At 40.2% G+C, this 144,179-nt stretch overlaps 1 protein-coding gene across 1 annotated transcript; it reads right to left on the bottom strand.

Moving 5' to 3' along the window:
- Positions 1-70,934: 70,934 nt before the first annotated feature.
- Positions 70,935-124,367, bottom strand: Ndfip2 (Nedd4 family interacting protein 2). The gene is made up of 8 exons (XM_036199908.1): positions 123,987-124,367; positions 90,169-90,334; positions 88,179-88,312; positions 85,033-85,126; positions 80,766-80,890; positions 77,035-77,101; positions 74,475-74,580; positions 70,935-71,931 (listed from the first exon to the last, which is right to left on the bottom strand). Exons 1-7 carry the CDS (start codon positions 124,329-124,331, stop codon positions 74,477-74,479), a joined length of 1,035 nt encoding a protein of 344 aa, XP_036055801.1. The 5' UTR covers positions 124,332-124,367; the 3' UTR covers positions 70,935-71,931; positions 74,475-74,476.
- Between the last annotated feature and the right edge of the window lie 19,812 nt (positions 124,368-144,179).

The raw sequence follows: 144,179 nt of genomic DNA, 5'->3' as shown, positions 1-144,179 counted from the left end.
CAAATCTTTACTTCATAGTCTGGACCAGTCTCTAATTTGCAATCCTCCTGTCTCAACTTCTTGGGTGCTGAGATTGCAGATAAGTGCCACCATACCTAGCTTCCCAGCTCATTTTTTACAAGACAGGAAACTTCTGTATTTTCTATTAATTGTACTAGGCTAGTAAGTCTTTGAGAGCAAGGCTGAACCCATTCAAGAAATATCCTGAGATAAGAATTATATAAGAGCAGCACAAAGCTGTTCTTTCTTAATTCTAGGAAGACTCTTCCTAATAGAACATCATGCTCCTGAAATGTACTCAGTCATTCTAAGCTCACCTCCTGCACTCCTCCATTCCGTCAGGTAGATTAGACACAGCTCCAGAAAAGCTAAGGAAAACATTTGCTGTGAATAATACCTTCTGCAGATTGCTTTGTCTACACCTCATTCTGAAAGGACAGGAATACTTCACACCTGCTCAGCGAAGAGCCTTGATGAAAGAGGGAAGGAGATGATGCCTGTAAATCCTAGGCGCTTTCTGAACCAACATTACCATGTACAAGTTTTCCCCCAGGTAACACTCGAACAAGATGTACGACTTTAATGGCCACCAAGAACACTTTCGTTTGCCCTGAAGTCATTAGTGTTGCTTCAATGTGTAAGGGCCAATATCTTGCCACGGGTCCCAGTAATGTGTCAAGTTCTCGGAAACACAGAACTCTTATGTTGCTGTTAATCCTCGGTTCTTGTTTGAAATTCTGTGTGCTTTAGCGTCTCCAACAAAAGACCTGAGTGAGATTTCCTACAGAATAAACATCAGCCAGCAGAATAATTATAATGCCCTTTACAAAAACAACTGTTAGGACTATTTAGAGAGAGCCAGCAATGCGCAAACTTGTCCCTACTTGCTGAGAGAACCAGGAGCTGTGCTGTGAGCTCTCCTTACTCACACCACACAGCAGACAGCCTCCCTGCCGGGCTCATGATGGGTCTTGTCATAATTCAACTGGAGCCACTGGTAAATATCCACCTGTCTATTACTCATTAATAGAGAGAGACAGGATGTCAGCTGTTTCCGTGACTTGGAAAAACAAGGGCTTTTACCACCTCCTGGCTTACTCTCAAAGTAACATTAGAAACAATGAGGCAGACAGAGACAAAAAGGGCAGGAAGACACAATGTCAAAAATAAAAATAAATCATCATTGTTTGATAGATACAAAGATAACAGCCTTTAACTTGTTTTACAGGTTTTCATAATTCAACTTTGGCAGTTTGGATGTCTTAGAAGATAGAGAAAATTTGTTTCTAAATTTATTTACATATTAGAACATTTTTATTCAGCAAATTATTTTCTTTGTTCCATATTAATCCTCATAATTGATATTTTTACTATTATATAGTTTGAAATATGGAATTGGTTTGGGTAGTAAATAATTTATATAATACAATATACCTAATTTTAAGGAAATAAAATTACTTCTTATATTCATTTGTAATCCTACCAAGTTCTTTCTATAGCACTTACAATCTTAGTGGTTGTAACAAGAAAAAAAAAGACTTAAAATTCTTGGATCCAACACAATAGAATTTCATTTCTCATTCATCTGACAGCCAGGATGGGCATGCAGAAGAAACGTGTTTCCTATCCTGTGAGTGATCATAGACTAGGCACTGACTCATGTTCCATATCTACCAGTGAAAGCAGATTTAGAAATCACACAAAAGTAGAGCACTGATTTTATACATTGGCCTTGATGTGGTACATACCACACATGTGTCTCTACTTGAAGGTAATAAGACACAGGCACACAGTCATGACTGGACAACCACTACCTGTAGACACTACACCTTAAAAAGAGTGCATGAATTCTGGAAGGTGGCTCGTCACCTCTGCTCCAAGATTCACCTCTAAGGATGAGGCACACAAAGAAAACTGTTCTCACATGCTTCCCAGCTTGTCGGATAATGCTTGAAATTTTATAAAGCTTCATTAACTTGAGATTGTAACTGTCTGTTGTGAGGCAAATAGTCTTCTAATTATTTACATTGTAAATTCACGTTTTTATCTTTCCTTTAAGACTAAACATACAGGGTGAAAAGGATACTGGAGGAAGGAGATCTTGAAAAATACAGTAAGGATTGAGAAGCGTGCTGCAGAACCCTTTTCTCTGTGGTCAAAGCCTGAGCCTGGACCCTGCAGATGCTCTCTCTTCCTATGCCCCTACAGAGCAAATATTGATCACGACAGTAAAAAACTAAAGACCCCAAACACAAAAGTCCTAGAAAGTTATGGTCAGTCACACCCTTACTACTTCAGCCCAGGTCCTATAGCTACAACATGTAGCCCTTTCCCCAGCATCTGTGGCCAAGTGCTTGGCTTGAAACAGTTCCTAGAACAAGTCACTTACTTCCATGTCCACATGGTTATTTGACCTTGCATGGCAATTTCACCTACAACTGCCACATACCATTTTGGGGTAAGTAATAAATAGTGAAGGCATTATCATTCCTTTACAAAAATAAAGTCATAGACTCCTATGAAGGTTACGAACACACTCAAGAGACTGCTGTTTTCATCCAAGACCTGAAGTCAGACTTCTTAGCCCCAGCCAATATTTGTGCCCACCTGAAAAAGTCTCACAGACCTACTGGATGTGCTTCACCTTCTAGAATCTCAGCTGAGACCCTAATTGCCAACACAGACCTCGAGTCTTGTGTCTAGAGACTTCCCTTCTACACCTTTTCCCATAGATAATTATGGGTCGTTACTAAGCCCAAGCCTTTGATTCAAGAAGATGCAACCTTTCCCCATGTTAGTCTCCTCCATGACAACATAACTGAGACAAAACAAAGTGTGAAATCTAAGACCTGTAGCTGACCGAGGTGGGGAAGCAGGAAGAGGAAATTTACTCTCCCAGAGCTTTCAGGAAAGCCCTTCTCCCATCTCAGCACTTCAGCCAAGACCTGAGAAGTTAGGAATGTGCTGTGAAAAGAAAGGGTTGGTTTCCCAACGTGTGAGTCCCTGGGGCAAGAAATCAGAATGGTGCAAAGAGGGGAGAGAACAGTATGAGGGCATGGTAGAGGGAGCAGAGATGAGCAGGCAAGTGTGGGCTTTATGTGATTTATAGATGGAATCCAGTGAAAACACTTTTAGCAGAAGATCAAGGTGGCCATGTTTATCAAATGATATTTCTTCCTGTGTTATGGAGAAAAGAGAGGAGGAGGCAGTAGTGGAGAAAACGGTGGCAAATGCCAGGGGGGCACTGGAGAGATGCCACTACTCTATAATCAGTGTGGGGAGTGAACAGAGTCGAGGACAGCGCTCAGATACAGTTCAGAAGAATGACAGGACTTGCCTTTGGTGAAAGACTGCCTTAGACACACAAGTACAAACTGTCTTTTCAGTAGACTTTCGGTGTCTCTCTTGAGTGCCTAACCACCTTCATTCTAAACCTGGCTAAACATGAATTAGGAAGCAATAAGATTTGTCCATTTATAGGGACCATATTTCACAATCTAAGATGTCATCTTTTATATTCCAATGTTTGTGAAATCAGTGTTTGTCTTATGCACAGCATTATAAGAAAACTGCAGGAGACGAGCTGTGATAACACTGTCATCATGGATAAGGACGTGAACTTAGCAGGTTCTTCAGGTTTAAGTCACCTAGGTTATTTGCACTCATTGCACAATGCACAATGCATTTTGACATGTCTTATTTAACTGTTGGTAGAGAGACTGTACCACAACAGTGTCTTGAAACAATAAGGTATTGTGCATGCAGAACAATAAAGAAATACATAAGAAAAGCTAGCAGATCCAAATGTACCATAAATAAAACACATACTTAACTTGGGAAAACTGATTGCTTTAATTAATTAAAAAGCCACTTTTTTTCTTGATTCTGAAAATAAACGATAACTTCAAGATAAACCACAGCTGAAGTGTAGAGCACAGTGTGGCAAGAGCTTTCTTTGAGATGTGAATAAATGTATACATGCCATGAAATATTAAAGGAAGCACAAGTAGATCACCACTGAAGAACTCACCATAGAATTTCTCATCATAGAAATACTTAGCTTGATCCATTCCTATGATAAACGCCTAACTGCCTTCTAATATTCAGGTTATTTTCAAAGAAATTATTTGGGTTCTAGTGAGATATTTGATTGAAGTGTCAAACACTTCATTAGTACTTTTTTTCCTGCTTTACCAAGGAAAAGAAATGAGCATTTGGCTCCCTTGTAGGAAGGCATTGGGATGCACCTCTGGCTCGGAGAAAGGACATGGGGTTTCTGACATCTAGGAACTAGTCAACAAGCAAGCCAACAAGGCAGTGAGAACCAGTTCCTTATGTGCTGGAGACTTGTATACAGTCATTGAGCTGAGTAACAAACACTGTAAAGTAGCAGCCATCCTGGGCTAAGGGGCAGCAGCTGTAACTGAGTAATGGCATATTTTGCCAGGCATGGAACTGGTATAAAAACCAACCGGACAAGTCATGCCAACCCATAGAGGGACTGGCACAGAAACACAAGAAGACCAACTAAAAGAAGACAAAGTGATGGCTACGGATTCAGAGCTTGTACAGCAAACCACCATCACTTGTATTTCTCAAGTCTAAGTTGTCTTTTATCCCTTCATTTAATGTTTCAGAACTCAATATAATCTCAATAAACAGATGCCTTTGCCTGCATTTAAACAGGCTCAAAGGCCTCAGAAAATGAAGAGAGGACAGCCTTTGGGTAAGAGCGGACTGGAGTCTGATGGGAGTGAGGAAGCTGCCTGTTACAGGGGTAACCATTTGGGTTTCTGGCTTATTTCTACACATAGTAGTTATCCCCATAGTAATGTATGACTTGCAGACAGTAGATTGGCTTTCTTAGACAGGCTACTTAAATTACTGTTTGATTTCTGGAATGGTTGATACCCAAATAGGCCAGAGATCTATTTCATACATGGCTTGGTCATTCTCCATTTGTATATTTCAGTCCATCTTTAGGTTCCAGAGAGTTTTGTCAGTAAGGACAAGGAGAGAAAGATGAAACCCTGGGCCAGTACCACCTGGCATGAAGTGGTTCTTTGCAATATGGGCAGACAATGTATATTACAATTATCACCATAGCTGAAAATATTTTCTATGGAACTTCTCTTGATAAGTGCTATGTATTCAAAATGACTGCAGAAATCTAAGAAAGGAATTCAGTTAATGCTGTGGATATCGCTCTGTGTAAATAAAGTTCTGATTGGCCAGTGGCCAGGCAGGAAGTATAGGCGGGACAAGAGAGAAGAGAATTCTGGGAAGTAGAAGGCCGGGGAGAGACACCACCAGCAGCCGCCATGAAAAGCAACATGTAAAGACACTGGTAAGCCAGAAGCCATGTGGCAAAGTATAGACTAACAGAAATGGGTTAATTTAAGATAGAAAAGATAGATAACAAGCAGCCTGCCACGGCCATACAGTTTGTAAGCAATATAAGTTTTTGTGTGCTTTTTTGGTTGGGTCTGAGCAACTGTGGGACTGGTGGGTAAGAGAGGTTTGTCCTGACTATGGGCCAGGCAGGAAAACTCTAACTACAAATGGCGTCCAACGTGTTGGCAAGAGTTTCCACCTAAAATCCGAGAAAAAAGATTCTAAGACGGAGCTAAAAACAGCTTCCTAATTGTCTCTCTCAAGTTAGCGGCAGCCTGACAGTTTGAGCTACTATGGCGGGTTCCTGGCATGTGCATCTGACCTGCAGTGTGGCAGGAATGAGGAGTCTACAAGCGGCACTTTACTCTGCTGCATGGTGGATTTAGCCTTTGCTAGTTAAAAAAAAAAAAAAAGGGTTTCTGGGCTATGCGCTGCTTTGATAGAACTCCTTCTGAGAGTTGATGGTACACATGGCTCCAGACCCAGACCCAGAGCTGGCTGTAAACTGTACCACCGCCATGTTAGAAAGCTGAGGTGGGCGGAGCCAACAGCCACAGGGGTGTTTAAGTCTTACAAAGATGGATATTACACACAGAATCTGGTTTGTCCTGTCTTTGGGATTTTTAACCACAAAAAAAGATTTGATCATAAAAGCTGTTGAGTTAAACAAATATGTAAATTTTAAAGGTACCTTGACTTCAAAATTTAGATATAAGGATATGTTGCTTTGAAAAAGAGTCTCTACTTTTGTTTCTACAGAAAGCCAGAGGCTATGGATTTGTTCCAGATTAAGATACATCAGTTTTGATCAGCCAAGTCTACCTGAAAGGTCTCCGATGACACCATGGCCCAGATGATCTGACATCCAGAATGGTTTCAAGGCAACTGGCTGAGAGGTTCACCTTAATGGACTACTCTATAATCCTAAAATTTTCTTTATGTCCCCATAAGATACAGCGCCCCCCTCCAGCAGGAAGTAGTAAAAAAAATACGCCCACATTCCCAAAATTATCAAGCTGGCTTTGGAGATGGAATTGGCTCACTCCTTCTCTAAACCCAGACATATTGCTAAAAAAAAAAGGTTAAGAGATTCTTATGTCCCAAATCAGAAGAGCCCTCTGGTGTGGGACAGAGAAAAAAAACAATATTTTTCTTTAAAGCAGGTTGATTATAAATGCGATCTCTTTCTAAAGAAGAAAAGGGGATACAATATAGATATAATAGGATGAAAGGGTAGATTAAGGAAGGAACTTACTTCTAAAGAGCAACAACTTGTTTAAAATGTTTTACATTGGTATAGATTTTAGTCTATTGATACAAACTTAAAGTTAATTTTGTTATACTATGTATATATTTCTACTTGTGTTTAAGGTATTATGTTTGTATAGCTCATTTAAAATTGTAATGGATAATTAAAAATAGATTAATAATTAATCATCTGTGATAATCATACTCATAGCCGTGTTAGTTAAGTCTTCTAGGTATACATAGAGATATTTCAGATAGATAGGTAATCTTCAAATACTTCAAAGACCTACAAAATATGGCATTTAAAATATTTTTAAAATTTAGACTTTCTGGACAGTGAGACATATCTGCTCCTGGCAGCACCGATTTACTTCAGAGAGGAGGATGGGCATTGAAGACACTTCATATATTATCTTCACCTTGGCAAAAATAGCCATTTGGGCAAGAAACTGTTTTTGCCTGGACTGCTTGATGGACTGAACATGCAGGGCCCATAGAAAGGTGACCACTGAACTTTGCTTGACAAAATAGTCCTTCAAGTTCGTGCTTCGCAAAGGAAACCGCCAGACATTCTACAGGACACTGAGAGAAGTGACCAAGAGACTCTAGCCCTGTGGGCTAAAAACAGATGCCCCAACTTTACAAAGGAACATTAGGTGACTGTCCAGGCTGCCAGCTGTCTCTGTCTACTCTTGCAAGACTCCTGAAAAATGCTTGCATCCTTCTCCCGGTTCTCAGGTAATATTATATCCTTCTGAGGTCTTTGATATGGTTGAAGACTAGATAGTTATAATTTCCTCAATTATGATAAAAGATAAGTTAGAAATATTACCTTAGACTCACAAATATAAGATAGATAGGATATCTTCTTTAATATTATAACAGTAATTCTTGCTTGATAATTGTTTTGTTATATGTAATTGTACTATGTAAAAGTTAAAACCTTCCTTAAAAAAAAAAAAAAGAAAAGGGGAAGTGCTGTGGATATTGCTCTGTGTAAATAAAGTTCTGATTGGCCAGTGGCCAGGCAGGAAGTATAGGTGGGACAAGAGAGTAGAGAATTCTGGGAAGTAGAAGACTGGAGGGAGACACTGCCAGCCGCCGCGATGAGAAGCAACATGTAAAGACACTGGTAAGCCATAAGCCATGTGGCAAAGTATAGACTAACAGAAATGGGTTAATTTAAGATAGAAAAGATAGATAACAAGCAGCCTGCCACAGCCATACAGTTTGTAAGCAATATAAGTTTTTGTGTGCTTTCTTGGTTGGGTCTGAGCAACTGTGGGACTGGCGGGTAAGAGAGGTTTGTCCTGACTATGGGCCAGGCAGGAAAACTCTAACTACAAGTTAATCACAAGAATGACCTGGATTGGGAACAAGTAGAGAGATTTATATAAGTCAGCAAAGCAGCCAAAAATTTGAACAGAATGTAAGGCTAATGAACTACAGTCACTTGCCATGTATTGATGTCTTAATGATGGATGCATGTGTGGCAGAATGGACCATAGAGCTTAGGTGTGCGGCAGGCTGCTGTACTCCTGGAGCATGTGGAAGTATACTCCGTGATGATCATGAAACAGTGAATCCCTTAATGGGTGCATTCCTCAGGATATGCCATCATCAAAGTGGCTTATGAGTCTACCATCTTTTTAATCTGTCTTATTCTAATGTGCCACCTCTGATGTGTGCAGCAGTTAATGCCACATGAACTTTTCCTCGAGAGACACGCCTAAATGTCCATTCACTCTACACAGGGCACCAACAACAGATCAAAGAAATCATGCCCCTCAAACCTAGGCTAGCAATTCCAGTGATTTTACTGGCTTTACTCACATGGACATGGGCAAGGGTTATTTACAGGAACATGGGTAACTCTAAAACAGTGTGTCACTGAAGTCTCAGCCCAGTGTAGACAACAACTTCTCCATAGATGCAGAATAGTGTCACCCCTTCAGCCTGTTAACTAACTTGCCACCTCCTATAAACACAAGCGCTCTCGGATGGTGGGCAGCTGTGTGGTAACTAAAGACAAAGTGCTGGGACACATGAGTTGAGAGGGGACATTTCACACCCACACAGCACCACGCCTGGGAGTGAAGTGAAGCAAGAGCCTGACAAAGTCTGATGTGGGCATGTAAACGATGGCCAACTCTGCAGAATTCTAAGACCTACTCTTAATTGAAGCAACGTGGCATTATATATGTGGCTCAGTTTGAGGAATCTAATTCCATTCAGATACTCCCCGGTGGCCCAGGGGTTAGCTCCCCCACCCCATCATGGCCTTCTTCCTTTTCCCCTCCGCCATTTTACCTCTCCACCTCTCAGGCCCCTTTACACCCAAACCCTCCACTCTGGGAAATGAGAATGACGTCTGTGCCACAATATTAATGAAAAATATCAAAAACTGTCAAGGATATGCATAATACGAATAAGATCAAGTTTTGACTAAAAGAAAAATCTATTCATCTTTACCATTTTGTTTAAGGTGAAAGCAGTGTCAATGAAAAAAATGTATTCACTATCATTTCCTGGTAAGTGATTATCAGGTACCCTATGCATGCTCTGGGTTGATCGCGTGTCAAAACTGCACTCATTACTCACCAATCTTGAGCAAGACACTCTTTTTTAAAATTTTTATTATTAAGAAATTTTCTGTTATTTTACATATCAACCACAGATTTCCCTGTCCTCCCTCCTCCCACCCTCCAGCCTTCCCCCCCAACCCACTCCCCATTCCCACCTCCTCCAAGGTAAGGTCTCCCATGGGGAGTCAGTAGAACCTCCATTCATTTGAGGCAGGTCCAAGCCCCTCCCCCTGCACCAAGGCTGCACAAGGTGTCCCACCATAGGCACTGGGCTCCAAAAAGCTGGCTCATGCACCAGGGACAGGTCCCGATCCCACTGCCTACAGTGTGTGTGGGGAGTGGGGGGCGTTAAACAGTTCAAGCTAAATGACTGGAGCAAGACCCTCTTAATGTTGCTGTTCCTTAGCAGAGGTCCATTTGTTAAACCACTGCAGTATTTCAGGAAGTATATGCAAATAAATTTTACATCAACCTCACACAATAGCCAAGTTTTCTAGGGTGGAATCTGAGACTTGGGTGGGCTTTGAGGCTAAATCAAAGTCCCCTAGCTAGCTAGCATGGAGGCCAGTTTCAAACAGCTTTGCCTTGCCCCTTCAAAGCCATGCTCTTCCTAATTGCTCCTTCCTTGTGGCAAACTTCCTAAAGGCAGAAAATATTTAAATGGAACTCTTTTATCATATGTACCAGAGGATATACAAAAATAGGTGTTATACTTCAAAGTATTTATCACAGGGAGCTAACTACCTATTTGAACTTTGAACTTTTTTTTTTTTTTGAAACACTAGCTTAAAGTAACCCTCTCATAAGTGCTAATCACCCATCAGAATAGAGTAAGCAGCTGCATCTCCCGTGTGGGTTTAAGAAGATAAAAAAAATGTCTCACTGTCCCCCTAGATAACACCCTCACATGCTGGGGGAAGCCTGAAATCCCCTCAGTAAAAGCCTAATCCCTTTAATTTAAAGTTTGGATCCTGTGTTAAAGTGAAAACCCCGCAGTTAGAGTCCCTACAGATCTGAAAGCACAGCACCATTGCTGCGATTTACACTAATTCTCTTTTATCCCATTTGTAAAAGGCTCTTATTCACAGTTTTCTCATTTTGGCTTCTTAACTTGAAAATGAAATCCACACTAGAGTGATAATATATATGTTGGTACTTAATGTCTTATGTGCCCAAGTAAATTTGTACCTTTTATTTTGTTTGCAAAGTGCTCAAGCCAGCAGTAGAAAATGTTTTTCTGACATACCTTCATTTTCTGATTGTTCTTTCTTAATCTCTTCAGATTAGCTTTTGTGTGTGTGTGTGTGTGTGTGTGTGTGTGTGTGTGTGTGTGTGTGTTTCCTATCATTCAGCTTTGCATTGCCATCGCAAAATAACAGAGACAAGCTACTTTGAAAAGAAGTGGTGTATTGAGCTCACATTTTGGGAAATTTAAGGGCATGACACACAGCTGGACTCAGTTCTGATGCCAGTATGCAACGTGGGAGTGTGTTCCAGAGGAGGCCAACACAGGAAGAAGGGCAGACAGGAGGGCCCAGCCTAGATGCTCTTGAACAACACTTCTTGAAAACTCAGGGGACTTGTAAGAATGACTTATGTCATCAGTGACATAAAGACTGGTCCCTACTGTCAGGTCTAAAAGAAACTCCAATTTCCCAAACTCCAAAAGGTAGTCCAAATATCTAGAGATGAGTTCAAGCTGGACTATAGAGTAATTTCTAACAGTTAGATAAAAGTCAGCATTCCTCAGGAATTTGTAAGGCCGGTTCCCTCTGCCAAAAGGAGTCATTTCCTTTACCTCTGGCAAAGGGGACTTATAACTCTCCAATAAACATGTACCTGTGACACCTAACATTTTATCAAGGCCCATACTAGCCCCCAGGTTTCCTCAATCCCTACTTGCAAGTACTTGTCAAACATTTCTAAGTTCCCATGGCCTTCCTTCCCCCTAGCTACTCATCCTTCTATTCCAGCTAGACTCACTACTTGGACTCCAGCTGCTCACTGTGTTCCCTCCGTTCCCTCCCTCTGCTGTTCTTCCTTCTCTGGCAGATAACATCAGTCTGCTGGCCATGTTCAGTCTACTTCTTTTCTCTCAGCTCTGGACTCTTCCAGAAGCCTCTGGCTATACTCTGTCATACTTACAATAAAAATCCCTCCCCTTAATCATACCATGGAACAATCATGTACAGTCTCTCTACTGCAGACCCCATGTTTACATCTGGTGCCCAAACCCTCCAAGGCCCCCACCTCATAAACTTCCATATCACCTGCTACTATGGCCAAGCAAGTCCCCTACCCACAAATCTCTGGGAAACTAAAAACTACTTTCAAACCTATTGTGTGACAGTTTCCTAAGAAGAGACTGAAACATTCTATCTTGCAGGGAAACACTTTAAACAGAGAAGTAAACAATTCAAAATAGCTTCAGGAAGTCCCTAAAATAGACCAGATTCACTCTGCCAAAGTAAGCAATAAAGCTGCAAAGAAGACTGAGACCATCTGCATGGAAGATGCAGAAACCAGCAGAGTTGCATGAAAGAAATTTAGACCAACTGAGGCACTTAGAAAGGACACTCTCTGATGCATTGAGCTGTCTGCAGGCTGTGCAGTGTGCTCCAAGTTACCAGATTTGTGAGCTGACTGTCACCCCTGCTGAAGGTGATGCAACTGTCTTTGAGTCATTTCTTCTCCTGTAAGTGACCCCTCACCCATATTTCTATAAGTAACCCCAATAAAACTTATGGTTCACCAAACTGGACTGGGCCTGTCTTGGCCTCTCTGTCTGGGATGAGTAGATATGTGTGTTGCATCCCCCCAGGAAAAGTTTTGTTACAAACAAAACCACAGTAGTTTTGGAGAAAACATCAAGTTTCCCATGAAAGTTGGTTAACTATTCCAACTATTGGAATCTTATCTATGCTAATTGTTTCCTACAGGAAGAAAACAATAAAATTATTCTTACTTTTTGTTTAACAAGTTATAGAATAAAATGTGGACTGTGGATATGACTAGAGTTGACAGCCCAATTACTCATTTGTATCTAGACACTTTGAAATACTTGTCAGTTACACCTTTTACTTTGTGTTTTACAAACACACACAATGCATATAAATATGAGTCAGGCAGAGAAATAAGTGAGAGCTCTCTGAGACCAGGACTTCATACCTCACAAGTGACCATATGACACACTCATTCAGCTTCGAACCAGTGCTCACAAAAACTGTTTGACAGAAGGGCTTTCCACAGGCTTCCCATCTTTCACTCCTTTGCTAAGTCTGTCTGTCTATTGATTGAGATAGGATCTCACGCAATACAGACTTCACATTTACTATGTACCAGGAATGACCTTGAACATCCTGAACCTTATGCTCCTACCTCCTGATTGTTGGCTTAAGTATTGATATGAATGTGTGCAAACCAAGATCATCTATTCTCACGCTCAGCCTATTTGAAACAAAAGAGGGAAAAATCTTCTTTCTTAATATTCAACTTTAACTTGTCCCCACACAATGGATTGACAATTGAAAATATTAGGAGATGTTTACAAATGGTAGAGATCTAGAGAGGTTCTCATCTGCTCACAATAAAACTGAAGAGTTAAACTCAGATATTCTTTGCCTTCTCTCCTTCACCTTTCACTACCTCTCCCTTCCCTGTCTTTCTCTCTCCCATCACTGCCCCCATCTCTTGCCTCCCTCTCCCCCAAGGACATGTTTAAATGGTTTACAAAATAGTGAGGCAAGAACTTTTCCTTTCTCTGAGCTCACAGTACCTTCAGCGACTCATTTGGTTTATCAAATGCCCTCCTCAAATTCTATTTAAATGACAGTAACATTTGCTCACTGGGAATAGGACTGATATTATCAACCTACTTAACAAGGGCTATGAAATTTGAGATGGACTGTGGGAAAATGCTGGCTCAATGGACAGCGCTATGTCCAGAATGTCAAAGAGATAAGATGCTGAATTCACATGGGTTGCTTTCCCCGGCCTGGCTGCACATTGCATGGCAGATGGCCGAGTGGAGACTGATGTTCTTGAGTAACTTAAGTGTGGGTTGGAACCAAAGCCAAGTTATTATCTTCACTGTTTTCCCCTTGATCAGTGAGGCAGCCTTGAAACTCATGACCCCATTTAAAAAGAGTGAAATGTCTTTTAAAAAGAAGTCCTGATTCATTTTAGCTAACAAACAAGAGAAAGAAAGACTCAACATTCTGTGTATTTACCTCCGAGCTATAAGGAATACTATATATGGGCAGAGTCTCTTGATAAACTATGAAATAGTTTCCAGGCAATGTTCTTCTTAAATACACTTTATATATTTTTTACATAAAATGTATATATCACTTATAACAAATATATAAAACATTCATCTTTTCATTTATTTAGAGTATTTAAGAACTCATGGGTACCCCTCCCTAGTAACCTCTTCCTTCTCTCTAGGGGCAAATACTTAATCATCTTTCCTTCTTTTCATAGTAACTTGATGTATATGTGCTCTATATACTACATGGTCCGTGTCAACTGCTATCACTAGATTCTAAAGTTGGTGAGCATGAGGTTTAGCCTCTTGACTGCATAGAACAAACCTACTATCAATGTTTTACACATCTCATGATGATCCTGTGCAAAAAGTCTTCCATGAGTTGCTTGACAAGAGGAATAACTGGTGGTCTCTCTCTAAGCATACAACTCATGTCTAGTCTTGTGTGTGCCATGAGTAAATATTCCTCTTCCAATAAGGTAAATTAAACCAACTCCTACATTACTACTCCCAGGCTGTTAATGATGTACTCTGCCCAAACTGTCATGGTGTCTTTAAATTATCTGGATTTTGTTAACTATCCTTTTGCTCTGGGACTACATGGCCTTTACTGTCTCACTTATAATTTTTTCTTTAGTATTCAGAAACAGTGCTGATATGTTTGCAGCAGTCACCTTTGGATATTTCCCAGTGGTCTCTTTTGTCATTTGGAATTTACCGTCTGGTTTATCAGGGGCTTCTTCGTCTAGTTTCCTTTGACATCTAGCTATCACTTCTGTAATGATGAACTCCTTTCTTCTTTTTTCCAAACTTCCTCACTCAGACTTTTATTGCATTGTTCTTATTTTGTCATAATGTATGGCATTTGTAAGTCCATGGTCCACTTTAGTGGTCTTAGATGCACTGCCATGCACTGGTCCTCCTCTCTCTGACATTTCTCCAGCCACCATATGCTAGAATAGAAGACTCTTCAAGCCCTGCATCAAACTTTCTTGCACTTTAAGAAAGGTTTTTGGAGCCTTAATATTTGAAAGACAGCTTGCTTAGGGTGACAAATCTATGGCCTCCAGTTTTTTGAACATCATTAATATGTTCTCCTTCTTGTGTATGTGTTTCTGGATATCCAATACAAGTCTAATGACCTTGACTTGAAAGCTATTTGAACATCTACCTGAAGATCTTAAAAAATTAAGTTTTATCTTTGAAAGCTGATGATTTATTGGTCAACTATTTTGGATCATACACATAAATAATTGTATCATCTGAAATAAATGATTCAGGCTTGCATTCCCCACATTCCCTCCTTCCACACCAGTCACTGTCAAATCAAGACTATTTTTGCTTGAAGCCTAATCCAGTCTTCCATAGACAGCACCCTCTGACCCTATGTGCTTGGGTCTTCTCTCTGCTGTATCCCTGGTGGTCAGCAAGCAACAGCCTGAAGCTGCAACTGAGGAGGTTTCCAAGTTGGGCCCTTTGGACACTAGGTTGGAAATCCAAAGTCCTCTTTCCATTTTACGGTGACTCTGCCCACTTTAGCTCAAGCTAGTTTAAATAGATCTTTAATTTACCAATATAAAATACTAAGACAGATGACAATAAATCAGAAGTGCACTAAACACTCACATAAAGGAGTAATTAAGAAAATAAGTGATTTATGGATCCAGTGCCAGACACACAATAAAAGTCGCCGTTTGCCTCTTCTCACTCCACAAACACAGGTCATGTGCAAACTCTTCACTTTGGCTTTATCACCCTAAATACAGATGAGGGACATAAAGAGCTAAACATTTAAAATGCCCTTGAGGTCTGATACATAGTGGAAATAAGTGTGCGTCATTTAAACTGAGTATATTTCTTTTAGGAATGTTTCCATTGCATTTGTAGTGAGTACTTCCTATGTAGCATTTATGTTTAGCATAGACAAATTACAAAACTCAATCAGCACCAAGAAAAGAGCAAAGAATTACAAGTTGTTTGTCCATTTCATCCATAATTTTGAAAATAAAAGGAGTAGGAAACTCTTTCTTGCAAATTCGTCTCCTTTTGTTTTACTTTTTAGCCAAAAACAGCACCATTTAATGAAAACAAAGCTAAACCCTACTGAACAGAAATCAGAAGACTCGGGTTTTCCTACGGACTTCCCCTATGACCAAGCACCATTTGATGGAAGGTGCATGCACCTGAGGCTGAGTTTCTGTCTGTAACAGAACCATCCTACACGCCTTCCCCTCTCCCACTCATTACTGTCACACTGAGATGATACAAAGAGGCCATCAAAAGCAAGTCAACATCACTGAGTACCCACTTGATTCATGGTGAGAAGAGCATTTAAGCAGCTTACATATAAAGACACTGACACTGTATCAGTTTAAGTAACTTAGGTCTGGGGGTGATTGCTCAGTGTGTGGACTGCTTGTGCAAACATGAGAACCTTATCTCAGATTCCCAGCATCCACACAAGACAAGAGACAGAACATGTCTATTACCCCAGTGCTGGAAGACAGCAACAAGATCTCTAGGGCTTGCTGGCCAGTCAGTCTCACCAGACCGGTAAGCATGAGGGTCAGTGAGAGTCCCTGTCTCAAATATTAAGGTGAGGAGCAAATGAGGATGCCACTTGGCATCAACCTCTGGCCTCTGCATATACCTGCACACACATATTCACACATTTACTGACATGTACATACATACCCATCATACATACAAAGAAGAGGAAGGAAAAAGGAAGGAAGGGAGGGAGGAAAGGAAGGAGGAAGGGAGAGATGGAGGGAGGGAGGGAGGAAGAAAATTCAAGTAGCTTGCATTTGAAGTACTTTTAAATAGTAGAGCTGTAGATTGAGCTGGATTAAAACAGAGAAATTTAATTATGAGCTTTCAAAGACCACCTTCAGCCAGGCATGGTGGCTCACACCCTTAATTCCAGCACTCAGAAGGCAAAGGTGAGTGGATCTCTGTGAGTTCAAGGCCAGCCTGATCGTCATAGTGAGTTCCAGAATATACCAAGGCTACATACAGAGACCCTGTCTCCAAAACAAAACAAGGAGGAAAAGAAAAAAAAAAACAAAAAACAACAAAAAAAGCAAGATCACCTCCCCTAACCAGCAGGAATACCTTACTCCTGTGCTGAGAAATCCTGTCCTAGAGGAACGAACAATAAGTCAAAAATGAACTTCAGATTTGATGAAACTTATTTTTGTAGGTGAGAGTCAAAAGAGCTGGCTTCAGGGGTTTGGAAAGATGGCTCAGCAATTAAGAACTGGCAACTCTTGCAGAGGACCTGGACCTAATTCTCAGCACCCACATGGTGGTTCAAAACCACCTGTAATCTCCAGTTCTAAGAGGTAACCATTGAGACATCTCTCTAGCTTCTTGATTCCCCTTTAATGTAAAGTATTACCATCACCAAGATAGAAATATTGAAGATTCACCATTGCCTCTCCATGGCAGATGGGAACTTCCATACCAAGTCACATATAAAATGGGATCCAACCCAGCCCTGATCTATAAACCTCTGTGGATGGACCTTGCCTCACATAACCCCATCCTCAGTTTTCACTTTCTCTTCCTCAATTCACATCATTGATACACACCTCTTTGCTCCATTTCTAGTTCATTGTGAACTATCTACCCTTTTGTTTCATAGCCGGAACTGACTGTGATAAACAGGTGAGATGTTCTTTGTGATTTGTTTTGTATGTGTATGCACAAAAGCACATGCATATGACACAGCACATATGTAGAAGTCAGAAGACGACTTGTGGACGTCAGTTCTACTTCCACTAGGTGAGCCCCAGGAAATGAATGTAGGTCATAGGCTTGGCAGCAAAGACCTTTATCCACTGAGTCATCTCAACTGCACAGAATACGTCCTGACCTGATAAACCATCCTAGATATTCAGAATATCCCAGATAAGGTTGGGATCTAATCCACTAAGCAACATTGGGCTTTGTTGTATGAAAATTATTTTTAATCTGCTGTAGTTGTCAAAATGAATAATAGAAAGGCCACTATGATCCTCCAGTTGAAAATCCATCCCTAAGTACTGAAATTAATGTTGCACCTTGGGTGGACAAATGAGACAGTTGACAGTGCCCTGAAAGGAGAGGACAATGGCCCAGCACTGGATCACACCAACCATCTGTGCAGCAGGGGCAGAAAAATCCTTCTATGATGGAAGTACGCACACTGCTGTATTATAATCTGAGCCTAACCAAAATCTTCCATTTATATATATATATACATACATACATACATATATATATATATATGTGTGTGTGTGTGTGTGTGTATACATATATGTGTATATATGTATATATATGTATATATATATGTGTGTGTGTATATATGTATATGTATGTATATATATATATATATATATATATATATATATATATATATCACTTAATAGTTAGGAGAAAAAGAAAATGTTGCATAGCCTCATTTTAACACATATTATAGAATATGAATACTCCTAAAATATTTACTAAGGTTTAAAGAGTACAATAATGATACAAATTTTCATCTTAGATCAAAGTATAACAAAGCATAGGGCAACAGAATGAATTGCTTAATTAAATCCTAAAAAGTGAATAAAGAAAACTGCTAATTTGACTTGGGAGACAGAACAGAAGTGGAGACCATCAATAGAGATTATGTTTAAACTTGTTTAATATAGAAAAACAAAACTAATTTATCCTAATGATACTTTTTTTTTTTTAAACAGAGGACACAGATTCATTGTTGCCACTCAGAAAATGAGTGAGATGGGAATACAAACCCTAATAAAAACCGGCTGGCTTCTTTTCAGTCCTAACACATAGTTTAGAGTTCATGCCATGGTTATCAGGAGAATCTATGGAAAATAAAGCTGAACAGGACTGCAGATCATCAACAGGCTTAACCTTGTCAAGCAGGAATGAAGCCGGAAGTGCCGTGTGAGACTGACTGACAGGAATGAAAACCGACCAAGGAAACACAGTTGCAAGAAATGGTAACGTTAATGAGGTCTGTAGTCTGCTTTGGCCAAGATCAGAGAAAACTGATAGGCACATTATATGTTTCAACAAACTGGTAAGTTCCCCAACCCTTTGAGCCTTTCCACGATACTGTTTATACAATCCTGATGGAGGGCCATGAGCGTCATGTGGGAAGACAACATTTCTAATTGTACAAATTACATCCTTGATGTCCTGATGCTGAGGTTATTGTGGCTTAAAAGTTGTACACTGAGTTATGTCAGGTCACCAAGGGAGAAAGATTCCATAGACTAGCAAAATTCTTTCATTTAGTATTCCTGGTTTTTCTCTTTTTTCCCTTAATTACTATAGTCAATTTTTAAACTGTGATAAAATATATGTAACCTAAAAGTCATCATCTTAGCCATTTCTAAATAGATGGCCCAGGATTGGAAAGTACATTCATTTTTATGCAAACAAGATCCAGAATTCTCTCTCCTTGTGAAACTAAAACTTTCCTCTTCATAATCCCTGGCAAAAAACATTCTGCTTTCTCTGTGTAGCTGATTATTCTAGGTATATCATATACAAAATCAGATAGTGTAAATAGAGTGTGTTGTATATATGTACGATGTATATATGTGAGTTGTGGTAGTTTGAATGTAATTGGCTCCAATGATCTCTTAGGGAGTGGCACTATTAGGAAGTATGTCTTTGTTGGTGTGGGTATGGCCTTGTTGAAGGAAGTGTGCCTGTGATGGTAGGCTTTGAGGTTCCCTATGCTCAGGATACCACCCAGTGTCTCTGTTAACTTCCTATTGGCTACAAGATGTAGGACTCTCAGCTACTTCTTCAGTACCATGTCTGCCTACATGCCTGCTGCCATGATCCCTGCCATGATGATAATAGACTGAACCTCTGAAACTGTAAGCAAGCCACCCCAATTAAATGTTTTCTTTGTAAGGGTTGCTGTGGTCATAGTGTCTCTTCACAGCAATAAAAACCCTAAGACATATGTGTACAAGTGTCCATGCACAAGCGTGTGGAGGTGAGAGAATGACATCAAGTGTCTATCTCTATCATTCTCCACCTCATTTTATTGAAACAGGTCCTCTCACTGAACGAGAAGCTTGCTAGCTAGCCAGCAAGCTCTTGGGATCCACCTGTCTTGCCCCTTCTTCACTCCCAATGCTGGGATTATTGGCATGTATAGCCATAGTGGCTTTTTACACAAATGCTGGGGTTTTGAACACAGGTCTTCATGCTCACAGAGCAAGCACTCTTCCCCACTGTGGCTTCTCCCTAGCAATCTTTGATCTTATGGCTGGAAGCCTTCACTCAGCATATTGTTCTCAAGGTTTATCCATGGTGCAACATAGGTTAAATTGCCTTCCTCTAAGGCTGAATAATATTTTGCTGTATGTGAATGCATTTTATATTTACCTGTTCCCTCAGTGAGGAGTAGTATTCTGTTATATGTATATATCATATTATCTTTCTTCATCTATAGGCCCATTTATCCATTAACCTGTTTTTTATTCATCTACCTTTGGGATATTTCAAATAACACAGTTGTGGATCAGTCTTTCTTTTTCAGTCCTATGTTTAAGTGTGTCTTAGACCCACATTCATGAGAAAGAAAACAGACCCATAACATCAAGTTGTTTACATCCCTGCTATAAGATGACCAGAAACATCATGAAGACCAAGCACAGAAACATGGCATGTCTTTCTACTAAAATATAAAACTGTGTTAAGGAAAAAGTACACAAAGTTATTCCATGCTTGGAAGCTTTTCTTTTTTGTGCTTTTTGTTGCTGATATAGTTTATTTTAATGAAAGCTCATTCAGAAGCATGTTGCTAAGGCCACTGGTATGCATTCAGTACTTCTCGGTTGGTCTTGCCAGTAGATGAGCCTGTGATATGCAAGAGAAAAGAGACTTAACCCGTCCTCAGAAAGAGGACTGGCACACTGTCACACATGCCACTACACCATGAACTGATGGAGAATAAATAAGTAAAGAGGAGAGGAAAAATATGACTGGAAAATTCTAGACATGAAAAGACTGAATGGAAAAGCATGTTAAAATGGCAAACTATGAAAATAACTACTTGAGTTGCATTAAATCCCCAAAGACATTTGTTAGGAAGGGTACTGTTACTATTTGCTATATGAGAATCATGAAAAGGGGGTCACTCAAAAAATAATGCCTACAGAGCTCAGGGTAACAGTTCCTCACTACAGCATTCCAACTGGCTTCCCAATTCATTTTATTGGATCTCACAGTATTTCTGTAGAGTCTAGGGTTAACAAAGAGACAAGTAAAGGGAGAGTTAAAAATAGCTTCTATTAAAGTACAAGTCAATTGGTTACATTTGGAGTCAAGAACTCACTTTCTAGCAGGAACAGAAACATGGCCTTGGTTACATTCCAAAAGCAGAAATCAGACGCTGTTATCTTCATTTGTGCAAGGGAATGGGGACGTGACAGTTTTCATTTCAGTCTAAATGACTCAACAGCATTCAAAAACACGGAAGAGACAAAGCAGGAGTCTCCCAAGCCTACTGGCGGAGAAGGGGAGACAGGTCGTATAATGCTTTCTCTGTCCTCCACACCTCACCTTTGCCTTTAAGTCCCCTTAGTGGACTCCAGGAACAAGTCTGTGAGGAAGGCAAGATTGCTTCACAGATAAAGAAACTGGGCCTCAGAGAAAGCACATAACTTGCCCAAGGTCCCCCACCAAGTGACTGATAAAGCAGTCTCCTCTAACCGCCACTCCAACACGGACCTGCGCTTTGGAAAGCTCTCCTCCAGTATCACCTTCCTATATGACCCCACTGCAAACATAAATGTTATTTTTAGTCCTATTAAAAGCATTTTGTAAATACTTCATTAAGTTTTGAGCCAACAGATTCATGATAGTGCAATAAAATTGTGTGCTAAAAAAAGAGAGATGAAGCTAAATTTTACAGGCACTATTTTCTGAGCATCTTTGTGGCTCCAGATTATTAGCTATTCCAGGATGCTGTCTGAAGCTTACCTTTGTATGTTTGTCCAGAATCGTATATATTATACTATACAGTAGATTCACAAAATGGTGCACAAAGAAATGTGTCAGCCATCTCTCTTTGTTAAAATTATCTTCTACATTAAATGACTAATAATGAGCTGCAGAGATGGCTCAGTGGTCCACGTGGTAGCTCACAAATGTCTGTAATCCCAGTCCCATCTGATGCCCTCTTCTTACCTCTGAGGACATAAGACACGTATGTGGTGCACATGTATACATGTAGGACTCACACATGCACATAAAAATAAAGATAAATAAGTAACTAATGAACATGTGGAATAAATGAGTGATTGAATGAATGCATGAGTGTGAATAAACGGGAAAAGGAGGAATGTCACTGTGGGGCTCAGGACTGCTCACATTTCCATGTTCACACTCATGTCCAGGATCCAGGAAAGCGTGATATATCATTGCATCTTTGAAACACAGCAAATCTGATAAATAACCAAGCAAAATCAAGTCAACATACTTTTCTTGAAAGTTCAGTAGTTCATGAGGTTCTTTTCCTTTAACAGTTAAGCAAGCCTCGCTTCCTCTTGCCCAGATCTTAACCATGGTGAACCTCTATTTCTCCACACCCAGTGATATCCCAGGCTGAGGAGATGATCTCCACACTGTTTGGGTTTTTCCCGGCTAATTATCTCCCCGACTAATATATAGGTATATGCGCTTCTAGCACCTGTATTCCCCATGGTCTTGACCTCAGGGTGTTCTCCACTCCTACTACTAACACTGTGTAGAGAACTGAGATACCAGAATGCTTTGCAAGATTTGTTTCTTTCAAGCTGTACAATTTTAGCAAGTCCGTGTGCTTTCACCAATCTCTGTACCAGTCAGAGAGGAGATGAAGGTCAGGGGGAAAGGTAGCATACATGAACTATGAAAAAGTATGGCCTGGAAGAAAGAGCCTGAAGCCAGTACATGAGCGCAACATGGAATGGCTGGAAAAACAAGCTTTCACATAGAACCTTCTCGACGTTTATGTCAGTGACTTCCTTGGGTTGAGCTTCTGTTGACCAGATTATTTTTTTAAGATTGAAAAACACGAACATTCAGACTAGAAATGGTGGGGCATGTGTGTAATGCCAGCGTCTAGAGGGCTAAGGTAAGGAGGATTTCAAGTTTAAGATCAACCGAGGCTGCATAGCAAGTTCCAGACCGGCCTAGAAAGAAAGAAAAGAAGTTCTAAATAAACTTCAAGCACACTTATATACATTTAAGAATTACAAGTGGATACAAAAAATACAAAACAGTAACAACAACAACCAAACAACCCTCACTTGTTTGGTAGAAATAAATGGGAACTTCCTCAAGACCTCACACATGCCACCATGTTTTCACCATGGGCAGACAGAAAGCACAAGCATCCTCAGGCACACTTGAGGGGGATCAAATTCATGTGCTAGGTGGGCAATGTGCTTTCCAAGACACAGAGTAATCAGGAACTAGCAGAAGAAATGTAAAATCCTTCACTGAAAGTTTTTAGAATATTTGTAATAATAATTCATAGTATGAACTTTCCCTATTAAATCTAAAATTAAATGGAGTTTGTACTTTTTACCTATAGGGGTTTTATTTCCTTTTTTCTTATAATGAACTTTATTATAATAGTACACAATACATAAAATTTGTTTCCTTTTTTTCTTTTTAAGAAATCATTTGGAGCTGGGGAGATGATTCCATTGGTGAAGTACTTGCTGGGCAGGTATGAGGACCTCACTTTGGATTTCCAGTATTCATGTTAAAGGTCTAGGCAGCAGAGACAGGCAGATCCATGGGGCTTGCTTGCTGGCCAGTCATACTAAACAAACCAGCAAACTCCACAGTCAACAAAAGACCCTGTTCTCAAAAAGGAAGAGCATGGATATTTATACATACACATACACATGCGCGCGCGCGCGCGCACACACACACACACACACACACACACACACACACACACACACACAGGAAGTTTGAAAGACACGTTTAAACTCTGAGATCCTTCTCTAAAATAAGGCAACATCCAGGCTCTGGACACTGGTTTAAAAGCAGTAAATAAGAGTCTGTTAGGAATCTGATGGAAGGAAGACAGGTATTCACAAAACAGAAGATTTTTCTGACCAGCTTACTAAAGCTGAATATAATGCCCAGAGAGGTAACAGCTTCACTTTAAAATTGCAGGGGAACCAGGTACAGTGTTCAGAACTCAATCAAATCAAGGATGATCTACCCTGAACAGCCACCACCTCAGCACCAGCCCCTTCAGCTAGGCCCTGGGTCACTGATCTTGGGTCCTGGAGGGAAAACCTCATGTCCTTGCCTTGGGTCACTCTCAGGTGAGTTGCAAATGGTCAAGGGTGTCCCAGATCCCAGCTAAATAACAGTCAAAACTGTTCATTGTGACTTTGAAGCACCTGGTGCTTAATCTGAGTTCAGGTGCAATAAAACTTCTAATGTCAAGACGAGATTATCTGGGGTGGTGGTCCTCGTGAAAGACGTTCTGTAGCTTTTGTCTATTGTTAAATGATCCCTTAAACCTGGGATGTTTGCCATAGAACTGCCTTGACCAGTCTTGTAAATGTGAACTGTTGGGTATTCTGGTTTTCTTTTCACTGCCTCAATTTTCATGTAATTATAATCCTTTGTTCCACTCCAAGTAGCACTTTACCTCTCTTGCTATTTAGACAACCAAGTAATTGCAGATGGCTATCAAGGCCTATCTTTGCTGTCTCGAGGCCAAGGCCAACCTGTTTAATTCCTTCAACCTGTCCTCCTAAGGCAGCCCCATCCAACCACCTCAATCATCTTTCTGACTCCTCGTCTGAACCCTTTCCAAGAAAATGTCTTCAGCTTTCCCGGTCCCAGGCTCCCAGAACAAATGTGGTTTTCAGGTGCCATTTGGTCAAAGTCACTTCCCTACCCCGGGGTTCATCTCTGGAATTCTTCACGTCTCTTTGGTCTTTTTCTCTTTTCCTATATTCAGGGTGGGTCCAAGGTATTTCACAGCCCAAGGCAAAATGAAACTTCTTTTTCTTTTGTGCTTTGTAATTGGACTCATTTCAGAAGGGCCCACACTCCCCACCCCACCTTGATTTCTGAATTATAGATGAATTGCTAACTTCTCTGGCTGCAAGAGATCATAAATAAATACTGGGTCATGTAGTGTTTGGAAATGGCATGCATTATGAGAGGCAGCGTTGTGGAGGCTGGCAACTCATTTAATTCCTGAGAGTCTCAGTGTCCTCAGTTAATTAGGAGACCATCAGACGGAGGAGGCTCCAGTGCCTGGGTCCCTGTGTAAGCAAATGGAAACCCAACTCAATGTAAACACCCAAGTGAAATTCAAGTTCATCCAATCAGAAACTGTCACTAGCTTCTAGCAAGAGAATTCTCATTGCAACGACCCAAATTCAGCTCTTGCTCTCCCCCAGCTAATCAAATATTTGCTTGGTTTGCATTCACACTCGCCTTTGGAAGCTTTCTCAGCCTGGCCCTTCTGAGCACTCTGCTGGAGCGGCCCTATTCATGAATCACTGTCTGCTCAAATAAAGCTCTTTAAACTCTCCGTGCACCTTAGTTTATCTTTTATAATATAATAAAAAAAGGAAGTGCCCACATATAAGAAAAATACACAAAATGGAGTTGGAAGGGGACTCAGCACTTGCTACAGATCATGGACAATGAAACTAGGGTCCCCAGAAACCCTTGTGAATGCCTGGTGAGTATGTCTTTAATTCTAGCTTCAGAGAGGACGGGAATCCCCCAGGGCAAGCTGGCTACCGAGACTAGTCATGTTGGTGAGCTCTGGGTTTGAGTGAGACACTGCTGTTGGTTAAGTGGGCTGCCCATGGCGGCCATGCTGATGGAGGAAAGTGCTGGATGTATGACGGTGACGGAAGAGTCTCGGGCCATGGTTACCTTTCTAGAGCTTTATTGGGAGAAAAGGGGAAGAGAGAAAGAGAGAGAGACCAAGAGACAGAGAGGGAGAGACAGAGACAGACAGACAGGCATGGAGGGGAGAGAATAGGCAAGGAGAGAGTGCAGAAAAGAGAGGGCACAGAGGGCACGCCAGCTTTTTAGGCTGGGACGCCATCGCAGGCTAGTGACATAATTAAGGACATAATCCTTACAACTGCCCTTAAGAATAAGGGAGCACAGTGACAGAAGGTGAATCCTGACATCAGCTTCCAACCTCCACATGCATGTGAACCCACATCTGTGGCCACATAAATGCAAAAACATGACTATACATGTGCATACCACACACAGACATGAAAAACAGAAAAAGAAAAATACGCAAAGTTAAGCATAATTCCTAACATATTTATAGAGGCACTTTTGTTGTTATTTGTTGGTTATCATGCGTCAGTTTGCTAGGAAAACAAAATTGCAAAAGCCACAAAATGATGTAGGGAAAGTTAATGCTCTGTAGAGAATAAATAAGAGTTCTGCCTCTCCCCTGCAAAAGCCTTCCAAACCCTGAGTGATCTGTTTAAATATGTATGGAGTCATATCTAATCCTAATCCTATCAGAGAAGAGTCTGTGGGTAGTCTCTACCAATATCATCCTATCAGAGCCCGGCGATAAAGTTAAAATACACAGATTATCAAATTTATTTTTTAAAGTCAATTTTTTTTCCTACAAGAAACTTTAAATAAAGGTATTTGCTGTATAGCTTAACAAACCTCCAGTTCGGTTTAACAAACAGTGTTGAGCACTCCCAGTCTTGTTCAGAAGCAAAAACAATTTAGCTTATGCATCTTTTCTAATCTTTAATATTCTTATTGTTAGGATGATCACCCTCCTAATGATTTCTGGACAGCCTTCCACAGGATGAAGAGCAAACTGGCTCACCTCCTACCTCCACTGAACACTTCAATGTGCTGAATTCTGGCCTAGGTTCCACTCTACAGCTTAATACCTACTTCCTGGCTGTTGCCATCAGTGGTTTATGGTTCTTAGCGAAACCCACCTCTGCAAATTGACCTGTGCTCAAAACAACCCCAAGACTAAGAGCCTCATTCCTTGCATGCAATGCCTGACTAATGGAAGTGTAAGACTTTAGGCACCATGCATTCTGACATGCACCTCCAGGCCTAAGCAGCAAGATCACTGGAACCTCAGGTTCAAGATCAGTCTGGGCAGCTTGGCAAGACCTAAGCTCAATTCACTGATTATTTGATTGAAGCTCTTAGAAATGAATGAATATTTTATTATAAATGCACTGTGGTTCAGCTTTTACACCATGTTGTTTCCTTCTATACCCTACATTTAGAACATGCACACTCTCCCATAATCTCTTACACCCAAGTCAGATCCTGCCCCCCACAGAACCCCATGAGGTTCACAGAGGCACAGTTTGAAGTGGAGTTTTGAAACAACTATAAATAGCTGGCCTGCTGGCAGAAAAGACTCTCTTGCTAGTTTTAGGGGAAGTAGAGACAGCCCCTAACATGCTATTGAAACTTTCACCTATGGAAATGTGGGCCTGTGTGCCAGCGGACATGAATGCCTGGGTTGATGCACTGCATCTCACATGTGGATATATGTTACCTGGATCAACTGATGCTTTGGGGAAATAGAACACAGCTGAGAGAGCAGTTAATCACCAATTAAAGTATAGATGTTTAAGCCTAGGGCCTCCTTAGACAGCATCTCATCTTTAAAGCCAGAGGGCAAGAACAATTTAGGAGGGATTAGATTGAAGCCTTCAGAGGAAGTTGTATTTTCAACCCAGACACATTTGTGTCACAAAGTTCAGGAACCTATTTGGAGAGTAGTGGAAACCAAAGTATCAGAGTGAAGAATACCAAGGGTAAGTACACTCAAAACTCTTAAATACTCTTAAAAACCCCTATTTTCCTGAGCTCCCTGGGCCTGCAGAAATGGCCCCTTCCTCCCAGTTAAATGTCAGCAATGCTGGAACTCAACTATTCCCACTTCTTGACCACCAGGCCAACAACTAGAGTCAAATCAAACATTACAGTACTACAGAAGAAGCACTGGGTGTGGTGATATGTTGTGTCCCCCAGTGTATTGTGAACCCTAATAAAGCTTATCTGAGGATCAGAGGAAAATACCAACCACTATGGTAAACATAGAAGTCAGGCAATAGTAACATACACCTTTAATCCTAGCATTCAGGAGGCAGAGATCCATCCAGATCTCTGTGAGTTCAAGGCCACATGGGAACAGAGCCAGGAGTGGTGGCACATTCCTTGAATTCCAACACTAGACCCCATGACTGCATATTGGTGGCATTACAAGAAAAGAGAAGGACCAGAGGACTCATACATCCACACATACTCTGTCTCTTGTACCACCTGGGGACTCTGCCAATAAGAAGAGCTAAAATAAGCCTCTTTTCTGTATAAAGTATTCATTCAATTTCAGGCATTTCATGTTAATAATTAAAGAGTAATACCATGTGAGATTACAGATATATATGTGCTAAGATTGAACTTATTCTTAATTTTAAAATATATTAATAATATAATTATTAGTTTTATAAGTCTCTAGTTCTTCTATGTAAACTAACTGGCATTGAACAAGTCATATTAGAATGAAAATTCCAGCAGTGAGCTCATGCAGGTCAAAACAGAACATTTCTAAAACATACACAACAACAATGTTCTGGAAAGGAATATAGTTGCTCAGAAAATAATGCTAGACACTTGACAAGTAGAATTTTATGAAATAAAAAGCTCCTTATAGCAAAGGAAATGATCATGTGAAGAGATAGCACATGGGAGAACAGAAAAACCACTGCTAGCTACATATCTAACAGGAGATTAATACATAGACCACACAAATAATTCAAAAGATATCAGTAAATAATCAACCCAATCAATGCCAGACTAATAAAATGAACAGATCATTCTTGAAAGAAGACTCTAGCCAGGCATGCTGGCATACCCCTTGAGGTTCAGTACTTACAAGGCAGAGGCAGGCAGATCTCTGTGAGTTCAAGGCAGCCTATTCTACATAGTGAGTTCCAGGACAGGAAGAGGTACATAGTGAGACTCTGTCTCTAAGAACAAAAATCAACCAAAAGGATGACTACAAATAGCCAGTAATCAAAGCAGTGCAGACCAGTTAGGATAGCAGTCAGTAAGAAAACAACTAAAAATAAATGCTACTGAGAACACAGATGAAAGCAGTCTTTACACACTGCTGGTGGGAATATAAATTAGTCCGACCACTATGGAGATAAATATGCAGGTGCCTCAAGAAACTAAAAATAGACCTACCAAATGATTAGCTATATCACTCCTTGAGTATTTACTCAAAGTTGCATAGGTCAACATGTCAACAAATACTTGCACATCAAGTTTATTGTAGCTCTGTTCACAATAACTAAATTATGCAATCAACCTAAGTGTCCATTAACAGGTCAATGGATTGAGAAAATATGGTATATGTTGGCAGATGTGTGTATGAAAGAGAGAGAGAGTGTGGGTGTGTGTATATGTGTGTGTAAAATGGACTCATTCAGCTATAAAAATGAAATGTTTTCAGGGAGATATGTGTAACTGAAGATTATCATAATAAATCAATTAAGTCAGTCTTAGGAAAATAATGGATCTTGGATTTTATATAGCTGCATAACATACATATATATATATATATATATATATATATATATATATATATATATATGTATGTATATGTATAAAACATAAATGCAGAAGTGAAAGTGTCTGGGGCAACAAAGAGAACCACCATGAGGAAGGAGGGGAACCATATCTTCTGTTCTCTTTCACTTTTTAGACAAGTTGTTAGTTATTTGGCGGCGCTCTTACCCTGCGAGGAAATGTCACAAAACATGACAGAATCCACTAACAAGAGTTTTATTAAGATAAGAGAGAGAGACAGATGTGAACAGGCCTGCAGAAAAACACATGAATAAAGAGAGAGAGAAGCCGGGGAATATGGCGCCAGCTTACAAAGGCTGGGCTGAGCCTGCCTGCTCACACAGGCTCATGTGGCTACTCCACACATGCGCGTACATCACGCGGTTGCGCTGCGTGCTTTATGCAACCACGCAAAGCCACGGGGTCCTGGTCACGTGAGATGTTTTGATCTGGAAATGGCTAGGCGGAAGTGTCTAGGTCCACGGGGCATGCCCAACCGTGGGGGCATGTTGTGGACTCATATCACAATTCTCACTAAATTGTCCAGGCAAGCCTTGAACTTGCAATCCTCTTGCCTCAGACTCACAAAGGAGCTGGCATTAGAGGTCTGCACACTGGTTCCAGAGTATATAGACAATGTGTACCCTGGACCTCTCCCCATGAACACCAACCACTACACAGACACAGCATCTGTAACTGAGATAGATATTCCTGTGCCTTCCCCAACCTTTCTCATCTTGGAACATGGCATAGGTTGATACATTGAGAGCAGTAAGAGCATAGAAATGAACCACAAATCTCTTTCACTTATCCCCTGTGCCTAGCTCCCCATGTGTGCTGTGTGAGCATCACATACTTCTGTGTTCGTGCTTCTGGGTCTCCCGTGAGTGTTTCTTGTTCAGTTTTGACTCTGTACTGTCCATTCTCTCCACTGCATTTTAGAATGCTGTTTACCAAGTAATCTTATCTTTCCTTGCACCGTTAATGAGAATGCAAACTTCTTGCCACAGCCTGTAAGTCTGATCCAATACTCTCCATCTTTCCTCTATTATTAATTTTATATTTTATCGATTACTGTACAATTAGATTTGAAACGGCATTCTTTAATTCCACATTTTTTTTGTAGGTAGTAGCTCAAGGGCAGTAGAGCTGGGACCTCTGCTCCAGGGTCTCTTCCCAGGTACTTGATAAATGAGCCTGTCATTTCACTGATCAGTTGGGGAGGGTCTTCTTCCCAGCTTACTCACATGGTAGTGGGTGGTACTTAGTTCATTTGGGTGTCTAAGGGGTGTCAGTTACTCACTACTTACTCATCAAGACTGCCCCTGGTTACTTGCCACAGGTGAGGCCCTTTAGAAGGGCCTGATTCTCCCTAGGGTTCTGAGGCAGAGTATGCCGTGTTGAACATTACCATGTTCTGTGAAGCATGGCTAAACCTTCTTGCGAATATTAATTTGACACTGAGATTTCCTAAAGTTTTAATTATAAGCATTCTCTAATATGTTTCTTTTGTAGATGAATAAAATCCTAGAGAGCAGGCAATACAGGCCTTTGAATATGGCAAATAGACTTTGCCTTATGCCTAGTCACCTAGGAGCAAGAAATGTTAACCAAGTTGCCCCTCGTCTAGTGTGGATCTAAATTACCTCATGGTAGCCCATGACTTCTGTTCCAGGAGGTCTCTCCAAGTCACAACCATTTAGACAATCAGCCTTCACTGGCATTAGAAGACCACATGCTAGGCAAGACCAAGCCTTAGTGGACTTTTGATAACCCTGAAGCTGTTCTCACTCAAAATAGGGAGTACTTCCTTGGTGACTCAATAGGAGGCTTCTGACTGGTGAAACTGGAAGCTGTTCAGTGATTGGTGTAAATCCAGTCCTTCATTTGCATGGCATACCTATGCTACAGGTACCTTTATCTGGCTATGTAACCAGATGTCTCCTGGAGACATCTCCTGGTTCACCTACATATATACAGACATATTTATACATAAAATGTCTTCTCCCAAATGTATTTCTTGCCTACCTGTGATTTTCATCACATGTCCCACAGGCTGAGGTGGTAACGAAATGGGAGCAGCGGGAGAGGCTAACAGCAGCAGAGAAGGCAGCACACACTACCCTGGTGGCAGCGGTGGGGGGAAGAGCATAGCTGAAGAGTTCCTGAGAGAGGCAGAAGCAGAAGTAAATGGGAAGCAGTGGAAGTAGGGATGGCAGAAGAAGAGGATAGAGCTTCAAATAAGGAAGACAGCAAAGGCAAAGAGCACAGAGGCCGGCAGCTAAGTGGCTGCAGGAAGAGTATGCAGTAGCTGCTTGGCCACGAAACCCGAGGGTCTTCACACCCATGGTTCAAAAGTGATAACATTGGTTGACACTGACTGCTGAGGATTTCACAGCAGCTGAGTACCTGGCTGCTGGCAATTGGAACTCGGGGCCTGAAACTGGAGTGCCTGAAAGTCTCTGGCTTTTAAGACCTGGGCTATAAGTCTTTTGTTCTAGGGGCTTGGAGCTGTAAGCCTATGGGTCTGTCAGCCAAGTCTAGGCACTCAAGCATCTAGTACCACCTACACTGAACTATTCATTGCCTGAAACATCCACAGAGTAGAGCAAAAGGACCCCTGCTATCTCACTGGTAACACATAGGTTGTTCCATAGAGCACCTCAAAATGTTGTAGCATGCTTCACCACCAAAGTAAACCCAAAAGACAGGGCCAGGCAGAGACATAAATGGAGTCAGATAGAGAACTCAAGCAAGAAGTCATTTCTTTACAACCTGATCTCAGATATGGCATAGCCTCACATTTGCCACACGCTATTTATTGGAAAGAGTCTGAAGAGGGGGATTACACAGGGTGTCACAAAAGGAGGTGAGAATCCCTGAAGCCATATCAGAAGCTACTAAACCTAATCTACAGCAACTTGAACTTCAGAACTTCCCCCCCCAAATCCCTACAGCCAGCCTTCTTCTTCTGTCCTTTACTTTTTTAGCTTTAATTTGTTTTATTTTTATGTGCATGCACTCTTTGCCAGCATGTATGTCTGTTCACTCTGTGTGCAGTGCTCCAGTGGACCATGAGAAGGTGTCGCATCCCCCAGGACTGGAATTACAGAACAACGCAAGCCACCCAGTGGATTTAAGAATTGAATCCCGGTTCTCTGGAAGAACAGCCAGTGTTTTCAACTGCTAAGCCAATGTGATGGCTAATGTCTTCAGTTTAAATTACTGTGCTTAATAGGTCTATAAAACAAAAATGCCTCTAACCTATAAGCCCAACTTGTCCAAAGACAGATAACTTCCTGGAGTGCTGGGGGCTGTTTTTTCATGTAAGATAATAAGCCTGTGTTTCTGCTTCTGCAACGTGTTCAGCTGCCCCAACTGCACAGGATGTGCCCCATCACATGTAGGAGGGAGGTGGAGGTAGAGGAAGGCAGGAAGTACATCAGGATCTATACTTGCCCTTGATTGGACGAAGGCGGGCAAGTATGTAGCTTGTAGGTTTTGCCTTTGTAAGCCCGTAACTAATGTCATTTGGGACCATAGTCTGGGAATACTGGGTATGGACCTGGCCAGTGTCCATTGTTCTGACCAGTATTTAATAAAGCTTGCTTCACATTTGGCTCAAAAATCGTGGTATTGGTCTTTTTCTCAGCCAGCGGGGTTAACACCATCACTCTACCCCTCTTGTCCTTTAACACAATAAGCTGGACTTTATCCTTTAGGGCCTTTGCTTGCTCATTCCTACCAGGAAGGCTTATCCACCTTGATCATGTGGCTGACTTCCTCTCACTAATCCATCTCCACTCAGGCATCCCTGCCTTTCCCTGAACACAGCAGCTATTACCATCAGCCTCAATGCCTTGCTGTCTCTCTACCCAGCCCTGGCTTATTTAGAACTTGAAACCAAATCACTAGACCAATTACCCTTTTCTAGAATCAAAACAAACACCAAGAAACAGAACCACTTAGAGCAGACCACACTAAGGTGCAGATAGTAGAGAGAGCCCCAAAGTTGGGAGGCATCAAGTAAGTGAAGAGGAGCCGGTAGGCCACTCTATCCCACTTCTCCTGGACATGACATGCACCTTGCTGTCATCGAGGGCTGCTATAGGCTCTAATTGTATGCTGTGCAGGTACACAGCAAGAATGCCACTCGGTTGGCACAAGGCTTGCTAAGCATAGTGGTCCATGCCTATAATCTCCACACTATGGATATGGAGACAAGAGGATCAGGAATTCAAGGTCACTCTCAGCTAATAGACAGTTCAAGGCCAATACTACAAATGAGTATATGAGCAATACAAATTAAACTTGGCGGGCTATGAAAAAAACTTAATACAATATTACAGTGGTCAGAACTGAAACCAATACGCACAAATAACAAAACAGTGCTTTTTAAATAAATGCTGTAGCTTGTATTTCTATATGTGGGTATACACACACACACATATACACATATGTAGCAATAATAATGAGGAAGAGGTTAGCAACTTGAGAATGAGAGGAAGGACCTAAAAGGAGGCAGAGGAAGGGGACATGGGACAGGCTGGGGGAGGAAAGGGAAGGAGAAAGGTGATGCAATTGTTTTACTTTAAAATGTATGATAAAAAATTATCTATTTTTTAAGAGGACGTGTCGGGAGGTGGTAGTGTATGGTCTTAATCCCAGCACTCAGAAGGGAGAGACAGGTGGATCTCCGTGAGTTTGAGGCCAGCCTGGTCTACAGAGTGAGATCCAGGACAGCTAGGACTATACAGAGAAACCCTGTCCTGAAAAACCAAATAAAGAAAAAGAAAAAAATTGGGGGATATGAGTTTGAGAGGGGTGGAGATGGATTTGACAGGATTTATAGGAAGAGGGGGTGAATATAATCAAAATGCATTGCATGCATGTCTGAAATTTTCAAAAGATTAATGCAATTATATCTTAAGGAAAGAAAGAGGCACACAAACAGGTTTCAATGTTTGCCTGAATTAAATGTTTGCACAAACTAAGATTAATTTATCACTAACTTTTAATTTTCCTCTCATTTTCAAAGGGCAATTAGTGTTCATATATGTTTATATAAAAACAGAAAAATGTTTATCCCTAGACTAGAGGTGTCGGCCTATATGATTCAAGTGGGAATAGTTTCAGTTAAATCTCTGGTGTGCGATGTAGAACAATTTCCAATCACACCTCTGAGGAACAGACAGTCCTAAAACTTAAAGCTGTGAGAGATCGAGAAGTCTGGATGCCTGTGAGAGGAAGCTCTTCATCTTATGGCAAGTCCAAGCACGCAGCTCGTTCAGAACAGGTTCATAAAACTTGCACGGTAGTTTCTTCCAAGCTCCAAGGATGTCTGACCAGAGTCTAGGCACTTCTCAAACAAAGACACTGTGATTACAGCCCGACATTGATAAGGTTTTTTTTTTTTTTTTCACCTAAGCAGTTGATTTCTAAAAGGTCCAGGTTTCATTTGTTGAATTTAAGACAAGATTTAGTTAAGCAATCAAGCATGCACTTGGGTTGCCCTCCTGTAATGCTGGTAGGTAGGAGGATAAGGATGTCTGCTCTGGTCAGAGCTGAACAAGGTGACCTCACCATTGCTATTGGAGAACTAAGGCCACCACAGCATGTATCAGTCCTTACCAAACAGTCACAGGACACTCTAGCCAACCCACAAACACCGTGGAATAAACAGAAAGACCTGCTTCAGTTAGCACTTACAGTGACTCTGAGGAGAAAAAGCTGACTCCCCAGCTGCTCTTGCCTTCGGGATCAGCTGCTGCGGGGGGACTTCTCCAGGACACCTGAGTCTTTTCCCGTTATAACTTCACTCACAAAACTGGTGTGTTCAGGAGAATATTTGGACAAAATCTAAAAAAAAAAAAATAAATGCTAGGAAAGAAAAGGAAGAGGGAGGGAGAGAGAGGTAGGAGGGAGGGAAGGAAGACTTTCTGAGTTCCATAGGATAAATTTCTCCTGGGACGGAAAAGTATCCTTTAGCTTAAAACCAAAACAGGAGGCAGGGGATTGGAGATTATGCCATACATACCCTTGATAAATAAAATATTAAACAATTAAGATTTCCTTACATTAACTCACAAAGTTAACTAGAACCTCCAGTACCACCAGAAAAATAAATACCAGTGATAATACAGAAGTGATCATTTAATTTAATCAACTAAATAAAAGAGCAAATAAAATTTTGAAAATAAAAATAAAATTAACTGCAAAATCTCAGCTATGGTTACAGTGTCGGGGGCTCTAGCTCTGCTAGGGACAAATTCAGTTCTAAAGCCGTAGCTGTTCCAAGCAGCACATTGCAGTCTTATGAAGATCCACATAAGTCACCGGAATTTGAACTAGAGAAATAAATGTAAAAGGTACTTACCATTTGCTAAAAGTGACACTAAGGCATTGAGTGACTGTTACATGTTCACCTGGGAAGTCAGGCAGCAGTCAAATCACAGGGCTCCCTTATCATTTACATTGAAGGAATCCTGGATAGGTCAGATATTTGAGCATGAGCTTGGGACATTACAATGAAAACAATCTTAAATAATCTTAGAGATTTTTCTAATGATAACACAAAGTCAGAAAGTAAGATTTTTAAATTTGGTACCACGACAATGAAATATTTCTATATAGTCTACCAAATCCCATAAAGTCAAAACAAACTGGAAATAATATTTGCATTCAATATTTAAAAAAAAATTAAAGTCAGTTGAGAGTGGTGATTTATATCTATCAACCCAAAACCAGCCTGTGCTACACAGAAAATGCTAGGCCATTCAGGGTATATAGAGAATCTATTTCTTCAAAAAATGAAAAGTCTAATTTTGTTACTATAAGGAGAATCTAAGCATTGATTTAAAAAATCAACAACTAATGAGGAAACGGGGAGGGTGGCTTAGTCAATAAAACACTTGCTACGCACCCATGAAGACCAGACATAAAAATCTAGGCATGGTGTTGCATACTTATAACTCTGTGTTCCCTAGTGTTAGGGACACAGAGATGGGAGTACTGCTGGGGGTCCACTGACCAGCCACCCTGGGCTGTTTAACACACACACACACAGACACACAGACACACAGACACACACACACACACACACACACACACACACACACACACACACGTCTGACTTAGGGTTTCTATTGCTTCTATAAAACACCATGACTAAAGCAACTTGGGGAATAAAGGGTTTGATTGACTTACTCTTTCTTATCACTGTTCATCACTGATAGGGCAGGAATCTGGAGGCAGAAGCTGCTGCAGGGGCAATGGAGGGGTGCTGCTTACTGGCTTACTCAGCCTGATTTCCACAGCCCAGGATGGCACTACCCACAATGGGCTGGGCCCTCCCCCATCAACCAGTCATTAGGAAAATGCTGCACAGGTGTGCCTACAGCCTGATTTTTAGTTGAGGCTCCCTCTCAGATGCCTTGAGCTTGCGTCAAGCTGACATCAAACTGTCCAGCCCATCTGCATGTATATGATATGGTTGTGCACATACACACAAAGATCAATTAAAGAATGATTTTAAAATCTTAAATAAAACTGAGCATCTCTCCTCTCCTGCGACTCATGAAACCCAGAGAGCCTGATAATAAACAGTAATGGCACATGTAGAGACACAGGCACATGTTGGTACAGATGGGAGTATGAAGAAGGGACCCACCACTATGGAGAGCAATGGGTAACATTTATCAAAACTTAAATGTGTATACTTTTGACCCTATCTCCTGCCTCTAGGAATTAATCCTGTGGGGATATTTATGAATGTACAAAACAATATCTATGTAATAATCCTCACTGCAGCTCTGTTTGTATTAGCAAGCGTTTGAGAAACTCCAGGAATCATGCATTTTACTAAATAAGTCATGGGACATGTAAACTCCAGCAGACATGCTTGCTTGTCTTCTATTTTGCTAATCCTCTTCCCCAGCCCTGGAGATTATCGCGAAGGGTCTGTGTCGACGATGGTCATTCCATTTTCCTTTCTGAGCTCAATAAGATATCCAGTTACTGTCTCGAGGAAGGGGGACTGAGTGGCTGGGAAACAGGAGCAGGAAGGAAATTCACCTTACACTGAACGCTGTTTTGAACTCTCAAATTGGGTCCTATGGATGTGTTCATGTGAATTATACACACTATTTTTAAAGTACATCACCGTATAGTTGTAGTCTAAAGGCTTTTGCGGACAGTTTTCATTTTCACAAGGTTTTGAGGCAGTAGTAGAGCTGGGAATGCAGTTCAGTGGTAGTTGACAAAAAGTTTTCTGTGAGTCTCAGTGAGTCCCAACCCTTCAGGACACATAGTTTGCTGGTATCTATTTTGTTCATTAGTTTATTTGTTTTGCCCAGTGAATGTACAGGATAAGTAAGTGTGGCTGATGAGTATAAAATCAGAGAAGTATCCCATTTAGTTTCTTGTCTCTAGCCTGTTCATACAGATATAGCTGAATATTTAAGACTGAATAATTTATAAGGAAATGTATCCCTTGTTGTTCTGGAACCTGGAAGTTCACGATCAAGGTAGAAGCAGATCAGGTGTCTGAGGAGGACTGTTCTCTGCTTCCAAGAATGTGCTTGATGCTGCATCCCCCCATGGAAAAACAGTGAGTGTCCTTGAACAGTGGAAGAGGGAAAAAAATGAACCCCTTCCACAAGCCCTTTACATGAGAAATAACCCAGTCACAGAGCAGGAAGCCTCCTGCCCTGTCACCTCCCAGAAGACTCATCTGGAGAGTAGGTTTCAATATGAATGTAGGAAGGAACACCATTCAACCACAATGGTGTCTGCCATTGTGTGTTGGTTTCTTGATTGTAGGCAGGTATTGTAATTTCCTAGAGCTTACCTCACTCAGAGTCAAACAGGAGAATAATGAAATTCAGCGTTCCAACACTTCCAATAGTTTAAATACTAATTTAGACAAGGATCTGTGCCAGGCTTTACTGGGAACTCCACTGAATAGTGTTACTTCTGCTGTGCAGATTTAAATGAATTTGGGAGTCAACCTTTGGGGAACTGGTCAACATTTCTTAAATTAATCAGAAATGCTGTATTGGGAGCTATAAAGCTAAGACTAAGATAATTCCTGGTTTTGTCAACAGTACTCTAGGCAGTTGTGTTATACTTTTAACTTTGCCTGACCATTGAAATCACTTGGAAGAATTTACAGCTGATGTTTGGAATTCAGTGACAGAGACTCCAACTTGGTAGTCTGAGCTAAAATTCAATCATCTGAATGCTTTAAGCTTCTTGGGTTGTTTGAATGTGCTGCTAAGGTTAGGAACTACCAGCATCAGTTCATCAAAGCATCCGAGTTGTTGTTGGTAGAGGTTTTAAGGGCTTGTCTGTTTCATCTATACATTAGAAGTTTCACTTGGGCTTTATTCTCTGTATTTGAAAAAAAAAGTCCTCTCATCTTCCTTGTAGTCTTCCTGAATGTCTTCTAGACTCTCACCACCACTGTTAGTTGACTGCTTACTAGTTTACAAACCCTGACAGCAGCCGGAAGCCTGCCTCCACCAGGGTCCTCTTCATAAGATAGCCAACCTACTGACTGGGCATACCATCCAGGCAGGGCCTGTTCACCACACTGCTTTGTTCCTAGGGCAAATATTTCAAGTGCTGATTTGATTCATGGGCACAGTAGCCCCTTCCCTTTAGTTTCCTTTCCTCCTGTTTGTTTTCAACTTTGAATGGATTAAATAATGACGCCCACAAATGGTACCCAGAAGCAAACAATTACGGAATGTTTTATTTCGTTTTCAGATATCCAGAAGAACAGGCTGCAATGGAAACATAGCCACAGGATTTCCATGACTGGGGCAACAGAAGGATATCTGAGAGGAGTCTTGGTGAGGGTCCAGTATTGATGGTGTAGCTGAAGCCAGAGACCTTGAACCAGACCAACAACTCATGACACAGTGTTCATTTGCAAGAAAAGCTGTTTGGACAAGAGTCTACTGCACAACACACCACAGTTCCTGATACCACTAAGACAAATGAATATGTATGTGATGGAGAATTAGGCAAGATGGAGGAGTGAGGTGGGTTTTTTATTATTATTATTATTTTCCTCTTGTTTTGGGCAGTAGGCTACAAGAGTGGAAGGCAGACATGGAAGGACTGGGAAATGATTAGGATTGGGGTATGTGGTAGTTTGAATGTAATTGTCCCCCATAAACTCATAGGGAGTGGCACTATTGGGAGGTGTGACCTTGTTGAAGTAGTTGTGGCCTTGTTGAAAGAAGTTTGTCACTGTTGAGGTCTCAAACTTCCCTGAGTGTGACTGACAGTCCACTTCATGTTGCCATCTGATAAAGATGTAGCCAGCACCATGTCTGCCTGCATGCCCCCATGCTTCCCACCATGCTGATAATGAACTGAACCTCCAATCTGTAAGCTGCCACCTCAATTAAATGTTTTCCTTTATAAGTGTTGCCATGGTCATGGTGTCTCTTCACAACAATAGAAACCCTAACTAAGACAGGGTGCGCGATGTGAAATTCCCAATGAATCAAAAAAAAAAAAAAAAAATACGTTAAAAAAAGGATAGAGTGCAGCAAAAAAGGGAAGAGGTCAGAGCATAGGTCCATAAGTCAGCCTGCCACTTGCCCACTCAGCATCACTATTAAGACTCAATTTTCTAATTGGCAGGTAAATAACAATAAAGGTGTTAAAATAATTAAATGTGGTATGTGAAAAGCACTTCCTAAAGCATGAAATGTTTTTAAATATTAATCATATGTTCACAAGAGAAATGTGTAAATGTTATGCAACCTTCTAAATTGATCCTATATACCAGTTCCTAACCGTCATCTATATAGAATGGCATCATTTCCTGTGTCCATCATTTCTTGCCTCTCTAACCTATCAAGTCCTACATACCTATCTAACACTTAACTCAGTTACCTTTCTTTACTCTCACCACTATTGATAGAACTAAAATTTACTCTCTAGAAGCAGGTATATCATGCTGGACATTTTCCTTTTGTCCAGTAGACTCTTCAGAAGGAACCTATTAGGACTTCTCATTCATTCATTCATTCATTCTGCAAGTGTGAGTTGAGAATTTGTCAGATGGAAAACTGCACAATCATCTGCAGAGAAATGTGAGAAGGATGATGGTATTAGCAAGAACCTCTCATTAGAAAACCATCTTGCACCAAGTCAAGCTCACAGAACTCTCCAGGCCATGCTGAGCTGCCACACAGTGTTGGTGCTCAGGCATCAGGAACAGAAAGGTCTGAGTGTTCAAGACAACAGTTGATTCAAATATCTGAAAGATGTTCAGTACACCAGAAGAGGAGGCAAGTTGCAAGAGGAGAGTCTGGGAAGGCAAGCATTCATCACTCATCATAAGCCTTAGAAACCCTTTGAAGGACTTAAGAGTCATTAAAATGTTTGAGGCTGAAGAGTACACAGCCACATTTCTATATTTCCATGTGTTTGTTCTATTCTAGTTGTTAGATTGCAACTTGGAACAAGCCTTTGAGAGGACCCTGATGAGGTAAGGACCCTGGATGTCCTGCTTCTGAGGATGGGTGGTTGTGGCCACATCTGGTGGTGTGATAAATAAGGTTTGGAGAGACACAGAAGGAACCACACAAATCTGATAGTGTCACTATTGATCAAAACTCTTCAAAATTTTCCTATTCTTGGAAAATTTTTCAGAATTCTTAAGATAGTGTAAAGTGCCCTATAGTCTGCCTCCACATTCCCTCTCCATTTTATGCACTTGCCCTCTCTGCTACTCGTGTGTACCAATATCTTTGGGATAGAGGATGATCATGTAGTGTGTCCAGAAATACTTTGTATGAGGCATAACTGTTTGGTTCATAACAGTACTCCAAGAGCAATGGATAATGTGCTCCTAGACCTGCACAGCTTTGGAACTGAGTGGGATGATAGGAAAATGAAGAAATGACCGACATACAGATAGAAAAATTGGAATCAGGTAGGCTGTGCATTCTGATGGAGACGTAGCAACACCAACCCAGAAATCCAGCACGTTTATTACATAGGGTGCTAACCAGAAGGAGGTGGGCTAGCTTACATCAGTAGGAGGTCTCTTGGGGAGCAGTCTCAGGTTGCATTCATCTGAGAGGAAGAAGCTGAAGGCTGATAGTTTATTCATATGGTTTTAGCTAAAGGTCAACTGTTTGTCAATATTTGTACTTGGATCAGGGGAAGGCTTTGACATTCCCATGGGTCTGAGGCATTGGGGTTCTTGACATGGCTGTGCTTTTATCAATAATACACATTCACTGTGGATTTCATTCACTTCCCACAGGGAAGTTATTTAAGAGATGTTTAAAAAGCCAGAACAATGGGATCTGAAAGGAGAAAAGGCAAGTGGATGTCAAGGATGAAACAAAAGTTGATGGTGTGATTACAGGGTGGTTTGGGAAAACAGTCTGGAAAAGAGCCAGAAAAGCAGGCCAATGTTGCCTATGTGGACCTTGAGCTGGCTGCAAGATCAGGCAGGGACGCTAAATAGCTGATAGGATACAAGTACTTCACACCTGTCAGATTATTCGCAAGGCATTTTAATATATATTATCTCACATAATTAACTAAAGCCAACTGTAGCTATAAATAATTAGCTATCCAACCTAACTTTAAAGTAGGCTCTGCATAAATTATGGTCATGCAGACTAGTTCCTCTGGACAAATGAACAATTTATCCTGGAGGAGTTAAAGAGTATGTGATGAGTAGAATCACTTCATTTCCTGAGTTTCCCTATAGCACAGAGCAAAGCATATTTTAATGGCTTGGTGAATGACTTTATTCCCACAGATGAGTTTTCTTTTCTCCATGTTTCACATGAGTCATTACGGGGTCCAGTTCATTTCACACAATTCCAACAGGCCAAAGAGGAAACAGTCTCCCACTGCTCCCTCAACAGCCCTTGTCACTCTGTTGCTTCCTAAATCTCAGTTTGTAAGGATTTTGTCATTTCCTGCTTTGGGCAGGGAGCCTTGCAAAGTTAAATCTGTTAAATAGTTATTCTTCACAGTTGTATAGTCAGTACATTTTTGCTATGAACCCAGGAGCAACATTCTGCATTTAAGACACACTTCCACTGTGTCTTCCAAGCCTTCAGCCTTCAAGCTGCTCATTGGTAGGATAAGCACTTTGCTCTATGGTATTTTAGAACAGTATTTATTATTCATGGATGGTCTTGGCAATGCAAAACACAGCTCCTCCTTCCAAGGGAATAACTGATGGTTTGCTCTAAGCCAAATATGAGTGATCACGGATGGCCCAGCAACATGGATTCTGGTTACCCAAAGGGACATGTTCCACCATGAAAACAGTTAAACAAACTTTTATAGTCACAGAACAAAAGACAGCCATAAGTCCATGCATTTGCCACCTACACTGGTGAGGACCACAGGTAGGTGTGGCAGAGCAGAGCAGGGAAACTCTGCTGCAGGTTGCAGGTGCATATCTAGTGATGGCCTCTGCTTTGGGGAAGAATACCACCATGCTGGCAGTATTCAGAGTCAATGCATTCCAAATGTTTTATCTGATAGTGGAAAGAGATGTTAGGTTAGATATAAAAGGTGGGCACTAAATTAGTTACGGGGAATAAAAAATAGCCTCAGACAATTTTGACTGTGAATCTCTAACATTCCACTGTCCACATCACTATGTTCATATTAGTTAATAAGCCTTGTGGTGTCTTCCACAGAAGTGTGGCTTTTGTCTAAGAACTTAACATAACAATGGTAGCCAAGCACATGAGGATCAAGAGGGCTATTTTCTTAAGGCACACTCTTATGTCCATACCCAAGTGGTAATAGTTCTCAAGATGGGTCTAATGAATCTGCACTTTGAGCAGCTATCTGGTGATATTTATGTACAACAATGTTTGGTAATTTTTTATGATGTAGGAAATTCCTATCTTATAGCCTACCATCAGAAAAAGTATGCTGTACCTTCTTAAGGAGAGATAATAGGCCAGAACAAGTAGCACATGAAAAAATATTTCAATCTTTAAGTATAAATATACATGATATTATATGTAAAGTCATTGTTTATAATATAACCAATTATTCATAATACAAATTGAGATATTGTAAATGGCTAAAACTCTTGTGTTCCAAGACAAATAAATACTGTATTTGAAAGACTTTGGACAAATAGAAGTATGTAAGACAAGATCTTGCTGAAGTACATGATCTATAGTTCTTAAACTTGAAAGAGAAGAAAAATTATTTCTGTGAATATTTTTATTTGCAGATATATTTAATTCAGGTGCTAAAAAGTTAATTTTAAATGATTCTCTTTTGTCAAATAAGTAGAAAACTCCATTATCTATTAATTAAACATAGGTAGAAAGTAACAGACAGTGATCAGAAGAGAGATACATATTATGCATGCAGGAAAATGAAAACTTGAGATGTTGGGGGGGTGTGCTTTGATGTATGAAAGAGCCATTGTTGATGTGGGACAAAACCTCCCCAGTGTGGGACAGAGATTAAAAAGGAGGGAGTTGCTAGCAGATCAAGGTCAACTGAGATATATGAATAACATAAATGCTATTAATCTAGTATTGAATGAATCACAGGAGTTCAGCGGGGTATGGTTATGCGGCCGAATTCGAGGCAGGAGTGTTTTATGTCACTTGGAATTAGATAATGAGCAAATTCATCAAGATTCCTAAATACCATCCAAACTGGCACAGAAGCAGCTTAGAGGAGCCTGAGAACAAATCAAAGGACTGGATCTGAGGCGGAGAAAGGTAAAAGGGATGTTCAAACAGTGCAGTGAGGTTCGGCACTTGCAGGCATCCATACAATCTTACTCCGCAGGAAACGGCGTGAGAAAGGATTTCTTAGTTGGATTGGGAGCAGCTTATTATGTCTTCTGTGGCCTCCCTCATTATGTCCTCATTTGATAGTCAGAGAAAATGCAGGCAGTGCTACCTTAAAAGACCGGGTACTGGAAACGTGGAGTTCTTTTCTTCTGTGATTCATTTAAAATACAAAACGAACCGCTTCTCCTTTCTCCAGGGAAACCCTAAAGTAACTAAACAAGGAACGTTCGCTGTTCTCAGACTCAAATCTGCCTGAACGTGTGTGATCGTCTGGGTCTACAGCTGGCATAAACCACGCACATTACTAATTAGCCAGACACATACGTGTGTGTGTGTGTGTGTGTGTGTGTGTGTGTGTGTGTGTGTGTCTATAAGACACTCTAGACTCATATCTTTTTAAAAACACAGTGGCGAAGAATTGGAAAGGACATGAGAAAAAAAAAAACAAAAGAAAGGAAAACAGATATTTAAAAAAAACAAAACAAAACAAAACAAAACTAGTGTTGGTGACCAAAAAGGAAGAAAACTAAGAACAGAGAATATGAAAGTAGGAAAATAATACAAAGATTAGTTTTTTAGTAGTATTAATACTTTCTGCACTTATGGATTTCATTTCTGTCAGCCCGCTAAGACACACAAAACTTTAAATACATTGAAAAAGCATAAAAAGTGAGCTCCAGGAGATTGTCATGGAATAATAACTTAATTTGAATGCAGTGGCTTCTTCATTTTCTGAATTTCTATGGCTTGGACCCTGTTTCAGCCTCATTCACTCATTCGTTCAACAAGTGCTACCTGCCTTGTATGTACAAAGCGCTGAAGAGCCCGTAGTGGACAAAGCAGACATAATTCCTGCCCACATAAAATCTGGAGTTAAGATTGGGTGCTGGGAGTGTGGTTCAGTGTCAGACGGCTTGCCTAACATATACAAGGTTCAGTCGTAAGTACTGGGGAGGAGGAAGAGGAGGAGGAAGATGACAGCGTAGGTGACTATTAACTAGAGTTCTTCAAAAATTAATGTCCAATCCCAGCACTCAGGAGGCAGAGCCAGGCGGATTTCTGTGAGTTCGAGGCCAGCCTGATCTCCAAAGTGAGTTCCAGGAAAGGTGCAAAGCTACACAGAGAAACCCTCTCTCGGGGAGAAAAAAAAATTAACGTCCATGATGAACTTCAGAATCTTACCTAAATCAGAAATGACATTCTTTGTAAATGTAACTATCTGAAGAACTTGAGGTTAAGGCATTTAGCTTGAGCTCTAACTCAATGACTAGTCCTTGTGGGAAGACCCAGAGGAGAGCAGTGATGGGAAGAGAGAATGTGGAATGGTGTATGGCCAAGCTGAAGAGCACTCCTGGAAGCGATGGGGGAGAGAAAGGGTGCTTTTTCTCAGAGCTTCAAGAAGGAACCCAACTTACCAATTTTCACTTCAGACCTTCTGGCCTCAAGAACTAGTCAATAGTGACTTTCCTTTGTCTTTTTTTTTTTTTTTAAGATTTATTCATTTTATGTGTGTTTCACCTGCATGTATTTATGTGTACCATATGAGTGCTTGGTGCCTTCGGAGGTTAGAAGAGGGTATCAGATATCCTGAAACCAAAGTTATAGATGGCTGTGAAGCACCATGTGGATGCTGAGATTGAACCCAGGATCTCTATAAGAACAACATGTACTCTTAAGCACTGAGCTGTCTCTCCAATCTGAATTTCCTTTATCTTGACCCATCTTGTCTGTGCTCATTTGTTTCATCAGCCTTGGGAGATACTAAGACAGTGGTGAAAAGAATTGATGGGACAGCCTGATTCCACCTTAAAATTAAAAGCCATATTGTTACAAGGACATAGTAAGTTTATTCTTGTTTTCTGTAAAAATTTGATTTGACCACATCTTGACCCATTTTCTAGAATTTGGCATGTCACACCCTGTACCCTAACCTCCACCCTGATAAGATGTTCTACAAAATAATTGTGAAATGTTCAGCCAAGTCCCTATGTAATCGAAAACTCCATGGCCTTGCAGTTTGGAGGCTAATATAAACCCCACCTTCTCCTGTGTTCAATACTATTTTCTCAAACCCTGCTTTAGGGAGATAGCGCTGTCTGATAGAAAATAAAACTTCCTTAATTCAACTAAAAGAATCTAGGCAATGGTCTTTACCCTGTTTCAGTGGGATTAACAAATCTATACAAGAATGAGCATCCAAACTAAAGACTGCCTATCACAAAGGGCCCTAAGGAGGCTGAAAATACTGCAGTGCAGATATGGCACTGTCTTTGAAAAAGTCCTCAATAAAGGGACCAAAAGATGAGGGTGGGTTCCTCAACAAATTCTCAGATGATCAAGTCTGGGAGGGACTTGGAGTCAACTTGTTCATTTCACAGCTGAAGAAACAGAAAAGATCTGTCTTTTGGCTTTCTTTCCCATTTGCCTCAAGGGAGGTGCAGATGGTCTGTCCTGTCTCAGGCAGGAAATGTCCATCTGGCAGACACCCCAAATAATGCAGCTGGCGTCCCAATGAGGGGAATATCTTACCCGTGATATGGTAAAACATTCACTAATTCCACAGTTATTCTACAGCAGTGATGTTGTACCTCACAATGGGAGAAGCAAGCAGAATGGGTCATCCATTAGAATCACATACATAATCCTAGAAGAGTCCCATTTCATTAAACTGCAGGCAAAATAAATCAAGCACATTTTTAGTTCTTTAGGTTAAAACTAAAGGTTCAAAACAAGGCAGAAGAGAAAGCAAACAAGGAGATCTTTCTTAGCTCCTGTAACAGAATACCCAAGACCAGATGATGTAAATAACAGACCTTTTCTCTCCTAGTTCTACAGGCACTACCTGATTGGTGGAGAGAGGGTACTTCCTGGTTTACAGATGGCCATCTTCTCTCTGTGCCCTCACATGATGGGAAGGGCAAAGAATCTCCATGGGTCTCTTTTATATGGTCACTAATCCCATTAAGGGATTAGTTATGATATCACATTAATTACCAGCACTCTGCTTTCATGACCAAATTGCCATCCAAAGGCCTTACCTCTTAATGCTATCACTTTGCAGGGTAACATTCAACACATGAATTTAACATGTTCAGTTCATTGCAAAACCTGAGCCCATTTCCTCTTGTGGTACTAAAAAAGAAAAAAAAAAGCAGGATTTCACTTTTGTACTTCTGTGCTTATAGCACACCTCTGCTGCTACTAGTTGGAAAGCTTCTAGTTGTGGGAAAACAGAGCCAACACTACACGGGAACTGCCAATGGCCCAGAAGAATGATGGACGCAGTCACAAACCTGAGAGTGTCAAGATCTGTGAGGGAAGAGTCATCAAGGCTGGGTGCAGAGGTCGAGGAGATGGGCAGAAAATGATGCAAAAATGCCAAGCAAAGCTTTTAACGTGCTCCTGGGGCAGGAGAGGAAAAAAAAAAACAAAACACAACTCAAGAGTTCAATCATGTCAAGGGACCAAGAAAAAAAAAAAAAAAAAAAAAAAAAGAAAGCCAAAATCTTGGAGCGGGGAAGACACAGAAAAATAAGCCCAATGCTTCAAGCTGCTTTTTCTCTTGAGATAGTCCTTGTTTCTGGGTCAGCCTAAGGGTGGAGAGGCAGATCCCAGAGTGTCTGTAGAGACTGGAGCATGAAACAGGGCTGCTGGCAGTCGCACCGAATTGGGAAGATTTTTTGTTTGGTGGGTTTTTTTTGGTTTTTTTGTTTTGTTTTGTTTTGTTTTGTTTTGTTTTGTTTTGGTTTTTTTTTTTTTGGAGACAGGATTTCTCTATGTAGCCCTGGCTGTCCTAAAACGCTCTCTGTAGACCAGGCTGGCCTCCAACTCACAGAGATCCACCTACATGCCTCTGCCTCCTGAGTGCTGGGATTAAGGGTGTGCGCCGCCCCGGCCGCACCACACCACACACCACCACCACCACCACCACCACCACCTCCACCACACCACCACCACCACCACCACCACCACCACCACCACCACCACCACCACCACCACTGCGCTGGGAAGAAGTTTTGAGAAAGAGTTCCAGGGGTTCATTTGAGAGTTCCTGCATTTTACATAGACGTGAAGGCAAACCTGAAATCATAGGGACCTGTAGACACAGCTCCAATGATTTGCTCTCTGAGCAAAGACAACCTTGTCTTGTATCCAGAAGCTAATTAACATTGTCTCCGACACATGGCCATCCACTCGGACTTGGACGGCTTTCCTCCACGCTGTCCTGTCTTTGGGAGTACCTCAGGCACACAGAGAGGAGAAGTAGGAAGAGGAATAAAGAAACGCACAGGAAGTTGTCCTAGTCAAACGAACAGGCCCTCGTTTTCAAACAGAGCCGCATTGTCTTCCTCTCCCAGAAGGTGCATGAAGGATCACAGACAAATGTATCATGCGTGAAACTAGAAGAGGGCCTGACCACACCACCACACCTGGCTTGGGATGTGGGCGCTGGGGATCCAAGCCCAAGTCCTCACGCTCGGGAAGCAAGCGCTTTATCCACAGATTCATCTTCCCGGTCCCTTTGGTGGAATTGGCCACAAGTGTACTTCTTTTGTAGTTTTGGTTGGTTTTGGTTTGATTTATTGAGACAGGATCTTTACCTCCCAGGCTAGACTCAAACGCACTATGTAGTTGAGGATAAACTAGAACTCCGATCCTCCAGCCCCTACCTCCCCACGGCTGAGAATAGACATACAGCGCCACACCCAGCCCACAGGTGCATATCTTTACTCCTTCATGACTGTTTCCACGATTCCAGGCTTTCCCCAGACTTCTGGAATCTTGAACTATTGCACAGTGCTTGAAGTTATACAAGTAAGAAGGTTAGGGAAGACTTGGTAATAAAGGTGGAAGATAAGAGAACCAGAGTCCAAGCTATGAGTCATAGTGCCGACCAGACTGAAGGAAGAGGGTAGTCACCACATCAATTCCACTAATATTCCTTTCTTGATTTTCATCAGAGACTGAGGGAGAACAAGCCAAAACTTAAAACTAAGGCAAACCTTCCCATGACCCGAATCAGTCCACTTGCTTAGGACTTTTCTCCCACTTCACTTGCCCTAATTTCTTCTGTGGACATTGCACTGCAGTCCCTACCCTTAAGGTGTCCTGAGAGTTATGCACACTCTAGTGTCTTACCCATGGGCCTGGCCTGGAGCTTTCCCTGAGGTAATAATATCTGGAGCAAGGCCAGCATAAATGAGGCCACAGAGGTCATCTCCCCTGGCAGCATTAAAACCCCCAGAATGAGAGAGTTCTAACCTGACAAGCATCTCCATAGGGAGGGACTCATTCATTCCCTGTAAGTGGGCCTGTGGTGGGCTTGGCTTTGGGTACCGCTTTTGTATGATGTATACATTTGAAGACGAAAAACAAGGCGAAAATTTTTGTTCTGTCTCTCCTTTCCCATCATTCCTTTCAGCGATGAAGCAGTTAATGCATCCAGCGTTCCTCCTCTTGGCTGGAGTTTTCATGTTTTATTGGCACTGTTTTATCCCTGGAGACAATGGCAGATTGTTTCTGCTGTGCGCAGAAGGATCTTGTTCTGGCAGGCAGGCTTCCAGTCAACAAGCTCCACATCCTTTGCAAGAAACATGCATGTGCTTTGTTCCAACCTGACTTTCAACTACCTTTCACAAACAGCTCCATCCCAGCCTGCCATGTCAGTTCCAGCTCGCACAAAACTGAAACCAAAAAGAGTGTGTTAGAAGCAAACCCAGGGAAGGAGGTAGCTACACAGATCCTCCAGCCGAGATGCTTTCACCTGCATGCTCTGTTCCTATCACCTGACTAGAGAGAGCCCTCTTTCTCTCCTGCCTTTACCCTGCTTAGCCGCCTTCAAACAGTGTGTATTGGGAATCCTAACTGCAGCAATCAGTCTTGATGAGCTGCTCTGCCAGCAGGTAAGGAAGAAATTTAAAGCAATACAGAACTCCTTACTTTTGCTGGAAGTTATATCCTCTCATCCCCCAAACCATCCACCCCATCCATTCACCCATTCAGGTCATGATCCCCTCCTGAGCATCAGCTACACAGTAGCTTGGAAGAAAAAAGTCACCCAAGGTGGCCTCTGTGAGTTGTTCTCTAGGGGTCAAGAAATCAGAACTAGGGACAACTAATTCCCAAGACTTCCATACAGCCATAGCTCATAAAGCACAAAATGTTTTAGTTTATTAGATCTTAAATTTTTTTTTTCAAAGCTGAGCATGGCAGCACACGATTTTAATCCTAGCACTGGGGAGGCAGAGGCAGGACTCCAAGTTTTAAACCATGCTGGACTAAAACAAGACCTTCTCTAAAAAAACAAAACAAAAACAAAAACAACAACAAAAAAAGCATTCTATGAAGATATAATTTAAGGAAACAAACCACTCAAGGTTAAGGGCTTATTAATGGTCACATAGAGGGTAAATGGTAAAGTTGGTTGTTAAAACCCATTTTCCAGTGTAGAAAAGACAAGTCTTCCATGTAGAAAAAGGCTAGTGTGCCTTCAGAAGGTGGCATGCAGCTCCCTAATGGCATATATATATATATATATATATATATATATATATATATATATATATATATGTATTTATCTGTGTCCCTGGTAGGGGATGCATGTGCAAATGTGTGTGTAAGCCAGAGATCAACAGGTGTTTTCCAAAATAATTCTCTACCTTCTTTTTGAGATGGAGTCTCTCACTGAACCTAGAATTTACCCTCTGGCTGGACTGGCTAGCCAGGATTCCCCAGCTCAGAAGCATGTCTTTTCCATATCTGTCCTATCCTTGTATCTCAAAACCACACAACTTGTTTGATGTCTCAGGTCACTGCTGGAGGGGAGTTTACCTCAGGATGGGTGATGCCTTGTGTCTGCTCCTTTTCTGAGTTAGATGATATTTCCATGAGGCTCTGATCTGGAAGCTTTTGAGTTGTTACTACAATGAGTTGGGTTAAGACCTTGGGAGCTGTTAAGACGGAAGGAATGCATTTTGTATGTGAGACATTGGAGGCGTGGGCATAGGTGGAATAGTGAAGTTTCAATGTGTTCTCATTCCAGTCTCTGGTGCCGTCAGTGTTAAAAGGTGGGACCTCAAAAAAGTGATCAGGCCATGAAGGTCGGTCCCTTCCTTGTGAGTGAAATCAGGTGTCCTCATGAGAAGCATGACAAAGGTTGTTCCTTGTCCTTTTGCCTTCCTCCATGAGAGGGCACTGTGGGAGGGCACCAAGCAGATCAAATGCTACCACATGGATCTTGAACTCCCCAGCCTGTGGTAGGCTGTCACAGCAACACCAATGGAACACACACTAACACACGTTGTTTTTAATAAAAAACAAGCAAGTAACAAAGTTCAGAAGGTCCCATGTGGTGCAAGTAGATGAAAGGGAATCCAGAGGGCCTTCAGCTATCCTCGTGCTGAACAACGGGCTACAGCCACACATCTGTCCATGGTAATGGCCATTTCACATATGGAAGTTATAACACTTAGAGTGTTTGGGACTTAATAAAAAATGACAGAGAAAAAAGCAAACAGTATGAGTTAACTAATTGGGCCTGTTGACTGCTTTGAGACGATGGAATGCTTTCAGCGAGTGGGCTGCTCTGACTGAGGATGAGACATCCCACTTCTATGTGAGATGTGTGAGCGGATTCTGGAGCAAGAGAAGTCACTGTTGGGTTCACAACCTGACGTTGACGGGTGGACAGGCCTACTGTGAGGCTTCCTGTTTGTTGATCCAGCAGTTAAGCTGTACTTACTGTTGGCAGCAGCCTAAGTGTCAGAGCCTAAGACTTCCTCGAGTGTTGTCTTTGGGCTTTCCTGGTGACTCCTTAAACAAGGTCAAAGCAACAGCCAAATAGGGACCTAGTGTTTAGGGCATGCACTTTCCTGAAAAGGGGGAAAAAAAACGTTCTATCTAATAGTTTTCCTGGGTCAATGTACTCATTTAAATGGAGTCTTAAGTCTGTAATTGCCCTCAGGAAACTGAAACAAGAGAATTGCCACTGAGTTCACAGCCATCCTGGACGTCATAGCAAGGCCCTGTCTTTTTAAAAGTAAATAATAAACTAGTTAATTGTTCAAAAATTGGTTTTATGTTATAATATTTTTTCCTCTGATAAAATTACAATAACACTGTTAAAATGTGCTTCATAGGAATATTCTTGCTGTAAAAATGAGGATTCCTCCCATTATGACTTGAATGGAAATATTTAAATGCCTGGTCCACAGCTGGTGGAACTATTTGAGAAAGAGGAAAAGGCATGGCCTTGTTGAAGAAGGTGCATCACTGGGGGTGGGCTTTGAGGTTTAAAAGTCCAGTGTCGTTCCCAGCATCTCTGTCTCTCTGCTTCCTGCTGGTGGATCAAGATGTAAGATCTCACCTACTGGTCCAGTGCCAGGCTTGCCTGCTGCTTTGCTTCCCACCGTGATGGTCACAGACTAACTCTCTGCAACAATGAGCCTCCCATTAAATGCTTTCTTTTATAAATTGCCTTCATCATAGTATCTTACTACAGAAGCAGAAAATAACTAAGACTCCTCCCCAGTGTAGCCAGTAAATCACGAGGAGACTAATAGTTATATAACAGCCTTTTAATCTCAGTCTACAAATTCAGACTATGAAAGTAGTTTCTATTCCTCCATGAATTGCTTTCATGTATTGTAGCTAAATTAATGTCAGTCAAGCAGAACTTCTCCAGGCAGATCAGAAAATTTTCTTTACTCTTTTTCGTTTCTACAAGGTGGCATCTACAATGTAGAAGGATCTGTACAACACCCAGGTACTAGTATTGAAGGGCACCAGAGCCCACTGTTGTCCATACATGCTGGCATTTTCTGCTTGTCCTTGCTCTCACTGGTCTCTAAGTCTTACCTTGTTTTCCATATAAACTGGACAGTTCCTCTGGGTCAACTTTGTATAAACTTTGGGCTGCAGGTCTGATAACCCTCCCCTGTCCCCCTGCACGCTCTCCCTGTCCCCGACCATCTTAAGGACGAACAAGGTTCCAGATGCTTTCCCTACTGTCTTGTCTAGAACTGTGCCTGGACCATGGCAAAAGAGAAATGTGGAACCTCATCTCCTCCCAGAGCCCATCCAGGAAATAGCACTGAGGGTGTGACTGAGTCCCATATCTTCAGGTCTGTGCCAAGAGTCCTTCATTCCCTCATCCTTATCCATCAACCAGGGCTGTCTCTTTCTATTCTTTTCCTCTGGCTTGTGATAACTTCAGTCGGAGTGGGTGGACTCCCTCTTTCTGTCCAGTCTTCTTCTATGCCTCTTGTCTAAGGCACATTTTTTCCAAGGTACTGATTTTTGAAACCATTTTTTTTTTTTTTACAATACAAAATACCTTTTCCCTTATCAGTTATCCTTGTCCTGAATCTCAAATGTCTGTTTGAGAATTTGAAGCTGAACATTAACTTTCTGATCAGTTAAATCCTTTAATGTCAGGTTTTAGATTGCTATTATAATGACTATATTCTGAAAACTGTTGGTGTCACCTGCTGCCTAACTGAGGAGTAAGTGGTCAGGAATCATGAGAAAGACCAGGAAAGGACATGCATGTTCCTATGGGGCCATTATCTCACTGCACTAAAATATTGAAGTTATTTTGGTATTTTATTTCAAAATAAGTATGGCATTAAAAATGAAGACTTTTCCTTTACTGGTAAATGTACATGAAAAGGAGCAATTACTAAAGCTGTGTCAGTGAATAGCCAAAGTGTTTACAACATACTGGTCCATCTTTATTGGGGAGGGGGTGAATTATTTTGCGAGTCCTCATTAATGATATTAATGAAAACATTTCTTAAACATACTCATGGTGGAGTAACTGTATCCCTGCAATAAGCCAAAGCAGTAGTTTGACCAGGCCACCTCCCCCCTCTGTGTATAGCATATAGCAGAACTGCAAAGACGCCCTGCATGCCCATCAAGCTGTGGCTCTCTCCATCAAAACAGTTGCAGTTCGTGTACCTCACAGGGAGCTGAAAGTTCTGATCCATATTAGTGGTCTATCCAGTCCCTCCATACCAGTGGTAACCCCTTTACTAATCAAATTACCTTTTCTTAGTCTGGTTTCCAAAACATACTAGTCTTAAAAAAAAAAAAAAAAAACTGGTGGGGTGGGGAGAGTGCCCCCTCTGATTTGCCCCCATGTGTGGGGGACTCCCTTTCATTTTGTGCTAAATGTCAAGGGATCATTGTATCCTGGATCTCCTGTACTCATTACTCTTCTCTTTCTGCCCAGTGAGGTATTTTATAGGAGGCAGAACAGAAGAAGCAGAGCTGGACCATGACTCACCCTCCTGTGAACCTCAGCTGGACCATTAGAGCCCCCTTGGGCAGACCAAGAGCCGTGATTAGAATCTCTACCCTTTTGGCTACGGATGTCATGTTCCATCCTGTTTATAGGCCCTGATTTACCACTGCTGGACGACTGCATTCACTCCTTTATTTCCATGCGTAATGCTGCCATGAACATCTTTATAGAGTATTTTTTCCTTCTGGTGAATTTTTTCCATGTGATAAATTCCCATAAATGAGATTATTAAAACTCTTCCAAATGATAATTATGACAATTGTATAAAAATCAGATTGAGGATAAAACACTGTTACAAGAGACTGCAAGTTTGCCTGAAAACTAACAATAACTGTGCATGTGGTCACGGTGTGGAGCAACATGCCAAAATGAAAATTGTACCAACACAATGGGTTAGGCTGGTTTCTTTTTTCTTTTAATGTTTATAAAATACTGTTAGATTTTGGTGGAATTTTTAAAAAGACCACTGACATTTTCTAAGCTTAGGAGTATGTCAGTTTCTCACTGGAGATTATTATTCATATTCTTTAAAGAGCCTATAAAAGAACGGCTTTCCGTCAGAGCCTTACAGCTTTAATTACACAGACTATACTCCCATTGTTGGGCGGAGGCTCCGGTAATTGAGAAGTATGTGCAGGACAATGACAGAAAGAACCATTCCCATGTCACTGTCCTCCCCTTTCTCCTAAATATGCACACTTGGGGATTCTAATCACAACTGGCCAGTAACTAAGTACACAGAGAGTAATGTTTTCATGTTTCATTCCTCATTCAGACTTTAATCTAATTTACATCTTATATGCAAATTCCAGAGGAAGGCAAACAATAAGAAGGAAATACCAGTGAAGTTTAAGTGGCTGCACTTGGGTGGACAAGTAAGCCATCGCCTTTATTTGTAAAATTATCTTTACAAAATGTCTCAGAGTCATTAGTGTAACCTAATTGCTTATTAATTTAAATCAAATATAATAACCACAATTCTTTTCTTCTAGTTTCCAAGTGTCATTATGTCATGTTACTCTTTCTTTTTTTAATAATCCTTGTTGTTTGAAAATTTAACATATGTGAATGTGTTTTGATCAAAATCACCCATTCCCTTCCTTCCAGCTTCTCCCCTGTTCCTCACCTTTCCCTCACATTTTTGTGTACTTCTTCAGGACCCACTGGCTCCACTTAGAGACGCCTGTACATGCACGGATGCAGGCCATCTACTTACTTCAACATTACGAAGCCTCTACAGTTCACTAACAAGTCTTTGGTTTACATTTTAAAAACCCTATGTAGGCTACAGCATATTTTCTTAAACCATGGATCCCAATCCTATATGGGGTTGAGTAATTGAATATAGGGGATCTGAAAAAAAAAATGGCATCAGTAAAATATTTTTAAATGTACAATGCCCAAAAATCAATCCAAAAGCAAACGTGTAATGAGTCGAAAGTATTTCTTCCAGCACTTGGTGCTGTGTGATTTTACGGCAACCTTGGTTCTAAACATATGAGGAAAGAGAAGTTACAAGGGAAAAGGCATTTGAAGTTCTATCGACTTGTGTTTGCTAATCTGGATGGGAGTCCTGCAAATAGGTCACTCATTAAAAGTTTATATGGTGAATTCATGAAGGCTGATCCTGAGAACAGCAGTGAAGGTTTTACAGGCCGCCCTGGGTGGGCATAAGCTCAGAGCAGAGGCATTGCTCCTTCATAGACCCATCTAACCATTCAATGGGCATTCAGTCATTACCCTTAAATAAATAAAGCAAATCTTTTTTCCTCCCTCTTCTCATGAACAAGAGAAGAAAACTTGATTGTAAATTAAATAATTCATTCCTCATACAGTTTTATAAATAATGTGAATGTTAAAAAGTGTTAGAGCTAGGGATAGGGGGATGTTAAATATATTATCGAGTCGGCAGGCTATTTTTCCTTTATTTAATGATATCATCTTTTAGTTTTTAATTTTCGAAATCTACTCAGACACATGTGGCCCATCAGCAGCCCCATCACTCAGGATGGAGATGCTGAAGGTTTCTGGGAAGCCCCTTCAGTTTCTGTTAACATAGACAGCTAATTGCTGACATGTATATTTGGGAAATAAGAAAATTTGCTCTAGCTTTTATTAGAATAGGTTTCTTCCCCATAGGAATTTTACTTTGTTTTGCCAATATTTCCAGGAAAGAAATTCAAATATACAAGTCTTGTTTTTACCTGGCTGCTTTGGTGTCATATCTCAGGGCTACTTGATACTCTGAAGGGTTATGTTCCCTCCCTTTCCTCTTTCTATGCACTGTCACAGGGCTTATCATGTATGGTTAGCACAGCATCAAGCCTAGGGCATGATCCTCTCAAGGCATCATTCTTGATGTCTTAAGTTCAGTGATTGCTTGATTTCCTTTTCCTCTCCCTCCTAATTCCCTTCTCTCTTCATTCCTTCACTTTCTCTCTTCTTCAACACAATCACTGATTCCTTTTTTAGAAAGATTATATAGTTTGTGTGAATTCAAAGGCCAACAGGAAACATAACTAGACCAGAGTTGCTTATAAGCCTCTAAAAACAAGCCAGAAATTGTAAGTTATCAAACATTACAAAGCAAAACATGGATGTAAAACTGTCCACTGGAGAGGGGTGGAAGAACAGAGAAAGAGACTAATTCAAATCGTTTCCTTATTTGTGAATCTGGAAGTCAAGTCACTGCCAGCAACATAGCTCATCTGCCATAAAAAGCAACAGGCTGTATAATGGCACTGGGAAATAGAGTGAATATCGGACATCCTAAATCCAAATGGCTAGGGAACTTACACAACCAAAGAACTGATTGTATTGGTTCAACTTGTTAAAGCCTTAGAAGAGACCTAGGTTATTTTTTCTTCTATGTGTTCAATTTTCTTCTATATTTTCTGTATGCCTGATGATTTTGTAAGAGAAAAAAAAATCCTCCTCACATATAAATCCTACATTTGAGTCATCTATATGGAAGATGGGTCATGGGACAACTGGTGAACAGCAACTCTCATGAACTGAGGCACCTTTCTTTCCCATCTGAGATATCCATTAGTAAGTAAAATAACAAAGCAGTACTGTGTAGAAAGCCAAATAGTAACTCTATTACTGGTCAAACTAGACCAGAGGAAATGGCTTAACTAAATAAATTCTAGAATTGTGCACCCTGGTCTCTGACCCAAGGAATCCTAGAATGGCATCAACTTCCAGAGACAGAGCCTGCTCTGGAGAACAGGAACACCTGAGGGTTATTAGCTCCTTGAGGAGGAAGAGCAGATGAGAGAGCATTCCAGCATTCACATTTACCCATCATATAAATGACTCCCTGGGGGAGGAGCTAATCAAAGTTGGGGTTAGGAGTTCCACTAATTACAATCTCTGCCCATGGAGGAAATTAAAAAAAAAAAAAAAAATGGGGGAGGTGCTCCCATGCCCTTCCAGCAGCAAGGCAAATCATTAAAAACAAAACAAAAATGGGTTACTAGACACAAAAGATTATGAGGACCCAGGGATTTGAAAATATCCAGGAAGGGCTGAAGGAGCACACTCATGCAGAGTAATTTCTCTTGCAACTTTCCTCCCATTTTTCTTTGACATAGGCTGCACCTCTGTCTTTGGATAAATTAGGGATGTGTTCGTAAAGAAAGGGTAGGAAAGGCAAGGAATAGGAAGAAAGGGCAGTAAAGGAAATGGAAAACAAAGAAAAGGAGTAAAAGTTTTCTAAGAGGTGGCTCATTGGGCAAGAATTTGCCACCCTAGCCTGCAGACCTGATTGAATCCCCGGACCCCTCCCAAAGATGCAACAAAAGAACTGACTCCACGAAGTTGTCCTTTAATCTCCCTTCATGGGAACACATGTTCACACACACATTGAAATTTAAATTGGCTGGGCATGGTAGTGAACACTTTAATCCCATCACTAAGGAGGTAGAGAGGCAGGCAGATCTCTGTGAGTTCAGGGCCAGCCTGGTCTATGTAGCAATATTTTGTTTGTACTCTAACAAATAAAATTTGCCTGAAGATCAGAGGACAGAGCCAGTCACTAGATTAAACAGAAGCCAGGCATTGGTGGCACACACCTTTAATCCTAGCACTTGGGAGGAAGAGATCCATCTGGATCTCTCTGAGTTCAAAGCCACCCTGGACTACACAAGATTAATCCAGTCTAAAAGAGAAACAGAGCAAGGCAGTGATAGCATATACCTTTAATCTCAGTACTTGGGAGTCATACACCTTTAATCCTAGCACCAGGAAGGTTGATATATGGCTGGGCAGAGAAAGGAATATAAGGCATGAGGAGACAGAAGGGCTGAAGACTCAGGGGTATTCAGTCTGAGGATTCATGGAGACAGGATCTTCCCTTTTCAGGTGAGGAGCTGGTGAAGTAAGAAGTGGCTGTGGCTTGTTTCCTCTGATCTTTCAGCATTTACCCCAATATTTGACTCTGGATTTTTATTATAAGACCCTTTAGGATTCATGCAACAGGTCTACATAGTGAGTTCCTGACAGACAGGCCCAAGTTGAGAGACCCTGTCTCAAAAAGCCAAAAGAGAGGGAGGGTGGGATGGGAAGTAATTGCTGTTAGCAAGTAGGTAAAAATAATCCTAAGACTTTTCCTTATAAATCTCCCTTGAGTTCAACTTAGACTAAAGAGAACAGGAACTTTGGGAACTGTAACAGACAAGAGGAATACATATCTGTAGGACTCCACTATGTCTGCTGCCTTCATCTTTCTCTGAACAGAAATTATCCTTTCAAGAACGGACCTTTCTGTGGGGAAACACATGCCAAACTCATATTAAGGAGAGTGAAATAGCACACTAAGTTGTGGTCATCAGAGTTATATTTTAGGGACACCACAATGCAAGGCTTCCCTGGTAGAGACATCCAATGAGTCTCAAAGTCATTAATCCTGCAATAGAGAGAGAGGACAGGGTTTGGGGCAAGTCCAAGTGAAAGTGGGAGGTGGAGTGAGGGGGAAAGTCATCCCTACCAACAACAGGGCCTTCGCTCAGAACTCTCCTTGGTGTCTTAGGGTTTCTATTGCTGTGAAAAGACACCATAACCAAGGCAACTCTTAGAAAGAAAACACTTAGTTGGGGTGGTTTGCTTACAGTCTCAGAGGTTTAGTCCATCATCATCATGACAGGGAGCATGGTAGATGAAGGCAGATGTGGTGCTGGAGGAGTAGCTGAGAGTCCTACATCTTATAGACAACAGGAAGTCAACGGAGACAGTGTCATATCCTGAGCATAGAAAACCTCTAAGCCCGCCCCCACAGTGACACACTTCCTCCAACAAGGCCATTCCCACTCCAACAAAGCCACACCTCCTAATAGTGCCAATTCCCCATGTGATTATGGGGGCTAATTACATTCAAATGAACACACTTGGTTTTCTTTTATTATTTCTGAAAAGAAAACCCCAAATCTTGCATTTGAGGGCTGGATTACTGGGAAAGGGAGTTCCCTTTCACCTAGGCACTCTCATTTCTTTTTATTTACCAAGCAGGGATTTGAAAATGGCTCCTATTTAGTTAGTAGAATTTTTACAGTGGTCAGGATGGGTGCCTCTCTTTGGAATCAATTGAGAATTAAGGACTTACAGTTGGAGAATAAAGGGAAGGAAAGATAAAAGTCAAACAGAAGTAAAACCACAACTCACACACTGCTACTGTAATAAGTCAGTTGACAATAAACCTGGGGCAAGGAATCTGAATAGACAGGTAGTCTGAGCAACTCTGCTGTGGATTCTAGGGAAAGAGTACCATTATAGTAGCATCTTTAGAAAATTCACCAAGATTTCCCATGCCATAATGAGTCATTTACTTGACCATGGAGATTTTAGTCCACAGCATTCAAACTTAGGCTCCAAATGCCATCAAACTTGAGTTCAGGATGAAAGAATTTAGAAAGAGAAAAGCAGGATGGCTTCTCAAAGGTTTGCTGCTCTATTCCTTTCTGTTGCTGTGATAAAAAACACTCTGACCAGAAACAACTTGGAGGAAGAAAGAATTGGCTTATGTGGTGGTTTGATGAGAACAGACTCAGATATTTGAAAACTTGGTTCCCAGTTGGTGGCACTGTTTGGGTAGGATTAGCAACTATGGCCTTGCTGAAGGAAGTAGGTCACTTGGCTTTAGGTTTCAAAGACTCATGCCATCCTAGTTTGTTCTTTCAGCTTCCCACTTAATGCTCAAGATATGATCTCTCAGTTGCTGCTCCAGCCACCATGCCTGGTTCCTACTTTCCCACTGCCTCTGCTTTACCATCAGAGTCTTTAACCTTGAGAACTATTATCCCAAATAAACTTTTATATATTGCCTTGGTTATAGTGTTTTATCATAGGAATAGAAAAAAAACTGCTTACATTTCCTGATTATAGTCTATCACTGAAGGACATCAGGGCAAGAACATAAGCAGAAACTCAAAGTGGAAACCAGGGAGAAACTATCTGCTGGCCCATTCTCTGGCTCTGGTTTAGCTAGCTTTGCTATACAGCCCAGGACCATGTGTCAAGGGATGGTGCCACCAATGGGCTAGACAATAATCAAGATCGCCCTGCACAGACAAGCCCACAGGCCAGTTTGATCTAGGCAATTCCTCAGTTGGTGTCTTCTAGGCTGTGTCAAGTTGACAGTTAAAGCTGAGTATCACAGATTCCCAGACAACTGATAGTTCAGGATATGTCTGTGATGGTGCATCCAGAAAACATGTACTTTAATAAACAGGCTGGTTAAAGATATACTCTTCACCCTACACACCCCACTTCAACCCTTGGGGTATATACTGGGAGTTACACCATTAGTTTCATAGGTTTTCAGATCATGGGAACTCAGTAAGTCAGTAAGTTACAACACAGGCAGGCTTTCCTGGTTTTCTAAGCTTGCCAATCACAAATGGGAGACTTCTGGACATCCAGACTCAGATGAGCCAATTCCCATAGTAAATTTCCAGGTAAATAGATGCACACATGCATACATGTCTTGATTCTGCTTCTCTCAAGAAACCTACCACAGAAGGGATCTAAGTATTTTAGGATTTAGCTAAAGAATGGGTAATAGATCTTGGAATCTCTCTTTAATCTTAAAGCAAAAGTAATTCATTCGAATCCAGAATCATTTTGGTCTGTCTTGAGCTCCTTCTTTCTGGAACAATCTGATTCCAGAAAACTTCTTACCAAACAGGTAACATATAGACTGAGCAGTTTGTATTTATGTATTTAGGAATACACACACACACACACACACACACACACACACACACACACATGCATACTTTATGCACATCATAAAGTAGAACACTCAAATGCTGCAAACATCATATCTTGAAATGATGAATCTCTCAAAGGCTTTGAAACTACAAGTCCTCCTTTATCTAGAGAAAAAAAAAAAGATGAAAAGCAAGCCCTGAGTTTTCAGTAGAAATAAAACTATGTTTGTAGAAAGAAAGTGATCACCTTTGAGAATGTGTAGAATACAAAGAAAAAGGAAGACTTCCAAAGACATTGTAACTGGGATCCTCTCACCTGCATGTGAAACCAGAGAAGTTATGTTGACAGTGTAGAACACAGAATCACTCTAGAAAAAAGTTTATGGAGAAAAAGTCTATAAAAGTATGTAATTGGAAAGGGGGGAAGTATGTAATTGTTCCCAGTAGTTAATTCTGGGAAGGGAGATGGCATTAGGAAATAGACAAAAGGGTTGCTTACAATTAATATTTCTTGTACTAGTGTATTTAGTAGAGAGGGATGCCTACATCAGTGATGACATCTGTAGTTAGTAATATTGCAGTGGCCAAGAGAAGTCACTCCCAAGAACATGTGGACCATCTTGATTTTTACTTTTTTATAAATATTTATTTATGCATATGAATGTTTTGCCTCCAAATATGTATATGCACCCTGTGCATGCCTGATCAGAAGGTATGAGAACCCCTGGAACTGGAGTTAGAGGTGATTAAGAGCCACCATGTAGGTGTTGAGAATTGAAACTAGACCCTCTGCAAGAGCAACAAGTGGTATAAACTGCTGGGCTTTCTCTCTGGTCCCTTGATTTGATCTTAAAAGACACTGTGTACTAGAAATGTCAAAGAGACTATTGAAATTCAATCAACATGGTTGCCTAAATAAAACCTAAATGATGAAAACACAAATGAACATACTAACATGGAAGGGGAAAGCTTGGAGCGCCTCTACCCTAAACAAAGAACTATGGGCAAATGGGAAATGCTGGGAGTGGGAGAAATGGTCTTCCCCAGGGAAGAGTCCACAAGCAATTATCCAATATCAAGTGATCAGTGCTGAGGTCACACGCATACAGGAAACATTATACAGACTGAGCAGTTCGTATTTATGTATTTAGGAATACACACACACACACACACACACACACACAAACACACACACCAATTAAAGAAAAAGAGGTCATGAATTTGAGAGAACAGGAGGGATGCACAGCAGGGATTGGAGTGAGGAAAGGGAAGGGGACGATGATGTAATTATATAATAATTTCAAAAAATATTTAACTTTTTAAAAGAGAAAAGGAAGACTCTGACAGTGTATAAAACACATGGAAGCAAGGCTATTTCCCCAGAGATCCTACCCCAGGCAGAGTGATGAGGCATGAATATAACCACTGTGACACACAGCAGAAAATGCTTGAGGCGGCTCAAGTGAAGTGCTATAAGGATTGGAAAGATAACTACTTCCTTCTGAGGAAGATCAAAAGGGGCAAAACACGAGGCAAGAGACAGAAAAATACTGAGTGGAAGGACTCAAGGGGTGCCAGCCGGGGACGAGGCAGTTGTGCGGAAAGGAAACCTGTGACTTTGTGAGCACACTTAACAGACCCGGAGCTGGGGAGCTGGCCAGGCTAGTGAGAGTGATTGCTGCTCTTCCAGAGGACTGGTGTTCAGACCCTAGCACCCACACTGGCCCGTAGCTCAGAAACGCCTGCCAGCTCCAGGGAATCCACCCCTCTTCTGGCCTGTGTAGGCACCTTCCCACATGTGCACACACATATGTACACACATAAACATAAATCTAAAAACGGTATCTTTCAAAAATTAAGAAAAAACACAGTAAAAGTAGTTAATGGTTATGAAATGCTTAAGCCTCCTGCATAGTTCTAGGTACCCTTTAAATACCTAGTTCTGACACTGTTTCAAATAAAATGTACCTGAATACCTCAAGAGTTCAATTGTTCTAACTTTTTTTTTTTTTTTTTACTTCTACCTTAACATATTTTCGTGTTTATAATCCTTCCTCTATTGGACTCAAGAGCTAGTCAGAAAGCATAAGCCGGGCGTTGGTGGCGCACGCCTTTAATCCCAGCACTCGGGAGGCAGAGCCAGAAGGATCTTTGTGAGTTCGAGGCCAGCCTGGTCTCCAAAGCGAAAGGCGCAAAGCTACACAGAGAAACCCTGTCTCAAAAAACAGAAAAAAAAAAAAAAAAAAAAAAAAAAAAAAGAAAGCAAGCATCTGTGTATCTACAGACCCTGATAGTAGACTTGATTCCACCCATCAATTCATCCAGTTTACAGAGCTCTGTAGTAAGCATTGAGAAAAACACTAAATTGAAGATATAAAAGTGCCGTGGATATCGCTCTGTATAAATAAAATGCTGATTGTCCAGTAGCCAGGCAGGGACAAGCAGAGAAGAGAATTCTGGGAACAGGAAGGCTGAGGCAGAGAGGTGCTGCCAGCCGCTGTCATGAAAAGTGAGATGTAAGGTACCAGTAAGCTACGAGCCATGTGGCAAGGTACAGATTTACAGAAATGGGTTAATTTAAGATGTAAGAACAGCTAGCACGAAGCCGGAGCCATTAGGCCAAACAGTTTAAATAATATAAGCGTCTGTGTGTTTATTTTATAAGCGGGCTGTCAGACTTCCGGGGCTTGGTGGGACAGGAGAGAACTCTCCAGCTACTTAAAAGTCAATAATCAAAGCACAATCTCAATAGGGCTTTGACAGAAATGATATCTGGAGTAAGAGTGTCAAAATCCTAATAGCATGAAAGAGAACTACTTCCCCCAAAGCAATGGTATGGGAACTTTTCTAATGGCTAAGTATATGTATGAACACGTGGCTAGTGATGCTTGTATGTGTATGAACATGTTGGATTACTTTTAAATGTAAAACAAGGAATAAAGTATAAGATGAATTTTTGTACACAAATTCCTTCAAACACCGGGAGAAAGTGCACTTAACAGTATTCACAGGACCCAAATTATTATCATGGTAGAGACTAATGGACTTACCCTCCCACTGAAATGTTCCCATTTTGAAGTACAGGCATCCTTGAGAATAAATCTAAAGCCAACCCTTGGTTACAGAGAAGGCTACAGAGGGAATCTGCCTGGGAATAAGAAACAACTTGTTGATGTCATATTCACCCCCTAATCGGGACGTTAGGGCACCATCTCGTTTATGAGCCATCGGTCATAAAATTACATCATATTTCACAGTACAATAAAGAGCTGGCCAGAGGGCCCTCTGCTAAAAGGATCTGTGAGCCTCCTTGTCTTTAACAGCTGAAGCTGTACTGCTTCATTCCTTCACCAGTAAGTGTAAGAACAAAATGTCATATAAGCAACTTTTGCTTTAATTCCTCTACAAAGGGAGAAGAGAAATAAACACTAGTTTAATATGACCCTAGTCACCTTGCTTTCCAAAGGGATATGTAGATGTGATGCCATCACGCAAGAGCTTATTTCAACTCCTGAAGATGTCTGTTGCTAATAGGCAGCTCAGGAAAGGTAAACATCAGATCTACTGATGCTGACTTGGGAAGATTTAAATCTCACTGAATCCTCAGGTACATGACTGTGCTTCCCAACAGGCAAAAAGAAAACTAAGGCTTCAGTTAAACAATGTATCTGAACTTGTATGAGAGTGCCAAATCCTTCGGCCACACAAATCTGACTCTCTATGTAATCTACAAGGATGGGGAAAGGAAGTTGGCAGTAGAAAGAAATCCTATTTGTTGCATCAGAAAAACATCTGTATGAGAGAGTAATCCACTTGTGTTCTTTTCACGATGATGGAGAAAGTAACTGACATTCTGTCCCAACACTGCCACACTCTGGTCATCTTACTCTGCAGTCATGTCATCAATACCAGAAAACTGCTTGACACAGAAGTCATAAAGCAGGGCCTCAAAATATGCCTAACTTCTAGAGCCTGATTATAAATGCCTTGAAATCTTACATACATATGTGCTAATGTTTTCAGTTTTCCGCCATATGCATGCAAAGAGCTAGAACTGCCAGTAACACCCACTGAAAGTCAGTCCACAACTTCCAACTCAGGAAATGCACTGGCGCTGGGGCAGACTTACTGGGATGTTAACTATGGAGAAACTTCCGGGTGATTATGTAGAACACATCACATTGACTAGCAACCACTGCCTTGGAGAAAGGTCCTATTAGAATCATTCATACAAGATTTCATCCCTGGCGATTCTAAGGATTAGGAAAATGTCCTTTCAAAGTCTCCAACTCTCATATGTCAATCAACAAAATCTCTTAAGTGGATGAAAAATCAATTTCAAAATAGGTATAAATGTAAATGTATTTAAAATTTTTATTAAATATTTTAAACTTTTTTACATTAAAGTTCCTAGCTCTTGGTGATATGAGATGACTCAGCTGTTAAGAGCTTTTGCTGCTCTTCCAGAGGACATGAGTTGAATTCCAAGCAACCACACAAGGTAGCTCACAACTACCTGCTAACTACAGCTCCAGAAGATCCTAAACCTCTGGCCTCTGCAGGTACCTGTACTTATATATGCAGACACACACATACATACACATAACTAAAATAAAACATTTTTTTTAAGTTCATAGCTTTCAATGAACCAATGCTGTACTTTTTTTTTCCCCAAAGTCTTCATCAAACCCCTCCTCTCAGGGCTCATTGAACTCTACAGAAGAGACAGAAGGATTTTAATAGAAGATACAATGAAACAAGGCCTTCTAAACACAGCAGGATTCATGCACACATGAACTCATGAGAAGTCATGGTAGCACGCATCAGGCTTTTCCAGGTCCGAGCCAGATAGGATCCCAGGGCTTCGAAGGGAACATATCCTCATCCATAACCCAGAAGCTATCTTCAAGTGTCAACCACTTGAAAAGGAAAATCAGTTTTCTTCAATAGAGTCTCATTAGGTATATAAACCACTTAAAGGCAAGCCCCACACCCAGCAGTAGATGGCCAAAGCAAAATGAACTCAGCGGCATTTTTGCAGACTTTTTGTCTCAGATTGCTTTGCCTGGGCATTTTTCTTACCCTAGTGGTCTTTTGCTTATATATATTGGAGAGAGAGAGAGAGAGAGAGAGAGAGAGAGAGAGAGAGAGACCTGCTTATTTTATTGTTTTGTCCATTTTTTTTTTTTTTTTTAAAGAAAGGGAAAGGAGGCATGGATCTGAGTGAGTAGGGAGGAGATGAAGAGCTGGGAGGAGATGAAGGGAAGAGATCAGAAATAAAGTGCATGAAAAAAAAATTACTTTCAATTAAAAAAAGTCTGCATCTAGGAAACAATACTTTATCACAACTTATTTTGTTAGGATTGAACACCAATTAGCAATAAAGACTCTTTAGGTCTCAATAAATGAACAAGATAGGAATTAGAATTTTTATAGCACAAATCACATAGCCAAACCAAACCACTATTCTAGAATTCATATGGCTGACAACCTAAATTTTGTGAGAAACAAATACATACATTCCCACATATGGAATATATGCACATGCATTTCTGCAGAATTCATATTTTCCAGTAAAGTTATTTGCTACTTGCCATATTCTAAATGAAGTGGCTTCTTTCCAGACTTCATCTGAATTTTGGGTTAGCTACTTTATTTGCTGAATTTACTCTCTGGTAAAGCCAAAAAAGAAACGATGCCTCTTCATGTCCCTGAAGTGATAACGTAATTCAAGGGAACACACACAAGAGAGGGGTGAGAGAGAGGAGAAACAGAGAGATGCAGGTGTGTGTGTGTGTGTGTGTGTGTGTGTGTGTGTGTGTGTGTGTGTGTGTGAGAGAGAGAGAGAGAGAGAGAGAGAGAGAGAGAGAGAGAGAGAGAGAGAAAGTAGCTCTTTGTAAACATAAGAATGGCCTCTATTCCCTTCCTATCCCCTGGAGAGTCACTGCCATGGTTTTGTTTTTCTGTTTTATTTGCTGGATGGTAGAAGCACATGCAGATGATGCCCTACATGCCACAGCATGCATGTGGAAGTCAGAAGACAACCTATAAAAGATGGTTCTCTCCTTCCACCATGTGGGTTCTGAGGATCAAATTCAAATCATCCAGCTTGTCGTCATTATCCTGTGACATCCTGCTGGCTCCTGGACTGGAGTTTTAAAATGTGGTTTTCATTGAAATCAGGTGGATTTGTTTTTGAGAAGGAGACAGCACAACTCTTCAAAAAAACATGTCTAAGCTGAAAGCATCAAGGGCTCACCTTGCTTACACAGGAGGCCTGATTCTTGTTCTAACACCAACAAAAAGAAGAAAGGAGGGGAGGGGAGGGGAGGGAGAGGTAGAGGAGAGGAGCCAGATACATGTGTTGAGCTGGAAAAAAACATTTTGCATTGTTATCTGTTGTAACATAAAAACAAAAACATTATCTTGAAAAGGTTGATTTGCTTGCATGTATCAAACTGTAACCTATCTCCTAAAACAAAAACAAACAAACAAAAAAATGCTGAGAAGTTTAAATGCTGCAACATGCAAACTTAAATCCATACCAGAGTTGTTTTTGTCTCAAGTCTTGAAGTGTGATATATAAACATGCCAGAGAGGTCAAGATAGTGATAACATACTTAGAATCTTAAACTGGTTTTCAAAAGGATGATATTTCCATCTATACAATTATATTAACAAACTACATGCCAGCATGTTTCTTATATAAGCAAAGACATTGTTAAAATAACAAATGGCACATTATCATCTAACAGTTGAACTTTATCAAGAATAATGTCTTAAAAATAATGTTAATGTTTCATGACTATTTAACTCATAAACTCAAATACAATGGAAGTTAAAAACTCTAAATTCTACTGTTTATTAAATATTATAAACTGTAATCAAATTTAGCTTCTTTTAAAAATAAATTACTATGCCTCTTTTTTAAGCAAAAAAAAAAAAAAAAAATGGTTGTTTTAAAAAGAATGTAACACTGGGCGGTGGTGGCTCATGCTTTTAATCCCAGCACTCAGCTCTGTGAGTTCGAGGCCAGCCTGGTCTAGAGAGCAAGATCCAGGACAGGAATCAAAGCTACATAGAGAAACCCTATCTCGAAAAACAACAACAAAAAGAATGTAACATCCTATTTTGGTTCCTGCCCCTCCCCAAGTTTTCTCTCTAGAGTAGTGAGTTATAATAGTAGTGAGTTATAATAGTAGAGTAGTGAGTTATAACAGTAGAGTAGTGAGTTATAACAGTAGTGAGTTATAACAGTAGAGTAGTGAGTTATAATAGTAGTGAGTTATAACAGTAGTGAGTTATAACAGTAGAGTAGTGAGTTATAACAGTAGAGTAGTGAGTTATAACAGTAGAGTAGTGAGTTATAATAGTAGTGAGTTATAACAGTAGAGTAGTGAGTTATAACAGTAGAGTAGTGAGTTATAACAGTAGAGTAGTGAGTTATAACAGTAGAGAAGTGAGTTATAGTAGTGAATTATAACAGTAGAGTAGTGAGTTATAACAGTAGAGTAGTGAGTTATAACAGTAGTGAGTTATAACAGTAGTGAGTTTAATAGTAGAGTAGTGAGTTGTAACAGTAGAGTTGTGAGTTATAATTCTTATTTAAGGTGCCCATATATCTTACCTTCCAGCACTTTGGAGAGAGGAAGCACAGTTTAATCTGAGCAGGTTCCAGACACCGGTGAGGGAGGATCACATTGCTGTGCCTTTAAAACAGTAAATGCCATTTTGGGGAAAAGTGTTGAGAAACCCTGACTTCTTCTCCAGTTGAATTCTACTTCCCAATCATGAAATGTTTAACTAAAAATGTGGTGCAAGTGTGTGATTTGAGCTATGTGGGCAACTGAGGCAGGGGGACAGCAAATTCCAGGGCTGCTCTGAGGTACAGTGTAAGTTCGGGGACAACCCAGGACGCCGTCTCAAAATAAAGAGGGCTTGTACAGCTCAGTGACAGGATGCCTGCCTAGCTTTCACAAGGTCCTAGATGAAAGAGAAACGGGGAGGTGGGAAGAGAAGCAGAAAAAGTACTTGTGACTATGACTTCAGCAACTAAAATTTATGAATTACTTCAGAGACATGTCTGAATTGGGATTTATCTGACAGGTTAAAATAACTGGTTGGAGATTCATAGTTTTTCTCTGTGAAGCAGAGTTTAACTTGGCATAACAGGATTCACATTTTAACTTTCAATTTGTAAACGTCATCATAATGCACTACATAGAAAAACACATTTTGTATAAAATAGTCAACTGCATAACTACATCAAATGGATTACTCAACACATAACAAACTTATTCAAATACAATAAAAATCACTTAAGGTACTTTTACATTAACATCCAAGCTCTGGTTCACATTCATTCAAAATGGTTTAGATACCATGAGTTTTGACTTTCAGTATTTAAGGCATCATGTAAATGTGGTCAAGGGTCCCACAAAACAGAACAGCAGTTCAAACTCACAGGAAATGACAGGATATATGTGGGAGTCCACATATCTGAAAAGGAATACTAAGTTTTCTAATTAACACTCTGGCAATCCTAAGTGGATGATGGAATTTATGGCTACCGCTGAACTAGTACAATTATAGGGGATTATGTAATATACATTTGAACTTATAAATTTAAGAGAGAAATCAAAATAAAAATGTGACGTTCTGATGTTGGATCAAAAATGGTACATACATATGCAAAACCAACATACAAATACTATAAAACTGAAATGAAATTCTAATAACCTGATGTTTGGTAGCTGAGCTTCCTTGTAATTGAAAGTTACAGGAAGAGACTCTAGAAAGCAGCGTGGGGCTCTGTGTAACTAGTGTGCACTCCCACGGAGGCCATGATGCTCGCTCGGCACTCTGCTCTCCTTCCCCAGCCTAGTGCCTTACTTCCAGGGGTGGAGCACATGCACTTCAGTCAACAGTAAAAGTTCTATGGAGGAGAGAAAGTCAATTAGGGAAAAGAATTTAGGAGGCTCAATTAGCAAACAAAGCTGTATGTTTTATTTACCAAAAAAATAAAATCATAAAATACAAGAAATACAAAAGAGGTAATAAAATATAATAATTTTATTTTTCCTTAAAACTGGAAAAATCGTCCTGAACAGTGAGATGTATCTTTTAGTTAGTGTCTAGAGTCAATTTTGTATGTTCTTTATTGCTCTATTTCTTACACGTAGGCAGTAATGTCATTTCTGTTATCTTTACTGTTGGTGTTCAAAGGCTAAGATATAAATGAAAAGGATGTATAAGGTGCCCAGCATTATGCTATGGATGCAAAAGTGGGTTCCAGTAGGAGTAATGGTCGCACACACTCACCACACAGACACTCAACACCCCTATAGTTCACAGATACGCTTCCACAACATGAAAGTATGTATTTTAAGTTATCTCAATTTGGGTTATATGTTTTTTTACAAACTAATCTTACAATCATTAAGCAAGGCGCTATTAACAGAACAAGATTTTATTTGCTAAGCTTAACAAATTAAACATTTAAAGAAAAAAATGATTACAGTAATATTGAAAGATACTTTTATTGGCTTTTTAAAAGACAAATGCAAATGAGAATATATTTGGTAAATTAATTCTTTAAATTGTCTTAGATGTAAATAAATATAAGATCTACTGCAATATCCTCTTGTAAGAATTGCTAAGGTGAGTAATCCTTAAATCTAAGTTTCTGATTTGAAAATCCCTAAAATGAGTATTGCCTCTTAACTTTTTTTTTCTTTAAAGGACATTTGGTATACTCACATTTTCTTAAAGTTCATCTGAAACCACTCTATCTTTAACAAAGTTTATTTCTGTATATTTAGTTTACTTAATTTTAAATTAATGAAAAGAAATCTAGACACAATTTCTAAGAAAAGACTGAAAAAAGCAACATATGCATGGTTATTTACAAGAATTTTCCTAAATATCATATCCAAAAATCTGACAAATCTTTTCTAATAATCACACTGCAAGTTTTAATAAACATCATCTATAGCAAAGAATAGTTCATGTTTGGAATTACCAGGTGAATCTAAGCGCCAGAAACTAAAGCATTTGACAAGATTAATAATGTAACTTTTATTACACTAAGGTCAAGTCAGAAGTATTTACATGCTGGAAGTGTTCATCACTCAACTCTTCCAACTCTATCAAACACTGATTAACCAAGTGTGACTGGACTTTGCTGCAACACCTTTACGAATTCTTTCAAGTATATGCACATCTTTTACATAGGCACATATGCAAATGTGCAAAACAACTGGAATACAGATAACTAAAGAATGAGCAGACACGGCTGTTAAGCATAACCCCTGCCATTTGATTTCCAAGTTCCTCCTTTCACTAAGCTTTCTTCTGCTCTCGGTGGTCTTCTACTTTAGCAGAGCTGCAGGCTTGCAGATGATGTGGACATCTCACATTGGTGTAAGAAGGAATGTTGGGTTGATGCAGGCTAGCGACAAAGGAAGAAGAACTCTTAAAATGTATTCAATTATACTTGTCAGAATCATAATACAGTAAAAACACATTTTACAGCTGCATTTCATTTAAGTATGTAACAGTCTCGGGATAAAGATAACTATGTGTTTTAATATTGTTCTAAAAGACAAAGCCTCTATAAAAGACCTTCATGTAGTAAACAATATTTATATTATATATGACTCTTGAAAACTGCAAAATAATCACACTACTCAGAAAACAGTGTTCAAGTTAGCCATATGTTTTGGGGTTTTTTTTTGGCCTTTTATCTTCCTGTTAATACTACCAAATCCTTTGTGCCACTATTCACAAAGACATTTTAACAATTAGAAAGAAAATTTAGTATCTTCTGGGAATAGAAGATCTTGGGGAGCACTTAGACTAATATTTTAATGTAATCCAGAAATACATTTATATAGACATTATATTTACATGTATATTCTTCAGCAAAAATAATGATACATCCTTTTTATCTTTTTTAATTAAAATATAGGTGACTCATTTCCTCCTTCCTTTTCCTCCCTCCAATCTCTCTCAACTAAATCCCTCTTGAAATCAAGGCTTCTTTTTCTGTCACTGTTACATATATCTATAAATGCCTAAATATATAAATAGAACCTGCTCAATCCATTTAGTGATACTTGTATGTATATAGTTTCAAGGCAGACTACTTGGTACTGGATAACTAATTAGAGGACTCATCCCTGAGGAAGACTATTTTGTTGTGGATATCACTCTGTGTAAATAAAGTTCTGATTGGCCAGTGGCCAGGGAGGAAGTATAGGCGGGACAAGAGAGAAGAGAATCCTGGGAAGTAGAAGGCTGGGGAGACACCGCCAGCCGCTGCCACGAGAAGCAACATGTAAAGACACTGGTAAGCCATGAGCCATGTGGCAAAGTATAGACTAACAGAAATGGGTTAATTTAAGAGAGAAGAAGCAGATAACAAGCAGCCTGCCCCGGCCACACAGTTTGTAAGCAATGTGAGTCTCTGTGTGCTTTCTTGGTGGGTCTGAGCGGCGTGGGCTGGCGGGTGAGAGTTCTCTCAAGCTCAGCAGTCCTTACTTGCCTATCTATCTTTGTTTAAGGGTGGTGCACTTATAACAAGTAACATAAGCTAGAAAGGTAAACAATCAAATCATAAACCACAGTTTACTTACCAGGAGTATCACTTTCCCTCAACAGCTAGCTAGCTACAGTGGGTTGGTTTCAGGCCCTCCCTCCAATATCACACTCCCCAGATGCTCGAGTACATTAGATAAAATGGTACGGTATGAACACCCAGCATGCCTGTCTCCTCTGCTAGTGTGTCTCTCCTCTACTTATATACAACACTTCATACAATTCAAACACTATGTAAAGGTTTGTCACACTGAACTGCCTGGACAGTGACAAGAGGAAAATGTACATGTTCAGGATGGATGTAATTCTTTTTCAACTATTTAAAAATCCATGACACAGAACCCATAAATACAAAGAGCTGAGTAAAGACATAGGTCTCTTTATCTGAATCAGAGACTCCTTGGCTGTTTAGCAAACAAGTGCTGACTATATACACAACTTCCAGAAATTCTCTAGTAACTATCAAGTTCTCTCTGATTATTTCCTTTTTTTCTTATTACGTGACAAAGTATTTTCTAATCACGAATCTGTGGTCATTCTGGTTTGTTTTGGTTTTTGGTTTTTTGGGTTTTTTGTTTTGTTTTGTTTTGCTTTTTTTGCCAGCTCTCTGCTTGGACTTTGCACTACTTTTTGCAGAATATCCATCCTTTCTATGTAAGTATGTTGTTATGAAAATTATAGTTTTCAAATCTTCAAGTTTGTGCTGCTAGTTACTTCAAATGTACCTATGGCAAATCATTAAAAAGAAGTTGAGAAAGTAGGATTTAAGCTTCTCTGGGCATAGTGGGGCACACCTATAATTGCAGCACTTTAGGAGAAGGCCATTTTTGTTTGTTTGTTTGGTTGGTTGGTTGGTTTTTTGAGACAGGGTATCTCCATGTAGTTTTGATGCCTGTCCTAGATCTCACTCTGTAGTCCAGGCTGGCCTCAAACTCACAGAGGTCCACCTGGCTGTGCCTCCCGAGTAATGGGATTAAAGGAATGCACTACCACCGCCTGGCCAAGAGGCCCAATTTAAAGCAAGCCAGGGCTACATGGCAAGAGCCTGTCTCAGAAGGCCAAGGGCAAGGGCTAACAAGCTTGCTTGTTGTTTCACATGTAAAGTATTGGGCTTGATCCCAACACCACAAAAATAAAGAAATACAGTTTTTATTTATAATTTTGTATTTTAAATTTTAAATTAATGAAATTCTGTTTTTAAAAATTGTAACAGTTATCTAAAAAGGTCAACAACTTACTAAATTTCCTTAAGTTATTAAACACAGCATTTAGTACAAAGCATAGTAACTACATTAGGTAAAAATTATTAAGTGCACATTAAATATTTAGTATGTATCTGGAAAATATGACTCTACAATATGAATGAATATGAAACATCATATTAACACTTCTTACCTCTATAGTAAGAAGAAGTATCTTGTTCTATGTGCAGCTGCCATACTTTCAGACATGTTTCTGACTTTCAGGTAATTAACAAATCCTCTGAAGAAAAGGAGCAGGCCTAAGAAGATTGAAATAACAGATATGTTCTTAACATAAGGGGAGCACATAAACAATAGACAATGAGACATACGATCTCTTCTGCTCAAGGAAGGAAATCTGCAGAATCCCATTTATTCTATACTGTATCTTAAACTACAGTGATAACTCCATCATTATAAAATACAGTAACATTTTATTGACATTCTTTCAATTTCTTAATTCTAACTGTAACAAAATCAAAGCAAACATAAGCTATAAAAATTCAAAGTCACATAGAAATATGCAAGCAATGATCACGTTAAGTACCAACGTTAATGCATTTTAAATGAGTTCACTCCTAAAAATCTTAACTTTTTTTAAATTTTTATTGATTCTTTGTAGATTTCACACCATGCATTCCAATCTTATCTCCCCATCTCCTTGCATCTGTCCTCTGCTTATGCATCCTCCTCCCCCGGAATCAAAACCAAATTTAAAAGAAAAATCAAAAATCAAGCAAAACAAAGAAACAAAACAAAACTAAAAAGAATAAACTAAAGGAGAATCTTGTGGAAGCTGTAGCATGGCTCATTGAGACACACGGTTTATTCACCCTTTAGTCTTTCCTTTTATGAAACTTTCTGATGGATAGAACTACTGAGCAAATGAAAACTAATAATAAGAATTGAGACAAGCCACTCTACTGATTTCTTTTGATTAGAAAGCTGAGGTGGCCCTCTAAGCAAAATACTATTTTACACAATACCCATTTACCTCATATACATTTGTAATATTTAAAAAGCAATGCCTGTGAAATGCTTCAGAGCTTCAGATAAAGAATATTAGGTAAGTGTAGAAGCATTAACATTATTAGTACAAGCCTCTGTACAAACACAGTTTTCTGGAAAGCACTTAACTCCAGTAAATTTATAAGCAGAAATAACGGGGAGAAAACAAAAGCAGAAGGCATGTATGTGTGTGACTTCCTTCACTAGGAAGGAAGAAAAATGCTCGTGAGCTTGAAATCTTAAGTCCAGAACACTTCACCCCACTCTGAGACAGTCATCAGAACGCTACAGGAAGAGGCACATGTCTAACAGACTGGAGAGAAGTCAGCACATACACACGATGAGGGAATGAAGCATGACATTCAGTTAAATCTAGTCCCATTGGCTTTCACACCCAGCTCTCTCCATTTGTGACCCCCTCTCTGAATTCTACGCATTCCCTTGCAGATGCAAGTCAAAACCAGAAACTGGCTTTTCCTTTTTCTGGGGTTTTTTGTCATCGCTGTTTGTTTCTTCCAAATAAAAAAACACTTCTGAAAACTAACAGACAAAATTTATTTGTGAAATCCCTTTGTCTATGCAGCTGCCAGTTCTAAGGCATCGTTTGTTGTACTCAGGCATTTTCTAAAATAAGCCACACACTCCTACAACCCAGTCAGTGAGCACTCGTCTTAGCTTGTTTTAAGCACATGACAGCAACATGTGAGTGCTGACGAAGTCTGCATACTCCTGGTCTATGTGGAACGGGACTGTCTGCATCCTGCTCCATAGGCCAATACACTTACTAGTGTGTCTAAATACTTAACACAACTGATAGGGTTTCCCCCTTTAGGTAAAAGACTCAGTCAAGATCAAAAAATTCAGGAAGCTAGGATGTAATTAACAATATATAAACCCACCTTAAACATCATATAAATATGATCCCCAACACAGTTGCAACATTAAATAATTTCACTATAATATTACAGAAAGAATTTAGTGATCTTAATTGGCCACTAACAATTTGTTCTCCAAAAATATCCTAAAGGTCCAACAGCATGACTAAAAACCTAAAGAGGAGAGACTGCCCCCTACTGTAATCTAAAAGAATTAAAATATGAATTGTCAGTCAAGACATTTAAAATAAGGGCCAAAAGTACAAAATGATGTTAAAATTAATTTAATTACCATGTATTTCTGAACACTTGTAAATTACACTAACATAATAAAAAGCATGCCTTACAAAAAGACAACCAAACAAGTGCTGTGATCACTGGGCATTAAGTCTTTCCCCACTGGCAGATTAATGATTACTACAGAGCACATTTCAAAAACACAAAGAATGTTTCCGTGATCCAAAAATAAGAGAAGGCACTGACTGCTCAAACCCTCCTACTCACATATCATCATGAAAATTGTGCACCTGTGCTTCCTAAGATACTCATCAAAGATAACAATATTTTAATGAGGCTGACATGTTAAATTCTGCAGGACTTATTTCTCACTCAGCCACTGGTTCTCTGTGCTGGCAGCCTCTGCTTTCCAACTAGGAGACGAGTGGCACCAGAGAACTGGGAGCTGAGGAGTGAGTGCAAGGATTTCACATCAAAGACTTGATTTCTGTACTGCTAATACACAGCTTAACACACTTACGATTTTAGAAACATCACTTAACTGAGTAACAAACTAAGATTATTTAAACTGAACGACATTAAGAATAAACTTACCAAGTACAAGAAATATCCACCAAAGCCAATATTGTCCATTGAAGTAACCAGTAAAATAGTCAGAAAACTGTGGAGTGAACACAAACATATTAACCATCTTTTTATTATTAAATCTGAACACTCAGATTGTTCTAGGCTTCAGAATAATTTATCTCAAATAATCTCTAATACTTAAAAAACAGCATATAAAAACAGTGCAAAAGGAAAGCACAGGAATAATACTTAATGATATACATATATATTTGGGAAAACCTCTCTTATGTAATTGCAAACTTATATACTTCATAAACAAAAACTCCAAATGCTTGCAAGAGAATAAATGCCTAAATGTTACATATTGAAACTGAACATTTTTTTCATTGAAAAGTTCACATCAGTTTCTTATACTCTTAAAGCTACAACTAACATCCCACATACGCCACAGCACGCTGCTGCTTTGGATATTAGCACAAAAGCCACATTAGTTTAATCTTATCGGACGGGGATGTTGTGCTGACCTCTAGAAAGAAGCACTCTGACCTTCTGTACACCCCCTACTGTTAATCACTGCCAAAATACTAGGCACATAAAGACCCCCAACTCATTAGAGACTTTTCCCTTTCAAACTAGATGCCTGGCATTCAGTTCCCAACAGTGAACTGAGAATCACTAAAGGAACCCTGAAGTGGCATTTCGGCAGCTGCTATTACTGGACATGTTAGCTGTCTCTGCTCTGTGTGAGGTGGCGGGTTGACAGGCAGCTGGGAGGCAGGGCCTCGGCAGCACAGGACACAGAATCTTCTTTTGAATAGGCACAGCACCCTCATAGAAAGGAAAAGGTTTACCAACCCAGTGTTCTTAACCTATATGGACAATGCTCCCCTATATAAGCAGCTTCTGTATCTTAAATTACCTCAAAATAATTATTCTTTTAAGTATTTCAGATAACCTAAATAAGTTTTTTAAAAACTTGTTTTATTTCTTTCTACTGGTCTCCAAATTGAATCTTACTTACCTAAAAATAATTTTGTTAAATGCAATATTGATGCTTGAATCTGAAATTAATTAAAAGTGTTTCCAACTATTTGCTGGTAATTTCTATAAAAGCTTAAGAAAAATCTATAGCTTTGGAAATTATAAAAATACAAATTTTACATGGTGTCATAACTTGAGAAGCATACAAATGGAGATCATCAAACCCTGTTTTTCAAACTTCTGAATCACTTTCTAGGGATAATTTTAAATTAGTAAATACCTATTTATCTAAATTCTAAGCTTAGTTTTAGAAATTCCAAAGATTTATAATGTCACAGTCCTTTGGAGCGTACTAAAACTGCAAGGACCGCACACCCACATTTATAAGACAGACCACGGGAAAAGAACTTGACAATTGAAAATTATTTTCTAATCAAGAAAAAAGTTTCATAAGGGTTTTAGAAGCTGTAAGAAATAAGATGGCAAAGAACCAAAACAATATATTTTCAACTCTTTATGTGATACCCAACAAGCGGCACCCAGAAACTCCCATGAGAGAATGGGTCTCTAATACTCTCAAGGCTATACATAATGGGCTGACTTCCTAGTAAATTATCAACTTTAGGAAAATTTAAAACTTAGTTTTTGATAGTTTCCTGTGTTCTGTGATTTAAATGAGAAGTTCCACTTGAGTAACAATGTCCCACTGGCAATACAGCTAAGCCTGGACATACTCAGTCCCAACTCTTCAGTTTCTCTACCAAGAAAATCTGCAACGACAGGACTGTAGCTTTGTCTTTGTATTTTACATCTAGTAGATTTAAGGTCCTGGTAGAAATTCACTGGACATCTTTTAAAGTAAAATTAAAACAAAAAACTACCAGAGGACAGTTCTCACAATAGCTCAAACGTTAATCATCTTTTAAGAAACTAGTATATAGATCCCAACCAAGAGTCAATAGATTAACATTTAAAACCTATAATCGGATATGTACCAGTACAGGATCTGTTAAAAGAACCAAGAGCCCTGGAAAGCTATAAAAACAAATTCAAAAATAATAATACATCACTCAGAATATTAATATTTGTAACAATGGCTACTTTTAATAAATTAATAAAACAGATGCATTATCAAAGCATCTGGAGCATTTAAAGAAGCGAACATTTCAGACTCGTGATTCTACTGAAAAGTTTAGGAAGATTTAGCTCTTTCAATCAGAAAGCAAGGTTTAAGTAAATACTACTTTAATGTATTAATTGGCTAACATCATTTAAAACTCTGTGGCTAGCTGTCATAACACAGTCCAAAAATGGAGGCATTCGAGGGGGATTCTGAGCACTTGTGAGAAAACCACAGAACTGTTCCTGGAATGTGCTTTTTATGCCCCTGCCAGGGGCCTGAGGCTCTGAGTTTCATGAGACTTTCATTTGCCTCATTGTTAGGCTCCATTCTCCCAGGTTCCACTGTCTTTAGAGAGGTGAACAGATAGCAGTTGACACAATGAATAGAGCTACCCACGCCCATCCTTCTAGGTCCATCCTTTCAAGCCTGCAGGAGAGACTGCAGAAACGGCTCCTCAGGTGAAGACACTTGCCACCAAGTCTAATGATTTGAGTTTGGACTCTAAAACCCACATGGTGGAAAGAAGGAACAGACTCTCACAGTATGTTTTACACACTTACACACACACACACACACACACACACACACCCCTCAATGAAAGCTAACAAAGCCAGGAAGAATCATTTGTGAAAAGCCTCCCAAAGGAGCCCTTCAAGAGGCAAAGGTAAGAAGTGAGCTGAGTGTGCCTGACAACGGGAACACCTACACAACCTGGGCAGAAAACTATCTCATGGCGAGAGAGGTTGTTGAGCCACAAGTGAGCAAAGGACATGACCTTGAAAGTCCTTTCAGGGCAGAGGAAATTGGAAAGGCTTAGGGAGAGCACTCGGAGTGAAGGATGAGGGTTTCTAGTAAGCTTTCTCCTTCCTTCTCTGTTTCTTTTTAATTCTGAGATAGGGTATTACACTGTAGCCCAAGCTGGTCTCAAACTCTTCCTTCCTCCACCTCACAAATGCGGGCTGTGGGTGTCTACCATAAACTCAGCAAGAGCGAGTTCTGACAGCCATTTCATAGGCTTTTACTTTGGAGCTCTCAAAGCCCTAAGGAGAGAAGAAGTATTCAGTTATTATTTGAAACAGGATCTTCTAATATTTATCTCTTCTTGTTGTATTTCTAAATGTCAGAGTTCTCAGTCCGATTTGAATATACTTTTAAAAAGTCCTCGGCAAGCTCTACATTATTCTTGGTGACCTTGATACCTGACCAACCTTAACTAAGAACAAATGGGCATAGTAAAACCACCTTTGAAGATATTTAAATTCATAATAACTCATTAAACAGAAACCTTTGGTTTTTGATTTAAGGTACACTTGTACTAACTATACACACATTATTTTTGTAGGTAACTGGGCAAGGCTCTCTGCTTTCCATCCTCAGAAATAATCACGTGTGGCAGTTTTTATCAACTTATTATAAGGAAATCAAGTAAATGGTGAGGACAATTTAGATAAAATAAGGACACAGATACCAAAGGTGGAAGCATTTTCTTATTTCAAATTCATAACCTTTCACATACAGTTTGGCACATACAGTTATACCAAATCTTCGTGGTGACAGAATGCCAGAGTAAAAAGTCTTTCCTGGGTGGAATATGTGTGCATGAGCAAACAGCGATGAACCACACGCTTTACATAGGAATAATCGAAATGCTCACCCTGACAATGAGGATCCATTTGATCAGAGAAAGGCCAAATCCACAGATAGCACCATACCTCCCAGCTATGGTATTGGTGATGCAGAAGGATAAGCAGAATCCAAGCCAGTTGAAAATGAATGCCACTAAAAATAACAAAAACATGCTCGTTAAGGTCCTAATTTCTATACAAATTAAAGAAACACAGTACTAGCAATAGCTCACTGCTTACATAAAACAGCAGTTTCTTTGAACTCTACCCACTGAGCTGTCCTTAGAGACGGCCAGGGCTTGCTGTTTGCAGATCTATCTACTACAATAAGCAAGTCAACTAGTAAACCTGGGTTCCTGTCTGTCTAGTCAACAGCTTCCTTATCAGTTCTTTAAGGCTTATTACTAGTATGCAAAACTACATTTATTGATGAATTTCAGTTTTCATTAATTCTTTAGGGAGTATACAAAATAATCATTATGACTTTCCATACATGTGGATCACTGTATTTGCTCATATTTGCCCTTCACTGCCTCCCACCCCCACCACTCCTGTCTTCCCTCCTACTGGTCCCCCTTCCTTCGGATACTCCAACCTTCGTATCTCTCCTATGCATGTGTATATATACTATGTATAGATTTAGACATGTGTGACTTAAGCAGCTCCTGGATGTGAGAAAGCAGACACTTGCTTTCTTGTTTCCTTCCCACAGTCTCACTTGAAACTTCATTTGTAAACCAGCAAAATACCAGACCACAATATTGTTCTTGTGGAGTCTGATCTTTAAGGGATCAGTCAAAACTGAATTTTTTGCAAAGCTAAAAACAAAACAATAAAATATAATATGTCATAAGTAAAAGAACAGTTATAATTCTGATATATTCTTTTTCTGGACTTCATACCAATATTAACCTCATCTAAAAGCTATTTTAGACAAACTTGTTCTGTCCATATAAGTTAGCATCTATATCACCACTTAAGGAAATGACCTTTTGACTTTTATATGATAAGATTCTTAAAAGAATTTACAGAATGAAGATGCTCAGTGTCATAATTATTTATGCAATTTTAAATTATGCAATTTAGACATAAGAAAGTCTAAAATAGAAATATTGTCAACAGCAAGTGCAGATGAGGATAAAATAAAATAAGAGCCCTCATCTATCTACTGCTGATGGGCCTGGATCAGGCCTGAATCAGTAAAGAAACAACAGCCTCTTTGGAAGGTAGACTGGTGTTCCCTGTGTCAGTTAGGGTTACTACTGCTGTGATAAAACACCATGCATGACCAAGGCAGCATGGGAAGGAAAGGGTTTATTAGGATTACACTTCCCTATCACTGTTCATCACCAAAGGAAGTCAGGACAGGAATTCAAACAGGGAAAGAACCTGGAGGCAGGAGGGGGTGCTGCTTATTGGCTTGCTCCCCATGGCTTGATCAGCCTGTTTTCTTACAGACCCCAGGACCACCAGCCCAATGGTAGCACTATCCACCATGGGCTGGACCCTCCCCCATCAATCACTAATTACAAAAATGCCTTACTGGCTCATCTTAGGGAGCCATTTCCATAAATGAAGTTCCCATCTCTCAAATTACTGTAGCTTGTGTCAAGTTGGCATACAATTATCCAGCAAACCCTGCAAGTCACATTTACATTTCACAAAAGTCTTCTGGTTCTGCTTTTCTGTAAATGTTAAGTTAGAAGAACACTAATTTTTCTTTATGTTTTCCTGAAGTCTAAAATAAGAATGATCTGGGTAATTAACTATAATGCCTCATTCTGATCCAAAGATTCTGACACACATAATGCAAACAGCTAAACCTTGGAGGCAAATTTTTTACACAATGGTCCACCACATTTTAAAGCATTCAGTCATTTTCAATCTGGTCAGTTATCTATTAACTTCTAGAGTTGAATTAACTGACAAGCAATTCTATTTTACTCTATTCTCGTAAAAAAATTTAAGAGGCACTTTATGATAATACCTAAGCGAACATGAGATTACTTCTCATATTGCTACTAAACATTATCCAGAGATACAGAGATATACACATTTCTCCCCTTTTATTTTCTATACATGAAAATGTAATTATATCACTAAATTTAACTGTAAATCATGTAACTAAGGTTACATGAATTAAGAAGCGAAAACATGAATGTTCTAAGAAGTCAAGAATTAAACCTTTGAGAGGTTTTTATCAAAACTCTTATATTTGCCGTGATTTTGCTTGCAAAAAAACATAATCTAAAATGCTTAAGTTATAAGCTATATTAAGGAACATATTTCCAGACTATTAGTTTAAGCATGGACTATAAACCAAGTTGCAATTTCAAGAATAGCCACTAGATGGTAGTAACTACAAATAAATCTATGCTTATCAAAGCAGGCTCTGGGCATACCAGAATAAAATATAATTTTAATCTTATATAAAATATTTATAAAAACAAAGAACATAAAAGCAATTAACTTGCAGAAATATAATTTCACAAATTTTACTAAAATTCATAAATTTTGTATTAAATCTGGGAATATATATTTATATAAATCAATATATAAATATATAAATCAAATACTGTAACTGACTAAAATAATCTAAGTCACCATGCATTGATAACATTTATAAGTAAAGTATTTTAAATCTAAAACATGTATTGAGGTTAAAGGGAACAGTATGTAAGTTCAGAGTCAAATACTTAGATGACATAAATGGCATGCTTTCATTTCTAAGGAAGTTGCTACTTATACTATCAATAGTATATTCATAATCTTTTTTAGTCGGTATTTTTCTTTTGGCCATGTATGTGTGTGCAGTGTAGAAGTGGGCATATGTTCATTTGCATGTTTTAGGGTACATTGTGTGGGAAGCACATGTGTAAATATGTGTAGAGGCCAGAAGTTGCCAATGGATGTCTTCCTCAGTTGCTCTCCACTTTATTTATGGAGGCAAGGTCTCTCATTTGAACACAGAGATCCTCAATCAGCTAGTCTAGTGACCCAGCTCACTCCAAGGATCACTGACTCTTCCTCTCAAGTGCTGGAGTTACAGGCAACTGCCACACCTGCTCAGTGTGGGTTTAAGGAATCCAAATTCTGGCCTTCATGTGTGCACGTCAAGGCTTTACCCACTAAGCGGTCTCCATTGCCCCAAGATTTCTTAGAAGACATAACCATGAAAGGAATAAATGTTTAAGATATTCTTTATGTAAACAAAGTATGTGAGGAGTCTGGTGTTATTATAAAAGCTTATTAGATGAACAGACATGAAAGATTAAAAACTATGGTGCACTAGGCTAGCACTAGGCACAGCAGTGACTCGAGATCTGTAACCAGAGAATCCACTCCTTTTTGTTCTATCTACCACATCCATCTAAACACCACAGCAAAAGGAACTTAGGATTCAAATAGCAGAGACTGGAAAGCAGTGTAAATACAATGAGTGAATCTGAAAAGAGAGTCGACTGTCCCCTCTCCTTACGCATGTCTTTTGTTTGAAAAAGGAAATAAAGGGAAGCAAGAAACCGTCTCAAACCGGGAAAAGGGGTTAAGCCAACCTCCAGACTCAAAAGGAGTTCAACATGTTAAGAACGATTATTTTTGAAGTTGAGTGTATCATTTTACATATGTAAACTATCTCTCATTTTTATCTGTAGAGTAAACAATACATGATCTAAGTTTTTGTCCCATACCTTTTTGGTAATATTTGATAATATTTACCAATGAATTCAATACATGCTAATCCTTGTGTTTGGAAATAACAAACACTGCAACAGTCTCCCCTCTCAGTTTAAACTCTGTAAGTCAAGTAATTAACAATTTTGAATGGCGTTAAAAATATTCAGGATTGTAGCCTTCTAACGACTACCCTGAATAAGCCTTGTATATCCATACCTTTGTGGCACTGTTCTGGATTTCTAGAATTTTCCCTTCTCCAACCCTTCTGACTTAAGGCCATTCAGAGGGACGCCTTCTGCCCCCAAAGCAGAAATGTACAGTTCACTGTATATATGACTACAGCCTTGAAAGGACACAGTATTTCTCTTTAAATTCTTATTCTGCTTTTTCCCCTGTAAAATCTCATATACTTCTGGTCAGTATCAACCATAAAGGCTGCTATCAGAATTACCTAACAAATGCTTATTAATAAATTCTAGGATTTACCATGTCCACTGTCTTGAGCATTAAATGTACCCTTTAAATGTGGAGGACCCATGCCAGCAGCATGTTTTTCTTCACTGTTATTTTAAATATACTTACACCAGTATTTCCTATAGGTAGAATGGAAAGGTCACTTACTAAAAAACGCCAGCATGAAAATGCCGTCGTTGCCTACTCTAAGCTGGTCTACATCGCTGAAGTCATCTCTTGGTGTACACTCTTCCTCCTGGTTCTGGAAAAGACATACCAAAACATAGAACAAAAATAATTACGATGTTACTACCTTCAATTTAAGAGTAAGAACATCAGTGACACCTAACGTTCTCAAGTGGTCATACAGGTAAGACATCAATCAGCAAGTATTACTTTATCATAGGTGCTGTTGAGAAGATCTTTAAAGGCAAACCACGAAATGTAAGTTGAGGGCTGGGGAGGTGGCTCAGTCAGTACAAGCACACAGACCTGAGTTGGGGCCCTGAAAACCCACGTAAAAAGGCTGGCATTGCAGCATGTATATAACCCCAGTGTTGGTGCGACAGAGACAGGCAGATCCCTGAAGCTCACTGGCTCACTGGCCAGACAATCTGGCTAAATCAATAAGGTTTTGGTTCAGTGAGAGCCCCTATCTCAGAAAAGAAACGTGAAGAGGGAAGGAAGGACACCCCAAACCCAATAATACACCCAGCCCTTACCTCAAGCCTACACACATACACACACACACACACACACACACACACACACACACACACACACGTTGGGGGTGAGAATAATATCAAATTCAGGAAAATAATACAAGGAAGACAGATGTGATACCACTGCACAAATGTCAAGCAGGAAAAAACTCTCATAATCAGTGACACAGTGCAAATCTGTATAACCTCTGATTAGGAAGTAGAAGTAATTATTAAAAATGTCTATGTCCTCCAATCTAGCAATTTCAATTCTTGAAATACAGTGTGTGTGTGTGTGTGTGTGTGTGTGTGTGTGTGTGTGTGTGTATAGACATGCTTATAAGAAATGATATATTAAAAAATTTAGTGTAGTGATGCTATTAAGAACAGACTGGATACAATTATAAATCTCTTAATCGTGGGCTGAGTCGGGAGATAACTGTACAGGCATGTTTCGGTTTCTGCATGTCTTCATACAGAAACACTAACTCCTTTTTCTGGATACTCACACAATGGATAGCTTTGGAGAAGAGTGGAATCGCCCAGAAGAGCAAAGATGTGGGTATTCTTTTTTTTTTTTTTTTTTTTTTGCAGGGGAGGGAGAGGGGATGAAACAAGGTTTCTCTGTATAACTGCCCTAGCTGCCTTGAAAACACACTCTGTAGACCAGGCTAGCCTCAAACTCAACAGAGATCCACCTGCCTCTGCCTGCCCCCTGCTGGGATTAAAGGTGTGCACCACCACCCAGCCAGACACAGGCATTCTTATATATATTTGTTTTATTATATTTGTGTTTTAATTTTACACATCAGCCATGGGTTCCCCTGTCCTCCCCCTCCCGCCCCGCCCCCACCTTTCCCCCAGCCCCTCCCCTCCATTCCCATCTCCTCCAGGGCCAAGACTCCCCTGGGGATTCATTTAAACCTGGTGGATTCAGTACAGGAAGGTCCAGTCCCCTCCTTCCAGGCTGAGCAAAGTGTCCCTGTGTAAGCCCAAGGATCCAAACAGCCAGCTCATGCACTAAGGACAGGTCCCGGTCCCACAGCCTGGATGCCTCCCAAACAGTTCAAACTATTCAAATGTCTCACTTATCCAGAGGGCCTGATCCAGCTGGGGGCTCCACAACCTTTGGTTCACAATTCATGGGCTTCCATTCGTTGGGCTATTTGTCTCTGTGCTTTTTCCAATCTTGGTCTCAACAATTCACACTCTTACAGTCCCTCCTCTTTCTTGACAATTGGACTCCTGGAGTTCCACTTGGGGACTGGCTGAGGATCTCTGCATCCACTTCCATCAGTTATTGGATGAGAGTTCCAGCACGACTGTTAGGGTGTTTGGCCATCATTCTTAAGGATGGCTGGGAGAGCTGGGATCCTAGCACCATCACCCACAGTGTGGGGTGATGTCTTAACCCCCATGGTTGCCCTGTATGAACTGGGGGCTCGATGGACAGCACAGCAAGACAACTGCCACCGCTCTGAATAACCAAGTCTTTCCTTCTGACCTAAGGAACTTCCTGCCTTCTTTCCACAACTTCGGAAACTGACAAACTGATAACCTGTCTACCAGCTGGGTTAAAATTCAAGTCAGTTCATGGTAGACTGATTAAATTATAGCACATGTACCCTATGAAACTAAAAATTCAGCATTAAAATTTTTAAGTTAATTTTAAAAGGTTTTTTTGTTTTTTTGGAGCTGAGGATGGAACCCAGGGCCTTGCACTTGCTAGGCAAGCGCTCTACCACTGAGCTAAATCCCCAACCCTTAAAAGGTTTTTAATATCTTGGTGTTTTTACTATTCTAATAATCTCTAAAATACACTAAATGAACTACTGTTTGTATAGTATACCTTCTGTTTACAAAATAATGCACTAACATACAAATGGTTTTGCTTACAAATGTAAAAAACTCCGAAATTATTTGCAAAATCTATTATCACTGATTATTTCTAATAGTTAAGAAGTAGTACTACACAAGGTTTTGCTTCCTTAGGCTTCAGCCCTATCATTTCACACAAAACAAACCTGCATGCTGTTCTAGAGCCCGCACAGCAGTCAGATGGAATAAGATAATAAAGACATATCAAGTTAATTATTCAAATATTAGGAGATGTAAATGAATATATGAACGGGAAGGAGTAAATGATATACTGAGGGTGGGTAAAGGGAAAAGCAAACAGGAACAGAAAATAAGACAATGTAGCTTTGATGATAAGACCAGGAAATCTGAACTCTCTCAGAAGAAACAGGCCCATGGGCAGGAAAGAGACCAGTGGAAAGGAGGTCCACAGTTAAGAAAAGAACCAGGAGGGTGGTGCTGATCAGAAGGAGCCGACTTGGACTTTGAAAAAGGCAGTGTCTGATATGTCTGAAATCAAATTAGGAAGTGACAAATGTATTGAAAAACTAAGTGCTAGGATTCGTAAGCTGAGGCAGGGCATAGGCAAGATCAACAGAAAGTGAGGAGGTCAAGGACAGGAGAAGGCGAGTTTATCTAGAGTGTAACGTGACCAATACTGCCACACACAGACAGCAACAGGAAGACTACACACACTCGCACACACGGTACGATTTTTACGTTCCATTTACAGAAAGCAAACAAACGATGTCTTACTCTTTGAGGTGTTTCCGCTGCTGCGGCTGCCATGGCAGCAGCTTTGGCCTTTTCAGCTTCGTCATACGTAGGAAGAGAGGTAGCAACACTGTACGGAGGTGGCACGGGGTAAAACTCACTGTACACTTCAGTATCTACAGAGAACCCAGACAGTTGAAGGAAGTCATTACAATTAATACGACTTTACAGCTGTGATCATACTCTAGTAACCTACAGTAAGACACTAAAGACTACTATTGCTGTTGTAGGTCTGTATTGTAAGGTGTAGGGCACAAAACACTCTGAAACTTTTATAACCTTGTATTTGTCCCAAATTTATTATGAAGAGGATGGGATGACAAATATCATCTAAAGGATAGTTCCAACTCAAAAAGGGCTCAAGATTGAGCATTTTGAACATTCATTTTGTATGTGCAAGTACATTTTCTCCTTCAGCTGTGTGGATTCTTGAGACCAAACTCAGGTCCTTAAATATTATATGCTACATTATCTACTCCAGATCACAGAAACCCAGAAGCTTCTCAGTGTGTGTTATGTTGCTGAATAGTCAAATTACAAAGACAGTAAACAAAGCTTTAGGTCCCATTAAGCCATTCGAGCTCTACTAAAGAGTTCACATATCATATCCAGAAGAGATGAAGCCATGGCATGACAGTTTATTCCAAAAATTAAAGATGGATCAATTTCTGAAAATCGAAAAATTATTTTTGTTGCTACTTCATAAGTGTAATTTTGCTACTATTATGAATCCTAATTATCTGTGTTTTCCAATGGTCTTAGTTGACTCCTGTGAAAAGGCCAGTTCACCTCCCAGGGGTCACGACCCACCAGTTGAGAACCATTGCTTTGCAGTTTCTAGCCAATCAGAGCCTTTTACTGACATAGCAAAGACTGCAGCAAAGTGCTTGTAGCAGCAACCGAGCAGCGGTGCTGCTGGCAGAGCTTCAGGAGCCCCGATTCTCGGCAAGTTCTTATCAAGAAGCACTAAGCAAGCACGAATAAGCATTCTAACAAATAAAACCAACACACTAACTTTATTATGGAGGGCCTCAAGATTACTTCCAAAAACTGCCTTGAAAAGTCAGTGAACTTCAAGTGCTTGGTCTTTTTACAGGTTTCAAATACAAAAATGGTAATTGGACAAAGTTAGCATGAGCTTCCCACACGGAGTCAACCTTCACTTCACCAAGAAACAAGGAAGAGAACTGAATGAAGGCTCTGCTTGTGTTTGTGTGTTGGTGATCAATTCAAGGGCCTCATGCGCACCACCATGTAGGCACTCTACCATGGAGCTACAGCCCCAACTTATGAAAGGGTGTTTTCTTCTGTTACAATGGTCTTCAGTAACTAATTCTTAAAATCAATACTTCAAATGAATGTGAAATAGAGACCTTAGAGACACTTTTAGTAATTATTACAGTGCTCAGGAAGATTACAGTAGCAAACAGAATCATACAATTATAAAAACAGAGTATATAAAACACAGAAGTATATAAATTATCATGTGCCCATCGAACACTGTGGAGAAATTACACACTAAGCAGGATGACCTGACACGGGACAAACAGCAGCAGGTGGGAATCTCTGGCTTGAATATGAGCATTCGTACCATACGTGTGCTCACACATACCCACCACATTCTGACTCACTCTTCATTATCAGCTTTCCATTACAACATATCATGTTTGTATATAAAGAGAGACATGTGTGCATATATGTTTCAAAGTTCATTTAATAAGCTGGTGCAAGGGCACATGTTTGTACTCCGAGCACAAGTCACTTGGAGGCTAAAGCACAAAGATTATGAATTCTAGGCCAGCCTGGGCTACAAGGTATAATCCAGACCAGCTTGGGCTACACGTTAAGCTCCAGGCCAGCCTGGGTTATAAAGCAAAACAAAACAAGCAATCGCCCCACTGAAAAACTTGATAACTACACAAAACCATCCTGTCAGAAAGAAAAGGATGTAGTGATCACTACTACATCCCACCTGAAGTTGTAGGTACTTCCACAGTAATGCTACTGTAAGGTGGAGGAGAAGAGTCAGTGTCCAGAGCTGGTGCTGAAGAAGCAGCTTCCAAAGTCTGTGCTGTTGAGTTAGAAGTTGATGGCTGCTCTACAGCAGATGATTCTGAATTATCTTCTTCATTGTGAAGCTAAAGAAAAACAAGAAAGAAAATTAATGTAATAATTTATTATTCTCTTCACCAGCTAATTCTTAAAGATTATTTAAATTTTAAAGATATTCAGGAAAAGGAAGAAAAAATAATATTTCAAAAATAAACGGGTTAGGGATTTAGCTCAGTTGTAGAGTGCTTGCCTAACAAGCACAAGGCCCTGGGTTCGATCCTCAGCTCAAAAAACAAAAAACAAAAAACAAAAACAAAAAATTGAATGATTTAATCAGTATAGGGCAAAACAAAAACAACAAGCAGGAACTAAGTGCGTAAGCCTCACCCTGCAAGTAAGCAAATGTGCCTAGTTCTCTGCATCTTGTTTTAAATAAGCACTGAAATCTGTTTTCACATTTCTAATGTAAAAATATTTTCTGTGAGCAAAAACATCTCTTGTTGGTAAGCAGAACACACTTGTATTCTACAGACAGGGAGGCCTAGATGTCCCATCACCTAGCAAGCTTGCACATCTGCTTAAAATCAGGGTCAGCAGGGCTTTTATCAAACAACTGAGCTGTCTGCTAGCAAAAGCAGATGTTTTGTTTTCATCTTGAAATTGCTTGTGTTAGTTTGCATTCTATTACTGGAATAAACACCATAAGCACAAGAACTGTGGGGGTGGTATTTCACCTCACAGGTTATAACCCATCATCAAGGGAAGTCAGTGCAGGAACCTAGAGGCAGGAACTGAAGCAGAGGTCATGGAGGGGTGCTGCACTGGCTTGTTCTCCATAGCTTGCTGCTCAGCCTGCTTTCTTACAGCATCCAAGACTATCTTCCCAGAGTGGCACCACCCACAGTGGGCTAGGCTCTCCCACATCACTCAATCAAAATTAGACTTGCTTTACAGGTCAATCTGATGAAAGTATTTTCTCTACTGAAGTTCCCTCTTCTCAAATGATCCTTGCTTGTGTCAAGTTGAAAAAAATCCCTATGCTGGGATTAAAGGCATGCACCACCACACCTGAGCGCCTGCTTTAACTTTTTTTTTTTTCTTTTGGTTTTTCAAGACGGTTTCTCTGTGTAGTTTTGCGCCTTTTCCTGGAACTCACTTGGTAGTCCAGGCTGGCCTCAAATTCACAGAGATCCGCCTGCCCCTGCCTCCCGAGTGCTGGGATTAAAGGTGTGCTTTAAATAAAATGCAGTAAAATGGAACCTAGAACTGCTAGTTTTACATGTCTCAGGAGCAAAAATGTTAAGATATATACTATTCCCTATAAGAAAAGGGTTTCTCCAACATACAATATTTTATCAGAAATTGTTACAGCAGCTCCATTCTATATTGCTGAAAATGGTACAATACAGTACTGTAACCAGTCAAAAATGTGCCTAACTAATGCAAATAAGAAAAGGTACCTATCTTTTCCAGAAAATGAAAAGGAAGGATATTAGTAAACCTGTGAGAAAATTATAGAATAGACAATAATTTTTGGGGGGAAAGGGGGCAGTTTCGAGACAGGGTTTCTCTATATAGCCCTGGCTATCCTGGAACTTGCTCTGTAAACCAGAGAGGCCTCAAACTCAGATCCACCTGCCTCTGCCTTCTGAGTGCTGGGATTAAAGGCACATGCCACCACTGCCAGGTAGCAATGAAATTTATATTACCAAACTAGAGTCTTCTGAGCTTCAGACCTGTGTATCGTTTATTAATCCATTTTTTAAAAAAAGACACCAAGCAATGACCAAAAACAGGGCTCTTGATTGACATTCAATTCTTTTTCTCTTCTATCTCAGTGTCCAGCTAATCTACATATTCTTTTCTGACTTTGAGACAGTCTTTCTATGTAGCCCACACTGTCCCAGCCCTCCTGATCTACCATCTCACATACTTAACTTTCGTGTGCCTCCTTCAGTGACAGAACTCCCAAAATTTAAGAAGCTGCAATTTACAATGTGTTTTTCTATAAAAGTGGAGATTAGTCTGTGAAAGCAAAAGTAACCCTCCAGGAACACTTCTTCAACCCTGCTTCAAATAAAGAGAGCGTGCACTGGAGGTCCGGTCACAAGGAGACTATGAAAGAATAAAATGAAAGAGAAGCCTTGGCACCCCTTGTACTTTCAAGTCCTCCCAGCCAGTCACTGACTTCCTTAAGTTAAAGGGGAAGGATGGGAGAGTTTTCTCATGGCAAAGCCTTCCAAAGAACAAAGACAGCATGTAGGTGGGGTAAAGATCTTATATAAAGTTCTGCTTTAAAAAAAAAAAAAAAAAAAAAAAGACACCTCGGCTGGAATTCCTTTTCATGTGCTAAAGTTGCAGCATAAATATCTGGGGGATGTTAAGATGCCTACCCTCTGTACGGCACTCATGTCAGCCCTCAGTTAAGTAAGTAACACATGCTGCTTAAAATGTTCTGTCAACCAAACTCCATAAAGCATTTAGGAGGGGAGGGTAATGAAAGGTAGCAATAGGGAAGGTAGGTATGATCAAGGTGGGAAACACTCATGTGTGTACACCAAAACCCATTCACACGTACAACTAGTGTACATCAGTAATAAATACTAGCTCTCTCAGACCTCAGCTATGAAAGTTTTCATAAATCTGCTGCATATTTAGTCTTCTTGATTAACCAGGCAATATGATCTTAAGAGATGATTAGCAATGCTGACCTAGTCTTTAAAGGGGGAAAAAGGGAACAAGAAAAAGGGGGGAAACTGAAGAAAGCCAGTAAAACACCTGCCTGTGCTAACCTGGAGCCTTCTCCCGTGGTCTTTAACCAGAGTAACTGTTAGGTGGCATCAGAGGGGAGACACCAAGGATGGAGCCCTCCCTCAGCAGCAACAGCTGGCAGGTCCAGGAACAGGAAGAGCAGGACTCTAAGCACTGAACCTGAATCCTATCTCTGACTCGGAACTGCCTGGAGTGTCTCTAACTGATAACTATCGAAACCTGGTTCCTGGAGCTTTAAACCTTCTGAGATTACTGGACAGCATCAAGCTTTCTGATAAAGAACAAAAACATACCACTGCCTCCTCCTCTAAGAGTTCATCCAACAGGGCCTGTCAATCACCTGGACAGGAACACATCCTCAAGAAATGTCGGCCTTAGATGGTTTGGAAACAGTCTCTAAACCTGCCAGGGCTGCACACTGATGAAATGGTTTCTGCCGCCGCTGGCCACTCCACAGCTAACGGCGCCTTACTTGCCCTGCGCCCAATCCTGTCTGAACTCTTTCCACAGGCAACTCCAAGACTGGGAAGCAGAGGGGAGGCCAGAGCAAGCTCCCAGTGACAGTCCATCATGGGAACTGCTTCCTACCGGCCTCCACAGGATCTTCTCCAGGCTCTGGTACTTCGTCAGTCTAGTCGTACCATGCAGCGTGAGAAGACCACAACAAAGGGCAGAAATGTCTACATGGTTCATCGGGGAAGTTACTTATTGTCTCACATTTTTCAGTTTTATACCAAATTGTATTTTACTTTCTGCTGTTTGGAGTCAGGATCTCAATACGGAGCCCCAGCAGCCCTCGATCTCCTGCCCTCCTGCTATAACCATTCTGGCAGGGAAGACGACACTCTGAAGAGAGGTACTTGTGACCTCCCTTTGGCTACCACACTACTAAAACCATGATCCCCAAGGAACTGAAATTTCCCCAGGAATCTCGGGGAAGAAGGACCCCACAAGAAGGAAAAGGCCGAAGGCTGGTGCCAGTCAGAAGAGGAATTTGTCTCCTAAAAGAGAGTGCAGACAGTTCTGACAACTTGTCAGACCATCATGAAACCAGAAAAAAACAAGAAACCAGATCAATGAAGTTCCTTGACCAGGACTCCTTAGTGACACACACACCCTGCCCCCTCTGTTTAAATGTTAGCCACATGCCAAGACTCCAAAGATAGACTTAGGATCACTGGACCTCTTTAACGGTTCCTCTTCAAAATATGGCCAAATTGAACAAATCTCCTTTGCCAGTTTTTCATTACTTGTCTCTCCCATTGGTTAATTGGGAATGGTGGCTGAGCCCAGCTTGTAAAGGCTGCCAAGGCCCATGCTCTCAACCAACTACTCCAGTAACACTGCCTCTGCCTTTGAGGGCAGAGGTGCAGGCCTGGTCCACTCGGGTTTGTTTTTAAAAGATGAAGGTTTTGACACCGAGTCTCCAGGTTTGGCGTAGCATCTGTCCGTGGCACACTATTCTACTTCATCACTTCCAGCAGGTTTTTGAGATGTATTTATTAGTGGGTACACTATATTTTAAGCAATTAAGGGAAATATATGACTGTTGCTTCCTTCTCACTACAGATCCATGGCACTTTGGGTGGGCATGAGTTCTATCTAGACTACAGACACTAACTATATTACTACTCCTCCAACTCCTTTGCCAAAACAAATCACTCCCAACACCCAGCAAGGCCTCCTTCTGGGAAGGGTACCTGGGAAAAAGACTGGCTAAAATAACAAGGTGACCTAATTAAAGGACACGCAAAAGCATATAACTAAGGACAAAAAAAAAAAGAAAGAAAGAAAGAAAAGAAAGCTCCCACACAATTAAGGAAACACCAAGATATGTACCTGTATAAATTTAACAGAGCTCACTCATCTTCAAGACAGGCACGCTTTCTACCAAATCACATATTAGAAATAACAATACAAGGAATCCTAGTTTTTAAGCTTCCCTTCCTTAATTGGCTTGAGAACCAAAATTTAGAAACCTAGATGGAAAAGATACTACAAGACATTTTTTTTTCTAAGAAGGAAAAAGTTAAAAAAAAAAAAAATGTTTGGCTTTATAAAGCCATTTAAATGTTGAGTTTCTGTGGGGGCCCACAGAAGCTCCCTGGTAAGGCCTTACTCAAGGTCAGAGAATCCAGCCAGGCTGCATAATAAGATGATTTGACCAGGGGGTGTGATTACCAGGTGTTTTGAAGGGTCTACACTTGGCTGTACTTTGTGCGCTTTGATCTTGAAAGGAGTTCTTTTGCCTCTCCCCTTGGTAGTGTATAAAAAGCACATTAGAGTAACACTTGAGGTGACCGGGTATTGTCCCAGGGCCCTCCTGAAGCTATCCTGTGTCTGTCTTTCCAGTTGTCTCTGTCTATAATTCTCTCTAATACTTCCTCATTCCTCTCTCCTCCCCACAAGAACCCTTTGACAGGTGAGGAGCTGGACTCCCACAAGTTTTAAAAAGAGTCCAATGCTGGCTTTATACACTCTATTCCATACAGGGACTGATCATATAATAGTAACAGCAATTTGTAATAAAAGCTTCTACTCCTTTCCTGTTCCTGTAATCAAATTAAATAAGAACATTTTGACATTTCCCCCAGAAAGTTTCTAATTTGCATGAACTAAAAATAAGTCCGCAAAGTGGTAGTTGGTAAAGTTCAAAGACTAAATCATCTAAGAGCACATTTCTTAATGAAGAGCTGAGCTGAGCCAGCACACCTTAAAGCATAGATAAATATCCAAACAGATGTCACTGGACTTGCAATAGATCTCTTTTAGCTACTAGAATTGGAACAATCTAGAAGATTTTAAAGCAAAATTGTTGGGAGCAGGAGCTAGTGAGGCACAAACAGAGCAGGAGCTAGTGAACTGTATTGTGACTGTTCTCTTTCAGGGAGCACTGAGTCTGTGCTGCGGTCATGAGGCTCTGCCGTTAAAGACCTTGGCTGGATAGGACTGTCTTCCTAATCAGATGACAAGTTTAGGAAGTGTCTTCTGTTCATTTTAGTAGTCAATAAAGCAAGAAGCAGAGCCTAGGTACGTACAGGTCCATAAGCTTCCAGAAGTTTTCTCTGATTGAACCGGGAGCTTACTCAAGCAGTGTTACATATACTGAACAACTCAAGATCAAGTGGTCTGCACACATCTTAGGGCTAGCTACAATTCTCATGGTACAGGACAGAGTCAAATGTGGACATTTCATCACTCAACTGCTGTGGATATCGCTCTGTGTAAATAAAGTTCTGATTGGCCAGTGGCCAGGCAGGAAGTATAGGCGGGACAAGAGAGAAGAGAATTCTGGGAAGTAGAAGGCTGGGGAGACACTGCCAGCCGCCGCCATGAAAAGCAACATGTAAAGACACCGGTAAGCCACAAGCCATGTGGCAAAGTATAGACTAACAGAAATGGGTTAATTTAAGATAGAAAAAGTAGATAACAAGAAGCCTGCCACAGCCATACAGTTTGTAAGCAATGTAAGTTTCTGTGTGCTTTCTTGGTTGGGTCTGAGCGACTGTGGGATTGGCGGGTGAGAGAGATTTGTCCTGACTGGGCCAGGCAGAAAAACTCTAACTACAAATGGCACCCAACGTGTTCGCAAGAATTTCCACCTAAAATCCGAGAAAAAAGATTCTAAGACGGAGCTAAAAACAGCTTCCTAATTGTCACTCACAAGTTACTGGCAGCCTGACGGTTTGAGCTACTATGGCGGGTTTCTGGCGTGTGTGTCTGACCTGCAGTGTGGCGGGAATGAGGAATCTACAAGTGACACTTTACTCTGCTGCATGGTAGATTTAGCCTTTGCTAGTTAAAAAAAAAAAGAAAGAAAGAAAGAAAGAAAGAAAGAAAGAAAGAAAGAAAGAAAGAAAGAAAGAAAGAAAAGAAAGTTTCTGGGCTATGCGCTGCTTTGATAGAACTGCTTCTGACAGTTGATGGTACACATGGCTCCAGACCCAGAGCTGGCGGTAAATTGTACCGCCGCCATGTTGGGAAGCAGAGGTGGGCGGAGTCAGCAGCCACAGCAGTGTTTCAGTCTTACAAAGATGGATATTACACAGAGAATCTGGTTTGTCTTGTCTTTGGGATTTTTAACTACAGAAAAAGATTTGATCATAAAAGCTGTTGAGTTAAACACATATGTAAAGTTTGAAGGTACCTTGACTTCAAAATTTGGATATAAGGATATGTTGCTTTGGAAAGGAGTCTCTGCTTTTGTTTCCACAGAAAGCCAGAGGCTATGGATTTGTTCCAGATTAAGATATATCAGGTTTGATCAGCCAAGACCACCTGAAAGGTCTCCGATGACACCATGGCCCAGATGATCCAACATCCAGAATGGTTTCAAGGCAACTGGCTCAGAGGTTCACCCTGATGGACTACTCCATAATCCTAAAATTTTCTTTGTGTCCCCATAAGATGCAGCGCCCCTTTCCAGCAGGAAGTAGTAAGAGAAACTACGCCCACATTCCCAAAATTATCAAGCTGGCTTTGGAGATGGAATTGGCTCACTCCTTCTCTAAACCCAGACATATTGCTAAAAGAAAAGGTTAAGAGATTCTTGTGTCCCAAATCAGAAGAGCCCTCTGGTGTGGGACAGAGAAAAAAACCAATATTTTTCTTTAAAGCAGGTTGATTATAAATGCTATCTCTTTCTAAAGAAGAAAGGGGGATATGATATAGATATAATAGGATGAAAGGGTAGATTAGGGAACTTACTTCTAAAGAGCAACAACTCATTTAAAATGTTTTACATTGGTATAGATTTTAGTCTATTGATACAAACTTAAAGTTAATTTTGTTATACTGTGTGTATATTTCTACTCTTGTTTAAGGTATTATGTTTGTATAGCTCATTTAAAATTGTAATGGATAATTAAAAATAGATTAATAATTAATCATCTGTGATAATCATACTCATAGCCATGTTAGTTAAGTCTTCTAGGTATACATAGAGATATTTCAGATAGATAGGTAATCTTCAAATACTTCAAAGACCTTCAGAATATGGCATTTAAACTATTTTTAAAATTTAGACTTTCTGGACAGTGAGACATGTCTGCTCCTGGCAGCACCGATTTACTTCAGAGAGGAGAATGGGCATTGAAGACACTTCATATGGAGTTTATCTTCACCTTGGCAAAAATAGCCATTTGGGCAAGAAACTGTTCTTGCCTGGACTGCTTGATCGACTGGACATGCAGGACCCATAGAAAGGTGACCACTAAACTTTGCTTGACAAAATGGTCCTTCAGGTTCCTGTTTTGCAGAGGAAATGGCCAGACATTCTACAGGACACTGAGAGAAGTGACCAAGAGACTCTAGCCCTGTGGGCTGAAGACAGATGCCCCAACTTTACAAAGGAACATTAGGTGACTGTCCAGGCTGCCAGCTGTCTCTGCCTACTCTTGCAAGACTCCCGAAAGTTGCTTGCATCCTTCTCCCGGTTCTCAGGTAATATTATATCCTTCTCAGGTCTTTGATGTGGTTGAAGACTAGATAGTTGTAATTTCCTCAGTTATGATACAAGATAAGTTAGATATAAAACCTTAGACTCACAAATATAAGATAGGATATCTTCTTTAATATTGTAACTGTAATTCTTGCTTGATAATTGTTTTGTTATATGTAATTGTACTATGTAAAAGTTAAAACCTTCCTTAAAAAAAAAAAAAGAAAAGGGGAAGTGCTGTGGATATCGCTCTGTGTAAATAAAGTTCTGATTGGCCAGTGGCCAGGCAGGAAGTATAGGCGGGACAAGAGAGAAGAGAATTCTGGGAAGTAGAAGGCTGGGGAGACACTGCCAGCCGCCGCCATGAAAAGCAACATGTAAAGACACCGGTAAGCCACAAGCCATGTGGCAAAGTATAGACTAACAGAAATGGGTTAATTTAAGATAGAAAAAGTAGATAACAAGAAGCCTGCCACAGCCATACAGTTTGTAAGCAATGTAAGTTTCTGTGTGCTTTCTTGGTTGGGTCTGAGCGACTGTGGGATTGGCGGGTGAGAGAGATTTGTCCTGACTGGGCCAGGCAGGAAAACTCTAACTACACTCAACTATCTGAAGCAGTCCTAGTAATCTCCTAAGCAATCACCTGCCTCCAAAATTTACTGAATTACACTGTTTTCCAAAACCAGAGATCTATACTAAACATAAAACTCCAGGGGCTGGAAAGAGGTTTCAGTGGTTAAGAGCACTGGTTGCTCTTCCAAAGAACCCAGGTTCCATTCCTAACACCCACATGACAGCCTACAACTGTCTGTAATTCTATTTCCAGGAGACCCAGGGACCTTCTTCTGGTCTCCACAGGCATAGGCATGCATGAGGTACACAGACATACACATAGGCAAACATCAAAACACATTTTAAAAAAAATTTTTAAGAAAAAAACTTGCCAGACAATGGTGGCACATGCCTATAATCCCAGCACTTGAGAGGCAGAGGCAGGCAGATCTCTGATGAGTTCAAGGCCAAGGCCAGCCTGGTCTGCAGAGGGAGTTCCAGGATAGCCAGGGCTACACAGAGAAACTCTGTCTAAAAAAAAAAAAAAAAAAAAAAAAAAAAAAGGGGAGGGAGGGAGAGGGAGGGGAGAAGGAAGAAATTCTAACTCTGTGTATCCATCTTTATAATAACTCCACTAGACCTGAACTGCCACCTGAGGTCATGGTGACATCTGAGACCAGGTTGCTACAGAGGGCCAGGTCTGGGTCTGTAGTGCTACCAAAGCCGGGTTCTGAATTGATGTCTACGGCCCACAGTGCCACCAAAGGCCACATAGATGCCTGGGGTCTGGACTGCAACCTGTGACCATGTTGATGTCTGTGGTCTGTGTCAACACCAGGGCCGATCTGCATAGCCTGCTTGCCACATGCGGCCATGGTATCATCAGGGCCCAGGCTGATGCTGTGGACCATGTCTGGGTCCGTGGACCAGCAGTAGTAAGGGTCTGGATTGATGTTGTGGCTCCTGTTTCCACCAGGGACTGTGCAGATGTCTGGGGTCTGGATAGCCACCTGAGACCATGTTGGTGTCCGAGGGCCTAGTTGCCACCAGAGCCATACTGATGTGGGTGGCCTGTGCTGCCAAGGGCCACAGCTGGATCCATGTTCCTATTGTAGCTGGGGTCTGTGATCTGCCCTTAGTCTGTACTCCCACAAGCAGTCATAGGAATCGTGCATGTTGGAATGGGAGGGACATGCTGAACTGTCCTGTTCCTCACTGGCCCTGGGATTGCTGGCCCTGCCTCTCATGGAACACTGCAGCAGGAGAGCTGGCCCTATCCCTCACCATAGGCACAGGAAAGCCACCTCCAATGGCATGGGCCTAGGAGGGAGCCGATCCCAGTGGCCTTGACTGGCCTGCTCAGCTACCACCAGACCCACATCCTGAGTCTTGGGTTGGCCACCCTAACATTTCTACCCCATCATGACCTGCTGGAGTGTGTGAAAGGACTGGTCCTGCAGAACGATAACCATAGGGTCTCCATGACTCAGGAAACAGCAGCTTCAGTAAGGGTCCAATGATGAGGGCGTGCCAGAGGCCTCAAACCAGACCAGTGACTCACTGCAATGAACATTTTGCCGGTGGGGATGACTGGACAAAAGGGTATACTATATGATACACCATAGCCCCAATGCCACTAGGATGAATGAAGAGGTGTTGGAAGACGGAAGGTCAAGGTGGGTTTTTTGTTTTGTTTTTAATTAATTTTCTAGGGGAGGTTCTTCTGGGGGGCATGCTGAAGAGTGAGGAGTAGATATGGAAGGAATGAGAAGTGAGTGGGACTGGGACACATGAAGTGAAATTCCAAAAAAAAAAATTATGTCATAAATAAACAGATTTGAAAAAATAAAAATAAAAACTAACTCTACGAGAGATGATTCTTTTTTTTTTTTTTTTTGAGAGAGATGATTCTTACCACAGGCAAACAATGAATACACACACACACACACACACACACACACACACACACACACACACTTAAAAACTCACCTCTACCGTGAGAAATCAGAAACTAGCCAGTCCCTGGATTGAGCATAGATGACCTAGTACTCTTCACACACTGACGGAAATCAGAAACTAGCCAGTCCCTAGATTGAGCATAGATGACCTAGTACTCTTCACACACTGACGGAAATCAGAAACTAGCCAGTCCCTGGATGGAGCATAGATGACCTAGTACTCTTCACACACTGACGGAAATCAGAAACTAGCCAGTCCCTGGATGGAGCATAGATGACCTAGTACTCTTCACACACTGAGGGAAAAGGCACTAATGACTTACTGCACTGAACAGCAGCAAATACCATCCATAGATAGGACTTTACTCATTCAGGAAACATATACTATTAAACAACATAGAGATAAGAGAGTAAGTTGGTCATAAAGAGGCAAAGTTTTCATACAAATTAGCAAGAATATCTCTGAGGAAAAATAAATTTTATGGAACAAAACAACAGAGAAGTAGTAATAATAGCAAAAATAAGAAACTGTTGCTAGAAAACTGTACATCGGGGCCAGGAGTGGTGCATGCCTTTAATCCCAGCACTCAGGAGACAGGCAGGAAGGCCTGAGCTCAAGGCCAGCCTGGTCTACATAGGGAATTGCAGCCAAGCCAGAGCTAGAGAGACCCCAGTCTCAAATAAAATAAAATAAAACTGCACAGAGGAAACAACAGGTGTCAGCTTCCAATAGTAAGGGAAAAAGTAATTTAACCATATTGAAGAACAATTTGGTAATTTGGAGTAAAACTGGATGTGTACATAACCCATGTTTCTATTTTCTAGATGTCAATACCTGAAAATTCTTATACTTAAAGACACTGAGGCATGCTCAAGGTAGCACTTTTCAAAAGAGCAAGAAACTATATAACCAAGTATGCCATGAGTAAATTATTATATAAATATACCAGTTGCATATTATGCATACATAGTCATATACTATACCATGTAAATTGTTATATAATATTCCCTAATTCATATAACAGAATTCACAACTTAAATTGAGAAATTAAATTTGTATTAATTGTTATGGATAAATCTTAAAAGCATACTCTCTTAGTTTCCTTTTCTTCTGCTATTATAAAATACCTTGCAAAAGCAGCTTAGAGGAAAAAGAGTTTATTTGAACACACATTCACACAGATACACACACATACACATACTTAAAAATAGTAATACATCTCTAAATTTAAAAAAAGTACATCTAGGTTAGGAGCCGGAGAGACGGCTCAGCAGTCCTGGCTGTTCATCCAGAAGAACCAGGGTTAATTGCCCGCACCCACATGGCCACTCACAGCCATCTTAACTCCAGTTCCAGGGGATTCAATGCCCTCCTCTGACCTCAAGTACTGCACAAACATGGTGCACAGGCATACTTGAAGGAAAACACATATACCCATAAATTAAAAATAAAGATTAAAAGAATTAAGCATCAAAATAATATAACAAATGCAATTCATATTGTTAGTTATTTGGCGGCGCTCTTACCCTGCGAGGAAATGTCACGAAACACGACAGAATCCACTAACAAGAGTTTTATAAAGATAGGAAAGAGAGACAGATGTGAACAGGCCTGCGGGAAACACATGTGATCAAGAGAGAGAAGCCGGGGAATATGGCGCTGGCTTATAAAGGCTGGGCTGTGCCTGTGCACAAAGGCTCATGTGGCTACTCCTCACATGGTTGCGCTGCACACTTTCCGCAACCACGCAAAGCCACGGGATCCTGGTCACGCGAGACATTTTGACCCGGAAATAGCTAGACAGAAGTGTCTAGGTCCACCAGGCGTGGCCAACCATGGGGGCATGTTGTGAATTCATATCACATATAATCTAATCTTAAAGGATACACTGTACTGAAAACATTTTGCAATCAATAAAAGTAAAGAAAGTGTACACAAACAGGAGGAACTTTAGGGTCACTTGGAGGGAAGAGAGACAAAATGAGGCTTGGAATTTGGGGAGGAGGGAGAAATGCTGGTGACCTAAACAACACAACAAAACACCATCATCAGTTGTTTCCATGGTATGAGTCTTTCATAGTATTCTATTTTATGTTGGCAATGCTTCATAATTTTAAGATTTTTTAAACCTGAACCAACCAAATTGTCTTTCAAACATAACACTAAGCGGAATATTTTCCAACATAAATGCAGTCAAGGAACACATAGCAGTGTTTTCCTGCCCTTGCAATAAAACTGCTTCAGGATGAAACACAGGCAAGCAAAGAAACAATCAAAACAAAAACTAAAGAAACAGAAAAGCGGGTTGGGGACTTAGCTCAGTGGTAGAGTGCTTGCCTAGCAAGCACAAGGCCCTGGGTTCGATCCTCAACTCCACATACAAAAAAAAAAAAAGGAAACAGAAAAGCTACTTCATTTTTTTAAATGCAGAACCAAGGCTAAATACAGAACTAAAGACTAAGTTAACTTCTGGCAAACAAAAAGCAAGTTTAGTAAACTGAGAAACAAACCTAAAAACAATACAAACACCAGAAATTGGAAAAAAGATAAAAGTATTTCTATCACTCTGCCTTTCAACATAGAGATTTGATCTCTAATATTTAAATCTTCACCATGCAGTTTCAAATTTTACTTTGATTTCTTATGATTTTTTTCTAAACTCTTTTCTGAATTTTTGTGAAATCTTACACAATTTAAGACTTCTGTGATGGCCAGGCATGGTGGAACATGCCTTTAACACCAGATCTTGAGAGGCAGAGGCAGGAGTAACTATGAGTTGAAGGCCAGCCTGATCCAGTCTCAAAACAAAAGCAATAACAAGCGGCTGTGATAAAGAAACCTTGACTGAGATTTGAGTAATTCAGGTTGTCCCTTTTGCTGTAAAATTCAAACAAGACCGTTGTCTTAGAGTTTCTAGTGCTGTGAAGAAACACCATGACCAATGCATCTCTCATAAAAGAAAGTATTTCACTGAGGTGGCTCACTTACAGTTCAGAGGTTCAGTCCATTATCATGGTAGGACATGGCAGTGTGCAGGTAGACATGGTACTGGAGGAGAAACTAGAGTTCTACTCCGTGCAGGCAGCAGGATGTGGTCTTACTGGGTGTGGCTTGAGCATCGATGAGACCTCACAGCCCGCCTCCACAGTGATGCACTTTCTCCAACAAGACCACACCTCCTCCAACAAGACCACACCTCCTCCAACAAGACCACACCTCCTCCAACACCACAATACTCCAAGACCACACCACTCCAACACCACACCTCCCACTACTTCTACCCCTTTTCGGGGCCATTTTCTTCCAACACCACAATCATATTTATACTTTTATTTTTAAAATAACCCCGCTCATAAAATCACTCCAATCTGTCTATATGTAAACACAATGAGATAATGCTCATCAAATGTCAGCACAGGTTTTTCTGGCTGATGAGATTGGGTGCCTAGATTGCTTCTGTCTCTGTACTTCTGCTGCATATACTTTTTAAGCTAAGTAAATGTCACTTTTTACAAACTAAAGAAATTAGGAGAGTGTAGGGCCCTGGTCCCTATTTTGGGTAGCTGTTGTCTTGCTTGCTGACTTTGACCAGATGTCCTCCCTATGCTAATTCCCTGCCAGTTTCCACCCTCCTGAATGCTTAGATACAAGAATGTAGAACATGGGTAACAAACTTCTGCCCTCCAGGGTTCTCCCATTGTGCTGTAAGCCTGTTTTTAAGATTTCCTCCTCTTTCAATAAACGGCATTCCGCATTCTGCTGAGGAGAATGACCTGCTGTCTCTTGTCTCTGTTTTTTGATTCATGGTGAATGGGTGGTGGTAGCACAGGCATTACTGCTACAGGAGAGAGAAAGAGAAGGAGCACTCTACAGGCCCAGCCCTCAGAAGCTGAGGCGGAACAATCACCGGTTCAAGGATAGCATGAGCCAGCTTGCAACACAGCCAAACTGGGCTATGTACAAAGAGCTTGTCTTAAAGAAACAAAAGAAAAACACTAAAAATAAAAATAAAAGAGGGGACCACTACAACACACATTTCAAACTAATATTTCCCATTTTAATATTATGCCCTACAAAACTACTCACAGGTAAAACAGGAATTCTTATAAAGGTATTACTCACAATGTCCTATTAAGAGAATATTAGAAAAAGCCTATTAATCCAAACTAGAATAAACATGCTATATCATTATAACAGAATGTAAACATTCTAAAGTGTTTTGAAAGAATATTAAAATTAAAAGACCTAAAGAAGTTAAAAGATTTGAGAAGTGAATCATATTACCCCAATTTTCTTTTTTTATGATTATTTAGTGTATGCATGTGTGTGTGTGTTTGTGTGTGATGGGTAGGTATGGACACGCACCAGTCATGGCACATATGTGGCAGGCAGAGGATGCCTTGATGGAGCTGGTTTCTCCTTCTACCTGTATGTAGATTCCAGGAATTGAATGCAAGTCTCCAGGCTTTACAGTAAATGCCATTACCTGTTGAGCTACATCACCAGGCCCAGTTACTCCAATTTTAAATAAGACATAGGGATATTTAAAAATGACTATTCAATCCCCATTATTTCAATTTTCAATAAGACAAAAGGTTGTTTCAAAATGACTGCTAATAAACAAAATAGGTAGAATGGATTCTTGAAAACTTTGGATTCTTTTTCTTCACTTTCTTTTTTACTAATCTGCACTTCCCCAAGATCTCTACAAGAAAAATAAAGGAACATTGTTTCTAGTGTAGGACGTAATGACGTAATAAAGAGCTTTCTGTATTTAAAGGGATTTCTGTAAGCCGGTTAAGCCTGGGGTTATAAGAAAGCTTACATCTGTAAAATTTCTCCTTGGTACTGAACAAGATCATCACAGACTCCACATATTACTCAAAACCTGTATAACCATCATCAGGAGAAAAGTCACAGATCATCCATGACACTATTGCTCCAGTCCACCATCTTACAGCACTTGAATACTGTACTACCAGCAGCAATCTATTTCTGTGTGGTGATTCGCTAACCAAACTCAGCTTAAAGGTCAAAGGGCTACAGAAGGGCTTTTTGCTGCTTTGCCACCTGTAATAACACTCTTGGTATCCTTTTCCCACACACAACATAAACCACAGATATTTACCGATACAATCTGAAGAGGCATTCTGAAGCCAGGGTCCTCAGTTAGAAAGACCCTGGCTCAAAAAAGAATCTGTTTTTAGTTCTGAACTAATACTACCTATTCCTTAGAAGTATGTTAAGGCTGACACACACTGTACGCAGCCCTATGAGAATGCTAACGCAGCAGCAGGAAGAAAGCAGCCTTCTCCCACTGTTGTTCTACCTACAAGTGCAGTCCACACTAAATTCAAGAACTCAAACCCATTACCTTATTTAAATGCTATATGCTACGAAAGTGCCAAGATGATGGGGACCATGTCACAAAGACATGATCTGAGTATGATACATAGTAAGTATACAATTATAACTCAGAGAATAAAATACGAATCTGTGAACTCAATCTGATATAAGTGAATAAACAAATTGGCCCTGGGAAAGCTCTTCCTTTCAGAACTAAAATTAGTCAGTTCTTAAAGAAATGATGAACTGGGAAACCAATAACAACCACGACAGCTACTCTTTCAGTCTTGAATGGTCGAAGAACCGTAAGGCCAGTAGACCATGTTAAAAGCAGGACATTTGTAGGCTGTGTCACAAAAGAACTGGCCTGTTCCAATACACCGTCAGGAAAGACTACAAGATCAGAATGGTGCTCGATTCTCCACTGCACCTCTAGAAACTCTGTGTGATCACTAACTCTGCTACTCCACTCTCAGCACCTAACAAACCATCTCTCCATATGATGAATCTCTGGAGGAACAACACTGTTTTTCCTACCCTGTCCTTGACAACGTACCAGAACAAAATGATTTGGGAGACTACAGCTGCAGATCATAAGCCTCTCCTCAAGTCTGTGCAGTCCACACAGCCTGCCAGACCCTTTGGAGGCAGGCTAGAAAGACAAGGCAAACGAAGAAAACATGAGAAATAAAGAGCCCTTGCTCTCTGGCTTTTGATTTCAGAGTCAAGAATTTCAATACAAAAACCAAACCATTACCAAAGTGGCTACACTCTTGCTATGTTTTGTTGTTTTGTTTGGTTTGTTTGTTTTGAGTAATATTGTAAACAAGAGCATTAAAACAGCGAATGAACAATACTAAGGTCAAAACTTGTCTTAAACCTTTGTGACTTGATTTTTAATCTTATCTTACTCCTTTATAATCCATAAACATGGACTTCACCCTGTATAAACCATGCCTCAACCTCACAAAGGAAATTCTTTAGATAAAATAAACCTTTGTACCTTATTTTAAAATTTATTGTTTTAAATTTTAATCTTAAACTTAACTACAGATTGTATCTCTCGAACTATGTAACTTTAAAAGGCACAAAAAATCTCTTACACAGTTACTATTAGGACATTTTAGTGTCTTTTTTTTTTAAGCATTATGAGCTTTTTCTAATCTCCTTTATTTTAGTTGATGTGCTTGGTGTTTTGCCTGCATGTATGACTGTGTGAGGCTGTTAGATCCCCCAGAACTGGAGCCACAGACAGCCATGAGCTAGGGTGTGGGTGCTAGGCACTGAACCCAGGTCCTCTGGAAGCAAGGCCAGTGCTGTCAACGACTGAGCCATCTCTCCAGCCCTAGTGCCCCACTTTATGGCCTCCTTATCATGTGTCCTTTCCCCTGAAAATAAACTCCAATTTTGCTCACACTCTCCACTCCCAAATATCAGACAAATATATCACAAAGATCCTGCCTCCTTGTGGAGTTCCTCTCTTTAAATTCTGTCTGACTTAGTGCTGTCTACCTACCTCCTGCACATGTATTTATTTACATCACGCTAACAAAAGCCCACAGAAACCTGCCTATTTACAATTACTCTTTTCCTTCTTTCTGAACTGTCTCACCCTTCATTCCTTCACAACTCATCCTGAAAAGAAAAAATAAAACCATTTCTAATTTCATTCTCTGTGGTTCTAATTTCCACTTCTCCAATCCATTACCATGTGGCTTTTACTCAAACATCTCTCACTAAGAATAACGACCTTCGAATTGTTAAATTTGAGTTTTATTTCTGGTCTTCAGTATCACAAAGATCTTCAAGACTTTAACACACCAAACTGTATTGATTAGATTTCAACTTCCAATCATTCCCTTCTCCTTTTCTCTACCAACCATTCAATCCTATTCTTTTAAAGGATCCTTATTTTCTCTGAAAGATTTCAGTAGTTTGAATTTTAATGGCCGCCGTGGACTCACATATTTGAACATCTGGTTCTAGGTTGGAAGAACTGTTTGGGAAGGATTAGGAGGTGTGGTCTTGTTGGAAGAGGTGGGTCACTGAGGGCAGCTTTAAGGTTCTACAAGATACCCTACTATTCCCCATGGGCTTTCTACTTCTTGTTTGTGGATTGGGATGGCAGGTCTCAGCTGCTGCTTCAGTGCCATGCCTGCCGGCCATATCCTCACCATGACACCATAATGGTGACATACTCCTATCTTTCTGGACCCATAAATCCCAAATAAACCCTCCCTTTTATAAGTTGCCTTTGTCATGGTGTTTATCACAGCAACAGAAAAGTAAAACAAAGACTCTTAGACAAAACTGAATCCTGAGCAACAGATGCTGTCTCTGATACCTAAGAGTTGGCCTGAAGCTAGACAACACATAATGGGTTTGGCTGAGTTTATGTGTAGGGCGTTAGAGCACCTAACCCATGGCGTAACTGTCCATGCACTACCACAAGCATTCATCTGACATTTTACAAGTTAACATGACGCACTCTCTCATATGCTTCTAGAACAGCGGTTCTCAACCTTCCTGATGTTGCAACCCTTTAATACATGTTGTGGTGATCTCAACCATAAATTTTTTTTGCTACTTCGTAACTGTAATTTTGCTACTGTTATGAATCATAATATAAATATCTGTGTTTTCCAATGGTTTTAGGCAACCCCTGTGAAAGGGTCATTTGGCCCTCAAAGGGGTCATGACCTAGGTTAAGAACCACTGTTCTTGAAGATCAGATAGTTGCTAACTGAATAACTAAAAAAGAACATGATTTGGTGTCAGGAGACCTAAATTAAGATAGAGACACCCTACTAGCTAGATAAGCTTGGCTGAATTAATAACCTCATTAAGCTTCATTTTATTACTGTGATTCATGTATTTTTACTTATTCAATCAGTCATCAATTAGTTTTACAACCAAGACTTACTAAAGCTAGGTTTAGTGATATGACGTACATCACAATGCTGGGCACAGTGAGCCGATTCAATACCATCAATCCCCAGAACCTGTGGGTTCTGGTGACCAAGGACTCGGGCAAAAGGCTGTGACAGTGTAACTGGTGCTGCAGTAGGGGAATGAAGGAGCAGACCACACTGGCCATGGGTGATGTAGGGAGCCAAGACCGCCGAGGACCAGGCCTTCCGAAATGCCCATTTCTCCACAGGAAGCTTTATTCTTCCCTTACAAACACAGAGAGAGGCTAAGAACAGAATCCTTAAGCAAACTAAATACAGTGACATTGTCACTAAGGCATGCTGTTGCTGGTGGTTCACTCGGGAAGCAGCAAGCGCCAAGACACTACAGACACTATTAAAGGGCTGGTTCATCAAAACGTGACATGCAAGACCAAAGACTCTCAAAAGTTGGTGAGGTCTAAACACATAAATTGAGTAAACTCTAGATTACCAGAAGACAAACACCTGTGTAAACATAGACTATGAATCTCTCCTTCTCCCCCACCTCTAAGTTAGCAATAATGTCCCTCTAAACTTACTTACCATAGTAAGTCTTAGTCAGTTTTTAGATTTCAACTCACAGCAAAACGTCAGCCTTAAATGCAACAACTTCCCATATAACCCTGTCCTTCATATACACAGTCCCCTTCCTATTATCTTTATCCGCACCAAACTGGTATACTTGTTAAAACTGATTGACCCACTATGACACACGTCATTGTCATTCATAGTTTAGTCTTGCTGTTAATTTGGCAGCTTATGATAAATGTCTAAGGACCTCTATCCATTCTCACAGTACCAAACAAATCCCACTATACTGAAACTCCTCTTGTACACCCAATCACCTGTCTTTCCTCACTAGGACATAGCAATCATTGATTTTTTTTTTCCAGAGCTGAGGACTGAACCCAGGGCCTTACACTTGCTAGGCAAGCACTCTACCACGGAGCTAAATCCCCAACCCCTGATTTTTTTTTTTAACTGTCTCCAAAAATAATGTCTCCAGAATGTCACATAGATGAAATCACACAGTAGCTAGATTTGTCAATCTGGCTTCTTTCAGTTTAGTATTATGCACTGGCATTTCCTCCATGGTGTTTGATACCTAGATCACTCATTTTTGTTCTAAATATATGTAATTGTCTGGAAGAACTATACTTACCTGTTGAAAGGTATACTGGTTGTTTCCATTTGGGAAATTACAATCAAGGCTGCTCTAAGCATATATGTAATATTTTATGTGAACCAAAAGTTTTTTAAGAACTTCTGATTTCATTTGTTCACTGTTTACAGAGACCTGACTTTTCCCTACTAATGTCATATACTTATTGTAATCATAATCATTTATAAGTTCCAAGAGTTTTGTTTGTTCTTCCATATTTTATAGACTGCCAACAGATTAACTTATTTCCTAACCTATACATTTTATTTCCTTTTTTGTAGTGAAATATGCAAAAATCCTTTCTGCTATTTTGAAATATGCATTATTAACACTACTTACATAGCTAAGCAACAAAAGAGCAGAACTTAGTCTTAGCTAACTGAGTGTCAGTTGGCCAACTTTCCAACTCAGTCTCCCAACTACCATTCCACTTCCACTGAGCGACGGCTGCCTAAATAGCAGACACTAACTTTGGAAGCCCCCACCCAGTTACAGGCTGCCTCCAAGAAATGACACAGCTCAAACCATAGAACAAGTGAAGAACACAAACGCAGCTCATAGGAGCATAAGTAGACACAGAGCAACATCCAAGTCTAAAAAAACCTGAGGAGGAGCAAAAGCAACTAAAGAAAGTGAAGACCTCCAACATATGTTAAAGAAAAACAAAACTAAGAAGAAAGTTCAGTACAGGGGGTGAAAACGTCAAAAACCTGTCATTGGCTCTTGTTTCAACATGGTAGTGGCCACCTGCAGGCCAACCCTCCCACTGCGAGAAGTACTGATGCTTACTCTAACTATAAAGTCAGGACAAACGTATTAACCGCAAACCTCTGACATTCTTAATATTAGAGAAAATGGTCCGAAATATAAAGGAACACGAGGCGGGGAGGGAGGGAGGAGGAGAGGGAATAGACACATACACCCTGCTCAGTCTGCTGAGTGTCTATTTCTAGGACTGACTACTGAGTACTGGATAACCAACCGGAGGACTCACTTCTAAGGAGGACTACCCTCCCACTCTCAGCAGCTGTTAATCCCTGTGCTGCTCTTCTAGGTGGGAGCCCTGTGAGATCTCTCCTATCCACCTTGGAGTGTCAGTTTCTGCTGTAATTGTTCAGGTCTTGTTTAGGCAGCCATACTGTTGAGATTTCATGGGTGTGACTTCCTTGTCATATCTAGAAGACTTCCTTGTAGCAGACTTCCTAAAATCTTTCCACCCCCTTTCTTGATGTTCCCCTAAGCCATAAGTGTAGAGGGTATGCTGCTAATGGGCCAACCGGGGTACCCCAAGGTCAGATGGTCTCTGTATTTTGACTAGTCGTGACTCTCTGTAATACAGTCTCCATCGGCTGCAAAAGAAAGCTTCTTTGGTTAAGTCTTTCACATGCAGTGGGGACTTACACTGGCTTAGTAAAGTGACCTCAGGAGGCTCTCCTCCAAGATCTCCTCCATGACCTCACTAGCCATGGGCAACTGGCTAGTTTATAGTATCACGCATGATTTTTCTCCTGTCAAAGCAGACCTTAAGTCCAATTAGACAGCTGTTGGCTACCACTAAGATATGAATGTCACCATGATGGCCACTGTAACAGTTCATAGGCACCACAGCTAGCTTTTGGCAGCTTACATAACATCTTCTAGTATGGTAAAAGTAGTTGTCAGAGGCTTTCAGATCAGTTCCAGCTTAGATTCTAAGTCCTGTGTCAAAAGTGAGTGGTGTCTTCAGCAGTAGGAACTAATCTTCAATTTCTGGAAGGCAACGGAGGGCAACAGCAATAGCCTATATTGTTTTGGGAGTCTCCTGGACTCCCGAGACCAAAACCCTAAAAGGAGGTTTCTCATGGTACTGGAGTGTTTGTTAGATAGTCTACAGCTCTTGGTGAAAGCATTATTATCCCAAATGGCACACATTCATTTAAGGGATTATGTGTATTACATGCCATTGTAGGCAATTACAAAATGATTGTCTGTGGCTTCTCCAAACATCCTTAGAATTATTCACCAACCCTCCCTCCCTGTCCTTCTGTATTGTTTTGGTATAATTTGAATACTTCAATTATGTTTATCAGTAATGAAATTTGTCCGCCAAGTTTGTTGTATAACCTCAAACAGAAGTTCCTAGATATAGACTTCTACCACGTGGGATGGTTGAAGAAAATGAATAATTAAGTACTCCCCTACTTACAAAGTACCCAGAAAGAACTATTCTCCTTTTCATAGTGTCTTACTTAGAGATTTATTGCTGTGAAAAGACACTATGACCATGGCAATTTTTTTTTTTTTTTTTGGTTTTTCGAGACAGGGTTTCTCTGAAGCTTTGGAGCCTGTCCTGGAACTCGCCTTGCAGACCAGGCTGGCCTCAAACTCAGAGATCCACCTGCCTCTGCCTCCCGAGTGCTGGGATTACAGGCGTGCGCCACCACCGCCCGGCGACGGCAACTCTTATAAAGAAAACATTTAACTAGGATGGCTCACCTACAGTTTCAGAGGTTCAGTCCATTATTATCATGATGGGGATTATGGCATCTCGTAGGCAGATGTGGTGCTGGAGCTGAGAGTGCTACATCTCACTAGGCAGGCAACAGGAAGTCGACTGTCACACAGAGGAAAGCTTGAGAAAAGAGACCTCAAATCATACCCTCACAATGACACACCTCCTCCAACAAGGCCATACCTCCTAAGAGTGTCACTCCTTTTAGGGGCCAATTTCTTTCAAACCACCACCCATGGACAGAACAATCGACCCATGGTTACTACCTTACAAATGTAGGTTGCTAAACAGAAGAGGCATTATATAAAAAGATCAGAATTAAACAGCAGTATTATATAATGCAGTACCTATCCTAATGGTGAACATTAATGATATTAGTATTATATAGGTTGTACAGCATACTTTTCCAATACAGAACTCTGAAAATTATGTATCGCTTTATAATACACCCAATATATCTACATTTACACTTTGAACACTCAGAAAAGACATTCATCTATTTACTTTCATTTCTTTGCTGTATATGTGCCTGCTCTGGTTTTCTGAGATAGTATCAGGCTATGTAACCCAGACAAGATTCAACATATAATCTTCCTGCCTTAGTTTCCCAAGCAACAAGATTACAGATGTGCATCATCACATCTAACTCATTTACTTCTTCCAAAAGTCATTTATTTGATCCCTATAATAAAGAGGCCCACAATAATCTAATATACTACTAGTTTCTAATATCTAGTTCCTATTTCCTATAGACTTTGGTCTAGTGAGCAAATATATTCTGCAAACAAGAGCTACAATAAGCATATGTGCAGAGTGTCAAAACACAACTTGGAAGCAGAAAGTGGAAAAGGGCAACAAGGAGGCAGAAAGTGAGAGGACTTTCTCCAGAGGAAAAAACCCTACATGCAAACACAAGTAAAGATCAGGAGTTAGTGCAGAGAGGGAAGGAAGGAGGGAGGGAAGAGAGAGAAGGGGAAGAATAGTGTGTTTCAACATCAGAAGGCAAAGGTTAGCATGGGGATTACATAGGACAGAGAATCCGAGAACTAAGAGCATAACATATGGCTGCAGAGTGTACTGATGTAATAACAAACTACACAGATAATCATTTCACTAAGAGTACAGACAAATTCACTAAAGTCCCAAGTCTTATCTCAAGACCCTTGTCTCTTGGAACAAATTACACAAAATGTCACCTTACTTCAATAAAAGCTCTCCTTAGGTAAAAATAACAAATGACCTTCAAAAACTGACATTGGAAAAGCCATTGGTATTCCAATATCCAACAGACTACATGTCTTGGGACCCCCAAAATTACTAAAGAGGTTAGCATTATCACACTAAGAGATATTTATATAATAAAGTTGAACATTTCCTCATTCTCAAACCTGCTGTTCAAGTAGCATGATTTCTCTACATAACGTTAGGGTAACTCTGCAGAGACATCACAGAGGAATGAAAGCTCAGCGCATTCCTGAACTTACAATTAGTGTGTTGTTCATGTTCAAACAAATCTTAAACGAAAGCAAGTCAAAACAGTGAAACAATCTGATAGCAAATCTTAAACTACTGCAACATTTCCCAACTTGCACTTGGCATGTCTTTAACAAGAATTTTTACCCACACCTTAATTCCAGCTAAGTGATCAAACTTCTAAAAGAAGCCATAACAACATGGCCAGAAAACAGACATAATGATGACTTAAAATCACATGGTGGGTAGGGCTAGCCTTAATTATAATGATCATGTCAGTAAATTCACATTAATAAATGTCAGCAAGATGTATTCCAGTTATTTAAATGCATGTCAAGACTATATAGAATACAAACAGAATTCCAAAATAATGTTATCAAATACATATACAACCAGACAATATTTAGATATTAAGTAAAGAACAAAAAGAACATAATTGCTAAATAATCAATATAAAACAAGGACAAGCTAGAGATGGCTCAGTGTTTAAAAGCATTTATAACTCTTTCAGAAGATGTAAGTCCAGTTATGAGCACTCATATCCTACAGCTCACAACTGCCTGTAACTCCAGCCTCCACCAACACTGCACTCATGTATATAAACTCGCACACATATACACATAATTAAGAAGTGTTTAATATAATCTGCAGTCACTGTCTTAAAATTCTTTTTTTTCTTTTCTTTTCTTTTTTTCTTTTCTTTCTTTTTTTTTTTTTTTTTTGGTTTTTCAAGACAGGATTTTTCTGTGTAGCCCTAGGTGTCCTAGAACTGGCTCTGTAGCCCAGGCTGGCCTCAGATTTACAGAGATCCACCTGCCTCTGCCTTCCAAGTGCTGGCATTAAAGGCATGCACCACCACAACCATCCAGGTTGATTCTGAATTTTATATGTGCTATCCAATTAAGACTGCCATGGAGCATGTGCTAGGGACTTGCAATCTCAGCTCATAGTTTACCTTCCCTGCAAGGGTTTAATCAGCTTTACCCTGGCTCAGTTCATAGTCTCCCAGCTTCATACAGAGCCACAAGGTCACAGCCATATATTGTAGCTGGCATCACCTTGAAACTTTAGGCCAGCAAATCAGAAGAGCCTTTACACTATTGCTGGTTCAGATATTGGCACATCCTACTGTGGTGTGGCAATCCCTTAGACTTTGAGGTCTGTCTGCAATGAACTGAAGAAACAGACCACAGGAAAGGTGAGCTGACTTTTCACTTCAGGCCAGAGTCTCGGTTTCATTAGACTCTGCATCTTATTACTTTAGCTGAACCTGACTGCTTTCATTAAATAAAAATTAGAAACTGGAGTTATCAATGGAGTTCCATTTCCTATCATATTCAGATACAAGTTATTCTGAGTTTTGGCCCACCTCCAATCCCCACCCCACAGAAGCCTCATGGCTTTCTTTCTATGTTTTAAACCAACACACTCAGGTAGGCCACTATCATAACTGCGATTCTCACCCACAAGAACCAGATCTTTTTCAGTCAAGTTACAGCCTGACTATTGCACCTTCATGGTGGATAGGATCCCAAATATCCTGGTATTTATTTACTGAGGGGTCAAAATGTCTAATTCAAAGATGAAAAACATTAATTTATTCCCTCCACATGGTGCACCTTCTACCCCATTAAAATATGGAAGTTGAGCCAGTATGGTCGTTCATGCCTACGGCTCTGGATCATCAGAGGCTGAGACAGGATAATTGCTGGAAGTTCAAGGCCTAGCCTGAACTGCAGTGTGTGACTGTCTACAAACAAATGTGAGAGTGAGGCGGGAAACTTATTCCCTCTCCTTCTGAATCTAGGTTGGTCCTACAACTGCTCTGACCAAAAGAGATGCAGAGACACTGAATTTTAAACTTTTAAGCCTAGACCTCAAAAAATGGCAGTTTCTTCCTCCACCTAAGCTGTGAGAAGCCACAGCCATATTGAGAAGGCACATGAAGAAGACATAAGAAAGCACACCAAGAATTGGGGTGTTTTTGTCAACATATTCAATATTCATTCTCTCTCTCTCTCTCTCTCTCTCTCTCTCTCTCTCTCTTGGTGTTTTGAGACAGGGTTTCTCTGTATAGCTTTGCGCCTTTCCTGGAACTCACTCTGTACACCAAGCTGGCCTCGAACTCACAGAGATCTGCCCAGCTCTGCCTCCCAAGTTCTGGGATTAAAAGCATGCACCACAACCACCCGGCTATATTTTCTTTTGAAAGATTATTTTAATTATGTATGGGTATGTGTGCAGGTGCCCTTGAAGTTCAACACCACCCAACAAGGATTCTGGGAACTGAACTCAGGTCCTCTGCAATGATACATACCTTTAACCCCGAGCCATCTTTCCAGCCTCCAAAATAAATTTATAGATTATCTGTATCATAGTATTTTCATGATCTAAATTACTATTCAAATGTTACCGAAAATATATTACACTAATACTAGAATATGTACAGCTCAAATATACCTAATAGGGTCTGAATTTGATTCAGTATTGCTCATGAATGCTGAATTCATTCAAGTATTTAGATATTTTAATGAGATACATTCAAGTCAATGGCAGTTACAATTGTCATAACATTCATAGAAATCGTGAGGGGAACTTTAAGGTGCACTAAAAAACAATCACCCTTGCAATCAAGGGAACATAATATTGATCCCAGAACTGAATACAACACATCAGAGTGCAGATATACACCTTGGTAAGCTACTTGATACACACAAATTTTAATGTAAATTTTTCTCATGTACAGATTTCCTAAATCTTAAAAGTCTATTTGAAAGAATAAGTAAAAAAGAGTCTTTCATAGAACCCCTGAAGAATCTTTGAGGAAAGCCCTTCACTCCACAGTAGAAAGACACACAAGCACGTAATTCAAGACAATAACTTTTCTACTATTGTGATTCTCCACTTTTCCTTTGACTTGGTGCAAACGGCAGATCCAAAAACTCCTCTAATCATAGATTTAAAGGGATTCCTACACTCAAGAATAAGACTGTATGTGGCAAATAAACCAAACTAGGACTTCTCATAAAGTAAGGAGAAATATAAATAGGAGAGAATATACTATGGTCAAAGAATTAACAAGAAATAAGCCCTGCTAGACATCAGCAATCAGGACATAGAACCAGAGGGAAGGTTGCTGAGCTGTGGCTCTACAGGTCCTGGAGGCCCCATCAAGGAACCTGTATGCTAAGAATTACATACTTCATTCAAAGTCGTCAGAGTAGAAGCAATTCTAAAGACTGAAAAGACCAAAAAAAAAAAAAAAAAACTAGACAACTATTTCAGGGGAAGAGTTTGGGTCTGGTAGTTTCTTATGCAATTAAATATGCATCTACACTATTATTCAGTAATTCTATCCAAAAGAAGTAAGTGCATGTCCACAAAAAGACAAAAATATTTCTAAATTTCCTTTATAATAGCCAAAAGCTAAAAACAATCCAAATGTCTCCCAACAAAGCAACAGATAACAAAAGTCTGTTCACACAACTGGTATCAAATAAAACTACTCAACAGCAAAAGGAGGTGATGCACTGACATTTATAACATGGACCCATCTCAGCCTTTCATACTGAATAAAAGAAGCTTTACAGTCTCATAAACTAACCATGCTAAAACTAGAAGGCCTGCCTGTTTAAAGTGCTTAAAGAAAAATTACCGGGGAGATAGGAATTGACTGGCAAAGATTGCAGGAAAATTTTCTGGAGTGATGGTAATATTCTGTATGATGGCAATGAGTTTTATTTGTAAACAACAATGGTACAGACTGGTTATTTGTGTTTCTCAGGGATGCTGAGTGAGGCCTTGTCTCAAATTTTAAAAATTAAAAATTAAAAAGAGGGAGCTAGGTGGTGGTGGTGTACATCTTTAATCCCAGCACTCCAGAGACAGAGGCAGGTGGATCTCTGTGAGTTCAGCTGTTACACAGAGAAACCCTGTCTTGAAAAAGAAAAAGTTAGAAAGAGGACACTAAGTTGGGAGGGAATCGAGTGGAGTAGATCTGAAAGAGGAGGAAGAGGAGGAAGAGTATGATCAAAATACAGTGTACGTAGATACGAAATTCTCACGGGATAAAAATATTCTACCTTTTAAATAATACTGAAGACATACAAAAGCCTAAGTGGAGCAAACTGCTATTTCTTCCAGTTTTCTATGTATTTGTACATATTTGAAAGTTGTAATGGTAAATGCTATTGAATGGTGAAGTAGGGGTTTAGACGGAAACCACTGAAGGTTTTTGAGAAAAAAATCGAATTTGTATTAAAAGAACATGACTCATTCCATGCAAACAATAAACCAAAGGGCAGCTAAGCAACAGAAGAAAGTGGTAATTATTTCAGAGCATGAACCAGGAAGAACTCACATGGAGAATAAAGACAGAGATGTCAGAAGAAAGCTTCTAAGTATCAGGAAGAAGGAAGGACTTTCAAGGACAGTATGACAGAGACTAAAGCAGACAAGAGCTTGGAAATATCAGATTATGCAACTGGGCACGCTTGAGTACGTAAAAAGCAGTAATAGAGGCAGATAATGTATATTGATAAATTCAAGAGCACGAAGGTCACGAAAATCAGGAGAGACCAAAAAGGAGGTAACTAGAAGCAACATAAAGTAAAGGGCTGTGGCATTTCTTTAAAATGGAAAGTGAAAGCAGACAGCGACACCTAGAAGTCACCTAGAGTGGTCCACCGGGTGAGGCAGTGGTCCTAGGTCTCAAAACCTCACAGCAGTCTTGCTGAGTCATTAGCACAGCTTTCAGCTTCCGGATGCTGAACCCTCCTGTGATAACTCCACAGACAACCCAGAGCTAAGGTAAGCACAGAAGCTCCTTACAAGGCAAATAAACCAGCACTGCTGTTTGTTACAATGTTATCTGCTTCCTACAAACTAGACAGATAAATAAAAAGGGCTAAGCCCAAGACTCCAGTTGACTCAGACGTGACACTCACTCACTGCCGTGCCTCCCCAAATACTCATTAGCCTCAGAGGACTTTGGAACAAGGAAAACTACTCAGATATGCTGGGTTCCTGTTGCTTGGTACAGCTATGAGTAACGTCATTTGTTCTGACTTAGGAGTCTCCTGTTTTCTGCCAACAACCATGAAACATTAACAGACTAAGTCATTTGCTTATGAAAACAGTAGTCATTTCTATGTGCCAGTCTCTATATCAGTGGTTCTCAACCTTCCTAATGTTGTAACGCTTTAATACAGTTTTTCACGTTGTGGTGACCGCCAACCATAAAATTATTTCATTGCTACTTCATAACTGCAATTTTGCTACTGTTATGAATTGTAATGTAAATATCTGACATACAGGGTATCTCATACCGGACCCTGTGAATGGGTCTTCCACACAGTTCCTTCCCCACCCCCCACCTCCCGCAAGAGGTTACAACCCACAGGTTGAGAACCACAGCTCAGTATGCTTTACATATATTATAGTATTTAGTTCTCACAATAAATACTTATGAGGTTGTACTAATACGAGGAAACGATGCTTTAAGATGTGGAGTAACTAACCCAATGTTTCAAAACCTGCAAACAGGAGGCTGGTAAGAAGGCTCAGTGGGATAGAAACAAATGCAGAGACCCACAGCCAAAGATTAGACAAACCTCGGAAATCCTTTGTAAGAGGGGGAGGGAGATTATGGGAGCCAGAGGGGCCAAGGACAGCACAGGAAAACACACAGCCAACTAACCCAGGCTCCTTGGGGGCTCATGGAGACTGAACCACCAACCAGAGAACTGGCATGGGACTGACCTGGGCCTTCTGCACATGCCTTACAGTTGTGTGGCTTGGTTTTCTTAGGAGACTCCTGGCAGAGGGAGGAGGAACTGTCTCTGACTCTGTTGCCTCTCTTGGGACCCTTTCCTCCAGTTGGGTTGCCTCATCTGGCCTCAGGGGTGAAGGGGAGCCTAGTCTTGCTGCAGCTTGATCTCCACAGCTGGCTGATGTCCATGGGAAGAAGCCTGTGCTTTTCCGATAGGACAACTTGGGGGGGGGGGGGGGAGTTGATGGGCTGGAAAAAATTAACTAATTAATAAAAATAGGGCTGGAAAAAATTAATTAATTAATAAAAATAGAAAAGTTTAAAGAAAAAAAAAGATGGCTCAGTGGTTAAGAGTATTTGATCTCTTCCAATGACCAGAGTTAAGTTTCCAGCACTCACATCAAGTGACTTACAACCATCTGAAACCAAAGCTCCAGGGGATTTTCTGGTATCCTTGGAGACCAGCACACACACACATATATGAAAAAGGGTTGTGTTTTTTTTTTTAATTGCAAACACAGCAACCTAAATATAAGCCTAGATGACATTAAAGCCTGTTTTTTGTTGTTTTGTAGCACCAAAAATGGAACCAGCACCTTCTGTGCAAACATTCTAGGCCAAGTGCTCTGCCACTGAGCTACATCCCAGCTCCCTAACTGGAGTTTAGCACTTCAAACCTCCTTCCTTAGTTGATTTATCAGGAGCAACTTTAATTCTCCAGACACAAAAGTACTCAGACCTCTAGAGTACAAATACCTCAAATTACATTGAATAGAAAACTTACATTGTAGGAATGTTAACATTATCTTTAAAAATGTAAAAAACGAAAATAATTTTGTGGTCAAAGATCAAAAACAACTAGGGTAAAGAAACCTAAGCTACTGTCTTTACTAAAGAACTTTCTCACTATGTTAGTATGTTAGACGTAGTCCAAGCTATTGTCGGCATTCTAGGACACAGTTCAACTAGTACACAGAAACTGCTGCTATAATTAACACTACCAACTCAAACTGTACACTGTCTTTTAAATCTTACTAGTCAGCTTGTTGCAGGTACATGAGCCTTCAAAATAGAGAACATCAAAGCCAGAATGTAGTTTGGCAGCTGCAAGACAAGTTAGCTACCTAACCATTTGGCACATTGCTCTTTTCCTACCAAGCACAACTAAATTTCCCATAACACAGTGAAAGTATACATCATGTCCAGTTTTGTTTTCCAGAAATTAGAATAGGACCAAGATTTTGAGGCTATAATTTTATCTACTGTCATGGATCTTTTTAACAATGGACAGGAAAGAGGAGGGGGGGACCAATTCGTATAGTCAGGAATGGTGGTGTGAACCTGTCACAGTAGTGTGAGGCTGAGGCTAGACAGGAGGGTGTTTTACTCAGCTGTAAAGAATGAAGCTACAACATTCACAGGAAACAGGAAGACAGATGGAACTGGGAGGTTAATATGTTAAGTGAAATAAGCCAGATTCGGAGAGAAAAATGCAACATGTTTTCTAATAAGGGGAATCTAGATTTAAATTTATACATACTAATGTATACATATATACATATGTGTGTGTGTGTGTGTGTATATATATATATATATATATATATATATATGATGTGAAAGTACAAAAAGAACTTATAAAATTCACTACTTAATATGCTAGCCAAAGCAATAATAATACACTTCAGATGGTCCAGATAAAGTGTATATATACATGCACTGAACACAGTAGGTCATTCCGGTGGCCCAGGCACCACCAGTCTGTAGAGGTGAGTTTTAGCTCTTTAAACAAGAGTAAAGTAGCACAGCATAGCATTTCTCAGCTCTAGATACAGTTCCCTATCTCCTGACCTAATCATCCCTTAACACACAACAACCAAAGTTGTTTATGAATCAATCTAGAGTTTCAAAATAAGACCTGAGCTAAAGGCAGCCACAGAATAGTCGTATTCATCATATAAACTGGGTTTCCAGATTGAAAACTAGCTATAAAGTCTACTCAAAACATGAAATTCAGCTATACCCATGCTATGTCCCCAGACACTGACGTAATAGGAAGCCATTCTCAGCAAGCCAAGAGTTGTCCCGGAGATAAACTGCGCAAGTAAAAGAATTTAAATGCAAATTTAAACTGTGATAAAATTCTCTAATGCTTCCACTTATAAAGAAAAATAATATTCTACTTAAAATAAATAATTTATTTAGAATGATTTTCGGCCTCAGCCCTTACGGAGTGCCTCCACCCATTCAAAGTCTATATAGGACATAGCTTCAGTTTTGAAGTGGGGGGGCAAAATGTGGAATTCTCAACCTACTTTGAAAGTTAGACAAAAAGGAAATAAATTAACAGTAAAAGCAAGCTCCAATGTTTTATCTGGAGACTCTGAGGGGAAAAATAGTTCCAACTAGTTACATCTACAGAAAGCAAAGGAGACAACATAATAAATTGTTTACCATGAAACTATTTTAAGTAGGGACCATGGTTGAGCACAATAAGGAAAATCAGACCAAAGAAAGAATTCAAATCAATTCATATCACTACAAGACACAAATAGAAATGGGAAGGATTTGAAAAAGTATCAATGTTAAAATTATCCAAGATGTTTATCAGTGGCATTTCTTTCTAACAAACACTTAGAAAAGTGTCTTTAAAAGTACAACGCCATCCAAAACGGGCACCTTGAAAAGCACCTTCTATAAAATGGCAATTTTTTTCCTAAGCCGTTCTGAAAATTTTCAGAAAGTTCATAATCTGAATCACCTGGCCGTGTTACAGCAAATAAACTCAAATGATACGGAGAAGTCTTACCAAAGAAAAATGAAAGATTAGTTATGGTACGATCCTCTCTTACACAATCCTTGGCGTTTGTCAAAAGGCCCTTGATAGAAATGCCTGAGTGACAACACACAAGCTAACAGACAGGAAAGGTGACATATGGGACCAACTGTACAATTTTATAAACTACGACACACACCATCAACAAGATGCACAAGTGCTTTTCTCCTCTCCCTCGGTCAATAGGTTTCACTCAACTATCTGAAAGTTTATAAACGAAAACGCAACACAGCAAATACTGCTGGCAATGATATTTACAATAGTTATCGCCAACGACACCATTAGAACACACCAAGGCAGGGAAAATACAGAAATTCTAACAAAGAAAATACAGGGCACGTTTCACTTATTTAAATATAGTCAGAGGTTCATACACTTGAGAGTTAAAACTCTGCATTAAATGAAAACTATTTTTTTTTCAAACAAGATCTGAAATTTATTTCTAATAAAACGCTCCACGCCCACCGAAACACACACACACACACACACACACACACACACACACACACACACACAGTGGGGACAGATTTTTTTTTTCCCAACAAACGATCCCTTTAATACTAACAGAATGGAAAAGGGCAGAAGGACAAGGTTAAGCAGAACGAGGCTCGTTCGTCCCCCACCCCAGCTGCTCCCTACAGATCCGCACAGCCCCGAACGCGGGTTTCCAGCCCAGCTGCATCCCACTCCATCTGTGACGCCGATCGCCTCCCTGACAGGTCCGCGCACGCTGCCGCGCCGCCGGTGGAAACCCCACGACAGGGTCTCACGCGTGTCTGAGTCAGGGGAGAAGGAAATGACAGGAGGGGAAACGAAGCCGGCCGCAGCCGGTCGGGGAGGTCGGGGAAGGAAGGGGGATTGGTGCGGGGCAGGCCGTCGGCTGCGGCCGGGGGCTGGAAGGGTCTCGCGGGGAGACGGGGAGGCAGCCGGGGTCCTCTCCGGGGTGGCCCGGTGGCGGCCGTGGGGTCCCCCGGGGCCCGCGCACTCACCACCTGGTAGCGGCCAGTCCCCGGCTGGTGGTGATCCATCCTGCCCGCCTCGGGGTCTGGCTTGCGAGCGGGCGTGTCCCGTCGGGGCTCAGTTCCTTCGGCCTCCCCGATGGACGACGACGTCGCCGCCGCCGCCGCCGCCGCTGCCGCAGAGCCCCTTCCGCCGCCTCGGGTTCTGCCGCCGCGCTCGCCCGGCGGGGCCGCTTCACTTCCTGTCGCTGCCTCTGCTACGGCGGAGACCTCCGCGTCGCTCGCCGATCCGCGCCGCAGCTCCGGGGAGCCGCGCGAGCTACTGCGCAGGCTCGGGGCGGACGCGCATGCTCGCTGGCTCCGCCGGCGTCCCATCCGTGTCCGGGCGGCGAAGGTGTCCCTAGGTGGGAGGGGATGGAAAAGTCAGGCAAGTCCCGGGGAGCTCTCGAGGATGTCAGCGGGTAGGGAGTGGGCGGTGGCAAAAGAAGCGGAAAAAAAAAAAAGAAAGAGAGAAAAAAAAACAGTCGCCCCGCTTGATTGGACTTTTCCGAGAGGGCAGGTTTCACTGTGGGGCGAGCGAATGCACCGTCACTGCGAAGGCGAACGTTCAGGGGAGAGGAGGTGCATTCCTAGAGCACGTAATAGCAAATCGCCCTTGTGATAGTCCCAAGCCTAGACCCCTCTTCAGGGCAGTCCCAAAACGTTCGTTCAAATCACTAATGAGGTCATGAGTTACCAAATAAATGTACGTTATATAGATATAGATCTTCGGCTTTAAAGTCACAGTAAAATTTCGAGGAAGGAAAAAGACACACAATTCTTGCTTCCTCTTACGCATAATAGCATTCCTCAGTAGAACAGGGCATTGGTAACAAATGTCGAACCCACAATACCATACCATTGTCACCTAGAGTCCATAGATTGCCTTGGGGTTCGTCTTGAGTATTGTATAGTCTACAGAGTTCTGACAAATATGCCGTAACGATACACTTTATAGTTCATACCGAATGGTTTCACTGCCCTGAAAAGCCTGCGTAGGACTTTTCCTGCCTCTTTCTTTTGCCCCCTTCTTGGTAGTAAAAGACTTATTCAGCTGACTCTTCAGGCATACCCCTATAACTTACAGAGAAAGAGGCCTTCAGAAATAGGAAGAAATGAGGAGGACAGAAGAAAATGATGAAATGAGGTAGGGTTTTTGAGGTAATCCTAGGGTAATACTAAGATTTGGCAAGGATATTCCACAAGGAATAACTTTGTGGAATATCACCATACCTGGTGACTAGCAACACATGACCTACTGTGTATGTGCGTCTGTTTCTCTCTCACAAGGCACAGAGTGTACCAGGCTTTTTCTTTTAGGCTACCAACCAGCTCCCAAATCATGACATGGAGACTTATTAGTTATAAATGGTCAACCTAGCTTAGGCTTGTTTCTGGCTAGCTCTTTGAATTGACCTGTTTCTCTTCATTTACCTTTGCCTCGTAGCTTTTTAATTTTCTTCTGTGTATCTTACTTTCACTGCTTCCTCTGTGTCTGGCTGGTGGCTGCCTGGGTTCTGGCCCCTCTTTCTCCCTTGTTCTCTCATCTCTCGTTCTTCTGTCTTGAGCCTAGATTTCTCCTCCTATTTATCTTCTCTGACTGCCAGCCCCAGCTACCCTTTCTCTGCCCCTAGCTATTGGACATTCAGCTCTTCATTAGACCAATCAGGTGCCTTAGGCAGGCAAGGTAAAACAAATTCAACACATCCTTACATAATTAAACACACATCCTTACATCGTTAAACAAATGCAGCATAAGCGGATGTAGCACACCCCTTCACATAGTTAAAATAATAGTCCACAGCATAAACAAATGTAACACATCTTTGCCTAGTTCAAATAATATTCCGGGGTTGGGGATTTAACTCAGTGGTAGAGTGCTTGCCTAGCAAGCACAAGGCCCTGGGTTCGATCCTCAGCTCCAAAAATGAACAAACAAAACAAAACAAACAAACAAAAAAAATCAAATAATATTCCACAATCACAGAGCTTGTTTCTCTGTCAAGAAGAAGAGTATGGTGGACCAGCAAAAGGTACCTTTTAATCAAAACATCTACTTATTGTACCCTAAGGACTATGACCCCACCTGATCTGGCCCAACCATCTATTTTAAGATAACCAAGCCCTTTCTCCATAAATTATCTTACTCTGGAGATCCCCTGAGGGAAACTGGGGGGATCTGAAAACCTCTCACTTTACTTTCATATATGTTCAGAGGAGACTTCTAAAATAAAGGAAACCAGTAGAGGAGCCTGGAAAACTGGTTCAACTAGCAAGATACAACAAAGTTCAATAATCTCTGGAAAATCGTTAACTAAAACAGTTGAGTCTTCCTGATGTTTGGTTGGTTTTTTTTTTTTTTGTTTTTGTTTTTTTCAAATCATTCATCAGATCTCTATTTGGGCCATCTTAAATATCTAATATCAGCATTACCAGTTTAACAATAAAAAGTGATGATATTGCCATACATAATATTCTTTAAATTTGCTTTCATGTGCTCCAATGTAATATATTTTAAATTCTAAAGTAATAAGCATGCCATTTCATTGATTAGTATAAATGCTAGCTCCCTCTTAGTTATCACCCTAAATGGAATTATCTCTCCTGACACCTAATGTTAGCAAAGAAAAATTAGATTCCTATACAACTTCTTATCTATAAAGATAATTTAGAATTGAATTTTTTGTCCTTTTATTTTCATTGGCCGCTTAAGTTCACTTGTTTTTAAATTTCAATACTTCTAAGAAATAGGAGTCATTGAAAATTAGAGGCCTGACTCAAAGTAGACCCCCTGAATCCTGATAATATACCGATTGTTTCATTTTGTCCCCGCCCAGGTTCTCTGAATATGTTTCTCCTCTCACAGAGCAGATGACACAACACATTCTCGGTGAGGAAGGATAAGAGAACAGTGAAACAAAGCAACAGCACACGGCACTGGCATTTCCTGAATCTCGTCCCTGTGCATGTCATTGTAGCCTCCATACAACTCGTTGGTGTAGGCAGACATCACTGTAGTCACCACTTAACAGAAAGAGAAACTAAGGCACAAAGAGGCTCACAAAGAGAGTGAGCCACATAACCAGGGCTAAAGTCACCAGTAAGTGGTGATAGGCACCAGAACCTCTACAGTGTTAGGCATTGTGCTAAATATTGCACCCTAGAAAAAAGAACAAGGCTTTGTCTCCATTTCTCCCGTGGCACTGACACAGAAGAGAGAAAATCATGATACATCATAAATAGCCGATCTGAATTCCTTCAGTCCTACCTTTTTCATCTACAGGAAATCATGATGCTTTATGTCATCTGCATAAGAGGCTTTCTGATCACTTTTTCCCATGTCAACTAACCTACGACGACAACAAAACAAGATGCTCACATGTCCCCTGGGAGCCACTCCATGGGGATAAAGTAGAAATCCTCTTAAGAGATCTGAAACAAGAAACGACAATATTCTCTGGAGGTCTTAAACAGTATCTGGTAATATTTTCAACACTTGATCTTTTAACAATGACTCCACTTACCTAAAAAAACTGATGGTGATTCATTACCCGAATCCACCTCAAGTAGAACTGTAAAATTTTACTGTAGTTGACTAACACTTTTTGCAAACCCAATCAAATTCCATCTCCAAATACAACCACCCAAATGTTTACAAGTGCTGCATGCCATCCTGGGTAGAATATCTGCCCCAGATTCTCTTTCAGGAAAGTTCAGTCTGCTCAGCTGTAAGGAATGTGGTCCACCAGCATCTTCCAGTTATTGGCTTTGAAGCTTTAATCCTGAAGTGATGCTCTTTTCTGGACAGCATCCAGCCATTCACTGATGAGGCAGTTGGACAGTGCCTAAGCTGTTCTTTTGTAACACCAGATCTCTTTAAGCCAAACTCACCAAACTGTTGAGCAGGTACTTTGTCAAATCTGCATCATCTTATGGCTGCTCTCCCTGCCTAACCCCTTTTCCTTTCAGACTTGTTACTCCCCAGTGAACCTTAATTTTATGTCAGCATCTGCTTTCTGGAAAGCCCAACATAGGCAAGTACCAAGATATAAAATGATATAATATTATTGACACTATCAAAATTGTGTTAAAATAACTACAACTATCATTTTGTGGCTAGCTTTTCATGTCCACTTCTCGTATAGATATGATATCTTTAGCCCTCACATTAAGAACAACTTTGATGTTATTCAATAGAACAAGAACATGAGGTCATAGCAAACTCGTTGGCACTTACTTTTCACTGGGAACTACTTCCACCTTCCCAGAGGCATAGCCATTCCCTCTGTGAGTAAACTGATTTTATTCACCATCATCTTTCCTAAGCAGGTCTGTTGAGCTGCATATACATATACTGAACTCTTCATTATGATTCCCATAAGTTTAAGAGCAGTAGAGATGCTGTTCCCCACAGAGAGCCACAGGTCTAAATCACAAGTTGGCAAGGTATCCGATCTCTGGAGATTTTCAGTTTTGTGTTACTCCTTCTATACACTGTATAACATATAACTACGTTATCCTCAAGTAGCTTCTAGCTTTTGGTGGATAGTGGGACCCAAATCCTGACAATTAGCTGAAGAAATATATATGACTTTGTACATTTATCTACAGAATGACTGAAAAGTAAATTACCTTCTCCTAGAGACTTCTATCTATATCTAACTAAAACCCATTGTCATTTTCTGAACTTTAATATTCTAAAATATATTTCAAAGCATATGGAAGTCTGCTTTTCACTTTAGTAGATGAGAATAAGCACATTTATTTATCAAATCAGACTTTTCCAACATTACTGTATATATTTGTCCTTAAAGCAGTTGTAGGCTTGAACTCAATTTAGCATCATATCGTGTTCCATATTTAGCTTGTTATGAGATTCCTGTCATCTGTTCAGCTCCATAATTTTAGAGAGAAAATGTAAAGTTAGCAATTTGACAATGTGGCACATGCTTTTTTGCTCTCTCCTTATTCTCTTCCAGTATAAAGGGAAAATATAAAATGAAACTATCTTCCATCCATCAGAATTCAGCTACAGAAACTGAAACAGAAGGAAATAGATGTTAAGGATGTGTTGGGGAGGCTGTAGAGACGGCTCAGCCAGTAAAGGCTAGGCTTACTACCCAAAAGGATATATTTTTGGTTTGGATTTTTTTGTTTGTTTTTTAGCTTTGTTTGTTTTGAAGAGGTTATATATGTTTTTTGTTTTCATAGATTACTGCATGTAACTGTGGGTACTGGCTAGACAGCTCAAGATCTAAAGCTCTGCCTTTCTGGGAGGAGCTAAGGGTTCTGTCTTAGGCAGAAAAAAGAAGGTTTCCCTTCTTAGGAAAACCCAGCTCTGCTTTTAAATACAATTAAGCAATCAAATCAGCTCCATTTAGATTCTAGAAGATAACCTTTACTTAAAGTCAACTGATGAACTTCAGCCGTACTTTAAAATGCCATCACAGCAATGCTACTTTTGACTGATTAGTCAGACTACACCCTAGCCATATTGATGTGCTGAACTGTATCCCAGGTTTATTTAGACACAAGCTAAAATGGTCTCTGTAGAATAAAGATAGAGTATAAATAGAAAGAAAAAGGAAGGTACCAAAAAGGTAGCTTATACATTAAAATAATTTTCTTGCATTTGTTTCCTATCAGGTTTATCTCATATAAAGTACTTAGGTGTAGTTGTGTGGAGGCATCACTAGCCAATAATTCAAAAAGATAAGAAGTATGATTAACTGTATTTCAATCCTGACACTATAATTAGCATTTTTATTTTTCCCATTGTTTAGGTATGGAAAACAAATTTGAACAAGTCAATATCCATTTTGCATTAGGGAGTTCAAACTTGAATTGGAACAACACATAAGTTATTACAATAATCTCTTCTATACCCTGAGTACCTCTAATTCTTCGACTATACTAAAGCAGAGCTTTGTGTGATGTAATTTTGTCTCCTTTTTTCTGTGTAAATCAATCCTTGTCATTGTAAGAAATCAGATATGACCTTGACCTTTATTGCCAATTGTGATAGATTTCTTTTAACTGATTGATATGTGATCTCTGTGTAAGAAAAAAATGTACGGAAAATACTAGGAGAAAGGGATGTCTCTCCATGTTAGTGAGCACAGTTCTCATCCCTCCACAGTGAGTCTATGTCTCTCCTGTTCAGCAATAAGGTCACCATATGAGGCTGCCTTATTTCAGCACTGAACGTAAGAGACGTCTAGCATCCGAAAGGATGAGTGAAGAAGATAATCAGGCAAAATGACTTCCTAAATGCTGCTTTGTCAAAAGCAGGAAACAACTCAAACCTATTCCCTAACTTTCAAGTAGAGAAAAGGCTGGTGTCTCCTAGAGCCTCAGAAAGTGAACAGAGTGGACAGAAGGAAGTTCCTTTGACATGGCACTCTGATTGTCACTAGTATGTGAAGTTTCCTTGAAACACCTATAAACTTTGGTAGCTAAGGATATTTACTAAAAGATCTGCAGGGCCAGGCATGGTGGTGCACACCTGTAATCCCAGCTCCGGGAAGAAGAGGCAGATCTCTGTGAGTTCAAGGCCAGCCCAGTTGACATAGCAAATTCCAAGCTAGCCAGAGCTATATAATGAGACCCTGTCTCAAGATAAATAAATAAACAAACAAATTTCAGGAGAGAGAATCCCTCTAAATCAAAGACATCAAGTTTTCACCTTCTTTCTCCAGGTACTCTTAAAAACAGACCCGTACATGATCCAAACATGTGTGCACATATTAATTCAGCATACCCAGTAGGAACTTTGTTAGTTTGAATGAAGCAGATGTTAAGAATGACAGTGACGGGGATGGAGGGATGGCTCAGAGGTTAAGAGCACCGACTGCTCTTCCAGAGGTCCCGAGTTCAATTCCCAGCACCCACATGGTGGCTCACAACCACCTGTAATGAGATCCGGCGCCCTCTTCTGTATACATAATAAATAAATAAATCTTTAAAAAAAAGTGACATTTGGCTAGAAACCAACTCTGTAGGAAACAGAGTCATAAAACTCTAGCATTTGTGTACTTTGCCCAGAACTGCAAGATCACCCAAGTCAACACCTTCATTTTAAAGAAAAGGAAACTGGTTTGGGGCACTGGGAAGGTAGTTCAGTCTGTAAAGTTTGATTCCCCCAAGCTCAGATTTAAGAGGCAGGCAGTGTGGCATATGCTTAAACGGCAGCGGCAGGGAGACAGAGACAGTCTCCTGGCACTAAGCAGCCAGCCAGCCAAGTCTACCTGGGGGGCTCCAGGTCAGTGAGGGACCCTGCCTAAAACAAAACAACAAAGTCAACAGTGTCTAAGGAATAACACCCATGTTGACCTCTGCCTCATGCCACATGTTCACATGCCAAACGTGTGTGTGTGTGTGTGTGTGTGTGTGTGTGTGTGTGTGTGTGTGGTGTGTGAGTAGCGTGCAAACCGAAGCTTAGAGAGGAAAGTTCAGACACTTAGGCTAGATCTGCAATCTATTACCACTTCTCTCTCAGCTTTGCTTAATTATTGAAACTTAAAAAAAAAAAATCCAAAGTACTTTTGGCCTTTCCCACCTCATCCAACAAAAAATAGCTCTCTAAAACACTACTGCTGTTGTAAATCAGTAAAGTAAAACTCCAGCAGTCATTAGAAGAAACAAAACAGGTAAATGTATTGCCCCCCAAGAAGTCTCAATTGGTATGAATTCTTTCCAGGTTTCTGCTTTGAAACAAAGAACACAAATGCAGTAAAATATGTTCCCCATAAAGCATTTCTTTGCAAATGTAGTAGATAACGTGAGTCACACATATTCGGGCTTGAAAGTCAAACAAACCTTTTCATTTACATAAAGTTGAAGATGCAAGACAACCTAAATGTTGAGATAAAGAAAATAGGATTCTGTCTCTCTTGACCAAGCCTCTGCTCTATGGTCATGGCCATTTTGACATTTTTTTCTAAAACAATACAGCTACACTGTCCAACATGACAGGCCCTGGTCACATGCGGTCATTTACACATAAACTACAAGTTATTTTCCTTACTCACCCAAGACACATTTCAAATATTCAGTTGCCACAGATAGGTCTAGTGGCTGCCATACTGATCACCATAGATATAGAACACTTACATCACAGAAAGGTCCACTGGACATTATTGCTCAATAAAACATTCTCTTATTCACCTTGAACTATCCCCGCCACCCTGCATTTCCAGAATTAGCCAACTAATTTTGTAATGGCCTTGGTCTCCACTTTGCCATGGCTTAGCAATGTAGCCCCTGGGTAAGTCAACCTGCTCAGCTGGTTTGTTCATGTTTTACACCATAATATTTCCTTCTCCATCTGTCTCACAGATTATTCTGAACCTTGAGTAAAAATGTAACCATCCAAATAGAAAGGACTATTGTTTCCAGAAGCCCTTTTTCTATTGTTAATGTTCCAGTGACTGTTAAGGGAAAAAAAGCTTGGAAGTGTTCACACTTAAATTTTGGGATAAGTATTATAATCTTTGTATAACACTGAAGCAAATTAGGTCTTCCATCATTACCATAGTATATGTTTTTCCAGTGTAATTGGTCTGTACATACCAAGTCATCATAAAGTTATAGACTTCACTGTGTGTCACCAGAGAAAATATGTCTGAAGTTGTTTATCCAGTTGTAAAATTATGATGTGGCATATTAGTCAATCATAATTATGGTAATAATGACTAATGTTTACTGAATGTTGCTAGGAGTTTTTCTGAGTGTTTCGTGCATAGTGTCTCACTACATTCTTGCCATAGGCCAAAACAGCTTTATTTACTAACCAATGGGAACAGCATATACTCACAACATACAGAAAGATATCCCACAGCACTATGTTCTCAGAGTAAACGTATGGAGTAAGCACTGTTGTTGCTTGCTTTTCACATAGCAGAAAATTTATAGCCTGAAGGAATTTACCAAAAAATACAAGTCAGAGAAGAGGTGTGAATGGATGTTTCCTGTCCCACCTGCCAGTTCCCAAATAACCATTCGGGGCTTATATTACTTATAAATGCTCAGCCAGTAGCTCAGGCTTATTACTAACTAGCTCTTACATTTAAATTAACACATTTCTATTAATCTACATTCTGCCACATGGCTCATGGCTTGTTACCTCATTTTTCACATGACCTGCTTGCTCAGCTGCTGGCTGGCTGGCATCTGCTTGACTCTGCCATTCTTTCTCCCAGCATTTTCAGTTGGGCTTTCCTGCCTAGTCTTATTCTGCCTTGCTATAGGCCAATAAGCTTTTTTATTAACCAGTGAGAGTAATACATATTCACAGCATACAGAAGGATTATCCCACAGCAAAGAGGGATGTGCCATATTATAGTTTTACTTTAACTGTATTTTATTTCAATATAATCACACATAAGCAACTATACAGCTCATAAGTCTATACCTTGATGATTTTTGTAAAGAATATAATCTCACCTAGCCAGAATCTAAATTAAGAAATAGAATTATTTCAGATCACCCAAAATACCACAGTGATTTGTTTCCTATCCTTTCCCTTGTGCAAGGAATAACAATTAATGTGACTAGTGGCACTAAAAATTAGTTTTTACTTTTCAAATTTTTACACTAAATTTACCATTTCATTTGTTTAATCTTATATTGTTAAGATTTACTCGTATTATTGAATGTGGTTTTTTATCTGTTCTATCACTATATATCTATTGGTAAATATACCATTCATTTCTTACAAGTTTTACTGAGTAAGTATGGCTTAAACTATGTGGTTTAAGAAACAGAAATGTATACATACATAGTTCTGTAGTTCAGAAGTTAAAGATCAGGGTTTCAACAGGACTGGTTGCTTCAGATATCCATGAAAAAGAATCAGTTTCATGGTTCCCTAACAGTTTCTGGTGGTTTACTTGCAATCTTTTGTGTTCAGTGGTGTATAGATGTATCACTCACTCTCTGTCTTCATCTTCTTATGGTAGTCCCTGTGTGCCTGATTGTACAAAAAGGTTTCCATTCTATGGGGTCACCAGATAGTAGATTAGGGTTCCAAAGTGCTGTCTGACTTCATCTTCACCACAACTATCTACAGCAACACTATTTCCTTAAAAATTCAAGTTCTCAAGCCAGAACTTTCAATACAGAAATGCAGGTGATACAAAAACTCAATACCTAAGAGAGACATTGTTAACAATACTGCTAAAAATGTTCTCATACATGTTTTGGTGACTAAATGTATTGATATTATAAAATATATGTCCCTACAGGTGCACATGCTGGATTATAAATATGTGTGTAATAAATGTTTGTATAAATATATGTGTCTTTGCAGGCTTGTGTGTGTGTGTGTGTGTGTGTGTGTGTGTGTGTGTGTATTTCAGCTTTAGCTGATACTGCAAAACAATTTTCCAAAATGGTTATAAGATTATTTTTTCTTCCAATCAGTATATGGGAATTAAATTGATCTACAGCTTTGCAAACATTTGGTTTGCAAGGAAAAAAACAGAAATATTAACCATTCTGTGGCTAGACAGATGGCTCAGCAGTTCAAAGTACTGGCTGCTGTTCCAGAGGACCTCAGTTAAATTCCCAGCACCCACAGGGTGGCTCCAACCATCTGTAACTCCACCTCCAGGGGTTCCAATGCCCTCTTCTGGCCTCTGGTGCATCAGATATGCAAGAGGTGCACAGATATACATGCAGGCAAAACACCCATACACACCATGTAAAATTTTTTAAATTTAATTTTAGCCAGTTTTGTAAGAGTCTTACTTCTCTTAATGATAGTAAGTTTGAACTCGTTTAGATGCATCTTGGTCATCTTTTCTAAGCTGCTCATTTGTCTGCTTTGCATAACATGGACTTTGTTGTTGCTGCTGGATTTGCCAGCAGTTTTTTGTCGTACTTGTTTGCTTGTTTGTTTATTGAAATGGCTCTTTTGTTAGACATAGCTTTGATGTTAGCAATGGCTCTTGGCATCCGTTTTCACTCTTCTCCATCTTGAGGCAAGCTTCAAGAGTGGGCGCTTGCCGTTGATTTCCTCCCTTTGCTGAATTCTTCTCAAGTGTGTTCTAAATGACTGTCTTGAGAGTTTCCGTAGCTGTGATAAAATGTCATGACCAAAAGCAACTTGTGGATGAAAGGGTTTATTTCATACTTTTCCAGAAAAGAGTCCATCATTGAGGGAAATTGGGGCAGAAGTTCAAGCAGGGCAGGAACCTGGAGGCAGAAACTCACACAGTGGCCCTAGAGGAGTGCTGCTTGCTCCTCCTGGCTTGCTCAGCCTGTTTCTCATTCCATCCAGGATGACCTGTGTAGGGATGGCACCGCCCACAATGAGTTGGGTCCTCCCACATCAGTCATCAATCAAGAAAATGCAGTACAGGCAAAATGTATAAGGGCATTCTCTCAACTGAGATTCTGCCTTCCCAGATGGCTCTAGCTTGGTCAACTTGACATAAAAATCATCCAGGACAATGCCCAATCAGTGATGGGAGGGAAAAATCATCCTATAAAGTAGAAACAGGAGCTGTAAACCATACAGAACCGCCCATCAGTAGATGGCCTATGTGAAGATTGATGGTTTCCTTCCTTACTTGACCTTTGGTTTCAGGAATGAGCGCGTTTAGATTTGTCTCTGTGAGCATCAAACTCATCTGCTCCTGAAGTTCCTTTCAGAGACTGTAGCTGTTTTGCCCACTTGCCTTTCTTTGTGGGTTTTCATCGGGCTTGATTCCCCTTTCCTCAGCTCTGATATTGTTAAGATTTATTCATAATGTTACTGGGATGGGGTTCGTCCTCTCTCAGAGCTTACTATGGGTCCTGCACAGAGTAGACAACCCTTATTACTTTACTGATTGATGGGATGATGATAAAATGCTACTTCATCTAATAAGTCTTCTGAGTCTCAACAAAGAAATCCCCCAGGACATAACAGAAGTGTCACGCTTTACAGGTGCAGTGTAAGAAGCCTCTAATAGTTCTCCTTGACTCTCCCTAAGTGTAAATGGGGTCTGGCCAGTTAAATGCCATCTCCTTTCAATTTTCATGTATTATTGTACAGAGTCTCTCCTAAAATCTCAATTAACTATTGGTTCTATAATGAGCTAAACTACAACTCAGGTTTTAAAAAGTCACTTTATTATTGTGGTAAAATAAACACAATAGAAAAATGTGTTTTTCTGTTAACCATTTTAAGTGCACTGGCATTAAGCACACTCACATTTTCTTGTCTCCACTACAACCATCATTCACACACAGAGCTTTCACCATCACATACTGTAACTGTGTGCCTGTTGAATATCAACTAACTGTTGTTGTCTCCTCCTGGTCTCGGGGAGTTGGTCACCTTTCTGATTTCTGTCTCTATTATTTTGCCTCATTAAAGTATTTCATCTATGTGAAGTTATATATTTCGGTTTTTTTCTTTGACTTATTTTAATTACCATAAAGTCTTCAAAATTTACCCATGCTGGGCTGGTGAGATGGCTGATTAGGTGACAGGACCTGCTGTCAAGCCTGATGATCCCCAGGAGCAACATGATGGAGGGAGAGAATTGACTCTGTGTGTGACACACGTACACATTTGTGCATCTGCATGTGTGTAAACAGTGTCTCAAATCGTTTTCCTTTTGATATGTCAGAGTTTCATCCATGTTACAGCATGTGTTAGGACTATTTATGTGGCAAAATAATGTTCTGATAAATAATAAGCTAAGATTTATTAATATAACCATCATTGAATAGACCTTGGACTGTTTCCACTTGAGATATTTTTATTTAATCTCTGTAACTTCAGCCCAAGGCAAAACTGAATCTTAGAGTTGGTTCTGTCAAAATAAATGTACCCACCTTACTGTAGTGGAGTGAACATTTAATAAGAAAACAAATTATCTAGTGTATCTAGAACCTGCCAAAGAGTTGGGTATCTATCAACTGGCAGCTAGACAGGGTTCACCTTGACAATTGAAGAGTTTGCTCCACACATCTAAGACGACATCCAGACTGATGTATACCACACATACCTTGCTTTATGAAAAGTCATCTTAGGTCAAATACATATGGCTTATCCCCAGGATACTTTTAGCTTCCATAGTAGATTAAAATCAATGAAAGGAGACTGGGATAATTTGTGAACCATGTCCTTTTTCTTCCGGCCACAAACTGTTTGCCAACCTAATAGAGGTTAAAATGTCAGCTCAAAAGTCTGGTTTTAAGCACCATCAATTTTGTTTATCAGATAAATAAAATCATTCCTTTAAGGAATATGCACTTAGTAACTTATATAGAAAACATCTTCAGAATCAACTGAAGACAAACTAATTCAGGGCGGCACTGATCAAACTTTTCAGAATTTTTTTTTAATTAAGTGTGTGTGTGTGTGTGTGTGTGTGTGTGTGTGTGTGTGTGTGTGTGTGTGAATGACTGTGTAAGGTATACATCTATGTGTGTATGTGTGTGTGCACTCCTGTGTGTGGGGGGAGGGTGGCAGCCAAAGGTCAACTTTGGATAACTTCTTTTACTGCTCTGTACCTTTTTTGTTGTTGTTGTTATTGTTTTTACATGTTTTAATTGATTCGGGGTGGAGGTTCTGCACATGTGTGTGGAGGTCAGAGGACAGCGTGTGGGACTCAGTTCTCCTCCTCTTCCTTGTGGTTTCCTGGGATTGAACTCAAATCACCAGGCTGCAGACAAGTGCCTTTTACATGATGAGCATCTTGCAGCCTTCCACCAGATTTTGTGAAAATTCTCACACTGACTCTAGAGTCCTCTGTGTTCAGCTATGTTAGCTGGCAGAGGAGCTATGGGACCTGCCTGTCTCGGCCTCCCCTCCACCTCCCAGCAACCCCTCAAGCATCAGGTTACAGAAGCATGCCAGCACACCCAAATTTTATGTAACTTTTATTCTAGCTGGAACATGGAACATGGGTTCTCATGCTTGCACAGTGAGCACTAACCCCCTGACAATCTTCTCGGTCACCTTGGAAGTGTTTTGAGTGGATTTTATCTAAAAAATAGTTTGCCTCTTATAAAATATTAATATAAGCTATAAAGAACCTTTAGGTATGATTTATAATTTAAAAGCTAGAGTTTTAAAATAAACATTCTATAACTGAAGAAATTAAGTTTCCAAAAGGAAGACTAATGATTGAATTTTGGCCTTTTTTCCAAACATAGTTTTTGGGGAAGCCTGAGACTAATAATTTTCGATATTCTTTTCTGTTTTGTTTGTGATGTGGTCTCCCTGTGTGGTCCAGGCTTACCTCTAACTCTCAACCATCCCACTGCCCCAGCCTCACTCCTGAGTGCTGGGATTAAAGGTATGAGCCATTATGCCTGTCTCTGTTTTCAATTTTATATTCTCTCTTTTTTTTCATGTAACATTGTAAAGCAATAAATACCCTACACAGAATTTTTTAAAGTGTTGAGAAATTTTGTGAGCATACTTTAGAATTTAATAATTTTCTCTTAATTCTTCTGTAAGCAAATTATTACAAAAGAGGTAATAATAGCAAAATAATTAAGAATAGACCTGCACAAATTTATGGTTTCAAATCCCAGACCTCCTAAGACCAGATGATAGCAGAATATTGAGAAGTTGCTTTCTCTATTCAGATTCTTAACTGAAAATACAAAAATATTAACTACCTGATAGGGCTGGTATGAGGGTAAATATGCTAATGTATGTAAAATATTTGCAATGATGTCCTTTTTCAAAAAATTATTTATTTATGTTATGTGTATTGATGTTTTGCCTGAGTGTATATCTGTATGAAGGTGTCAGGTCCCCTGGAACTTGAGTTACAAATAGTTGTGATCTGCCATGTGGGTGCTGGGAATTGAATCTGGGTCCTCTGGAAAAGCAACCAGTGCTCTTAATCACTGAGACACCTCTCTCCAGCCCCAATGATGTCCCTTTTATTAGCACCTTAAAACCTAGGTCTGGTATTCTAAAGAATGAAATGTTAAAATTACATATATATATATATATATATATATATATATATATATATATATATATATATGAAAGTATGATGTGAGTGCATGTGTGGGTGCATGTTCACATTTATGGGTACAAGTGTGTATGTGTGTGTGTGTGAGAGAGAGAGAGACAGAGACACAGACAGAGACACAGACAGACAGACAGACAGAGAGAGCTGGTGCACATGCGTGCATGCTTGTAGAGGCCGAGGGTCTTCCTTGATTACTCTCCCACTTCTCTACCTTACACTGTGTGATGTGCTCTCACCTTCAAACCCCAGAGCATAGTGATAACTAACTAGTCTCACTCACCAGTTTGCTCAGAGACCCCCTTTCTCCACCTCTGAGACTGAAATTACAAGTGGGCTGCCCCTTCCAGTATTTACATGGGTTCTGGGCATCCAAATTTCTTGACTATGTGACAAATACTTCACCTGCTGAGTGATCTTCCTAGCTTCTGATCTAATTATTTAGAGATAATGTATTTATGATGAATTCTTTGTAGCAGGAATCTTAAAGGTACTTATTAATAAAGTCAAACCCGAGGCCACTTATTGGGGTGAATACTGGAAGATCAGAGAAGCAGAACAAGCCACAGCTTCCTCACCTTGCTAGTTCCTCAGCTGATCCTGTTTCCTCAGACTGGAAACCTCTGAGTCCTCATCCGAATGAATCTTAGCTGAACTGTGCTGCTCGAAGCCTGAAAGCTTAACCAGCCAAATGCTGCTAGTTTCTGGTCTTCACGCCTTATATATCTTTCTGTTTTTGCCATCACTCCCTGGGATTAAAGCCTCACTTCTTGGAATTAAAGGTGTGTGTCACCATGCCTGGCTGTTTCCAATGTGGCCTTGAACTCACAGAGATCCAGAGGGATTTCTGCCTCTGGAATGCTAGGATGAAAGGTGTGCTACCACTGCCTATCCTCTATGTTTAATATTGTGGCTTTTCTGTTCTCTGACCCCAGATAAATTTATTAGGGTGCACAATATTTGGGGGAACAAAATATCACCACATTTCCCCTTCAATTTCAATAATTTGAAGTCAAGCAATATAATTGAATATAGTCCTCAATTTTTCATTTATGCAATAATCTTGTGATTTTTGTTTTGTTTTTCTGAGAGAAGTAAAATTTTCATGAAAAACAGTGTGCGTGGAGAATGTCCTAACCAGAACGCAAACAATGCGAGTGTGCAGCCTTTGTCACTGAGGGAAGGAGACTTCTGTTGTCCACACTGCCTACTCTACGGGACTTACTGCAGGACTCTGACAAAGACATTCTGTATCACTATAAGAAGTCTTTTAAAAATATGTGAACACATCTGTTTTCATGGCTTAAAAGTGAAGCCCAGCAGAAGTTATTGTCATGGATATGTAATTACATGTGCCATTTCAAAACAAACCAACCAGCCCAGTTAGTTCTTCAACATCAGGAAATGTAAAAATGTTTCCAGTTGCTGGGCAGTGGTGGTGGCGCACGCCTGTAATCCCAGCACTCGGGAGGCAGAGGCAGGTGGATCTCTGTGAGTTCGAGGCCAGCCTGGTCTACAAAGCAAGTTCTAGGACAGGCTCCAAAGCTACAGAGAAACCCTGTCTCAAAAAAACAAAAAAAACAAACAAACAAAAAAACCCAACAACAACAAAAACCTGTTACCAGTTTAAGGTCTCTGCCCCCTGCTGTGAGAAATACCACAGATCGGTCGGTGGTTCTCAACCTTACTAGTGCTGGGCTTTAATACAGTTCATGTTGTGGTGACCCCCAACCACAAAGTTGTTCTCATTTCTACTTCTTAACTGTGATTTTGCTACTGTTATAAATAGTATATAAATATCTCAGGGTATCTGATACATGACCCTTTGAAAAGTCATTCGACACCCTCCCCAAGAGGTCACAACCCACAGGTTGAGAACCATTGTCAGAGGTCACTAATCAGGAAACGAGAGGTCAAACAAACTCAAAAATTATTGCTGGAAACAGTAGTATTTATATAGCTTTAAACAATAAATTGAATAATTATCATGAAAAATGTAAATTAAGGTACTCATTAGTATGGCTACCGTAAAAATAAGACCAAAAAAGGCAAGACTTACAAATATTAGCTGTGATAGACACAGGATTTGGAAAAACTGGACCTTGTGTGCACTGCTGGGACCAGACGATGTACATCTACTAGAGAGGACAGTCAAGAGTGTTTAAGAAATCAAGAATAGACATGTCCCATGAGCCAGCAACTTCATTTCTGATATATGCCAAACATAATTAGAAGAACCTAGAAGAAATATTTGTACACCTTTATTTAATGCATTACTCGAATATATTCATGCACATGTGAGATATATATGTGTGTGTGTGTGTGTGTGTGTGTGTGTGTGTGTGTGTGTATCACATATGTATGGATTATTTGTGTCTAGTGGGGTATTATGCAGCCTAAGAAGGTGGGACATTCTGTCACAGGGAAATTCTGTTACAATGTGTGTAAACACTGAGGGAAATGAGCTAATCACAGTAATAAATACTGTACATTCCATCTGCATGAGGCAAAATAATCAATATCCTAGAGACAGAGCAGGACGACAGTTGCAGGGTTCATAAGGTCTTGGGGGAGGCATTCATGATCTGATGGGACAGTTTCAGCTTTGCCAGATGACACTATGGAGAGGGACAGAGTGATGGTTGTGCAGTGTGAACAGTTTCTCACAGCTCTCTACACTTGAAACGGCTAACACAATACATTTTGTTATATATATTTTGCTGCAATAGTGGAAAAAATGAGCTTTATCCTATTTAAAACAAAAAGCAAACATTATGCTTCCAGAGTGAAACAAAATAGGTTAATAAGTATTTAGTACATTGCTTTGCAAATCCAACGTGAATATACCACTGATCCCAACACACCTGGAAGAAAAAGGTTCTCACTGCTGCAGGGAGACTTGATCATTTCTAGTTCATGTGGGGAAGCTGACTAATAGTTCAAATGATTATGAAAACATGAAAGGTCAATGATAAATGTCAGCAGAGGTGGGAAGGAATGAGCTGATTCACTCAGTCTATTCAGGATAAAGTAAGGGGTGAACAATAGAGTGTGAAACTTTTGACGTACTTTGCACAGAGGTTCAAAACCAAGAGTGAATAGACAGGACATGTTAGCATTCGAATTAAGGCTGTTGGTTGGATTCATAGGATACATCCGGAAACTTGGTCACCATTGCAGGGAAGAGAAAGGAAAGTCCAGAAAGCCAAGGTGCAAAACCAAACAAATGAAAGAAAACATGCAAGAAGCAGCTAAGTATAGAACCAGTTGGTTTTGATGGAGCGTATACATGAATTTGAGTCACATTTCATATTTTCCTTTTTGTAATCACCAGGCATTTGTAAAATGGACTGGCTGAACTCTGAAATTTTGTTTACCTTTCAAGATACAGTTGAACCAGGCACCTTGGGGAAGGGTTTTTGTTTTTGTCTTTTAGGAGAATGAAGGCTAAGGAATCTGAAGAACACTGGACAAATGAGACAACTAAAGAAAAAGGACAAATCATCTGTCCCAGGAAAAAGAGTAAAATGGCCTATTGGTATATCATCTACAAAATTTCATAAATCCTTCTAAATGTTTGTTTCTGCTCTTCTCTAAAAATTTAATACTCTTGGTCTTCTTGTAGTCCCAGTTCAATTAAAGCTGCAAGCTGATTTTGAAGTTGGAGAATGGCTCTCTCCTCCTTTAAACTCAAGCATGTTGTTAAAAGGAAAATGAAAACTCCCTGTATCATACCAGAAGAAAGAGCCATCTTCTGACATGGGACAGGAGAAAAACCAAATTAATTAAGGGACTATTCTATTACTAATCTCAATTCTTTGATTCTATTCTGATTCTTTAAACTTTTCTTAAAGTATGAATTTTATATCAAAATTTACAAGATATATATATATATATATACATATATATATATATATATATATATATATATTAAACTTTATTAAGATAGTAATGGTCATATAGAGTACTAATTAATTTAGAGAAAAGGCTTCGATTAGCTGCCTATACATGTCTTTGTGTTCGAGTCTCTTTTCAGTTTTCTGCAGGAAATCACGGCCAGGCCTAACTTCCACTGAAATCTCCAGGAAGAAGATGGGACCCCACAATGACAATTTCACGTGGAAAATAATATCACTAAGCTGACAAACATCATCTACAGATCAGCTTTGGACTACAAAGTGCTTAGAGCAATTCTGAAATGGCTAGCTGAGATGATCCAGTTTCAAAGACTACTTGAATAAGGACTTGAGATAAACCCTGAACTTTGGCATTATGGATAACAAAGAATATAGTTACCTTTCCTAGAATTTGTCAATTAACCCAAAATTTTTCTTTTCAGAATAAAGATAACTTCACCCATACCCAACAGGAAGCAATTTTAAGAATACGACGCCCACATTCCCAAAGGGGTGTGTGGGGTGGGTGGTTTTTTGGTCTTTTTCTGGGTTTTGGGTCTGGGATAGTTTTCATTGTTTAGGAGGGTTGGTTACAAGTTGTTGTTAAGGGTTAGGAAAAGGGCTAGGCAAAAGGTGTTTGTTTAAAAAAAAAAGACAATTACTAGTTTTAAATACTTTACATTGGATTGGATTGTTTTATATTGTATACAAATTATTATTATTATTGAGATTGAGATTGTTAGAATATGCCATATACATATTTCTAATCTTGCTCAAGATATTGTATTTATACCATTCATTTAACAATGTAATGCAATTTGCTAATCCTTGAATATTAGTATTACCAACTACTAGGATATATAGAAGTGAAAGTGATTAGACATTACAATTGAACTTGTAGTCATATTAGGTGTGTTTTCAAGATCAAACAGATGTATTTTAGATAGACAGGTCATCTTCAAACCCTTCAGAGATCTACAGAATATGGCATTTAAAATGTTTTAATAACTTAGGAATTTTTCTTTTTTGCTATGACTATGAGACATGTCGGCTCCTGGCAGTACCAATCTACTTCAGAGAAAATATGGGCATTGAAGAAATTGCATATGGAGTTAACTTTCATTGTGGCAAAAGTTAGCCACTGAACAACGAAGTATCCTCTAATCAACTGCTGACAAACAGGACAGACAGGACATGAAACCAAGGACTACCAATTCTTGCCAAAACAAGTGTGGTTGTGGCTTTAACAAAAGGCATCTTCTGAAGCCAGGACAATATGGCACCATCCCTGAAGTGAGTGA

The sequence above is a fragment of the Onychomys torridus genome, chromosome 9 (genome assembly GCF_903995425.1).
Source record: "Onychomys torridus chromosome 9, mOncTor1.1, whole genome shotgun sequence".
Taxonomy (NCBI): Eukaryota; Metazoa; Chordata; class Mammalia; order Rodentia; family Cricetidae; genus Onychomys; species Onychomys torridus.
This window is presented reverse-complemented; position numbering and strand designations above follow the sequence as displayed.

Excerpts from the sequence above, each read along its gene's own strand:
- Ndfip2 (XM_036199908.1), bottom strand. The coding sequence starts at position 124,331 with ATGGGACGCCGGCGGAGCCAGCGAGCATGCGCGTCCGCCCCGAGCCTG. Across the intron at positions 90,335-123,986 it reads GGACTGGCCGCTACCAGGTG|CTTCACAATGAAGAAGATAA; the intron begins GTGAGTGCGCGG and ends GTTTTTCTTTAG. Across the intron at positions 80,891-85,032 it reads TTTCATGCTGGCGTTTTTTA|TGGCATTCATTTTCAACTGG; the intron begins GTAAGTGACCTT and ends TGTTATTTTTAG.